The sequence below is a fragment of the Ranitomeya imitator genome, chromosome 8 (genome assembly GCF_032444005.1).
Source record: "Ranitomeya imitator isolate aRanImi1 chromosome 8, aRanImi1.pri, whole genome shotgun sequence".
NCBI classification, from domain to species: domain Eukaryota; kingdom Metazoa; phylum Chordata; class Amphibia; order Anura; family Dendrobatidae; genus Ranitomeya; species Ranitomeya imitator.
In genome coordinates, this window is record NC_091289.1 from 77,466,368 (window position 1) to 77,610,546 (window position 144,179).

The following is a 144,179-nucleotide window of genomic DNA, read 5'->3' on the forward strand; positions in this document are numbered from 1 at the left end:
CTCTGTGATTTAATTGCATAAAAATTCAAGGTTGGAAAATTGCGAAATTTTCAAAATTTTCGCCAAATTTCCGTTTTTTTCCACAAATAAACGCAGGTAATATCAAAGAAATTTTACCACCATCATGAAGTACAATATATCACGAGAAAACAATGTCAGAATCACCGGGATCCGTTGAAGCGTTCCAGAGTTATAACCTCAAAGGGACAGTGGTCAGAATTGTAAAAACTAGCCAGGTCATTAAAGTGCAAACCACCCTTGGGGGTAAAGGGGTTAAATCACAGATATGTCATGTAAAATAATTAATAAGTAACATTTCCCACATGGCTACTTTACATCAGCACAATATTGGAACCAAAAAATGTTTTTGTTAGGGAGTTATAAGGGTTAAAGGGAACCTGTCACCCCGAAAATCGCGGGTGAGGTAAGGCCACCGGCATCAGGGGCTTATCTACAGCATTTTGTAATGCTGTAGATAAGCCCCCGATGTTACCTGAAAGAGGAGAAAAAGACGTTAGATTATACTCACCCAGGGGCGGTCCCGCTGCTGGTCAGGTCAAATGGGCGTCTCCGGTCCGCTGCGGCGCCTCCCATCTTCATTACGAGACGTCCTCTTCTGATCTTCAGCCACGGCTCCGGCGCAGGCGTACTTTGCTCTGCCCTGTTGAGGGCAGACAAAGTACTGCAGTGCGCAGGCGCCGGGCCTCTGACCTTTCCGGAGCCTGCGCACTGCAGTACTATCCTCTGCCCTCAACAGGGCAAAGCAAAGTACGCCTGCGCCGGAGCCGTGGCTGAAGATCAGAAGAGGACGTCTCGTAATGAAGATGGGAGGCGCCGCAGCGGACCGAAGACACCCATCCGACCGGACCAGCAGTGGGACCGCCCCTGGGTGAGTATAATATAACGTCTTTTTCTCCTCTTTCAGGTAACATCGGGGGCTTATCTACAGCATTACAGAATGCTGCAGATAAGTCCCTGATGCCGGTGGGCTTACCTCACCTGCGATTTTCGGGGTGACAGGTTCCCTTTAAAAGTTGACCAGCAATTTCTCATTTTTACAACACCAATATTATTTAGGGACCACATCACATTTGAAGTCATTTTGAGGGGTCTATATGATAGAAAATAACCAAGTGTGACACCATTCTAAAAACTGCACCCCTCAAGGTGCTCAAAACCACATTCAAGAAGTTTATTAACCATTCAGGTGTTTTACAGGAATTTTTGGAATGTTTTAAAAAAAATTCATAGTGGATGCTTTCCTGAAACGGAAAGTACTTGCAAGCAGCATAATACAAAGAATAGCAGGTTTACCCAGAATCCTTTGCAGTAGGCGGAGCTATGCAAATCATCTCTTTCCACCCCTGTCTAATCCACAGCGCTTGGAACCGCCAAGCGTGCAATGCTGCGGATTAGTTTCTAAATTTACACAGCCAACCAATTCCTACCTGTGGACACGTTTCGGGCTTTAGGCCCTCATCAGCACAGGGCTGGAATTGGTTGGCTGTATGGAGTGGGGCTCGGTGAGCAAGCGATACATACATGCTAGCCACCTTAGGGAGAGACCCAAGTTGGGCCAAAAATTTACTTCAGCTCCAATTTGTTTTATTTTCCCAAGGGTAAGAGAAGAAATTGGACCCCAAAAGTTGTTGTGCCATTTGTTCTGAGTATGCAGATACCCCACATGTGGGAGTAAACCACAGTTTGGGCGCATGGCAGAGCTCGGAAGGGAAGGAGCGCCGTTTGACTTTTTCAATGCAGAATTGACTGGAATTGAGATGGGACGCCATGTTGCGTTTGGAGAGCCCCTGATGCGCCTAAAGATTGAAACCCCCCACAAGTGACACCATTTTGGAAAGTAGACCCCCTAAGGAACTTATCTAGTGGTGTTTTGACAGCTTTGAACCCCCCCAAGTGTTTCACTACAGTTTATAATGTAGAGCGGTGAAAATAAAAACATTTTTTTTTCCACAAAAATTATTTTGTAGCCCCCAGTTTTGTATTTTCCCAAGGGTAACAGGAGAAATTCGACCCCAAAAGTTGTTATCCAATTTGTCCTTAGTACGCTGATACCCCATATATGTGGGGGGGAACCACCGTTTGGGCCCATGGCAGAGCTCGGAAGGGAAGGAGCGCCATTTGGAATGCAGACTTAAGGTACCGTCACACTAAGCGACGCTGCAGCGATTCCGACAACGATCCGGATCGCTGCAGCGTCGCTGTTTGGTCGCTGGAGAGCTGTCACACAGACAGCTCTCCAGCGACCAACGATGCCGGTAACCAGGGTAAACATCGGGTTACTAAGCGCAGGGCCGCGCTTAGTAACCCGATGTTTACCCTGGTTACCATCGTTAAAGTAAAAAAACAAACACTACATACTTACCTACCGCTGTCTGTCCTCGGCGCTCTGCTTCTCTGCACTCCTCCTGCACTGGCTGTGAGCACAGCGGCCGGAAAGCACAGCGGTGACGTCACCGCTCTGCTTTCCGGCTGCCCGGCGCTCACAGCCAGAGCAGAGAAGCAGAGCGCCGAGGACAGACAGCGGTAGGTAAGTATGTAGTGTTTGTTTTTTTACTTTAACGATGGTAACCAGGGTAAACATCGGGTTACTAAGCGCGGCCCTGCGCTTAGTAACCCGATGTTTACCCTGGTTACCAGCGAAGACATCGCTGAATCGGTGTCACACACACCGATTCAGCGATGTCAGCGGGAGAGCCAGCGACGAAATAAAGTTCTGGCCTTTCTTCCCCGACCAGCGACATCATAGCAGGGGCCTGATCGCTGCTGCCTGTCACACTGGACGATATCGCTAGCGAGGACGCTGCAACGTCACGGATCGCTAGCGATATCGTCTAGTGTGACGGTACCTTTAGATGGATTGGTCTGCAGGCGTCACACGTTGCATTTGCAAAGCCCCTGATGCACCTAAACAGTAGAAACCCCCCACAAGTGACACCATTTTGGAAACTAGACCCCCGAAGGAACTTATCTAGATGTGTTTTGATAGCTTTGGACCCCCAAGTGTTTCACTACAGTTTATAACGCAGTCGTGAAAATAAAAATTAATTTTTTTCCCACAAAAATGCTTTTTTTAGCACCCCAAATTTTTATTTTCCCAAGGTTAACAAGACAAATTGGACCCCAATAGTTGTTGTCCACTTTGTCCTGAGTATGCAGATGCCCCATATGTTGGGGTAAACCCCTGTTTGGGCGCACGGGAGAACTCGGAAGGGAAGGACCACCGTTTTACTTTTTCAACGCAGAATTGGCTGGAATTGAGATCGGACGCCATGTCGCGTTTGGAGAGCCCTGATGTGTCTAAACAGTGGAAACGCCCAATTCTAACTGAAACCCTAACCCCAACACACCCCTACCCTAATCCCAACCATAACCCTAACCACACCCCTAACCCTGACACACCCCTAACCCTAATCCCAACTGTAAATGTAATCCAAACCCTAACTTTAGCCCCTAACCCTAACTCTAGCCCCAACCCTAATTGGAAAATGGAAATAAATACATTTTTTTAAAATTTTTTATGTTTCCCTAACTAAGGGAGTGATGAAGGGGGGTTGATTTACTTTTATAGCGGGTTATCTAGCAAATTTTTATGATTTGCAGCCATCAAACACTAACAGACGCTTTTTATTTATTTTTAACCGGTCCGCGATTGGTAAAACGGATAAAGCAGGTTTATTCTTTGGGTCAGTACGTTTACAGCGATACCTCATTTATATCATTTTTTATGTTTTGGCACTTTTTATACGATAAAAACTATTTTATAGAAAAAATTATTTTTGCATCACTTTATTCTGAGGACTAACTTTTATTTTTTCGCTGATGATGCTGTATGGCGGCTCGTTTTTTGCGTGATAAGATGACGTTTTCAGCGGTATCATGGTTATTTATATCCGTCTTTTTGATCGCGTGTTATTCCACTTTTTCTTCGGCGGTATGATAATAAAGCATTGTTTTTTGCCTCTTTTTTTTTTTACGGTGTTCATTGAAGGGGTTAACTAGTGGGACAGTTTTATGGGTCGGATCGTTACGGACGCGGTGATACTAAATATGTGCACTTTTATTGCTTTGTTTTTTTTACTTCGATAAAGAAATGTATTTATGGGAACAATATATTTTTTTCCTTTATTTAGGAATTTTTTTTTTTTTACACATCTAAAAAAAATTTTTTTTAACTTTGTCATAGGGGGGACATCACTGTATAGTGACAGATCGCTGATCTGACACTTTGCAGAGCACTGTGTCAGATCAGCGATCTGGCGTGCCCTGCTGCTTGGTTACAAGCGCCTGCTCGGGACCCAGAAGTAGTCCCTGCAGGACCCAGAAGTAGCCCTGTGGCCATTTTGGATCCAGGGCCTGCAGGGAGGAGACGCTCGGTATAAGGTGAGCACATCGCCTTGTACCGATTGTCTCAGGGAAGCCCGCAGGGAGCCCCCTCCCTGCGCAATGCTTCCCTCTGCCCCCGGAACACTGCGATCATGTTTGATCGCGGTGTGCTGGGGGTTAATGTGCCGGGAACGGTCCGTGACCGCTCCTGGCACATAGTGCCGGATGTCAGCTGCGATAGTCAGCTGACACCCGGCTGCGATCGGCCACGTTCCCCCGTGAGCGCGGTCGATCGCATATGACGTACTATCCCGTCACTGCGAATTAAGTCCCAGGTCACCTTGACGGGATAGTACGTCATATGGGATTAAGGGGTTTAATACCCCTTCCTGCTCTCCATTAATAAACCTTCACCTGATGAAGACCGTTTAACCGTTGAAACGCGTTGTGGTTCAACACTAAAATCCTTGTTTTAGTCTCATTTCCAGCGCTCCTAGGACCGTTATTACTATTCTTTACTGGTAGAGCATAATGGACACTTATACTTCCTCTTGACTGCTTTTGTGGATCGCTTAGTCGTCTCCTTGTCCTAAAAGGCAATACGAAAAGGAAGCTATTTATCTATCCCAGCTGAGGAACCCTCACTATACCCCACTCACGTGATCCAGGGATGGTTCTAAGGGTTGGATATCAGGATGGATAGCACTCTCCATCTTTACTAAGTCAGTGTGTGCTCTCAGCTGTAAGTCTTAAGTAATCCGTCTTACCCGGCTTCAAGACATCCGATTCGTCCTCCTTTCGAGCTCAGCTGCTGCCCATCTAGGTGTTGCAGGTGTTTTTCCTGACTGCGCATGCACCCCATGGAGCGCACACTGGCTAGTTCGGAAATGTCCCTGCTCGGCCTTCTCTGAAGCCACGTCCCCAGGTGATGCGGAGCGCTTTTAAGCCAGAGCCAGGAGCGCTGAAAGTTTTGCGGTGTCTCCGGCCCCGCCCCCGGAAATCGTCACCAGTACAACGGAAGTGGAGGCAGACGACGGACCGGTCTGAGAGGCTCCGCCCCCGGAACGCACCCATGGTGTGCTGTCCGGCCGGAAGTTCGGGCACTGCGGCCGCCCCCACAGATGGTGCCGCGCAGCATCTGCAGCCCAGAGCTCTTCGCTGAGGGATGTGGCTGACGTCGGGAGAGCACAGCTCGACCGGCCGCTGAGGGACCTTTCGCGTTATCAGCGGTGCGGTGGGGCTTGTGCCACCGAGCATCCACTACCCCAGAGCCCCCAATGGAGGAATGGAGTGTCGCCGGGAGCCTCTGCTCAACCAGCCAAGGTATCCTCTAACTGCGTCTGTCCCTGATAGGGACAGGAAAATCACTGAAGGGTGATGGTGAGAGGGGCTATTAACCTCTTCTGTATTTCCTTTCGGGTCATTCCATGTCAAGTGAACCAATGAATTTTACCACTATATTTCTAATTCTTTTGAGATTTTGTTATTTAGTAAAAGTGTGTCAGAGAATGCAAAACGTGAAGAAAAAAAATGCTAGATTTTTTAAATTTTTTCATTGATCTTCAAAGTTCGGAAAAAGTGCGAATTTCGGTGTTGCCTGCCTTTACATTTCTCCCCATAACCCAGGCTAGAAAAAAGATAGAGAAACAAAATAAATAAATAATCTTTATTTTTATATAGCGCTACCATATTCCGCAGCGCTTTACAGTTTTTGCACACATTATCACTGTCCCCGATGGGGCTCACAATCTAGAATCCCCATCAGTATGTCTTTGGAATGTGGGAGGAAACCGGAGTGCCCGGAGGAAACCCACGCAAACACGGAGAGAACATACAAACTCTTTGCAGATGTTGTCCTGGGTGGGATTAGAACCCAGTGCTGCAAGGCTGCAGTGCTAACCACTGCGCCAAAACACCATTCTACTCAGATATGTACAGGCCTTCACCAGATATGTCACAAGATTATCTTTGATAATATTTTACCTATGTGAACGCAAGCGCAAAACTTTAAAACGCATTTCTGAAAAAAACGTTTAATTTAATAATTTCAAAAACTGCACATGTGCCTGCTATGCTCCTAGCCTCATCTGTACCAAAATACAAGTTGGGATCGTGATGGGATCATATTTTAAAAAATAAAACTATTACAGTGTCAATTCGAAAATCTCGCATTCAGATCTGTTCAGCCTGTGGTTTAACAGTGTGGGGTCTATATTTACCAAATAATCCATGATTGCTAGATATTACTGTATTATTTTATTATGTTACAGCTTAGAAGCAGGAGAGGACAGAGGAGAAAGCTTTGTTAGGGCTGAGAATGACCAGGGGTAGACAGTGACTGCAGAGCAGATGACAGGCCGGCAGTTCCCGCCTCCAGAGGCCATATTCACACCAAATCTTAATACCCCAGGCAACTCCTCAAATGGAGGGAGAAAAATATTCTTATCATCCAGTTCATGTATTGTACAAACCAGGACTACAAAGAGGAGGAGTTTGTGAAAACCTCAATTACAGGAAGCAGAAAGGGGACTCAGCAATACCACACTGTCATTCCATGTAGTGAAACAGAAATAAAAACAAGGGTTTTTATTCAGCAAAGAGAGTGACGTCCATGACGTGGTAGAAGGCGGCATAAGATCGGCAATGGATGACATAACTGGTGATATGACCTGTGAATATGATCGGCGCTGGTGGCGGCTACTGTACTCTCCAAAGATTGTGAAAATGATGAAGTAGAAAGGACTTTTCTGCAGCTTCTGGTCCAGCGCCGTCCTTTGTGTAGCCAAGAAATCCAGACATTGTAAAAGTTAACAAAAATCAGATACTGACTCAGGTGGAGCCGAGCACCATGACAGGCTGTACATACTCTGACAAAAGGAAATGGCCATTGCTAGTAAGTGCTTATGTGTCCCCCACTAGAAGGGACACATCTACTATATAATTGTCTAAGGGTCACTTCCGTCCTTCTGTCACGGATATTCATTGGTCGCGTCCTCTGTCATGGAAATCCAAGTCGCTGATTGGTCGTGGCAAAATGCCCACGACCATTGCAACGACCAGTGACGGGCACAGTCCGGCGGCAAAATGGCTGCTTCTTCCTCCCCGCAGTCAGTGCCTGCTCCATACTCCCCTCCAGTCAGCCCTCACACAGGGTTAATGGCAGCGTTAATGGACCGCGTTATGCCGTGGTGTAACGCACTCCATTAACGCAGCTATTAACCCTGTTTGACCAATAATTTTATAATAATAAAAAAAAGGTTATTCTCACCCTCCGACGTGGCGCACTGTCCTCGGCAGTGCAAGCGGCAGGTTCCGGTGCCAAGGATGCTATGCAAGAAGGACCTTCCTTGACATCTGTCATGTGACCGCGACATCATCACAGGTCCTGCGCTCATACCAATCCTGGGACCAGAAGCTGCCGCGTGCACCGCACACAGGCGCCAGGAATTCAAGGGGCCTTCGGACCGTGAGTATGTTTTTATTTTAAATCTTTTTAACCACGCATATAGTGCCCACATTGCTATATACTATGTGGGCTGTGTTACACACTGCGTGGGCTGCGTTATATACTACATGACTATGTACTACGTGGGCAGTGTTATATACTATGCGGGCAATGTTATATACTGCGTGGGCTGCGTTATATTCTACATGGCTGCTATATACTACGTGGGCAGTGTTATATACTGTGCGGGCTGCGTTATATACATGTCTGCTATACACTACGTGGGCAGTGTTATATACAGTTAGGTCCATATATATTTGGACAGAGACAACTTTTTTCTAATTTTGGTTATAGACATTACCACAATGAATTTTAAACAAAACAATTCAGATGCAGTTGAAGTTCAGACTATCAGCTTTCATTTGAGGGTATCCACATTAAAATTGGATGAAGGGTTTAGGAGTTTCAGCTCCTTAACATGTGCCACCCTGTTTTTAAAGGGACCAAAAGTAATTGGACAATTGACTCCAAGGCTATTTCATCAACAGGTGTGGGCAATCCCTTCGTTATGTCATTCTCAACTAAGCAGATAAAAGGCCTAGAGTTGATTTGAGGTGCGGTGCTTGCATTTGTAACGTTTTGCTGTGAAGTAAACATGCGGTCAGAAGAGCTCTCCATGCAGGTGAAACAAGTCACCCTTAAGCTGTGAAAACAGAAAAAAAACCATCTGAGAAATTGCTACAATATTAGGAGTGGCAGAATCTACAGTTTGGTATATCCTGAGAAAGAAAGAAAGCACTGGTGAACTCATCAATGCAAAAAGACCTGGGCGCCCACGGAAGACAACAGTGGTGGATGATTGTAGAATAATCTCCATGGTGAAGAGAAACCCCTTCACAACAGCCAATCAAGTGAACAACACTCTCCAGGAGGTCGGCGTATCAATATCCAAATCTACCATAAAGAGAAGACTGCATGAAAGTAAATACAGAGGGTTCACTGCACGGTGCAAGCCACTCATAAGCATCAAGAATAAAAAGGCTAGACTGGACTTTGCTAAAAAAACATCTAAAAAAGCCAGCACAGTTCTGGAAGAACATTCTTTGGACAGATGAAACCAAGATCAACCTCTACCAGAATGATGGAAAGAGAAAAGTATGGCAAATGCGTGGTACTGCTCCTGATCCAAAGCATACCACATCATCTGTAAAACATGGTGGAGGCAGTGTGATGGCTTGGGCATGCATGGCTGCCAGTGGCACTGGGTCACTAGTGTTTATTGATGATGTGACACAGGACAGAAGCAGCCGAATGAATTTTGAGGTATTCAGAGACATACTGTGTGCTCAGATCCAGCCAAATGCAGCAAACTGATTGGTCGTCGTTTAATACTACAGATGGACAATGACCCAAAACATAACGCCAAAGCAACCCAGGAGTTTATTAAAGCAAAAAAGTGGAATATTCTTGAATGGCCAAGTCAGTCACCTGATCTCAACCCAATTGAGCATGCATTTCACTTGTTAAAGACTAAACTTCAGACAGAAAGGCCCACAAACAAACAGCAACTGAAAACCACCGCAGTGAAGGCCTGGCAGAGCATCAAAAAGGAGGAAACACAGCGTCTGGTGATGTCCATGAGTTCAAGACTTCAGGCACTCATTGCCAACAAAGGGTTTTCAACCAAGTACTAAAAATGAACATTTTATTTAAAATTATTGAATCTCTCCAATTACTTTTGGTCCCTTTAAAAACAGGGTGGCACATGTTAAGGAGCTGAAACTCCTAAACCCTTCATCCAATTTTAATGTGGATACCCTCAAATGAAAGCTGAAAGTCTGAATTTCAACTGCATCTGAATTGTTTTGTTTAAAATCCATTGTGGTAATGTCTATAACCAAAATTAGAAAAATGTTGTCTGTCCAAATATATATGGACCTAACTGTACTATGTGGGAAGTGTTATATACTGTGTGGGCTGCGTTATATACTGCATGGCTGCTATATACTACGTGGCCAGTGTTATATACTATGTGGGTAATGTGATATACTGCGTGGGCTGTGTTATATTCTGTTTGGGCTGTGTTATATACTGCGTGGCCTGTATTAACGCATTGGGTATTTAAGAATATGTCGTGGCCTGTGCTATATACTGTGTGGCTGCTATATACATACATATTCTAGAATACCCGATGCATTAGAATGTAAAAACCTACTATTAATTATTTGATTAGTTCATATTTTATAGAACGAGGATTTAGCTACTGTACTATTCTTAAACACTTCATAAATGACATGTTTAGTGATATAATAGAAAAAACATTGTTCCACGTATAAATAGGTCGTAAAAATATTGGTTCCTTTAATCTGGTTTTTAACATATAATTAGGATCAGACTGTATTTACAAAATCACATTTAAGGCTATGATGACCTTTTTTCTTTTGGCCTGCTCAGCATTTTCAACCTGAATGCATTGAACAAGTTGTGTTAAGATGATTAAGATGTATTTATTCTGGCACCTCGGTATTTGTTTTTTGTGTTTATTTATTGTTGCATATAAATGTTGAAGTCAATAAGTTGTAATTTGAAAAAAAAAAAGGAAGAAACTCAAACCTAAAATCAGATGATTCAAGGCTTTAAAAAAAAAAAAAAAAAAAAAATTTGATAGGTCCCAAGTTGAATCCCTGTACAAATATAAACAAGAACACAAGTAACACACATGCATGATTTCACGATTTTAAAACATAAGTTTTTTTAACAATTGCGCATCAAAATTTTGAATTTGATTTCTCCAAAACAAAATATAAAGAAACAGTCTTGTGACATATCAAATGAAAGCCAGCAGCGTTTTGAGAAAAATGATGCTTCTCCCACCTCCTTATCTTAATTCTAGCCCGAGATATGATAAAAAATGTAAAGCCATACCAGGCCAAAATCTGCGCTTTTTTGAAACTTTAGAAATCTGTAAAAAATTAACCGATGAAGAAAAAAAAATCAAAACTTTTAATTTGTAATTATCTAAAGGTGTACTTCATAAAAACAAAAAATAAAAGTTCCTTAGGGGGTCTAGTTTCCAATATGGGGTCAGTTGTGGGTGTTTCTACTGTTTAGGTACTTCAGGCGCTCTGCAAACAACGCGACACCCGCAGACCATTGCATCTAAGTCTGCATTCCAAATGGAACTCCTTCCCTTCCGAGCTCTGCCATGCGCCCAAACGGTGGTTTCCCCCACATATGGGGTATCAGGGTACTCAGGACAAATTGGACAACAACTTTTGGGGTCCAATTTCTCCTGTTACCCTTGGGAAAATACAAAACTGGAAGCTAAAATATTTTTGTGAAAAAAAAAAAAAGATTTTTTATTTTCACAGCTCGCGTTATAAACTGTAGTGAAGCACTTGGGGCTTTAAAGTTCTCACAACACATCTAGATAGTTCCTTAGGGGGTCTACTTTCCAAAATGATGTCACTTGTGGGGGGGGGGGGTTTCCACTGTTTAGGCACATCAGGGGCTCTCCAAACGTGATATGGCGTCCTCTCAATTCCAGTCAATTTTGCATTGAAAAGTCAAACGGCGCTCCTTCCCTTCCGAGCTCTGCCATGCACCCAAACAGTGGTTTACCCCAACATATGTGGTATCAGGGTACTCAAGACAAATTGCACAACAACTTTTGGGGTCCAATTTCTAGTTACCCTTGGGAAAATAAAAATCTTTTCGACCCCCAATTTTGTGTGAAAAAATATGATTTTTTAGGGTCTAATAATAATAATAATAATTTTTATTTATATAGCGCCAACATAATCCGCAGCACTTTACAATTAAGCGGGGACGTGTACAGACAATAAATTCAGTACAAGTTAAGACAATTTAAACAGTGACATTAGGGGTGAGGTCCCTGCTCGCAAGCTTACAATCTACAAGGACATGGGGGGACACAATAGGTGAAAAGTGCTTGTTATTACAGGTCTGGCAATTATAATAAATAGGGATTTTTATATAAAGCTGCATGATCCGGTCATCAGCCCGTGTGTTTAAGTGCAAGTGTCAAGTATCAAGAACAGTTATCGTGTGCATGGAGGGTGTGGAGACAGATGAATAGTAGGGTGCAGATTCACATGCAGATAATATTTGGAAGGAGGGAACAGGACAAAGTTAGTTTACTGAGTAGTTGATGTGGTAGACTTGTTTGAAGAGATGGGTTTTTAAAGCGCGCTTGAATAGGTCAGGGCTAGGTATCAGTCTGATCGTCTGGGGAAATGCATTCCAGAGAGCTGGCGCAGCACAAGAGAAGTCTTGGAGATGGAGGTGTGAGGTTCGGATTACTGGGGATGTTAGTCTTAGGTCATTTGTAGAACGGAGGGCACGTGTAGGGCGATAGACGGAGATGAGATATAAGGCGGTGCAGAACTGTGGAGAGCTTTGTGGGCGAGATGAGTTTATACCGGACCCTGTAGCGAATGGGTAGCCAGTGTAATGACTGGCACAAGACGGAGGCATCGGTGAAGCGGCTGGACAGAAATATGACCCTGGCTACCGCATTCAAGATGGATTGGAGAGGAGAAAGTTTGGAAAGAGGGACACCGATCTGAAGAGAGCTGCAGTAGTCCAGACGATAATGAATAAGAGTGACAGTAAGAGTCTTAGCAGTTTCAAAGGTGAGAAAAGGTTGGATTCTGGAGATGTTTTAAGATGCAGGTGACAGGAGCGAGTGAGTGATCGGATATAGGGAGTAAAGGAAAGTTCGGTGTCAAATATGACTTCAAGACAGCGGGCATGCTGCTTGGGAGTTATGGTTGAACCCTCCAGGGTAATTTCGATGTTGGGTAGAGTGAGGTTAGTAGAAGGGAGAAACAAGTAGTTCAGTTTTGGAGAGATTTAGTTTCAGATAGAGGGAGGACATGATGTTAGAGACAGCAGACAGAAAATCCTTGGTATTTTGAATTAGGGTAGGGGTAATGTCGTGGGAGGAAGTGTATAATTGGATGTCATCAGCATAGAGATTATACTGGAACCCAAATCTGCTGATTGTTTTTCCAATAGGGGCTGGGTAAAGAGAGAAGAGGAGGGGGCCTAGGACTGAGCCTTGTGGAACTCCGATAGTAAGGGGACGAGGAGAGGAAGAGGAGCCGGCAAAAGATACAGTGAAGGAGCGGTCAGAGAGGTAGGAGGAGAACCAGGAGAGGGCAGTTTCATTGAGGCCTGTGGAGTGCAGCACAGTGAGAAGGAGCTGGTGATCCACAGTGTCAAATGCGGCAGATAGATCCAGGAGAATCAGCAGAGAGCAATGACCTTTGGATTTAGCTGTTATTAGATCATTAGAGCAGAGGTGTCAAACTGCATTCCTCAAGGGCCGCAAACGGGTCATGTTTTCAGGATTTCCTTGTATTGCACAAGGTGCTGGAATCATTCTGTGCAGGTGATTAAATTATCACCTGTGCAATACAAGGAAATCCTGAAAACATGACCTGTTTGCGGCCCTTGAGGAATGCAGTTTGACACCTCTGCATTAGAGACTTTAGTGAGGGCAGTTTCAGTGGAGTGTAAAGAGCGGAAACCAGATTGTAAGGGGTCAAGAAGAGAGTTATCCGAGAGATAGCGGATTAGACGGGAGTGGACCAAGCGTTGCAGGAGTTTAGAGATGAAGGAAAGGTTAGAGGCAGGTCTGTAGTTAGCCGTGCAGTTCTGGTCCAGGGATGGCTTTTTAAGTAAAGGGTTAATGATGGCATGTTTAAATGAGGAGGGAAAGATACCTGAAGAAAGAGAGAGGTTAAATATTTTAGTCAGGTGAGTGGTGACCACTGGTGAGAGAGACTGCAGGAGAGGTGAAGGAATGGGGTCACTCTTGCAGGTTGTAGGCCGAGCAGAAGTGAGGAGCTTGGAAACTTCTTCTTCTGAAACAGGCAGAAAGATGTCTAATGAGCTTGAGGTGCGGCAGGGAAGGGGATCCAGGCACTGAGGAGATTGGGCTGAGATATCCTGATGGATGTGGTTGATTTTTTCTAGGAAATAAGTGGCCAGATCCTCACCACTGAGATTGGAGATGGGGGCCTGTACTTTAGGTTTCAGGAGGGAGTTTAAGGTTTCAAAGTCTTTTTGGGTTGTTGGATAGTGAGGTGATGAGGGTGGTGAAGTAGGATTGTTTGGCCAGAGAAAGGGCAGAGTTATAGGTTTTGAGCATGAACTTATAGTGGATGAAGTCTTCTGCTAAGAGAGATTTTCTCCACTGCCGCTCTGCACACCTTGAGCAACGCTGAAGAAAGCGTGTTTGCATAGTGTGCCAGGGCTGCCGTTGTCTGTGTCGGGTCTTTCTGTGTGTAGAAGGTGCTGCTTCATCTAGGGCATTCTTCAGTGTATTATTTAAGTGTGACAATGCCAAGTTTGGACTGGAGAGGGAGGAGATGGGGGCTAAAGATGTGTGGAGATTGTCCATAAGCTGCTGGGTATTAATGAAACGTGTATTCCGATAAGTGTGGTAAGTGGATGTGTCCCGAGTGAGGAGACAATTCTTGACAGAGAAGGAAAGAAGGTTGTCCGAGAGCGGGAGAGGGGAATTAGTAAAATGCAGCGATCTGGGACGGGAGAAAACCAGGTCCAGAGTATTCCCGTCCTCATGCGTAGGAGAATTAGTAAACTGTGAGAGGCCGAATGAAGAAGTTAGAGAAAGAAGATGAGGCAGATTTGGAGAGGGGATCATTAATGGGGATGTTAAAGTCTCCCATGATGAGGGTGGGGATGTCACAGGATAGAAAGTGAGTAAGCCAGGTGGCAAAGTGGTCTAGAAACAGGTGGGAGGAGCCTGAAGGGCGATAAACAACCGCCACCCGCAAGGAGAAGGGCTTAAAGAGTCTGACGGCGTGGACTTCAGAGGAAGGAAATCTAAGTGAGGGAACCGGGGGGATGACCTGGAAAGCACATTGTGATGAAAGGAGTAAACCAACACCTCCACCCTGTCTGTTCTCAGGTCTGGTGGTATGTGAAAATTTCAGCCCACCAAACGAGAGAGCGGCAGCGGCGGTGGTGTCTGAATGCTGGATCCAGGTTTCTGTAATAGCCAGAAGGTTAAGGGAATTAGAGAGGAAAAGATCGTGAATGTAAGTTAGTTTGTTACACACAGACCGTGCATTCCAGAGAGCAGTGGAAAGCAATAGGAGAAGGCATGCACTGAATGTTAATAAGATTAGCAGGGTTTCTATATGTAGCTGGAGAAGAGTAATGTATGCTGGTGGAGGGAGGTCCAGGGTTTGGGGAGATGTCACCTGCAACTAGTAGAAGGAGAAAAAACAGAAAGAGCAGGTGGTGGGATGATTTGTATGAACGTTTTGAGTGCTGCATGGCGGTAGTGGCTGGTTTTGAGTGGATAAGAAATGTCAGTAGAGCCTCAGAGTTATACATAGAAGAGGGGAGAAGGGAGGGGTGGAAATAGAGAGTGCCCACAATGTGTTAAAGGGCGGGCGAGTTGTGAGAAAGCAGACGTAAAAACAAATAAGAAGCAGATTGTCTAACTGCCATGCACTTTATACTGTTGCACTTAATATCTGTTGCACACGCGAACCCGAACGCGTCCTATCCCAGCCAGACTAAATATATACATTATAAACTTCTGTGAAGGAAGCACTTGGTGGGTCAAAGTGCTCACCACACATCTAGATAAGTTCCTTAGGGGGTCTACTTTCCAAAATGGTGCCACTTGTGAGGGGATTCCACTGTTTAGGCACATTAGGGGCTCTCCAAACGCGACATGGCGTCCTATCTCAATTCCAGCCAATTTTCAATTGGAAAGTCAAATGGCGCTCCTTCACTTCCGAGCTCTGCTATGCGCCCTAACAGTGGTCCCCCCCCTCCCACATATGGGGTATCTGCGTACTCAGGACAAATTGTGCAACAACTTTTGGGGTCCAATTCCTCCTGTTACCTTTGGTAAAATAAAACAAATTAGATTTGAAGTACATTTTTTGTGAAAAAAAAAGTTAAATGTTCATTTTTGTTTTTGTTTTTAAACATTCCAAAAATTCCTGTGAAACACCTGGGTTAGTAAACTTCTTGAATGTGGTTTTGAGCACCTTGAGGAGTGCAGTTTGTAGAATGGTGTCACACTTGGGTATTTTCTAACATATAGACCCCTCAAAAAGTGACTTCAAATGTGAAGTGGTCCCTAAAAAATAAAAATAAAAAATGGTGTTGTAAAAATGATAAATTGCTGCTCAACTTTTAACCCTTATAACGCCCTAACAAAAAAATAATTTTGGTTCCAAAATTGTGCTGATGTAAAGTAAAGTAGACATCAACATTGTTGATATTACTTATTACGTATTTTGTGTGACATATCTCTGATTTAAGGGCATGAAATTCAAACTTGGAAAATTGCGAAATTTTCGCCAAATTTCAGTTTTTTTCACAAATAAACACAAGTAATGTCGAGGATATTTTATCAATAACATGAAGTACGGTATGTCACGAGAAAACAATGTCAGAATCATCCGGGATCCATGCAAGCGTTCCAAACTCATAAAGGGACAGTGTTCAGAATTGTAAAAATTGGCCAGGTCATTGACATGCAAACCACTCTTGGGGGTTAAGGGGTTAAAATTGCAAATCTTTAGAAAATTAACACATTTCATATTTTTTCTTATAAAGCAGAAAACATAGCTAGCTAAATGAACCATTAAAAAGTACAATTTGTCACGAAAAAAAAATCTCAATCACAAGGATATGTTGAAACATTCTATAGTTATTCGCCTATAATGACCAGCCAGATATGAAAAATTGAATTTTAAACCCCTTACCATTCATATGATGATAATCAAACTGGAAAGGGGAGGTGGAATTTCCCCAATACTTGTACTTACCCATGAAGTGAAGCTAATTAAAAAAAAGTTTAGGATGCCAAACAAGCAGCATCATTAGGGTATGTACGTATGAGGCAGAGACATCGCAGATTTTCCAAAACAAAAAAAACATGTATTACAATACCAGCAAAATGGATGACATGCCAAGTTTTACCCACAGGCTTTATACAAATTCTGTGAAGAAATTGACGGCAAAATGGTTTGTTTACTGGATAAAGATTTATTGAGAAGTAGAGTCTTTTTTCAATGAGTAATAAAAAAAAAAATGCTATCCTTCATGTCTGATGGTGATCCAGATCAATGTTGTTAGGAAGTCTGTAAAATGCACAACAGGATATGGGGAAGAAAGGTTTTTCAGTAAGGGCGGAACTTTCTCTGAGCTCGCATCAGAGCAATCTTCTGCTTATCTTCTTCAAACTTTTTACGCAGCTCGGCTAGGTCTGAGAAAAACAAAGAACGGGGCAGTTGAACGATCCATTGTGATATAATCTTATGTATTGCAGAATATTTCCATTTGAGAAATTCTTGATGAATCACTGATTAAGTCTAAGAATAAGGTGCACTACCTGCCAAACTGACAAATCTGCTACTTTTCTGAAAAGCATTGCAGTTAATTTAGAGGAATTAGTCAATTCAATTTGGTGTGCCCCTCCCCCATACTATTGGGCTTCTACGTGCTGAAGCTTGTAATACCCTGAAGAGCATCATATGCTGTAATGCTGAATCCCCCCAAACAACTGAATGCTGCCCAGCACATTATTCATCCCTGCTCAGCTCGAAAATGTCACACAGCTTCCCTCAAAATAGCTGGGAATGCAAATGTCTGGTCTGTTCAGCCTGAGCTTGTGTGGAAGGGCCAAGAAATAGTAATGGATAATGGGCAACACGGTGGCTCAGTGGTTAACACTGCAGCGCTGGGGTCCTGGGCTCAAATCCTACCAAGAAGAACATCTGCAAGAGTTTCCTCTTAGTATTCAGAGTTCCTCCCACTATTCTAAGACATATGGATAGGGAATTTAAATCGTGAGGCCCATTGGGGACAGTGATGATAATGTATGTAAAGCGCTGTATAAGCACTGTATAATAAATAATAAAATAATGCCGCTACCAAAGTGCTACAGAACAAGCACTGCCCAAGTCAGTCACAGAACTCAACCCATTAACTGCCCATTTAGGCAGGCAGGCTTGCTCATGCAAGCAAAATCAGTGGTAGTTTATACAGACTGACCGCTCTCTCACGTGCACAGAATGGTTATGCTTGGTCTGAACAGTAATTCAGAGCTGACAAGCTCCCTTTGAATTATCTTCTATACAGAACAATTGTTAGTAACATTAGTATTCATCAGGTGTCCAACCTGTTTAAACAGGTCTACAATTGGTAATGAATAGTGATGAGCGAGTATACTTGTTGCTCGAGTTTTCCCGAGCATGCTTGGGTGATCTCCGAGTATTTGTAAGTGCTCGGAGACTTAGTTTTCATCGCCGCAGCTGAATGATTTACAGCTACTAGCCAGCCTGAGTACATGTGGGAGTGGCCTGGTTGCTAGGGAACCCCCACATGTAATCAAGCTGGCTAGTAGCTGTAAATCATTCAGCTGCGGTGATGAAAACTAAATCTCTGAGCACTTACAAATACTCGGAGGTCACCCGAGCGTGCTCGGGTAAACCCGAGCAACGAGTATACTCACTCATCACTAGTAATGAACACTTCCAGAATACAGTCCTTACAATACATGATTTCAGGTAAGTAACAAGTGCCAACTGACTTTAGTGAAGTGACTGGTGCTAGTTTACTGGCCTGCTTACATAGGCAGACAAGCAAGGATGGGACTGAACTATCGTAATACAATTGTTTTGTATACAGCTCGTTATCTTCAACATATTATCAGTTTACATAGCTGATGTGCTGATCATTTATAAAAAAAAAAAAAAAAAAAAATAAGTAAAATATATACCGTAATTTAAAAAAAATCAAAATCACCGAAAAAGAAAGGTCTTTGTTCATTTGTTGGACGATTGATAGTATATTTACACCACTGGATAATATAGGGTTTTAGAGTTGCAAAATAAGAGCAAAAAAAAAAAAATAATTGAAAAATAAGTCACTTACGTTCTTTCTTTTTATTACGAAGTTGCCAAGCATAGAAGTTTAGAAGTTCTTTTTGGGCTCTCTTTTTCTTTTCCTTCTCAGTCAGCCGAAAATTAACAGCTTCTGTCCGTGCTATGCCTGGGCGACGACCCTTTCTCGTCACGGTTATCCAGCCATCCTCATCTGGCACCCCTTCCTTTTCCTTGGCCTTATCCTCCTTCTGTTGAAATAAAAACAAAAAATGGGTGGAATTTAAGTGACTTGCACCAGTTTTGTGTGTCATTACAAAGTTACAAGCTATGTTATTGTGCAATAACTTGGGACTCATCCGGCCTCTTGCTCCTTTTCAAATGGTTTATATTTATCATAACTTTCAGTAGTATACACATACATGTATCTGTGCCCCATCACATTTGGATCCTTCAGATGGAACCCGAAAACCTCTTTAATGCTATGTGCACACGTCAGGATTTCTTGCAGAGATTTCCTGAACAAAACCAGACATTTTCTGCAAGACATCCGCATGCGTTTTTTTTTTTTCGCGTTTTCTCTTGTTTTTTTGAGCGTTTTATTTGCGGATTTTTCCGGAGGATCCCAATGCCATAATAGTGGGGAATCCGCAAAAAATCTGCAAAATTAGTGAACATGCTGCTTTTTTTAACAATACGTTTTTTTCACGGAAAAAAACGCAACAGATGCACAAAAATTGCAGAATGCATTCTAAATGTTGGGATGCATATGTATGCACTTTTTATGCGTTTTTATCACAAGGCATGGGGTACTCTCACAAGGAGTGCAAAGTTTTGGAAGATGTTGACCATACCAATGTCCTCCATGATTCCTCAGTGCCTTATAATTATTGGGTATCCAAGCTGGCATGAACTGGCTCTCTATGCCTTGGAGGTCCTGGCCTGCCCTACCGTTAGCATTTTGTCTGAGCGGGTTTTTAGTGCCGCTGATGGAATTATAACTGATAAGCGCATCCGCCTGTCAACTGAAAATGCTGACAGGCTGACTTATAAAAATGAACAAGGGCTGGATTGGGCCAGACGACTTCTCTACACCACCGAATGATAACAGCGAAACAAACTCAAATCCAGTGTCTTTTATTGGGAACTATTCCCATACACCTCTTCACACCCACACATGGGTATACACTTTGTGATTTGGCCTATTTGCTGTTGTCATTCTCCTTATCATCCACCACCAGTAGATTACCATGGTGACCGTGATCCGTGATGGAACACCAGTTATTGTTTTTAACACCTTTCTGCCAGCTGACGGAATAGTACGGCAGCTGGCAGTATCCCCAGCTTTGAGGTGGGCTCTGGCGGTGAGCCCACCTCAAAGCCACAACATGTCAGCTGTTTCAACAGCTGACATGTGCCCACAATGGGAGCGAGCAGAATCGCGATCCGCCAGCGCCCATTAACTAGTTAAATGACGCTGTCAAACGCCAACAGCGGCATTCAACAAGCGCGGCCGGAAGTACGCGCACCGCTGACCCAGTCACGTGTTTGGGGGTCATTGGTGCGTTGCCATCGTAACCAGAGGTCTCTTCGAGACCTCTATGGTTGTTGATGGCAGATTGCTATGAGCGCCACACTGTGGTCGGCGCTCATAGCAAGCCTGCAATTCTGTTGCATAGAGGTGATCTGTGCATCACCTCTATGTAGCAGAGGCGATCGAGTATTGCATGCTTCTAGCCTCCCATGGAGGCTATTAAAGCGTGCAAAAAAAAAAAAAAAAAGTTAAAAAAATATATTAAAAAAAAAAAAAAATAGAAATTCAAATCACCCCCTTTTGCCCTAATCAAAATAAAAAATAAAAAAATCAAACCTACACCTATTTGGTATTGTTGCGGTCAGAATCGCCTGATAATGCCTTTAAAAAAAAAAAAAAGATTAACCTAATCGTTAAACGGCATAGTGAGAAAAAAACCCGCCAAAATTATGTTGTTGGTCGCCGCGACATTGTATTTAAATGCAATAACGGGCGATCAAGAGAACGTATCTGCACAAGAGTGGTATAATTAAAAACGTCAGCTTGGCACGCAACAAATAAGCCCTCACCAGACCCCAGATCACGAAAAATGGAGACGCTACCGGTATCGGAAAATTGCGCAATTTGTTTGGATTTTGTGTTTTAGCAAATTTTGGAATTTTTTTTTACCACTTAGATAAAAGAGAACCTAGACAAGTTTGGTGTCTACTAACTTGTAATGACCTGGATAATCATAATGGCAGGTCAGTTATAGCATTTAGTGAACCTGGCAAAAAAGCCAAACAAAAAACAAGTGTGGGATTGCACTTTTTTGAAATTTCATCGCACTTGGAATTTTTTCCCGTTTTGTTACACGACATGGTAAAACCAATAGTGTTGTTCAAAACACTACAACTTGTACAACTCGTCCTGCAAAAAATAAGCCATTACATGGCCATATTGACGGAAAAATAAAAAACATATGGCTCTGGAAAGAAGGAGCTCAAAAAACGAAAACCGCTCCGAGGGTTAAGGGTGTTTATCATGCCCGTAAACAACATTTTTTGACAGTATGTTGCTGTATACCCAAGGGGGAAAAGGTTTGTCAGTCCATACACTTACTGCATGGACATTACAAGTATAGGAGACACGCTCCTTTGTAATGGCAAGAGATTTTTAGTGTGCCCTCCTCCACATCTCTTCCAAGGGGTATTGGGGTGCGTCCAAATTTGGTGGAGGCATTGCAATCACTGCACAGTCAAACAGTATGGGAGACCCACTTCCTAATAATGTGAACTTTGGTGGTTGGTCAGCATCGACAATGCAATTCTCCACTGCTGGTTCTTCAGCCTCAACACTGCAATGCTCCACTGCCGGGTGTTCAGCCTCAACACTGCAATGCTCCACTGCCGGGTGTTCAGCCTCAACACTGCAATTCACCAATGCAGGTTCTTCATGCTCAACACTGAAATGCTACACTGCCGGGTGTTTAGCCTCAACACTGACATTCTCCAATGCAGGTTCTTCTGGCTCAACAATTCACTGCATAGGCAAACCGTATGGGAGTACCAAATTTCTATTGGGAACAATGCTTTCAGGTGGCCATCCAGGACGTCTATTGAAAGGGTTACTGGGGTGCGTCCAAATTTGGAGGAGGCCTTGCATTCACTTCATGGGCAAACACTATGGGAGTACAAAATTAATAATAATGGGAACTTTGGTTTCATGTGGCCATGCAGTATGTTGGTTCTAAAGGTTTTTGGGGTGCGTGTAACTTTGGGGCAGGGCAGGCCTTGCATTAAATGCATAGTCAAAAAGGATGGGAGTACCACATTCCTAATAATGGGAACAATGCTTTCAGGTAGCCATCCAGGACGTCTCTTCAAAGGCGTATTGGGGTGCACCGAAATTTGATGCAAGGCAGGCCTTGCAAGCAATGCATAAGAAAACAGTGTGGGAGTACCAACTTCCTAGTAATGGGGACATTGCTTTCAGGTGGCCCTCCTGTAAGTCTCGTCAAATTGGGGGTATTGGGGTGCATCCAAATTTTGGGCATCCCTGCCACTCAGTGCACACGCAACAACATGATAGGAGACCCACTGTTTAATAATGGGAACAACAAAGCATAGCCAGCTGATGGCTCTCTAAGAATAGTGAGGGTCGACTGCTGGCCCTTTAAGAATAGTAAAGGCCGCCTGATGACCCTATAAAAATATGCTTTGTGACTGAGACCCTCCTTCATAAATGAAACAGGATGTGTCACACACCACATGGCCAGATAAGGTTGTAAAATGTTAAAGACATTTCCCAGTGAATGCGTTTGTCTAAAAGCAATGTTAAAGTTGAAAAACGCATCAAAAACACTACATGTGAACCTAGCCCAAGGTGTGGAGGAGCGTTTTTGTTTTTGGTTATTTATTTTGCCTTATATACAAGTCATTACCCTGGAAAGGATGTTCCTTAATATATTTCCCAGGAAAACGCATTTTGGTTTCGTTTTTTATGTTTTTTGTGGACAGCAAGAGCATAAGCGTGGGGACCCTTGACGCGGGTTACGAGCTTGCGTATTTTGGCCAAAATATAAACTAATACCTCACAGAAAAGAAAAAGAGAAAAAATAATTTTATTTTTTTTGTGTGTTTTTTGCACTTTTTTTCGGGGTGCAGTTGAGCCTATTTTTGTCTTGTAAACTGTGGTGTCTGTCCACATGGGGTGCACTTGGTTAGCGCTGGGCAGGCCCCCCTGATCTAATAGAAGGGTGTCACTACTAGGCTTGCCTGGATGCTGTGCATCTCCATTGTGTGAACAGCGCCACATACAAGTCTTTTATATGCAGCAATGTGCCAAGCAGCCTCCCCCTCAATTAGTTTGGTAGGTTGCGAGTGGCTGTCTCATCGGTTATGCTGCACCTGTGTTGTCTCTATCTTAACCACATGTGTCCACTGCATCCTGATAGTGCATTTGTTTAGAGGCCTAGGCAGGTAAGCATCTCTGCCTTATGTTTTTTGTGGAGCCTGCAAAAGTGGCATGAGGCTATGAGCACACGTTGCGGATTGGTGTGAGGATTTTTCAGCACGTTTTTTGCAAAATTCGCAGGTAAACCACATTGCAGATTACCCGCGGATTTATGGCAGTTTTTGTGCAGATTCCACCTGCGGTTTTACACCTGCAGACTCCTGTTCCTGCAGCAGTGACCCTACCTCCTGTGACCCTGTTCAGCAGCAGTCTAGTCCTACTCCCTCACCTTTAATCTATCCCCCAGTAAGCAAAAGATGGATTTTTGGTTCTCACCGTAAAATCTCTTTCTTGGAGCCTTCATTGGGGGACACAGGTAACCATGGGGTGTATGCTGCTGTCACTAGGAGGCTGACACTATGCAAATAAAGAAGAAGTAATTCCTCCCCGGCAGTATACACCCTCGGACAGGCACCAGGCAACTCAGTTGGTGCCAAAGCAGTAGTAGGAACAGGTAATATAAAACTCAACCTATGTACCAACCCACAACAACGGCTCGTTGGCCAACACGGTACAACTTCAAGGGAGGGTGCTGTGTCCCCCAAATGAATGCTCCAAGAAAAAGATTTTATGGTAAGAACCAAAAATCCCTCTCTCACACCTCATTGGGGGACACAGGTAACCATGGGACATCCAAAAGCAGTCCCTAGGGCGGGGAATTCTGCAGAACAAAAGAGGAGTTAGGTCAGCCGGTGAGAAACCGCCGCCTGCCGTATCCTCCTACCCAGGCTTGCGTCCGCAGAAGCCTGAGTATGCACCTTGAAGAATTTGACAAAGGTGTGAATGGATGACCACGTTGCGGCCTTGCAAACCTGTGAGGCCGAAGCTTGGTGACGAACTGCCCAGGAAGCTCCCACAGCCCGGGTAGAGTGAGCCTTCACCCCCGAAGGAGGCTATTTGTCTTGAACTCGGTATGCCTCCAGAACCGCTGATCGGATCCAACGAGCAATTGTGGACTTGGAGGCGGGGAGCCCCTTTCGACGCCCTTCCGAGACAATGAACAGAGGATCGGCCTGACGAAAAGAAGCAGTTCTGGAGAGATAAATCCGGATAGCCCTGACCACATCTAACTTGTGAAGAGACTTCTCCAAGGGATGAACAGGGGAAGGGCACAAGGAAGGGAGGACAATGTCCTCATTGATGTGAATAGCCGAAACTACCTTTGGTAGGAAAGAAGGAACCAGACGAAGAACCACTTTGTCCTGATGCAGGACTAGAAAGGGAGAACGACAGGATAATGCCGCCAGCTCCGACACTTCTGATGGAGGTGATGGCAACCAAAAAGGCTACTTTCCAGGATAGAAGTGAGAAGGAAATGTCTGGAGTCGGTTCAAAGGGTGCACGCTGGAGGGCGTCTAACACGAGGTTCAGATCCCACGGCTCGACAGGAGAACGATAAGGGGGAGCTATATGAGCGACCCCCTGGATGAAGGTCCTCACCTGAGGCAGGGAGGCCAGGTCTGTTTGAAAAAGAATGGATAGAGTGGAAATTTGACCCTTCAAGGTGCTAAGGGAAACACCGGAATCTAGACCCGCTTGAAGGAAACGGAGAAGGGATGGAAGAGAAAAGGTCATAGGAAACAGATTGTTGTCCTGACACCACCGGAAAAAGGCCTTCCAACATCTGTGGTAAATACGCGAGGAAGCCGGTTTTCTCGCTCTTATAGTCTGGATGATGCTATGAGAAAAACCCGCGTTCTTCAGGACCGCGGCCTCAACGGCCATACCGTTAAATTTAAAGACCGAGAATTAGGGTGGAAGAGGGGCCCCTGCGAAAGAACGTCCGATAGCAAGTTCGCTAGTTCCGCATACCAGGTCCTGCGAGGCCAATCTGGAGCTACCAAGAGTACGGGGACCCCTTCTGTCTTGATCTTTTTTACAACCCTTGGGATCAAGGGGAGGGGTGGGAACAGGTAGGGCATCTGGAGCTGGGTCCACGAGATGACGAGAGCGTCGCATTCGACGGCCATCGGATCCCGAGATCTGGAGACGTACTGGGGAACCTTGTGGTTTGCCCGGCAGGCCATCAAGTCGACATCTGGGACGCCCCAGCTGGCAAATCTGGCTAAAGATTGCGGGGAGAAGAGACCACTCGCCTGCCACGATGCCCTAGTGACTTAGAAAGTCGGCTTCCCAATTGTCCACCCCTGGGATGTGGACGGCTGACAGAGAGGGAACGTGACCCTTTGCCCAACGGAGAATTTTTGCCACTTCCGTCATAACTTGACTGCTGCGAGTCCCTCCCTGATGATTTATGTAAGCCACAGCTGTGGCGTTGTCCGACTGAATGCGGACCAGCTTTCCTGAGAGGAGGGACTCCCAGCGGATGAGGGCTAGGAAGATGGCTCTGATTTCCAAGAGGTTGATAGGGAGGCACGCCTCCTGAGCAGTCCAGCGGCCCTGGGCCGTGAGGTGGAGAAAAACCGCTCCCCAACCTTGGAGGCTGGAATCGGTGGTGATGTCCTGCCAGCGGGGAGGGAGAAATGACCTCCTGCGCAGAATGGAGGTGGACAGCGTCCACCAAGAGAGACTTTCACTCTGGGAGATGGGCGAAACAGGCGATCCAGGGAAAGTGGATTCCTGTCCCAGGCCGACAGAAGGGCCAGCTGAAGGGGACGAGAGTGGAACTGGGCATAGGGGACCGCTTCCTTGGAAGCGACCATTTTCCCCAGAACCCTCATGGCGAGGCAGAGACAAAGGATTCGGGCTCTTTAGTGCTCTGACCCCCCCGACGATGAGAAAGGAACTTCTCCTTGGGGAGAAAGACCTGAGCCTGAGGTGTCGAATTCCATGCACAGGAACTCCAGACGCTGAGTTGGAGTCAAGGAAGACTTCTGGTAATTGATTATCCAGCCGAGGCGAATAAGAGTGTCCAGAGTAAGCTGGAGGCTCTGGCTGCAATCCCGACGGGATGGACCCTTGATCAAGAGGTCGTCGAGATATGGGATTACCAGAATCCCCTTTGAACGTAGGATGGCCATGACAGCTGCCATGACCTTCGTAAAGACCCTGGGCGCAGACGCCAGACCGAAAGGGAGGGCCGTAAACTGATAATGATGATCTTGGATCGCGAACTGGAGGAATCTCTGATGCCGTTAACAAATATGAACGTGAAGGTACGCATCTCGGATGTCCACGGAACACAGAAACTCTCCCGGTTCCATGGACGCGACCACCAAGCGCAGAGATTCCATCCTGAAGCGCCGAATCCGGAGATGGCGGTTCAACCGCTTGAGGCCCAAAATTGGACTAAGAGAGCCGTCCTTTTTTTTGGAACCACGAACAAGTTTGAATAAAAACCCGAAAACCGCTCGCGATAAGGCACTGGAACTACGACTCCTGAGGCGAGGAGTGAATCGACGGCCTGGAGAAGCCCTGGGAGATGAAAGGGCTGTTTGGTAGGACGAGAGAGCAGGAAATCACTGCCTGGGGGCAAAGAAAATTCTATTTTGTAGCCTGACGTGACGATCTCCCTGACCCAGGCGTCGTCGACTACCGATAGCCAAACCTCTGAGAATAGAAGAAGCCGGCCTCCCATCCTGGAGGGATTTCAAGGTGGGGGCGACCCGTTATTTATTAGAAAACCTGTGGCCCCGAGATCCAGATAGTTTTGCGGGGTGGCTCTTAGCTCTCCAGCGTGGTGGAGGCCTGAAAGGTTTCCTTTGGTCCCCTTGCGAGGTAGAACGGTCCTGGTTGTGGTTTCCTGAGGAGGCGAAGGACCGAAAGGGACAAAAAGACTGGGGGCCCCTCCTGTTAAAGGGACGTTTTGGCTTGGACTGGGGTAAGGAGGTACTCTAGCGTCTGAGATCATTTGATCCAGCTGCGTGCCGAAGACTCTAGAACCATGGAAGGGCAGACCAGTGAGATTTTTTAGAAGCGGGGGTCAGCATTCCACACTTTTAGCCAGAAAATCCGGCAAATGGCCGCAATGTTGCTGTTAGCCCTGGTGGAGCAGGCCGCTGCATCGAGGGAGGCATTCATGAGGTATTTTCCTGCAATCTGAAATCTGATCCGCCAAATCAGACAGTTCCTCAGCAGGAGCAGAGGCCAAAATGCCCCTACGCAGGGTTTTGGCCCAGGCTGACACTGCCTTGGCTACCCATGATGAGGCGAAACTAGGGCAAAGGGAGGTTCCGGAAGCCTCAAATGCCGATTTTGCTAGTGCCTCGATTTGTCTGTCCGTGGGGAAGCCGCGTCCGGGATAGACAGAACCGTCTGCGAGGATAGCCTGGACACGGGCGGGTCGACCTTAGAAGACTTGGACCATTTGGAGACAAGGTCGGAGTGAAAAGGGCATAACACGTCTAGCCGCTTCCTGCCAGGGAAACGCTTACCAGGGTTTTCCCAGTGTGTAGAGGTAGTATTGTTAAACTCCCTGTGATTAGTAAAAACCCTAGAGGGACGTTTAATCCGTTTAAACGCAACGGAGACGTCCTGAGAGCTTGCATCATCCTCCTTAAGGTCAAGCGACTGAATGATAGCTGAAATAAGGCTATCGACCATCTCCTGTGTTCCGGAAGTTTGATCTGCATCAGAGTCAGATTCCGACTGAGAGAATAGGTCAGACCCGACATCCGCCTGCGAGGAGGGGGAACGGGCAGATAGGGGATCCCGGAGTGGTCCAGGGAACTGGAAGAGGATCTAGATAAGGTCCTTTTTCAGTCTCTTTTGTCCGGTCTGCCTCTGTGAGGGTCTAGGACAGGTGCGAGCGAATTGCCGTGTGAGGCGTTCGTGGCACTGGTGGCATTAGAGAGAAGCGGGATACGTTCAAGTGCCTGGACCAGGGACTGAGACACCTTAGTCAGGTCTGACACTGATTGAGACATAGCAACAGCCTACTCCGGGGGAGGGGGGTGCACTCATCCAGAGACCTAGGAGCTTCCTGAGGGCCAGACATGCTGGGAGGAACGCAGGACGGGCAGAAAGGAGAAGACTGACCTGAGGCCCACTTTTTCTTACAGTGAGCGCAGGCGTAATGGATGGCCGTAGTGGGCAAGGCCAGAGTGGGATCGGACATAGGTGGAGATATTACCTTGTCCAGGTGCCGAGAAGTACTGCCGGGAGGAGTAGAGCCCAAGGGAAGCAGTAGCGCTGAGCCTGAAGGACAGTGACAGAGGTAGCCGCAGGAGTTTGTGCATGTGTTCCTCTGAGATTCCTGTGTCCCACGCGGTGAACAGACGCTGACAGGGAGCAGGAAGTCGCAGAAAGAGAACTGAGACAACGCGACGCTGTGGGCGGGCACAAGCGCTGAAGGGGGAATGCATCAGAAATGCCCCCAAGAACGCTGAGCTCCTGGCCGCTATAATGCTGGCCGCCACAAGGGGGCGCGTAAGCTGAGCGCCGAACGAAGTGAAGAAAAAAGTCGGGAGAAAAAAATGGCGGGCAGTTTGAATAAAGGAGCGTGCAAAAGCACCGGAAAAAAAGAAATGCCATCGTGCGATAGCACCTCCCGGCGCCAGAGAAAGGCAGTGTTGCAGCCCACTCCCCTATTAAAAAGAGGCCCTGGTAAGATAACACCTTAGGAGATCGCTTGCCGGGCGGAGGGGAGGGGGGCCGGGGTGGGAAGGTGAGGTGGTCCGTACTGTTGATTGAAGAACTCCCTACGTGGAGATGAGGAACACATCAGGATCCCTGGTAGAGTAGAGGGTCCTGGAAGAAGTCCTCCTTCCCGTGCCACGAACTCCGGCGCAGAAGACGGCGTCAACCCCTAACCAGGGGGAGAAGGTCACTGGAAGTGACCGCCGTCTTCCTCTCAGCCCTCTCCGAGGAGAGGGATGAGGAGGGGAAACGGGCAGGACTGGCCACCGAGGAAGGAGGTCACCCTGAACACCGGAAAGGGTGACAGGGGACAAAGTCCTGCCTAGCGGGTCCGAGAGGGTGCAATGTGGATGATACCACACTGCTCTCTCGGTCGCTCAAAGTGGGGAAATCAGGGTGAGAAAAACTGCACCCTGTTACCCTGAAGAAAATATCTGAAAAACAAAGGAGAAATGGTTAACACACAACAAATCCCTGTAAAAGAAATGCGGATCTGGTGTTAGATCCAGGTCCGCCTCCTACAGACACTAAGCAAAAACTGAGTTGCCTGGTGCCTGTCGGAGGGTGTATACTGCCGGGGAGAGGTTACTACTTCTTTATTTGCATAGTGTCAGCCTCCTAGTGACAGCAGCATACACCCCATGGTTACCTGTGACCCCCAATGAGGCGAGAAAGAAAATAAAATTGGACTAAGAAGCACCACCGTTTTATTGAAAATTTTTGTTTCCTATTTTGCTCCCAAGATTTGGGGTGCATATTATGGTCTGCAAAATACGGTAATTACAATGCTCAAAAAATAAAGGGAACACTAAAATCCCACATCCTAGATATCACTGAATGAAATATTCCAGTTATAAATCTTTATTCATTACATAGTGGAATGTGTTGAGAATAATAAAACCTAAAAATGATCAACGTAAATCACAACTAATATCCCATGGAGGTCTTGAGTTGAAATGATGCTCAAAATCCAACTCCTGGACAGTCTGTGGTGCAATATGATGTCGGTGAATGGTGCGAGACATGATGTCCCAGATGTGCTCAATCGGATTCAGGTCTGGGGAACGGGCTGGCCAGTCCATAGCTTCAATGCCTTCATCTTGCAGGAACTGTTGACACACTCCAGCCACATGAGGTCTGGCATTGTCCTGCATTAGGAGGAACCCAGGGCCAAAAGCACCAGCATATGGTCTCACAAGGAATCTGAGGATCTCATCTTGGTACCTAATGACAGTCAAGCTACCTCTGGCGAGCACATGGAGGGCTGTGCGGCCCTCCAAAGAAATGCCAACCCACTCCATTACTGACCCACTGCCAAACCGGTCATGTTGAAGGATGTTGCAGGCAGATCACTCTCCACGGTGTGTCCAGACTGTCAGGTCTGTCATATGTGCTCAGTGTGAACCTGCTTTCATCTGTGGTGCACTCAGACCATCCTCATGGAGTCGGTTTCTAACCATTTGTGCAGACACATGCACATTTGTGTCCTGCTGGAGGTCATTTTGCAGGGCTCTGGCAGTGCTCCTCCTGTTCCTCCTTGCACAAAGGCTGAAGTAGCAGTCCTGCTGCTGGGTTGTTGTCCTCCTACGGCCCCCTCCACATCTCCTGGTGTACTGGCCTCCAGCCTCTGGACACTATGCTGACAGACACAGCAAACCTTGCCACAGCTAGCATTGATGTGCCATCCTGGATGAGCTGCACTACCTGAGCCATGTGTGGGTTGAAGAGTCCATCTCATGCTACCACGAGTGTGAAAGCACAACCAACATTCAAAAGTGACCAAAACATCAGCCAGAAGCATTGGTACTGAGATGTGGTCTGTGGTCCTCACCTGAAGAACCACTCCTTTTATTGTGTGTGTCTTCATAATTGCCAATAATTTCCATCTGATGTCTCTTCCATTTTCACAACAGCATGTGAAATTGATTGTCAAACAGTGTTGCTTCCTAAGTGGACAGTTTCATTTCACAGAAGTTTGATTTACTTGGAGTTATATTTTGTAGTTTAAGTGTTCCTTTTATTTTTTTGAGCAGTGTATTTTCACTGCCCAATGGTATAAAATTCTATGAAACACCTGCTGTGTCAATATGATCACTGTAACCTTCGATGAATTCATTGAAAGGTGCAGTAAATTGGGTCACTTGTGAGGAATGGGGAGAGTTCTGCGGTTTTCTCATGTCAGGGGCTCTACCAATGTAACATGGTACCCTCAAACCAGTCCACCAAAATCTGAACACCAATATGGCGCTTCTTCTCTTCTGAGCTTTGCACTGTGCCTCAAAAGTAGTTTTTGACCACATATGAGGTATTGGCATACTTAGATGAAATTGCACATCAATTTGTACTGTTCACTTTCTCCTGTTATCCCTTTTGAAAATTAAAAACATCTTTGTGGAAACAAGGGAAATTTTCCATTTACTCAGCCCACTGTTATACAATTCTGTGAATCACCTGAGGGTTATAAAATGCTCAATTCATGCCCAGATTAATTCCTCAAGTGGTATAGTTTCCAAAATGGGGGTCACTCATGGGGGTGTTTCTGTTTTGGTACATACTCTCTTCAAATGTGACATGGCATCAGCAATATAATCCAGCCAAAAATGCACTCCACAATTTAATTGGTGATTATATTTCAGGTTGACAGCAGTGTTATAGTAGTCATACTCCCATCTAGATTGCATGCATCACAATGGAGCACTCCATGTGTTCCAGCATACTTGGGTCCTTTGTTAACAAATAAAACTGCTCTCTACCCAAACCATAATCCCTGATGAACCCTTCTGTACATAGGGGGGAAACCAGATGGGTACTCTACCTTAAGATAAGCTTATCTTTTATAGTACTGTATTAGAATATGGGTTTGTTTCACTTGTACCCATTATATATTAACCCTATTATGGATATGCTATATCTTATGTCTGGCATATGCAATTGATAACATTATTTGCATCTAATATATTCTTCTTTGGATATACTGCTGTGATGTTTAATATGGGGTATATGCAATTGTTAATACTGTGGGATTTTTGATGGTCTGGCATATGCAAGAGGATATTGTTACCAGTGATGATTTGCACCATTTGCATTTATCTAGTATGTAATGCACAGTACATGCAATGATGTTACTGTGAGTGATATCCTCTAAGTTTAATAAAAATCGTGCAGACTAAGGCTGAAAGCCTTTATTAATCTACATAATTTGTGTTTTATCTCTTTATGTTTTTATTATTTCACAGTGCTTCAGACCTCTCAGACCTTGATTACATCCAACACCGTTCTGAGAGATATGAACATTTGATAAATCTACATGGAATCTTATGTTCAAAAGATTTATTTAATAAAATAAGCCAGACGCTATATATTTAGCTGTTGGTGGCTTGTGTAGTGAGGTTCGCTGAAGGTCAGGTAGAGCGGGGGCACCAGCCTCTGCTGTCAGGACAGGTGACTAAGCGCAAGACACTTTTTATTACCTTTACTTTTTACTGTATTTGAGTAAATAATCAAATTAATAATAATTTCCTCATTGGTATTTGTAATAATGCAAATAGAAGTTTAAGTTTGTTTTTTTAGGTTTTGTGGTTTTCTACTTTGATAGACCCTTGTATATACTACTTAGGTTTTCCAGTTTTAACCGGTCAGGCCAAATAACCATCTAAAATTCAACCAAGATTGTAAAAAAAAAAAAAAAAAATTGGGATAAATGCAACATTCTTGGTATACCCTGCATTATTAGGCTATGTGCCCACATTGCGGATTCGCGTGCAGATTTTTCCCGCACCGTATTTGAAAAATACGCAGATAAAACGCAATGCGTTGCCCACGTTGCGGATTACCAGCGGATGTACCACGGATTTCCAGTGTTTTTTTGTACGGATTTCAATGGTGTTTTACCACCTACAGATTCCTATTGAGAAGCAGGTGTAAAAAGCTGCAGAATCCGCACAAAGAAATGACATGCTGCAAAAAATACAACGCAGTACTGTAAACCAGATGGAAAACTGCAATCCGCTGCAGATCTGCAGCCAAATCCGCAACGTGTGCACATACCCTAAGGAACCGATTATCTGATTTCTGTGGCTGAACTTCTGCCAGCATGAGAGTCCTGCGGTAGGTATTTTCAGGCATGTATGCTTTATTCAGAAACACTGCAGCAATGCAGAAACATACGGTACTTTGAAAAGCCAGCGCCCAACCGATTCTTCCCCAGCTAGTCGACATTGAAAAGCCATCTGGCGACCATGTGTCCAAGACAAGTAGCCCTGATGGATACTTTTCAAAGAATGTAGCCTGCAGTTGCAGAAATAAAAGACACTCTGCAGAAATAATGCAACTAATGTCTCATTCATGCAGCTTTAATTCTTGTGGCATTAATCAGAGAAAAGGTTCCCTTTCTAAGGCCAGGGTCACACTTGCGAGTGCAATGCGAGAAACTTGCGCGAGTCTTTCGCATCAATACCCGGCGCTGCCGCCGGCACTTGGAACCGGAGCGTGCGGCTGCATAGAAATATATGCAGCTGAACGCTCCCGTCCTGAGTGCCGGCAGCAGTGCCGGGTATTGATGAGAGAGATTTGCGCGAGTTTCTCGCATTGCACACGCAAGTGTGACCCCAGCCTAAAACTCATATCCTAGACTGCTATCAGGACCAAAACATTTTTTATAACTATTGACTAATATTTTATAAAATTGGTTTACCGTTGCCACTTTCTTGTCATGTTCTTGCATATATTTATCAATTTCAGCTTGGAGAACGACAACATCAACAAAGGACTTCTCATAATCCTCTATCCACTCTAAGGACAAAAAAAAACAAAAAAAAAACTAAACTTGGCATTAGGCACCAGATTACAGATTAAATTGTTATAAAAGATCCAAATGAATTTTTACAAAGATCTTAATGTAAAACCCCATGTCACAATAGAGGTGTAATCCTCTGATTCTTTTCCCACCTCACATCAAGATGAGGTTTTAGGATTCCAACTAGAGATTTCATGATGTGCCTAAACATTTGAAAATCCCAAGTGACCCAATTTTGGAAACTAGACCCTTAAAGGAATTTATCTAGCTGTGTGGTGAGCACTTTCACAGACGTTTGTAACGTAGAGCCATGAAAAAAAAAATCCCCCCAAAAATGATCTTTTGGTAACTTTATTTTTATTTTCACAAGGTTAACAGGAGAAAATGGACCACTAAGGCCATGTTCACACAGTGCGTTTTTTACCGCGGAACCGCGGCGGTTTTGCCGCTGCGGTTCCGCAGCTGTTTTCCATGCAGGGTACAGTACACTGTACCCTATGGAAAACAGGACACACTGTGCACATGGTCCGGAAATTGTAAAAAAAAAGACGCGCTGAATAGCTCCCGGAAAAAAGAAGGAGCATGTCAATTCTTTTTCCGGAGCCGCAGCGGTTCTGCACCCATAGACCTCCATTGTGAGGTCCAAACCGCAGTAAAACCCGCAGATCAAAAATATATCTGCGGGTTTTACTGCGGTATGATGTGCAGAACCGCTGCAGCAGGAAGTGCGGGGGAGCGGGCGGAAGTGCGTGGGCGGAGTGTGGCTGCCCCCCCCGTGTTCCGATCCCGCCCCCCCGTGCTCCGATGCCCCCCCCCAGTGCTCCGATGCCCCCCCCAGTGCTCTGATGCCCCCCCCCGTGCCCTAATCTCCCCCCCTTATACTCACCCGGCGTCCCGGTGTCCGTCCGGCCGTCTTCTCCCTGGGCGCCGCCATCTTGCAAAATGGCGGGCGCATGCGCAGTGCGCCCGCCGAATCTGCCGGCCGGCAGATTCGTTCCAAAGTGCATTTTGATCACTGAGATATAACCTATCTCAGTGATCAAAATAAAAAAATAGTAAATGACACCCCCCCCCCTTTGTCACCCCCATAGGTAGGGACAATAAAAAAAATAAAGAATTTTTTTTTTTTTTTTTTCACTAAGGTTAGAATAGGGGTAGGGTTAGGGGTAGGGTTAGGGTTAGGGGTAGGGTTAGGGGTAGGGTTAGGGGTAGGGTTAGGGGTAGGGTTAGGGGTAGGGTTAGGGTTAGGGGTAGGGTTAGGGGTAGGGTTAGGGGTAGGGTTAGGGGTAGGGTTAGGGGTAGGGTTAGGGTTAGGGGTAGGGTTAGGGTTAGGGTTAGGGGTAGGGTTAGGGTATTTTCAGCCATTTTAACCCTAAAAAAATTCCTAGAAAACACACAGACTCTGGCTAGAAAACTGCATCAAAAAAACGCATCAAAAAACGCATCAAAAAACGCATCAAAAACGGACCAAAAAAGGACCAAAAAAAGGACCTGCGTTTTCTGCCAAGAGCTGCAGTTTTTTAAAAAACAGTCAGGAAAAAAAAAGGATGGAAATCCTGAACGTGTGAACATACCCTAAAGATGTTAAACATCAAGAACTCAAGAAATTAAATTAATTGCACGCATGGGGTATAATATGCTAACTACCTCACGATCCCTCTATGGGCAAAATATACTACATAACCAAGTAACTTAGTGATCCCATGAGCGGGAATTCACATAGATAATATAGTGCATTATAAAAAGCCCATTGGCATCTATAATAAAGTGCCTATACAGTGCATTTTATGTGCCGTGGTCATATATAGATTACTGACAATCAAAAAGCAGCAAACCCTGTACTTACATATAAATGACAGTTTCCCTGAGCCTGCTGCCCCTACGCGCGTTTTGTCACAACTTCGTCAGGAGGCGTGGCTTATACTAGCTCTGGTAAGTATAAATAAAAACCCTCGTCCAATGACAAGAGCCATAGGCAATCATGTGCCGGGTCCTGTACGGCGCATGTATGGAAGCAGGCGAGTCTTAAAATATAGGTCACTTCCTCCTGCGCCTCCGAAATGCAAGCAGCCAAGTTGCTTAGCAACTAAGGCCGCTTGGGAATCCAGTGGAGCGCATCGGGAAGGGCCAAGCTTCGTCAGTTCCAGACATGAGCAATTCGGCTGATATGGTGAGTGTATTTCCCTCCCACTTCCATAATCAAAAGAAAATTCCGGGCATTAACACATGCCCTGCCGTGGAGGTATTTGTTAAATTAGTTACCAAGGACACAGAAAAAAAATCAAGGGTAATTTTAATTCATGCTCTAAGATTCTCAGGTTAGGAAAATAAAGAGTTGCAGGGGTGGGGTGATGTAGTCTAAGTTAGCGGATAAAGGGGGCAATTTGGTTATTTGGCCCCATGAGATGTATATGAAACAGGCACATAAATTACTCATGGACTCTAACTGCTATAGAAAATTCACATCCCCCTTAGTGAATACCATAAAGAATTGGTTGAAATCATGGTAGACGCACAAGAAGGGGGAATTATTCCTAAAAAACTTTTGGAAGTAATTGAAAATCTAAAACCCAAATTGCCCACGTTTTACCTTAAGGCTTTATCAAGGCTGATAGCAACTTGCGGGTTTGGGATGGGTATTGCTCCCCACTGCGGTCTAGGACACACTACTCCAGTGTGATTCATTCCCTGATATTCTATTCAGATAAGTGGGGTATGAATTATTATTTATGTAGGTCTCCTGATGAACCGTCTCGGGGAAACGCGTTGAGATGAACATACTTAATGTTTAAGTGTATTGGAGTGTTATTACCAAGAACATGCTTAATGTGGAATTGTATTGAATCGTCACTAATGTGATTACTGTTTTTGCACCGATTACCTGGTACCCATATTTATACATATACGTATCCATTTGTTAGGGTGTATTAGGGCCAAACGACGTGAGCGGGGGCGCTATTTGCGTAGGATTGTAGGGTGACAACCTTCGCAGGCAGGTAGGGCGTATCTAGGTACAGTGTATATTCCCCAACAATTATATGGAGTATGTACAATAATCAATAAGTGTGCGATAACATTGATATTAATAAGCGCACTTGTTTGCAAGGGCCATTGGGAATATGTGCAATAATCAATAAGTGTGTGATATTTTCAACATTATTTTGCTTGGGCCAATGTGCAATATATAAGCACATTATCGTCACAATTCTATGTATTTGTCTGTCTGAATTGTATGGTCTGCTGTTTGATTTGCTTTTTTCTGCATGACAGGGCCTACTAGGGTGAGTCAGGGAGAGCCTACGTTGAGCGGGGGCGCAACTGCGCAGGACTTAGGGTGCCAACCTCTGCGGCAAGGTAGGGCACAGACAGTTGATGTATCAGGGATTTTGTGCACCCTGTATCTTTGCAGCAAACAAAGGACATCTTTTAGGTCGTGTGTGTGTTGTATTTTTATTTAAAATATTAGTAAAATGTTAAGTTTTATTGTGGTTACTTTTTTTTTTTAATTCGTTTATTAAAACAGCAAAATTAAGACATGCATGGTCGGCATATATTCAGTTCAGAACATACACAGTCAATCTAATATCTATGAAGAAAACAAGCACAAGATATTACAGTATGTCTAAAGTAGTTACTTAGACTTCAAACAATCCTGCCATAACAATCTCCACCCCATTAATAATTCAGTGTTAGAACGTAGTGCGAGCCGATGCAAAATCCATCCTGAACTCTATCAAATTGGAGCTAGGCTATTACCCATGTGATGACATAGTGAGCTATGATGAGTTCCATACATTCGAAATTTTATTAGATTTCCCTAAACAGCCCCGATTCTGGTATAAAGTTCGTTCATAAGGTATGACTGAGTTTACCAACTTTACCCAGGCTCCGAGAGATGGATGTGTGTTGCCCATCCAACGTAGGGCTATCATTTTCCTTGCCAAGTGTGTCTCAAAAAAATTTGAATATGATGTCCCCATCTCTCTTCCTCCAAAACTTCCTACAAAATTGTATGGCATCTAAGGCATTCTGAAGATTGAGACCACCCTATTTTGGACCATCGTAATGGGGTTAAGAATGATTGGTGTATCATATACATTTGGATCATGTTATTGTTGGCCGAAGGGGATACTTTGGTTGGGGACTCAAGAATTGTTTCCCAGTCTTCATTTTGAAGATCAGGAACCAAAAGTTTCCACTTTTCTTTGATTGGAAGTAAAGCAGAGTCAGCGCCCGTTGATAACATATATGTATATAGTTCAGAGATAAGACAGCGGGGTCCCTGCGATTTAAAGGGAACCTGTCACCCCGAAAATCGCGGGTGAGGTAAGCCCACCGGCATCAGGGGCTTATCTACAGCATTCTGTAATGCTGTAGATAAGCCCCCGATGTTACCTGAAAGAGGAGAAAAAGACGCTATATTATACTCACCCAGGGGCGGTCCCGCTGCTGGTCAGGTCGGATGGGTGTCTCCGGTCCGCTGCGGCGCGTCCCATCTTCATTACAAGACGTTCTCTTCTGATCTTCAGCCACGGCTCCGGCGCAGGCGTACTTTGCTCTGCCCTCTTGAGGGCAGAGGATAGTACTGCAGTGCGCAGGCGCTGGAAAGGTCAGAGGCCCGGCGCCTGCGCACTGCAGTACTTTGTCTGCCCTCAACAGGGCAGAGCAAAGTACGCCTGCGCCGGAGCCGTGGCTGAAGATCAGAAGAGGACGTCTTGTAATGAAGATGGGAGGCGCCGCAGCGGACCGGAGACACCCATCCGACCTGACCAGCAGCGGGACCGCCCCTGGGTGAGTATAATATAACGTCTTTTATACTCCTCTTTCAGGTAACATCGGGGGCTTATCTACAGCATTACAGAATGCTGTAGATAAGCCCCTGATGCCGGTGGGCTTACCTCACCCGCGATTTTCGGGATGACAGGTTCCCTTTAAGGATCCCCATCAATGGAAAGGATGATATTTGTTGCGTTACATTTATACTGTGCATATGTGATTGGATCGCCGTCCTAAACTGCAAATAGCGAAAAAAATTGGGATTTGGGGACATTATATTTAATTTGCATTTGTTCAAAAGACATCAGAACGCCCCGTTCATATATTCATTAATTGAAGAAACACCATATGATATCCAGAACTGAGCGGATGGATGATTCAATAACCCTGGGAAATATTCATTATTCCACAATGGCATTTCAGCTACAATTCCATCAAAGTGGATTACTTTTTTTACCCGTTTCCAAATCAATCTCGCCAATCGGAGTAAAGGTAGTAATTTAGGGGAATTAAGTTTATTTCTAAAAAAAAAACCAACGGGCAATCAATCCTTGCAGCATGAGCCAAATGGCTCTTTGAGTTTGGTAAACAACCCCCAGGCATCCATTTACCCAATGCTCTAAGTTGGCCAGCCAAATAGTACAGAAAAAAGTCTGGTAACGCAGCTCCACCCATTTGTTTGGATCTATGTAGAGTAGATAACTTAAAGGGCCTCTGTCACCCCCTCCAGCCGTTATAAACTAAAAGAGCCACCTTGTGCAGCAGTAATGCTGCATTCTAACAAGGTGGCTCTTTTAATTATTGGTGCATTTATTCCCAAAATAAAGAGTTTTATAATTTCTCCAAAATACCTGTTTTTAGACAGGGAGGCAGGTCTTATTCCCCTGCTTGAAACGCCACACTGCTGTCACTCAAATCTTCAGGGGCGCCACCTCCCCTCCGCGCTGTTTTCCCATGAAAACCGGCACCTGCGCCGTGTAGTACTGGCTGGTGCAGGCGCAGTCAGACGGCAAGAGCTCACTGCGCCTGCACCAGCCAGTACTAAACAGCGCAGGCGCCGGATTTCATGGGAAAACAGCGCGGATGGGGCGGCGCCCCTGAAGATTTGAGTGACGGCAGTGTGGCTGGAGGGGGTGACAGAGTCCCTTTAAGTTTAGGTCTAGCCTTCCCCCATATAAAGGATGACGTTAGAGAGTTTAAGCTTGAGAAAAGGATTTAGGGACCGGTGCAGCACTATGCTGGAGGGAATAATTGAGCTTTGGAAGTAATATATTTTAACCAGATTTATGCGTCCAGAAACAGACAACTTGTGCATGACTAGGTCTAGCAGCGGGAAAACATTGAGCTGTAGATCAAGTCCACTGCACTTTGAAATAATTATTCCCAGGTATTTAAAATTAGATACAACTGGTAATGGGGATAACATTTCAAGATGATCTGTTGGAACGTGGGAGAGAGGCATTAAAGCAGATTTATCCCAATTGATGTATAACCCGGAGTACATACTAAATCCATCTATAGTAGTGATCACATGTGGCAACGTCTCCTCTATTTCATCCATAAAAACTACCATATCATCCGCATATAGACCAATAATGTCTGTGCGGCCTACTATTCTAATGCCCTGAATAGCTGGAGTGGATCTCATACGCATCGCTAGTGCTTCAAATCGCAAGGGCAAAGAGGGCCGGAGAAAGAGGGGCAACCCTAACGTGTTCCCCTTTCCAAGGAGAATGTTTCAGATACAGAGTTAATAAAAAAACGGACTTTTGGTTTCAAGTATATTGCATGAATCCATTTTTGAAATTTACATCCAAATCAATATTTCTGTAGACATGCAAATAGGAAAGGCATTCAAGAGAGTCAAAAGCCTTTGCCGCGTCCAGCGAGGCCATGGCCCACTTATTCTCTAGTACCAACTAACTATATTGGGCTACTGACTGAACTCTCCTGATATTAATAGACGTACTCTTACCAGGCATAAATCCAGTTTGGTCTGGATGTATTATGTCCAATATTACCGTATTTAACCTAGTGGCCAGAATTTTACTCAAAATTTTGTAGTCCACATTTACTAAGGAGATGGGACTATATGATCCATATTCCAGAGGGTCCTTCCCATCTTTTTTTAAAACTAGGATAGTAGCTTCATAATCTGAGTCTGGAACCCCCCTTCCAAATCCCCTGAAATATTTTCAAAAGGATTGGCGCTAAATGGTCTCGGTATTTCTTATACAATTCTATGGGAAATCCATCTGGACTGGGTGCTTTTCCAGAAGCCAAGTCCGCTATGGCCACATTTATCTCTTCAAGAGTAAAATCTGCATCTAAGAAAGCTTGTTGTGTAGGACTCAGAGTAGGGAATTCTACGTCTGATAAATAATTTAGACAGTCCAAAGTATCAAAGTCCCCCCTGGAGCTGTATAATTCTTTATAATAGTTATAAAAACATTGAAGTATGCCATCTGTCAAGGTAGCTATTGAACCATCTGGTTCCCGGATTTTAAGTATGGCGTTAGATGCGTTGTGTTGGTGCACCATAAATGCCAGATGTTTACTAGACTGGTTTCCTAGTTCAAAATACGCCTGTCGAGTAAAAAACAGCTTACGCTTAGATTTAGTTTCAGTATACTGGCCATGTAGTCTATAAGAAAGTAATCATTCAGCTCAGTTTGCACTTGTTTGATTAGCTATATAGGCTGCTTCTGAATCTCTCAGACGCCTCTCCATATCGTCATCCTCCTGTGACGTCTTATGTTTAATATATTAAATTGTGGAGGGTAAACAACCTCTCAGGTATGCTTTAAGAGCATCCCAAAAAATATTAATATTTTGTGGGTCGGGATGAGATGAGACGAAACAGTCCAGCTGGTCTGTAGTTCTGTCATTAGGCCCTATCAGTTTCAGCCAAAATGGGTTTAATTTCCAGACTATGTTGCTACTCGTATGACGAAATCCAAGTTAAAGAATTAACGGGCTATGATCCGAAATACCTCTACTCCCATGTTTCTCCTCTCCCACCCATATCGCCAAATTACTGGATCCAAATATGTAATCTAACCAAGAGAGTGCGCCTAACGGATGAATGACCGGTAAATTCTCAAACATCTGGATGGTGCGTTCTCCATAAATCTGACCAGCCAGTTCCTTCCATAAGTAGTGATAACCGAGATGGAGAAGAAGTCACCTCCGAGGCAACGTTATCCAGTCTGAGCCTATCCAAGCAATTGTTCATAACCAAATTTAAATCTCCCATGCACATAACATGTGTGTCTGGATAATTTAAAGCAAAGCTCACCGCCTTTTTAATGACTGACATTAGCCGGGGGGGGGGGGATTTATATATGCACATTATAACAGTCTTTCAAGTTCACTGACGCATGTACAAATATGAAGCGCTCCTCTGGATCCCTCCGAACCTCTCTAACCTCCCATCTAACATCTTTGTGAATTAACAAAGAAACCCCTATAGAGTAACTGGTATGGAATGCATGTACAGACCGCTGCACCCAGGGCTTTTGCACGTAGCGAGCCGAGTCCCTGGTCAGGTGTGTCTCGACCAGAACTATAACATGGGAGTGATAGTGAAGGATCTGAGAAAATACTTTATCCTTCTTTCTAGGTGTTCCGAGGCCTCTCACATTCCAAGTCATGCATGGAATATCAGATGCCATGCCCCTTCATCCAAACATAGTATGCATCGTCACACTGATCACATTTCGTACAAGTAGTGGAGAAAATTATGGCAGCAATTTCTATAAGAAAAAAACAACAGCAATAACTGACAAACTTTAGCCCCTTCAAGTCGCGGCCCTTTTTCATTTTTGCGTTTTTGTTTTTCACTTCCCTCCTTCCCTGAGCCATAACTTTTTTATTTTTCCGTCAATATGGTCATGTGAGGGCTTATTTTTTGCGGGACAAGTTGTACTTTTGAACGACACCATTGGTTTTACCATGTCTTTTACTAGAAAACGGGAAAAAAATTCCAAGTGCGGTGAAATTGCAAAAAAAGTGCAATCCCACACTTGTTTTTTGTTTGGCTTTTTTGCTAGGTTCACTAAATGCTAAAACTAACCTGCCATTATGATTCTCTAGGTCATTACGAGTTCATAGACACCTAAAATGTCTAGTTTATTTTTTATCCAAGTGGAGAAAAAAAAATTCCAAACTTTGCTTAAAAAAAAAAAAAAGTGCCATTTTCCGATACCCGCAGCGTCTCAATTTTTCGTGATCTGGGTGAGGGCTTATTTTTTGCGTGCCGAGCTGATGTTTTTAATGATACCATTTTTGCGCAGATACGTTCTTTTGATCGCCCGTTATTGCATTTTAATGCAATGTCGCGGTGACCAAAAAAACGTAATTCTGGCGTTTCGGATTTTTTTCTCGCTACGCCGTTTAGCTATCAGGTTAATGCTTTTTTTTATTGATAGATCGGGCGATTCTGAACGCGGCGATACCAAATATGTGTGTGTTTGATTTTTTTTAAATTGTTTTATTTAGGATGGGGCGAAAGGGGGGTGATTTAACCCCTTAGTGACAGAGCCAATTTGGTACTTAATGACCAGGCCAATTTTTGCAATTCTGACCACTGTCACTTTATGAGATTATAACTCTGGAACGCTTCAACGGATCCCACTGATTCTGAGACTGTTTTTTCGTGACATATTGTACTTCATGTTAGTGGTAACATTTCTTCGATATTACTTGCGATTATTTATGAAAAAAACGGAAATATGGCGAAAATTTTTAAAATTTTGCAGTTTTCAAACTTTGTATTTTTATGCCATTAAATCAGAGATATGTCATAAAAAATAGTTAATAAATAACATTTCCCACATGTCTACTTTACATCAGCACAATTTTGGAAACAAAATTTTTTTTTTGTTAGGGAGTTATAAGGGTTAAAAGTTGACCAGCAATTTCTCATTTTTACAACACCATTTTTTTTTAGGGACCACATCACATTTGAAGTCATTTTGAGGGGTCTATATGATAGAAAATAATGAAGTGTGACACCATTCTAAAAACTACACCCCTCAAGGTTCTCAAAACCACATTCAAGAAGTTTATTAACCCTTTACGTGCTTCACAGGAACTGAAACAATGTGGAAGGAAAAAATGAACATTTAACTTTTTTTTGCAAACATCTTAATTCAGAACCATTTTTTTTATTTTCACAAGTGTAAAAACAGAAATGTAACCATAAATTTTGTTATGCAATTTCTCCTGAATACGCCAATACCCCATATGTGGGGGTAAACCACTGTTAGGGCGCACCGCAGAACTTAGAAGTGAAGGAGCGCCGTTTGACTTTTTCAATGCAGAATTGGCTGGAATTGAGATCGGACGCCATGTCGCGTTTGGAGAGCCCCTGATGTGCCTAAACAGTAGAAATCCCCCACAAGTGACCCCATTTTGGAAACTAGACCCCCCATGGAACTTATCTAGATGTGTGGTGAGAACCTTGAATGCCCAAGTGCTTCACAGAAGTTTATAATGCAGAGCCGTGAAAATATAAAATATTTTTTTTTTCAACAAAAAAGATTTTTTAGCCACCAAATTTTTATTTTCACAAGGGTAACAAGAGAAACTGGACCCCAAAAGTTGTTGTCCAATTTGTCCTGAGTATGCTGGTACCCCATATGTGGGGGTAAACCACTGTTTGGGCGCACGGCAGAGCTCGGAAGGAAGGAGCGCCGTTTTGGAATGCAGACTTTGATAGAATGGTCTGCGGGTATTATGTTGCGTTTGCAGAGCCCCTGATGTACCTAACCAGTAGAAACCCTCCACAAGTGACCCCATTTTGGAAACTAGACCCCCCCAAGGAACTTATCTAGATGTGTGGTGAGAACTTTGAATGCCCAAGTGCTTCACAGAAGTTTAGAATGCAGAGTCGTGAAAATAAAAAATATTTTTTTTTCCACAAAAAAGATATTGTAGCCCCCAAGTTTTTATTTTCACAAGGGTAACAGGAGAAATTGGACTGCAATAGTTGTTGTACAATTTATCCCGAGTACGCTGATGCGCCATATGTGGCGGTAAACCACTGTTTGGGCGCACGGCAGAGCTCGGAAGGGAAGGAGCGCCTTTTTGGAATGCAGACTTTGATAGAATGGTCTGTGGGCATTATGTTGCGATTGCAGAGCCCCTGATGTACCTAAACTGTAGTAACCCCCCACAAATGACCCCATTTTGGAAACTAGACCCCCCAAGGAACTTATCTAGATGTGTGGTGAGAACTTTGAATGCCCAAGTGCTTCACAGAAGTTTAGAATGCAGAGTCGTGAAAATAATTTTTTTTTTTTTTTTTCACAAAAAAGATTTTGTAGCCCCCAAGTTTTTATTTTCACAAGGGTAACAAGAGAAATTGGACCCCAGAAGTTGTTGTCCAATTTATCCCGAGTACGCTGATGCCCCATATGTGGGGGTAACCCACTGTTTGGGCGCACGGCAGAGCTCAGAAGGGAGGGAGCACCATTTGACTTTTTGAGCGCAAAATTGGCTGTCGTGTTTGGAGACCCCCTGATGTACCTAAACAGTGGAAACCCCCCAATTCTAGCTCCAACCCTAACCCCAACACACCCCTAACCCTAATCCCAACCTCATCCATAATCCTAATCACTAACCCTAACCATAATCACAACCCTTACCCCAAAACAACCCTAATGTCAACCCTAACCATAACCCTAATCAAAACCCTAAATCCAACACACCCCTAATCCTAATCTCGACCCTAACCTCAAACCTAACCCTAATCCCAATACACCCCTAATCACAACCCTAACCTTAACCCTAATCCCAAACCTAACGCCAACCCTAACCCTAATACCAACCCTAATCCAAACCCTAACCCTAATCCCAGCTCTAACCCTAACTTTAGCCCCAACCCTAGCCCTAACTTTAGCCCCAACCCTAACCCTAGCCCTAGGGCTACTTTCACACTTGCGTCGTTTGGCATTCCGTCGCAATCCGTCGTTTTGGACAAGAAACGGATCCTGCAAATGTGCCCGCAGGATGCGTTTTTTGCCCATAGACTTGTATTGCCGACGGATCGTGACGGATGGCCACACGTTGCGTCCGTCGTGCACTGGATCAGTTGTGTTTTGGCGGAGCGTCGGCACAAAAAAAGTTCAATGAAACGTTTTTTTGTACGTCGCATCCGCCATTTCTGACCGCGCATGCGTGGCCGTAACTCCGCCCCCTCCTCCCCAGGACATAGATTGGGCAGCGGATGTGTTGAAAAACTACAGCTGCTGCCCACGTTGTGCACAATTTTCACAACGTGCGTCGGTATGTCGGGCCGACGCATTGCGACGGCCCCGTACCGACGTAAGTGTGAAAGAAGCCTAACCCTAAGTTTAGCCCCAACCCTAACCCTAAATTTAGCCCCAACCCTAACCCTAAATTTAGCCCCAACCCTAGCCCTACCCCTAACCTAACCCTACCCCTAACCTAACCCTACCCCTAACCCTACCCCTAACCTAACCCTACCCCTAACCTGATGTGTGCGATCACATCAGAGGACAGAGAATTACACTTTACTTTTTTTTTTGCGGTCGCCGGTAAACAGTTAATTACCGGCGATCGCAAAACGGGTCGGTAATACCGACCCCGATCGTGCTCTTTGGGGTCTCGGCTACCCCCGGCAGCCGAGACCCCAAAGATTCTCCCGGTGCCGGCCGGCGGGCGCATTGCGCATGCGCCCGCCATTTTGAAGATGGCGGCGCCCACCGGGAGACACGAGGAGCATCGGGGGAGCTAGGTGAGTATTGGGGGGCCTCCTGGGACCCCTTTTCTCTGTCCTCCGATGTGCGATCACATCGGAGGACAGAGAAATTAAAAAGAGATCGCTTTTTTTTTTTTTTTGCGATCGCCGGTAAACGGTTAATTACCGGCGATCGCAAATGCGGGGTGGGTTAAAAAACCCCTGAATCATGTTCTCTGGGGTCTCGGCTACCCTCGGCAGCCGAGACCCCGGAGAAAATCGGCCTCTGGGGGGCGCTATGGACTTTTTCCACAGCGCCGTTAATTAACGGCGCTGTGGTTTAAGTACCCTTAGCGGCCGCCGTTAAAAGGCGTAATGGCGGTCGCTAAGGGGTTAAACTTTTATATTTTTTACATTTTTTTCATATTTTTAAAAACATTTTTTTTTTTTTTTTTTACTTGTGCCATGCTTCAATAGCCTCCATGGGAGGCTAGAAGCTGGCATAGCCTGATCGTCTCTGCTACATAGCAGCGATCATTAGATCGCTGCTATGTAGCTGAAATGCAGGTGTGCTGTGAGCGCCGACCACAGGGGGGGCGCTCACAGCAGGCCTGCATCAGTAACCATAGAGGTCTCATCGCCGACGCATCGCCGACCCCCGATCATGTGACAGGGGTCGGCGATGACGTCATTTCCGGCCGCCCGGCCGGATGCGGTAGTTAAATGCCGCTGTCTGTGTTTGACAGCGGCATTTAACCGGTTAATAGCGGCGGGTGAATAGCGATTTCACCCGCCGCTATTGCGCGCACATGTCAGCTGTACAAAACAGCTGACATGTCGCGACTTTGATGCGGGCTCACCGCCGGAGCCCACATCAAAGGGGGATTCACGGCATGCGCTGTACATGTACGGCGCATGTCGTGAAAGGGTTAAACAAGAAAAAGCAAAAAGTGCTTCAAAAGGGAGCAAAGTTCCATGCTCCTATTGCAGTCCAATAAAGAGGGTACCATCTCTGAACGCAGTGGTTATATATTGGGCTCGTTTATTTAGTCTCATGCTGAAGTCTAAGGCTGGTTTCACACTTGCGTTTTTATCTGCAGCGTTTGCGCCACAAAAAAATGCATGCGTTTTTTTTCCTATGTTTAACATTAAAAACACATGCGTTTTTTTATACGCGTTTGGTCGCGTTTTTGAACGTATGCTTTTTTTGCTGCATGCGTTCTTTTGCAGAAATGCAACATGTAGTAATTTTCAGAGGCTTTTTTTTAACGCAAAAAAATGCATGCGTTCGTATGCGTTTTTTGCGGCAAAAAAAGCATTGGAGTCAATGGAAACGCATGCGTTTTTAAGCACATGCGTTTGCGTTAAAACCGCATGCGTTTTTATAGAAAAAAAACAGAAAACACACTGATATGCCACCCCCCACCATAAAGGTGATAAAGGGATCATAACCCTAACCCTAAAGGGATCCTAACCCTAACCCTACCCCTAGGGATCCTAAACCTAACCCTAAGGGTTAGGATCCCTTTAGGGTTAGGGGCAGGATCCCTAGGGTTAGGGGTAGGGTTAGGATCCCTAGGGTTAGGATTATGGGTAGGATCCCTAGGGTTAGGGGTAGGGTTAGGATCCCTAGGATTAGGGTTAGGATCCCTACCCCTAACCCTAGCTATTTCTGTTTATAGTGGGATTTTTACTTGATTTTGATGATTGGCAGCTGTCACACACTTCTCATCATGCGTTTAAAAAACGCAAACGCATGAAAAAACGCATGTAAACGCGTCAAAACGCCGCGTTTTTTTCACATCCAAAAACGCATGCATCTAAAAAACGCAGCGTTTGCACGCGTTTACATGCGTTTTTTTAAACGCATGCGTTTTAAAACGCAAGTGTGAAACCAGCCTAAGAGCGCCTTTTGTGCTCGAAACACGTTCAGCGACTACATGGTAGCTTCCATCCAAATGATGTAATTTATCGCTTGTCAGCAGTTTTCCAAATTTTATGTTTAAATAAATTTTTGATACTTTTTATTCCTGGAGCTGGATTTTTCTTTCCATGTGCACGAGTTTCATCGTCAGACAGAGATGTTTTTTTCCTTGCTCGGACATTATGTGGACTACAGACGAATGTTTCTACTAGGTGAGCTGAAAAGTTTTTTTGATTTTCTACCATCTGTGAACACAGAGTCCGGTATAGGTGTTATCTTGGACGTTAAAGGACAGAGCTCCTTTTACCAAAAAGTAAAGGGAAGAGAAAAAAAAAGGGGAGGGGAGCAAAAAAAAAAAAAACCCCACGATGAGGAAGTTCCATTTCCAATGTACCCAAATTATAGAGATGGCAAACAATTCAGGATTTCTTCCTCTAACCACATGAGAGCGGATCCATTCCTCGGCCTCCGCTGGGGATGCAAAAAGAGAAGTGGAGCCCTCAAACAACTCGAAGTCGGGCCGGGTAGATCATTGAATAGAGTATGTTCGTTTCTCTGAGTTGCTTCAGTAAAAATTCAAATAGTTGCATTGTTAAATTTGATGGGGCTCTTTTGTCTTGCCTTTCGGAGTATAGCAACCCTGTCCCTGCAGTTGAGAATACGCACCAAAAAGGGTCTCGGTGGGGCGCCCGGAGGAAGAGGCCTCGTAGGAACCCTGTGGGCCCTCTCCACAGAGAAAGTTGAGGAGAATTCATCCCCTCTTGGTCCTCTCCCTCCTCACTATCAGAAGTTTTTTTTTCAGCTGGCCTGTAGATTTGACCCCAGGTGAGCTATCTTTATACGGTCGCAGGTTATCAGAGGGGTCAGGTCGCACATATTTTCTCAGCTTCTCAGATGCACTTGAATTTCTTGAAGGGTTCATAGTTAAAATCTTGAGATCGCAATAGGTAACACTTTAGTAGAATATAGACAGTATAAGCCTGTCATGCCAGCGTATAGTAGTATAAACAACTGCACTCAAAGCCACTATAAAGCTTGCAAGCTATTTGCAAAACAGTGCCCTGCAAAGTCAGTAAATTGTTGCAACAGTTACAATTATGGCCTCAGGGGAGGGGAGGGCTCGGGATGCAAGGCTGAGAGCCAAAGGTGTTCAGCATGTGATGTGGTATACGCCACTCCTCACTTATCTATATCCAATGCAGTTTCCTCTTAGGCAGCGTAATAAAAGTATACTGTAATTCCAGCGTGGCGAGTAATAAGCTGGATCACCAGCTAGTCCAGTCCTGGCAGCGGAAGCAGAGGGGAGAAGCATATGTACTAGTGCAAACGCTGGGAGCCGGCTGGCACTTTGTGATTAATGAGGGGAGCGCGGGGCCCGTCTCTCAGGGCTCACGCCGCGCAATCCTCCTCTCATACCTCCAAGTGATCAGCCTGCTCGTCCTGAGCCGAATGCCCGCGCTCCGTGTCCTCCACTTCTCAGGTGTGCGGCAAGAAAATGGCCACCACCTCCTGCAGACGCCGCCCTCCACCTCAGTATCCCGGGATTATATCCGACCGGAGCCGCGGCTCAGACCTCCTCAGGAGCCGAACGCAGCGGTACCCAGATAGAGCCTATTTGGTAAGGTAATTGCAGTTATTGATCAGGATGATCGGAGCTCCAGCCTAACACGTCCTTCTTGCTCAACTACATCGCCACACCCCTCCTTTATTGTGGTTACTTTATTCTATCGGTAAATTACAGTGCTCCATGTCGGTGAACTAGCACGTTTTACCTTATCCCCAAAGTCCACAAGAATGCACTGGATCCCCCTGGACGTTCCAGTGTCCGGTAATGAGGAGGCTTAGTGAACTAGTATGTCAAAATTGTTGATTACTTTTTAAAACCATTGGTGACATCCTTGCTGTGAAGAAACCAGATTGTATCTTAATTTCTCAGACAATCATGTTTTTTTGCAAACCAAAATAACTGGCTTTTTATCTGTATATTGGTTTGTGAATTTAAGTGTTTATGTCTGGCGGGTCAAGAAGACAGACTTGCCAACTGATATACTATCTAACATACTGTGTAAGTCTGTAAAGGTACCGTCACACTCAGCAACTTTGCAACGAGAACGACAACAATCTGTGACTTTGCAGCGTCCTGGATAACGATCTCGTTGTGTTTGACACGCAGCAGCGATCTGGATCCCGCTGTTATATCGCTGGTCGGAGCTAGAAGTCCAGAACTTTATTTCGTCGTTAGATCGGTGTGTATTGTCATGTTTGACATAAAAAGCAACGACGCCAGCAACATTTTACATGGAGCGAGAACGATAAGCGAGTCGCTGTTACGTCACAGGATCGCTCCTGCATCGTTCTGGAGTTGCTGTGTTTGACGTCTCTACAGCGGCCTAAACAGCGACGCTCCAGCGATCTAGTTTAGGTCGGATCGTTGTCTGTCGCCGAGTGTGACGGTACCTTAATAGTGACTGTGCATAGGGTGTGTTAAGCTTTGTTTATTGATGTGTGCTTATATGCTAATAGTTCTACTTAATGCCATCACTATTGTTTACCTTATCTTGATGTTGGACTGAAGGACCCTGGGCAATTCTAAAAATAGCTTACATGCCTTGGGTATAAAAAGACTCAGAGATCACATCCTGGCAGACAGAAGTAACACAGAGCTACCAGCCAGACATTCTGCAAACCACCCAACAGACAAGAGAAAGGACTGCAGCCAATTCATCATGGCACCATCACGAGGGACACTGATCTATGATTCTATAGGAAACAACTTAGGGATTGTCGGCTCCGGTTGGAAGGACACAGATCTGATCCAGTGACCATCTCTGAACCATGGATATGTTTGGAGAAAGCCAGGATTGGGACCTGCTGGTCGCCTGGTTCAATAGAGATGGTCAGATAAGCCAGGTGGTGACTCTCCTGTCAACTGGCTTTGGACCTTGTATGGACTCTATGGACAGTTCTTGGTCATCTCCCTATGCTTGTTGTTACCTCTTCTCTGTGTGTGTATCACAGGTGGAATAGCGACCCTGGGAGCTCTGACATCATCTCATACTGGAAATACGTGGAGACGCAGTGATCTTTTATATGCGCCCATGTAACCAAACAATCCCAGCCATGGTGGGATTGTTCTGTTTGCTATTGTGTGTTGTGGTTCAATAAAGTATTGAGACACTGTTTTACCTTAACCCTGTGTTGTCTGTAGTGTATTGCCCACTGGGAGATAGAGCAGGCGTTCAGTGGTATGAGCCGTGGTCCATGCAGTCTTGCTAAAGACAGCCGGGCCAGCGGACGAGAGCACCCACTGACCCAGTTTCTCCACCCTTGCCCTCACATATTCTGGACTCGACAGTGGCCCTAAGAAGACTAGATCAATTACACCTGGAGGATAATATGGTCCTAGTTGAGGCTCTTTATACCTCCATCCGCCATGCCCAGGGTCTCAGTGCGGTTGCTTGGTTTCTCAATAACAGTAATTTGGATTCCTCTTTGCATTCATTTTAATGCTCCTGGAGTTCATTCTAACACACAATTGTTTCACGTTTAACCGTCAAGTATACCTCCAGTTACAGGGCACGGCAATGAGGGCAGCTTGTGCACCCTCCTATGCAAATTTTTAGGTTTTTGGGACAGTGAAATTTTTCAGAGCTCTCGATTAGGTACATAGACGACGTGATGTTTGTGTGGAATGGCCCCATAGAGGAACTTCAAACATGACCTGAATGATAATGACCTGAATATTCATCTATATATATAATTGTCTAAGGGTTTTTCCGTCTGTCTGTCTGTCCATCCTGGAAATCCCGGCTCTCTGATTGGTCGAGGCCGCCAGGCCTCGACCAATCAGAGACCGGCACAGCATCGACGTAGAAATCCCGCGTCTCTGATTGGTCGAGGCCACCAGGCCTCGACCAATCAGCGACGGGCACAGCGACGATGATGTCATAATGGTTGCCATGGCGACGATGATGTCATAAAGGTTGCCTCGACCAATCAGCGACGGGCACAGCGACGATGATGTCATAATGGTTGCCATGGCGACGATGATGTCATAAAGGTTGCCTCGACCAATCAGCGACGGGCACAGTCTTCCGCGAATTCTGGAATCATCATTGTCCATATACTACGGGGACATGCATATTCTAGAATACCCGATGCGTTAGAATCGGGCCACAATCTAGTTTAACATAAACATATGGAAGGAGAGTGAATTTTTTTGGACATTAACATTATTGTACAGGATGATGGGTCAATTCTTACAGACATTTATTGAAAACCCACAGCCACTAATTCAATACTCCATGCCCGATCTTCACACTTGAGGTCCACTATACTTTCAGTTCCGGTGGGACAATATTTGAGGGCAAAAAGGATATGCTCCATGGAACAAGCCTTTCAAAAACAGGCGGAAGATTTATATTCTCGATTCCGCGAGAGGACTTATGGACATAGGCAGATTAGATATGCTTATAAAAATGCACAAGATGTTTCCAGGAATCAACTTCTATACAAAGAGAAAAATATCAAACATTGATCCAAAATAAGTTAGATTAATTACACCTTTTAATGAACAATGGAAAGTTATCCAATATTGTTCATAGCCATTGGAATGTCCTACTTGCGGAGCCCATTCTCAGTAGAACTCTTTCAGACAAACCTTGTATTACAGCTAGGAGGTCCAAAACCTTGTCTGATCTGCTGGTTCTACCAAGAAAGGGGAACAAGGTTTTTTGGGCGAAATTCAGGGTTTCTTTCCTTGTAGGAAATGTAAAGCATGTGATAACACCATTAGGGGAAAGGATTTCCAGATTACAGATCAAACACAGACTTATGCCATTAGAAAGTGTTTGACATGCTCTTCAAAAGGGAGTGATTTATCTTGCCATATGTCCATGTAATAAAAGTTATATAGGAATGACTACAAAAGAATTACGAATAAGGATTCGGTGACAAGTCCGAGATATTGAGAAATCCAAGGAAGCTGAGGATGGGAACAATTAAAGACCATCCCGCGACACTTTAAAAATTTTCACAATTCTGAGACGAATGGCCTTCGGGTCATGGTAATAGATCAAGTATTACTGGGCATGAGGGGAGGGAAATTTTTTAAAATTCTGTTTGATGTAGAAAGCCGGTGGATTTATAGGCTTCAAACAATGGTACCGGATGGCCTGAATGAAAACCATGGGTTTGGTTCTTTTTTATGAATCTCTGGGTATTTTAAATATAATTTTTCTTGCTTTGGTTTTATTTTTTCGTTGTTTGTGTTCCGTAGTTTTAACTATGGCTTTATTTTACAGATAGTGTATTCTGTTGCATTTTGGGACAGACGCTTTAGGAGGGTTGAGATCACTAAAGTGATCCGTATATATATATTTTGTCTGGCTGGGATAGCACGCGCGATGGGTCGCGTGTGCAACAGATATTAAGTGCAACAGTATAAAGTGCTTGGCAGTTAGACAATGGCATTGAAGCTGATGTTCCTCTTCTTCACACAGATAATTTATCCATCATCCACTTGTGTGCTGACTGCAAGTGTGAACAGAACCATATCTAGCAAGCTTTGCTCACGGTAATTTATCCATCATCCATTTGTGTGCTGACGGCAAGTGTGAACAAAACCATATCTAGCAAGCTTTGCTCACGGTAATTTATCCATCATCCATTTGTGTGCTGACGGCAAGTGTGAACAGAACCATATCTAGCAAGCTTTGCTCATGGTAATTTATCCATCACTCCTGTGTTGCTTTTTTGTCTCTCAGCAGTGGAGCCCTCATCAAAAGGCAGGGACACAACTTATGACTAATTTACGTGAAGCAGTTAAAGGGTTGGTATCTTCTTTAGGTTAAGGTACAACTGAGTTTTTGACGCTGCACATTTTCACTATGTCAAAAATGCAGTGTTTTACAGGTCCAGCAAAGTGGATGGGATTTATAGAAATCTCATGTCCTTTGTTCCTTTTATGTTTAGTACATTTATTTGCAGTGAATGTTTGAAATCCATTGCAGTCTAGACGAACGCCTAAAAGATAACATTCGGACAATATTTAATGAGGATAATGTGATGAGAGGAGAAACAGTTGACAATTTGGAAACGGACTCTTAAAAGTTTAGAGACATCCAGATAAAACATATGCAAGTCACATGGACCAAACTGAGCCTTGAGCAGTATCTGATCAATCAGTAACTGATTTCCAAGGAGGTGCGTGTCTCAATTTTTCCATTATATGACCTGATTAAACCTGACTTGAGAGGGAGATGGGAAGCGACTGACGGAATGTTCATGTCAATTAACCCCTTAAGCCCCAAGGGTGGTTTGCACGTTAATGACCGGACCAATTTTTACAATACTGTCCCTTTATGAGGTTATAACTCTGGAACGATTCAACGGATCTTGGCAATTCTGACATTGTTTTTTTTGTGACATATTGTACTTCATGATAGTGGTAAAATTTGATATAAGACAATAAATTGGACCCCAAAAGTTGTTGTGCCATTTGTTCTGAGAACGCCGATACCCCTCATGTGGGGGTAAACCACTGTTTGGGCGCATGGCAGAGCTCGGAAGGGAAGGAGCGCCGTTTGACTTTTCAATGCAAAATTGACTGGAATTGAGATGGGACGCCATGTTGCATTTGGAGAGCCCCTGATGTGCCTAAACATTGAAACCCCCCACAAGTGACACCAGTTTGGAAAGTAGACCTCCTAAGAAACTTACCTAGATGTGTTTTGACAGCTTTGAACCCCCAAGTGTTTCACTACAGTTTATAATGCAGAGCCGTGAAAAAAAAAATTATTTTTTAGCCCCTAGTTTTTTATTTTTCCTAAGGTAACAGGAGAAATTGGACCCCAAAAGTTGCTGTCCAATTTGTCCTGAGTACGCTGATACCAAATATGTGGGGGGGAACCACCGTTTGAGCGCATGGCAGAGCTCGGAAGGGAAGAAGCGCCATTTGAAATACAGACTTAGATGGTCTGCAGGCATCACGCTGCATTTGCAGAGCCCCTGATGCACCTAAACAGTAGAAACCCCCCAGAAGTGACACCATTTTGGAAACTAGACCCCCCCAAGGAACTTATCTAGATGTGTTTTGACAGCTTTGAACCCCCAAGTGTTTCACTACAGTTTATAAATGCAGAGTCATGAAAAAAAAAATTAATGTTTTTCCCACAGAAATGTTTTTTTAGCCCCCCAAATTTTTATTTTCCCAAGGGTAACAAGAGACATTGGACCCCAAAAGTTGTTGTCCAATTTGTCCTGAGTATGCTGATACCCCAATATGTTGGGGTAAACCCCTGTTTGGGCGCACGGGAGAGCTCGGAAGGGAAGGAGCACTGTTTTACTTTTTCAACGCAGAATTGGCTGGAATTGAGATCGGACGCAATGTCGCGTTTGGAGAGCCCTGATGTGCCTAAGCAGTGGAAACCCCCAATTCTAACTGAAACCCTATTCCAAACACACCTCTAACCCTAATCCCAACCATAACCCTAACCACACCCCTAACCCTAATCCCAACCGTAAATGTAATCCAAACCCTAACTTTAGCCCCAACCCTAACTTTAGCCCCAACCCTAACTTTAGCCCCAACCCTAACCCTAGCCCCAATCCTAACCCCAACCCTAGCCCCAATCCTAACCCTAATGGGAAAATGGAAATAAATACATTTTTTAAATTTTTTTATGCTTCCCTAACTAAGGGGGTGATGAATGGGGGTTTGATTTACTTTTATAGCGGGTTTTTTAGCGGATTTTTATGATTGGCAGCCATCACACACTGAAAGACGCTTTTTATTGCAAAAAATATTTTTTGCGTTACCACATTTTGAGACCTATAATTTTTCCATATTTTGGTCCACGGAATCATGTGAGGTCTTGTTTTTTTGCGGGACGAGTTGACGTTTTTTATTGGCAACATTTTTGGGCACGTGACATTTTTTGATTGCTTTTTATACCGATTTTTGTGAGGCAGAATGACCAAAAACCAGCTATTCATGAATTTCTTTTTTTTTTTTTTTGGGGGGGGGGCATTTATACCGTTCTACGTTTGGTAAAATGGATAAAGCAGTTTAATTCTTTGGGTCAGCAGGATTACAGCGATACCTCATTAACAATTTTTTTATGTTTTGGCGCTTTCTATACGATAAAAACTATTTTATAGACAAAAATTATTTTTGCATCGCTTTATTCTATGTATTATTTTTTCGCTGATGCTGTATCGCGGCTCGTTTTTTTGCGGGATAAGATGACGTTTTCAGTGGTACCATGGTTATTTATATCCGTCTTTTTGATTGCGTTATTCCACTTTTTGTTTGGTGGTATGATAATAAAGTGTTTTTCCCCTTTTTTTTACGGTTTTCATTGAAGGGGTTATCTAGTGGGACAGTTTTATGGGTCGGGTCGTTACGGACGCAGCGATACTAAATATGTGCACTTTTATTGCTTTGTTTTTTTATTTATATAAAGAAATGTATTTATGGGAACAATATTTTTTTTCATTAGTTTTTTTTTTTTTTTTTAAACCTAAAAAAATTTTTTTTTAATTTTTTTCTACTTTGTCCCAGGGGGGACATCACTGTATAGTGACAGATCGCTGATCTGACACTTTGCAGAGCACTGTGTCAGATCAGCGATCTGGCATGCCCTGCTCCTGGCTTACCAGCGCCTGCTCTGAGCAGGCGCTTGATAAGCCACCTCCCTGCAGGACCCGGAAGTAGCCCCGTGGCTATTATGGATCCGAGGCCTGCAGGGAGGAGACGCTGGGTACAAGGTGAGCACATCGCCTTGTACCAATCGTCTCAGGGAAGACCGCAGGGAGCCCCCTCCCTGTGCGATGCTTCCCAATGCCCCCCGGAACACTGCGATCATGTTAATGTGCCAGAGGCGGTCCATGACCGCTCCTGGCACATAGTGCCAGATGTCAGCTGTGATAGTCAGGTCACCTTGACGGGATAGTACGTCATATGGGATTAAGGGGTCAATAAATATTCTCATTGAAGATGACATATACATTTTTAGATAAACATATATAGCCTATATAGAAATATTGCACAAAAGGATCATTATTAAAAAGACATCTTTATTGGATACATACAATGTTGCTAAAATTACATAGAGACAAAAAATGGGAAACTCTGAGGGTGACAACTACACCAAGGGCCGCAGGTAAGTGGTTAATCAGTTGCTCATAATAAAGGATATAAGCCCCATAACAAATATTGGTGTGCTAGTGATCCATATTATTGGAATAAGTAACACTACGCTGGTAAAGAACATCCAGCTACCACATCCAAACAAGTATATAGGACAATAGAAAAACAATTAATAGAGCATAATCACCTCAGACCTGCGGCGCCACCACCCCTACGCGCGTTTCGGCGTGCGTGCCTTCTTCCGGGGGAGTGGCGTCGTCAGGACACATCACACATATATACAACAGGCCGCCCAATGGGAGATGGAACATGTAATAGCGCTAAATACCGGCCATGGAGCGGCGCATGCCCAGTCGGAACAGGAAGAACACACATCGCAGAGTGAGTCATCGCAAGGAGGCAGAGCAGAGGCCGCCCACAATGACGTGGGCAGGCGATGCTCGCACGCTGGAAAGTTGACATGGAGACGCCGTCTGCGAGGGTAAACAACCCGACACAACGGGCATGCGCACTGGCCATGAGAGGATCCGCAAGACAGGACACTGGAAGCATGGAGAACGTGATATATGAAGTACGTTAATACCAAGCAATAGAGTGTGGTGGCTGCCATAGTAGAAAAACAGTGACATAGTAGGAAAAGAGCTTATACACAATAAATAGACTGTGAAATGTAAATAAATATGCCACTATTATAAGTGAATAAATCATTATAAAAATTGTCAACAGGGAAAGCATAATGACAATACAAATAATGAAACTACACCAACATTAAACAGTGTTATACAAATTCATGTGTAAAATACATTCTGCATATAATATATAGCAATGTAAAACAATTACTGACATACAGGAATGGTCAGATATAATATAAAATACAAAGACGCATAAAGTGCCATAATGTGCAGATGAATCCATGTTTCAAAAGGTCCGCAGGTAAACATAAGATCCTCTTCATAATGCATAGAAAATCACCATGGGAAGGGCCAAAATGGACACTCATACTCAAACAAACTAAGAAAAAAAGGAGGAAAAAAGAACAATGTTAATATACAATTAAAAATTTTTTTAGATTAAAAAACCCCTGACGAGGCCATTAAAAAATTGATGACGGGTAGCTCAGAGGAAGGGGACGTAACTAATCATTTCATTTAGGCCTTGTGGGTATATTGTACGTAGTTCCCAAATCCAACGAGCCTCCTTCTGGGCTAACAAACGCCCCACATTACCACCCCGCAGGTTCAGATGGACACAATCAATCCCTTTAACTTGGAGGACCGTAGGGTCACAGGCATGGAATTGCTTAAAATGCCTCGGTACACTTTTCAAAATATCCATGTTGTCCTCATTTTTGGCCGCCAGAATGTCTCTTACATGTTCCCTAACTCTAATTTTAAGGGCTCTTGTTGTCAGACCAATGTAAATCTTGGTACATGGACAAGACGCATAATAAACTACAGCCGTTGTAGTGCATGTGATGGTATGTGATGTGTCCATCAAGAGGGCGTATAATAGGGCACTGATCAACAGAAATCATTACCAGCTTGGGGATGTAAGCCATGTGGGAAATGCGTGGCATGCCCTAACGTTGTGTCGACCAAGGACTTTGTTTCAACAGACGGACGCATATTTAAAATAACACATACCATCACATGCACTACAATGGCTGTAGTTTATTATGCGTCTTGTCCATGTACCAAGATTTACATTGGTCTGACAACAAGAGCCCTTAAAATTAGAGTTAGGGAACATGTAAGAGACATTCTGGCGGCCAAAAATGAGGACAACATGGATATTTTGAAAAGTGTACCGAGGCATTTTAAGCAATTCCATGCCTGTGACCCTACGGTCCTCCAAGTTAAAGGGATTGATTGTGTCCATCTGAACCTGCGGGGTGGTAATGTGGGGCGTTTGTTAGCCCAGAAGGAGGCTCGTTGGATTTGGGAACTACGTACAATATACCCACAAGGCCTAAATGAAATGATTAGTTACGCCCCCTTCCTCTGAGCTACCCGTCATCAATTTTTTAATGGCCTCGTCAGGGGTTTTTTAATCTAAAAAAATTTTTAATTGTATATTAACATTGTTCTTTTTTCCTCCTTTTTTTCTTAGTTTGTTTATTTGAGTATGATTGTCCATTTTGGCCCTTCCCATGGTGATTTTCTATGCATTATGAAGATCTTATGTTTACCTGCAGACCTTTTGAAACATGGATTCATCTGCACATTATGGCACTTTATGCGTCTTTGTATTTTATATTATATCTGACCATTCCTGTATGTCAGTAATTGTTTTACATTGCTATATATTATATGCAGAATGTATTTTACACATGAATTTGTATAACACTGTTTAATGTTGGTGTAGTTTCATTATTTGTATTGTCATTATGCTTTCCCTGTTGACAATTTTTATAATGATTTATTCACTTATAATAGTGGCATATTAATTATTTACATTTCACAGTCTATTTATTGTGTATAAGCTCTTTTCCTACTATGTCACTGTTTTTCTACTATGGCAGCCACCACACTCTATTGCTTGGTATTAACGTACTTCATATATCACGTTCTCCATGCTTCCAGTGTCCTGTCTTGCGGATCCTCTCATGGCCAGTGTGCATGCCCGTTGTGTCGGGTTGTTTACCCTCGCAGACGGCGTCTCCATCGCAACTTTCCGGCGTGCGAGCATCGCCTGCCCACGTCATTGTGGGCGGCCTCTGCTCTGCCTCCTTGCGATGACGCACTCTGCGATGTGTGTTCTTCCTGTTCCGACTGGGCATGCGCCGCTTCATGGCCGGTATTTAGCGCTATTACATGTTCCATCTCCCATTGGGCGGCCTGTTGTATATATGTGTGATGTGTCTTGACGACGCCACTCCCCCGGAAGAAGGCACGCACGCCAAAACGCGCGTAGGGGTGGTGGCGCCGCAGGTCTGAGGTGATTATGCTCTATTGTTTTTCTATTGTCCTATATACTTGTTTGGATGTGGTAGCTGGATGTTCTTTACCAGCGTAGTGTTACTTATTCCAATAATATGGATCACTAGCACACCAATATTTGTTATGGGGCTTATATCCTTTATTATGAGCAACTGATTAACCACTTACATGCGGCCCTTGGTGTAGTTGTCACCCTCAGTTTCCCATTTTTTGTCTCTATGTAATTTTAGCAACATTGTATGTATCCAATAAAGATGTCTTTTTAATAATGATCCTTATTTGTGCAATATTTCTTTATAGGCTATATCTGTTATATTTGCACGGGATTCCTTTTTGTTAGTAGTCCCTGTATAGGCACAGGTGTTTCTTTTTTGTTCAACATGCTGTGTATTGTTTATCAATTTTGGCTCACATTTTTAGAGAAATTAGAAAGAACTTGATGAGATTATCCCCAAGATGGATAAACTGGATGGAAAACCTGACTTTGAAATAGGATTTAAACAAACCTTAAAATTCAGTGTGTGTGTGTGTGTGTGTGTGTGTGTGTGTGTGTGTGTGTGTGTGTGTGTGTGTGTGTGTGTGTGTGTGTGTGTGTGTGTGCGCGCGCGTAAAAAAAAAAGTCAACATTTCAAAAAAAATCCCTAGAAGAAAAATGAGGACCAAAGACATGAATTTTCAGGCACGGATGCTTAAAAATAGTGGGCTGTCCGGTTATATATTTGGAAAGGCTGATAATTTGTAATAATTGTGTATCCTTACTGGTCTGTCAAGCTATTTCCACCTGATTGTCTTTGGTTGAAACCCTGAAGACAATCAACCTCAGTCCCACAAAAAAGGCACAGTGAGATTATTCTTGCTACCTCATTATTTTTAGTAGTATGGTGGGAGCGTTGTTCAGAGTCCGACTGACATATTACTTTTTCTCTGTGTTGTGGTTTGGAGAGGAAAGACGCCAAACGGTGGCTCCAGGAGGAGCTGAAGACACATGGTGGTCTGAGCAGGCGAGTCCCTCAGACATCTGAACTTTGCTATACGTTATCTTTCTGTTTTGCTGTTATTCCAGAAAGGACATGTTTATTTTGCTGAACCCTGCTATGGTTTATGCTGTTCCACAATAAACCAGAAGGTGATTTACCACAAGAAGCTTTCCTGTGTCTACCTTAGGAAGAAGCTGAGTGAGTCAACTCCTCACACAGTGTGTACAAATAAACCATAAATCCTGCAAATTATGCACAATATTTCAGGATACTAACAATAATTGATGATAATGTTCTATAATGGTTTTAATAAATCACAATCAAATATATGCATGCCACGAAAACACAAAGAATATATAGGCAGACAACACCATGTGTGAACATAGCCACTGATTTTTTCCCAGCAGCTACAAAAGCCAGAGTGGTTGCATCAAAAATACTGCATCAATATGCACTTTTTTTGCTGTGGTCTTTTCCCAGTTGAATGGATGAAGAACACTGAAATAATTGACATGCTGCAGATTTGAAAAAATTATTTGGATTGTTAAAAATCTACAAGTAGAAAATAGTAGCCTGTGCATGAGATTTCAGATCTCTCATTCCTTTTCATGGTACTGTAGAAGACTTTTTCTCAAGATGGCTCAAGCTGTGAGAAAGCCCTTAAAAGGAATCTGACAACAGATCGGAGAGCAGCGTAATGTACAGACAGAAACCCCGATTCTTGCGATTTGTCACATACTGGGCTTATTGCTGTAGGTTTCATGAAATCACTGGTAAAGGGTAATCGCTATTAAATGCTTAGATTAATAGAAGAAAAAAAATGCTAAAAATGGTAATTATACCACAGGGGACAGGATAAAGAGCAGAGTGATGCCCAGGCACAATCACAACTATCCAAATATAATACAGTATATCCACAAAGGATGAAGAAATATAGGCATGTCCACAGATAATATACCGTATATACTCGAGTATAAGCCGAGATTTTCAGCCCATTTTTTGGGCTGAAAGTCCCCCTCTCGGCTTATACTCGAGTCATACCCGGGGGTCGGCAGGGGAGGGGGAGCGGGGGCTGTGTAGTTATACTTACCTGCTCCTGTTGCGGTCCCTGCAGTCCCTGGCTTCTCCGGCGCTGCAGATTCTTCCTGTACTGAGCGGTCACATGGCACCGCTCATTACAGAAATGAATAGGCAGCTCCACCCCCATAGGGGAGGAGCTGCATATTCATTGCTGTAAATGATCGGTAACTGTGACCGCTCAATTACAGGAAGAAGCTTGCAGCGCCGGGGAAGCCAGGGACTGCAGGGACCGCGCCAGGAGCAGGTAAGTATACGGGGAGCGCAGCGCTGCGCGATATTTACCTGCTCCTCGCTCCGGTGCGGCTCCGTCTGCAGCGTCCTCTAGCAGTGACGCTCAGGTTAGAGGGCGCGGTGACGTAATCAGTGCGCGCCCTCTGCTGAGCGTCAGTGCTGGAGACGGAGCCGCACGAGGAGCAGGTAAATATTGAAAGCGCCGGCGTCCTGAGCGAAGAGAGGTGAGTATGTGATTTTTTTTTTTTTTTTAATTGCAGCAGCATTCTATATGGCACAGCATTATATATGGAGCATCTATGGGGCAATAATCAACGGTGCAGAGCAATATATATGGGGCACAGCTTTATAAGCAGCATCTATGGGGCCATAATCAACGGTGCAGAGCAATATATATGGGGCACAGCTTTATAAGCAGCATCTATGGGGCCATAATCAACGGTGCAGAGCAATATATATGGGGCACAGCTTTATAAGCAGCATCTATGGGGCCATAATCAACGGTGCAGAGCAATATATATGGGGCACAGCTTTATAAGGAGTATCTATGGGGCCATAATCAACGGTGCAGAGCAATATATATATGGCACAGCTTTCTATGGAACATCTATGGGCCATAATGAACGGTATAGAGCATTCCATATGGCACAGCTTTATGTGGAGCATCTATGGGGCAATAATGAACGGTATGGAGCATCTATTTTTATTTTTGAAATTTACCAGTAGCTGCTGCATTTCCTACCCTAGGCTTATACTCGAGTCAATAAGTTTTCCCAGTTTTTTGTGGCAAAATTAGGGGGGGGGGGGTCGGCTTATACTCGAGTATATACGGTAGCTTGTCCCAGAGAGAATTTTTAGATTGAATATAAGAGACATCTAATCAATCAATGTGCACATGGAGAAACATAAGTAAACCTAGAATAGAGGTTTAATCATTCCATAGATAGTTTGGAGTAAAAAAGTCATAATTGCATAAATAGAGCTATAAAGAGGAAGTGCAAAGATATATACTGTACCATTAGACAAAGATGTAATATTGTAGGGAGGCAAACCTAATTCCAAATAAAGATAATAAACATGTCTCAATTGAGCCAAGATAAAGTGCAATGTGCAAGATCCTTACACGAGACACAAATGTTTAACCAGAAAAGTACAATATGCACAGAACTAAGCAAAAAGATACCTGTAGGTTCAAGGTGTCAGCTAGGCTGGGCTGAGGCCCTTTCACACGATTTGCTACTGCTTCTTCCTCAAATTAGAAATGTAGTATAGTTTTTCTGATTCGCTGTGTCCCTTTCCTTATGTGCAGTCATTGCAGGACCTTAGGTTTCCATGGTTATAACCACTAACAATGACAGCAACTTGCAAGTGGTCATAACCATGGATACCACCAAAAACTATACTACATTTCTAATTGGAGGTATTTGCTAATATTATTACACCTACTACATATTGGTATAGGATCTTGGAGAGAGGAATGCTCCTTAAAATGGCATACGAATATTTTACTTTAAGGCTAACCGGAGTAAAGAAATATTTTATATTTAAAAAGGAGTATTCCCATATCCAAAATCATATCCCAATATGTATTAGGAGTAATAATATTTGTAAATAGTTCCAGATAGAAATGTAGTATGGTTCTTCTGATTCGATATGTCGTTTACCCAATGTAGGGCATTGCAGTAAGTTTGATAGCCATGATTATGACAAGTCAGTGTTCGTAACCATGGCTACCTACGCTACTTCAATGCCTTAAACATGGGGTAATTGATAAAGCTGATCAGGAGAACTATTCTATTTGGAGACATCTGCTAATATATCTACTACATTTTGGGATAGGATCTTGGAGATGGGAATGCCCTTTTAAATATCTGTAAAAAAAAAAAAAGTATGAAGCAAAATAAGAAAAGAAAAAAAATACAAAAAAGGTAACAAACTCACTGTGTAGTCCCGCTTTTACAAAATCATCCCTTTTAGATATGATCAATGGTGTCCAGACTTTGATGGACCTAAACTTCTGAATTCCTGAAGAATTTTTAAACACAATATTTGCTGCTTGAAAGCCCTGTAATACAGGAAATATGAAAGGTTGTTCTAGAAATGACAGAAAACAGTTATATTCTAGCTAGAACAAAATAATAATTTTATTTATATAGTGCCAACATATTCCGCAGCGCTTTACAAATTATAGAGGGGATTTTTTTTTACAGACAATAGACATTACAGCATAACAAAAATCACAGTTCAAAATAGATACCAAGAGGAGTGAGGGCCCTGCTCGCAAGCTTACAATCTATGGAAAAAAGGGAGACACGAGAAGTGGATGGTAACAATTGCTTTCATTGTTTGGACCAGCCATAGTGTAAGGCTCAGGTGTTCATGTAAAGCTGCAGTTAGGTTAATGCGTTGAGGCGGTAGGCCAGTCTGAACAACTGTGTTTTTAGGGCACGCTTAAAACTATGGGGATTAATCCTATTAACCTGGGTAGTGCTTTCCAAAGAATCGGCGCAGTACGTGTAAAGTCTTGGAGACGGGAGTGGAAGGTTCTAATTATTGAGGATGCTAACCTCAGATCATTAGCAGAACGGAGAGCATGGGTAGGGTGGTAGGCTGAGACCAGGGAGGAGATGTAGGGTGGTGCTGAGCCATGCAGCACTTTGTGGATGAGGGTAATAGTTTTGTACTGGATTCTGGAGTGGATGGGTAACCAGTGTAATGGCTGGCACAGGGTAGAGGCATCGGTGTAACGCTTGGTGGGGAATATAATCCTGGCAGCAGCATTCAGGACAGATTGGAGCGGGGAGAGTTTGGTAAGAGGGAGGCCTATTAAGAGTTACAATAGTCCAGACGAGAATGAATGAGTGAAACAGTAAATGTTTTTGCAGTGTCGAAAGTAAGAAAAGGGCAAATTCTAGAAATGTTTTTGAGATGCAGAAAAGAAGAGCGAGCCAATGATTGGATGTGGAGGGTGAAGGAAAGCTCAGAATCAAGGATGTCCCCAAGGCAGCGGGCATGTTGCTTGGGAGTAATGGTAGAACCACACACGGAGATGGCAATGTCAGGCAAAGGTAGTTTAGTAGAGGGAGAGAACATGAGGGGTTCAGTTTTTGACAGGTTCAGTTTCAGATAGAGGGAGGACATGATGTTAGAGACAGCGGTAAGAATCACTGGTGTTTTCTAAAATAGGGATTTTTGTGTGTACTCACCGTAAAATCCTTTTCTCCGAGCCACTCATTGGGGGACACAGGGCCATGGGTGTTATGCTGCCGTCACTAGGAGGCTGACACTAAGCTGAGACAAAAAAAGGTTAGCTCCTCCCCTGCAGTATACACCCTCATGCTGGCTTCCAGAGACCCAGTTCAGTGCAAAAGCAGTAGGAGAATAACAATACATCATGTAACAGAGTGTAACATGTCAAAAAACTGTCAAAAACTGAAAAAGGTAAAGAGCCGAACAGGCTAACAGGGTGGGTGCTGTGTCCCCCAATGAGTGGCTCGGAGAAAAAGATTTTACGGTGAGTACACACAAAAATCCCTATTTCTCCTTCGCCACATTGGGGGACACAGGACCATGGGACGTCCCAAAGCAGTCCCTGGGAGGGGAACAATACAACCAAATAACTCTGTGTACCATCTGACTACAATTGCGCGACGGCCGCTCGCAGAATACGTCTGCCAAGGGTCGCGTCCGCAGAGGAATGAACGTGGACATTGTAGTGCTTTGTGAAAGTATGCAGGCTGGACCACGTTGCGGCCTTGCAAACCTTCTCCGCCATTGCCTGGTGCCGGATGGCCCAGGAAGCACCCATCGACCGAGTGGAGTGTGCTCTAATCCCCGCCGGGATAGGTCTGCCCCTGACCCGATAGGATTCCTGGATACCAGATCGAATCCATCTGGCTATCGTGGCTTTAGACGCAGCCAAACCCTTTCTGTGACCCTCCGGGAGAACAAAAAGGGAGTCCGATTTTCTGAAATGAGCAGTTCTGGAAATGTACCTCTTAAGAGCCCGTACCACGTCCAGGGTATGAAGGGCTTTTTCGACCCTGTTTTGGCTTCGGGCAAAAAGAGGGGAGAATGATGTCCTCGTTACGGTGAAAAGTTGAGACCACCTTAGGGAAAAAGGCCGGAGATGGGCGTAGGACCACCTTGTCCTGGTGGAAAGCAAGAAAAGGAGCCCGGCAGGATAAAGCGGCCAATTCTGATACCCGTCTGATAGACGTCACAGATACAAGGAAGGCAACCTTCCAGGAGAGGACAGAAAGCGGAACGTCCTGAAGAGGCTCAAACGGAGGTTCCTGAAGAACCCCCAGAACCAAGTTGAGATCACAGGTCTCTAGCGGCATTCTGTAGGGGGGAACCACATGGGAGACCCCCTGAATGAAAGTCTTGACTTGAAGGTTGGCAGCGATCCTACGTTGGAATAACACGGATAACGCTGAGATCTGACCTTTGAGGCAACTCAGTGCCAAGCCGGAATCCAAGCCGGACTGAAGGAAATCCAAAATGCAAGGGATAGAGAAAACGAGCGGAGGGCGACCTCAGAGCCTGCACCACGAGAAGAAGGCTTTCCAGGTGCGGTGGTAGATGGAAGCGGAAGACGCCTTGCGGGTGCTTATCATGGTGGGAATTACCTGCTGAGAGAAACCAGCTCGAGTTAGAATCCAGGTTCCAACAGCCACGCCGTTAAACGTAGGGCCCCTGAGCTCTGGTGGCAGATCGGCCCTTGGCGAAGCAGATTGGGCGGTCTGGTAACCGCCAGGGGACGTCGGCTACTAGCTGAACGAGCTCCGCGTACCAAGCGCGACGTGGCCAATCCGGAGCGACCAGAATGACCGGAACCCCCTCCGTCTTGATCTTCCGGATCACCTTCGGCAGTAAGGGAAGCGGAGGAAACACGTACGGGAGTTGGAACTGATGCCACGGGGATATCGGCGCGTCCACTCCGATAGCCTGGGAGTCCTGAGAACATGCAATGAAATTGTGAACCTTGGCGTTAAATCTGGACGCCATCAGATCCACGTCCGGGGTCCCCCAGCGAAGGCAAATTTGCCTTAAAACCTCTGGATGGAGTTCCCACTCCCCCGAGGCAAGGCCCTGACGGCTCAAAGTCCTCCGCCCAGTTTTCGACGCCCGGAATGTGCACCGCGGAAATGGTGGAGTGGTTGGCTTCGGCCCAACGAAGAATGTGGGAGACTTCCTGCATCGCCGCCCTGCTGCGGGTACCCCCTTGATGGTTTATATATGCCACCGCTGTGACATTGTCCGATTGGACTCGGATTGGGTGACCCGCTAGCAGGGAGTGAAAGCGTCTCAGGGCGAGTCTGATCGCACGAATCTCCAGGATGTTTATAGGGAGCCTCGACTCCCGAACTGTCCAACGACCCTGGGCAGAGTGTTGTAGAAACACCGCACCCCAGCCGAGGAGACTGGCGTCGGTAGTTACTACTAACCAGCGGATCGGAAGAAAAGACTTCCCCTGGAGGAGATGGACCTAGGGTCCACCATACGAGGGATTGTCTGATCCGCGGGGACAAAGGGCATGGACGATCGAGGGATAAGGGACTCCTGTCCCAGTTGTCCAGCAGAGCATGTTGTAAGGGGCGGAGATGGAGTTGAGCGAAGGACCGCTTCTATTGCGGCTACCATTTTGCCCAGGATCTTCATGGCGAACCGAATGGGTCGCGGACGAGGATGGCAGAGCGTCCGAGCCCCATGCTGAAGCTCTTGGGCCTTGGACCGAGGATGCAAGACCAGTCCCCGTGAGGTGTCCAGGATCATTCCCAGAAAGGAGATCCGTCGGGCAGGAACGGGAGAGGACTTGTCCAAGTTGATCAGCCAGCCCAGGCGCGAAAGAGAATCCAAGGTAATGCGGACGCTTGCCTCGCAGGCCTGATAAGACGGACCTTTTATGAGGAGGTTGTCTAAGTAAGGCAACACGACCACTCCTCGAGAGTGAACAATGGCCATGACTTTCGTGAATACCTTGGGCGCCGTGGTAAGACCGAAGGGTAAGGCCGTGAATTGGAAATGGTCCTCTAGAATGGCAAAGCGGAGGAACCTTTGATGTGGCGGGAATATTGGAATATGAAGATAGGCATCCTTGATGTCTATTGATGCCAGGTATTCCCCTCTCTCCATCGAGATGACCGACCGGAGCAATTCCATCCTGAAGTGCCGTACTTTTACGCACTTGTTCAGGAGCTTCAGGTCCAAAATGGGGCACACTTTCCTGTCCTTTTTTGGCACGACGAAGAGGTTTGAGTAAAAACTTCTGAACCTCGGAACAATGACCCCGCTCTGGCGGAGGGAATGAATGGCGCAAAGAAGGGCGCGAGACTGAGCCCCCGAACTCGGGAGACGAGAGGGAAAAAAGCGTGCTGGAGGGGAGGCAGAGAACTATTTTGTAGCCAGACGATACCAGATCCCTGACCCATTCGTCGTGGATGACGAAGAGCCAGGCTTGCTGAAAAAGAAATAGACGTCCGCCTACTTTGGAGGTGTCAACTGGAACAGTTCCCGAGTCATTGCGAAGGGAATCTGGCAGGCCTGGACCCTCTGGTTCTGGGTTGCCTAGGCTTTCCTCACCAGGACTGATTCGGCCTGAAAGAGGGACGAACCTCTCTGAGCGAGCGGATCGGTCCAATCTGGAAGAGGCGGCAGGATTGGACCAGGCTGGACTGCTACGAAAGGGCCGAAAGCGAAAATATGGTTGGTGCTGGAAGGCAGCCTTGGGCCTCTGTTGGGGAAGGAACTTGCTCTTCCCCCCTGTAGCGTCGGAAATAAGCTGGTCTAGCTTTTCTCCAAAAAGACGCCCGCTCAGAAAAGGGAAATCAGAGACTTTTTAGAGGAGGAATCTGCGCGCCACTGTCTGAGCCAAATAGCTCTTCTGATGGTGATGGCATTTGAAGCCGCCGTTGCTGCACAGTTCGCTGCATCGAGAGATGCGTACATCACGTAATCACCAACCATGGCAATCTGTTTGGCAAGGTCCGCCACCTCAGACGGGAGATCCTGTTCCTGAATGGATTTTGCTAGGGCATCTGCCCAGGAAACCATTGCCTTGGCCACCCAAGCCGCGGCGAAGGAGGGAGATAGGGAAGAACCTGAGGCTTCGTACACTGAGCGAGCTAGGGAATCTAGCTGGCGTTCTGTGGGATTCTTAATTGAAGCACCATCTGGAACGGATAAGAGAGTTTTGGAAGCTAGGCGCGAAACCGGAGGATCTACCAAAGGGGATTCCGTCCAGTATTTAACGAGATCTGCGGAAAAGGGATACTTCGATTCCAGGGCCTTTTTGCCCGTGAAACGCTTATCCGGGCGCTCCCTGTGTTGCCTGACTATATCCAGGAAATCTGGGTGAGAGGCGAACGTCTTTTGAGAACGCTTGGCTCTAGTAAAGGAGACTGAGTGGTCCGGAGCAGAATTAGGGTCATCGTCCACTTTGAGGGAGTGATTAACTGCCTCAATGAGGGAGTCAACTGTAGATCTAAACTCCGGAGCATCGGGGTCTAAGGATACATCAGACTCAGTCGTGAACGCTACGAGCCCCTAAAGAGGGTGAGCGAGAGGTGGAACTGCCAGAAGCTGACTGGCGTGGTGAGTGCTCAGGAGAGGTAGTGCAGATCCGTTTTCTGGATGACCGTGCTTCTTTCCGGAGAGAGCGGCCCCTGCTGGCCGACGATTCCCCTGTTACGGAGGGATCTCTTAACCCATGAAAAGGATTGCCCCGCTCTCCAGGCGGGTTCTGAATGGATTTGATAGCATTGGCTAAAAAAATTCACGGACTGAGACAGTGAAGCGACCCACGCAGGGGGACTAGATACACCGGGGTCGGTGGAGGGCTCCTGGGCACTTGGGGCATCGCAGGCTGAGCAGAGAGGGGAACTCTGAGGCCGAGGAAGTGGAGCCTGGCAGGTGGTACACGCAGAAAAAAAAAAAAAAAAAAGGTAGTATGCACCTTTGAGGACATTTTAGTCTTTGACTGGGACATGGTGTACCCTAATGTAAGATAGACCTCAGGGTCTATAACTAAGGAAGCGAGGGCGGCGCTGCAGGGGAGAACCTCACGTGGTCTCCTTACCCGTGGTCCTGTGTCCCGCAGAGGGAGAGAGACGGCGGTGGTGGTGCTGGCGACAGCCGGCGTTCAAAGCGCTGCACGTGGGGGGGAAGCTGTGGCTGGAGAGCTGGAGCTGCGGCGTGCAGAGAAAAATACAAGATGGCCGCCGAGATTAGAAGAAAGGAAATCTCGCAGACAGCGAGAAGCGCCAGGACTGGAGGGCGGCGCCGCAGGATGACGCGAAAAGGGGGGCTGAGCCTATCGGGATGCAGCCTGTGCTAGGCCGAAGCCGGGGACTAAATTTGCGGCTTCGGCCCGGCGCGCAGCCGCTGAGCGCCGGAGGCTAAGGGGACCCAGAAAAAAACGAGCCGCTGCTAAGAAGGACCCTCCAGGACCGGAGAGCAGCTGACCCCCAACCCCCCCCCCCCGCGAGGCTCTTACCCCAAATAGAGGGTGGAACGCCGACTCTTGCTGCACACAGGATCCTGGGACAGGTGAGCTGTGCCCGCGGATCTCTAGATTAGGACGGTGCCGGGATTGGGGGGCCTCCATCCACCATCCCCTGAAAGGGGGGTGGAGAGGAACCATCCGCCTCCTTCCATCAACCGCATATTCAGTGGTGATACAGTGGGGGCTGCACGGACGCCACAAAGTAAAGTGCCTCTGAGCAGCCGAGGGAAAACCTGGTGGGCTGAGCAGATGTCCGGCAAAGAAGACCTGGCTGCAGAAGAGGATACGTGGAGGACACTCCATGTGCTCGTCTGTAAGGGGGGGGGGGGGGGGACATCGGTCCCTAGAAAAGGCCCATCGCCGCCAAAAATTAGCTCACTCAGGCAGTGGCATCCCACGTCGCAGGAGAGGGTTCGGAGAGGTGAACTCCCGTGCTCGCCTGTTGTTGGTTCGGGGATATCGGAGCCTTGAAAGGTTCCGTCGCCCCTTCGTCCGATAAAAAAGGGAGAGAATTAAATTCAGTGTGCCTCCTACGGACACTAAGCTTGAACTGGGTCTCTGGAAGCCAGCATGAGGGTGTATACTGCAGGGGAGGAGCTAACCTTTGTCTCAGCTTAGTGTCAGCCTCCTAGTGACAGCAGCATAACACCCATGGTCCTGTGTCCCCCAATGTGGCGAAGGAGAAAAGGCAGTCGTGATATCAGGAGAAGAAGTGTATAATTTGGTGTCATCATAGAGATGGTGCTGGAAACCAAATCTTCTGATTGTATACTGCCCCTATTGGACAAACAAAGAGAGGAGGAGGGGGCCTAGGACTGATCATTGAGGAACCCCAACAGTAAGTAATAAACACTTAGTAATAAACACTAAGTACGGTAATTCTGCCAAGTAGAAATAAAAAGTTACCCTAAAAACCAATAATAAAATAGACATTTCATATTCAAATGCACAATCTCAATGGCTGATGTGAAGAATGTAAAGAAAAGTTTGTAAAACAACAGGAGTAACATAAGGAGTATGGACCAAATGACACCAGGGAAAGGGAAATGAGAAAGATCCTGCAATAGAGAAAGGAAAAATGGCTGCCACCTCTAAAGCGTAAGAGTACATTCACATGTGTTGAATTTGCCGAAGTTATAGCCAACAGGTCCAGAACTGTACAAGGATTAGCTCCATTTAGGGCATAAATTGGGGATATTCAATTTTTTTCCGTGCAGAATTCATGAGTGCAAGTAGTATGCAGTGTTTAACTAGACTTGCAAGTATATCAGCAGGTTACACACTTCACATCACCTGGGAATGGTGCGAGTGACAAGCACTGCATGTGGGTCCAGTGCTGGCTTAATGAGAATACTCAGCCACCAGTTTCTCTCACTTACTATGGTGACAAATGCTTTCAAAGATGGTTACTCAGTTTCTTTGTTTGTTTTTAATGGGGTGATTTGACACCTAAAATCTCGTAAGATGACTCAATATCATGGTGGAGAATTTAAAGCAGCACTCCAGTAATTATTTTCTATGCACACAGCTCTGGCAACATTTAAGAGACCACTGCAAAATTTTCAGTTTGTCTGATTTTTCTCTTTAGAGGTATATTTTTGAGTAAAATGTAAATTGTTCTTTTATTCTATAAACTACTAACCTACTGACAACATGTCTCCGAAGTACCAAGCAATACATTTTGTATTTATTTTCTGAAAATGAGAAATGGTCAAAAAAAAAGGCATTGCTTGCAGAACTCAAATAATGCAAAAAAAAAAAAAAAAGTTCATAATCATTTAGAAGCAACAATACTAATGTTTTAACTTAGGAAGAGTTCAGAGTTCATTATTTTGTGGAATAACCATGATTTTTAATTACAGATTTAATGCGTCTTGGCATGCTTTCCAGCAGTCTTTCCACGCTGCCTTTTGGTGACCTTATGCCACTCCTTTTACAAAAATGTAAGCAGTTCTTTGTTTGATGGCTTGTGACTATCCATCTTCCTCTTGATTACATTCCAGAGGTTTTCAATAGTGTTCAGGTCTGGAGATTGGGCTGGCCATGACAGGGATTTGAAGTGGTGGTCCTTCATCCACGCCTTGATTGACCTAGCTGTGTGGCATTATGCATTGTCCTGCTGGCAAAAAACAGTCCTCAGAGTTGGGGAACACTGCCAGAGTAGAAGGAATCAACTGTTTTCCCAGGATAACCTTGTATGCGGCTTGATTCATACGATTCACAAAGATTAACCTGCCCAATTCCAGCCTTGCTGAAGCATCCCCATATCATCATGATCCTCCACCAAATTTCACAGTGGGTGCAAGACACTGTGGCTTGTACGCCTCTTCAGGTCTCAGTCTAACCATTAGAAGACCAGGTGTTTGGCAAAGCTAAAGATTAGACTCATTAGAGAAGATTACCTTACTCCAGTCCTCTATTGTCCAATCATTAAGGTCTTCCGCAAACTTCAGCCTGGCTCTCCTTTGCTTCTCATTGATGAAAGGCTTTTTTCTAGCTTTACATGACTTGAGTCCTGCCTCTAGGAGCCTGTTACAAACTGTACTTAAGCCCGGCTGCCAGCCATTTGCCATTCCTTTTGTAGGTCACTTGATGTTATCCTGCAGTTGCTGAGTGACATTTGAATAAGATGACTGTCTTCCCGGTCAGTGCAGAGTATTTTTCGCCCTCTGCCAATCTGTAGCTTTGTTGCCCCCAAGTCTGCTGCTTGACCTTGCTGTAATGGACTGCAGTCTTTGAAATTTTAAGGATGGAGGCAACATGATGCTCACTGTATCCCTCGGCTAGTAAAGCCAGAATTGAGCCCGTCTTTTCCTCACTCAAGACTTTTCTTTTCAACTCTTTTGGCATGGTTAAAAGTTATTTTTTCATTCCCATTACTTTTGGGATATTACTAGCGCTTGTTTTGCCATCCAGCTAGTCCTATTGCAAGAGGATTATGAACACCACAGCAGTGTTTTTTAAACGTTCCTTTGTTAAATAAGATTTGGTTCAGGTGATCGCCCAATCAGAAGCACATTAAGTACAGTAGAATGAGGTGTACTCTGGTTGGAATTCAACTGACACTGGAATGGAATGGCTGTCAGACTTGTAGAGAAGCTGATTTTTATAAAACTGTGCAGTGGTCACTTAATTTTTGCTAAAGCTGTATACGATGTCTACTCCCATCAATATTCTCACTGTTTAACCCCTTCACCCCCGGAGCTTTTTCCGCTTTTTCATTTTCGTTTTTCGCTCCCCTCCTTCCCAGAGCCATAACTTTTTTATTTTTCCGTCAATATGGCCATTTGAGGGCTTATTTTTTGCGGGACAATATGTACTTTTGAACGATACCATTAGTTTTACCATGCCATGTAACAGAAAGCGGGAAAAAAATTCCAAATGTGAAGAAATTGCAAAAAAAGTGCAATCTCACACTTGTTTTTTGTTTGGCTTTTTTGCTAGGTTCACCAAATGCTAAAACTAACCTGCCACTATGATTCTCCAGGTCATTACGAGTTCATAGACACCTAACATGTCTAGGTTATTCTTTATCTACGTGGTGAAATTTTTTTTTCCAAATTTTGATTAACCCCTTCATGACCTTGGGATTTTTCGTTTTTCCGTGTTTGTTTTTCACTCCCTTCCTTCCCAGAGCCATACCTTTTTTATTTTTCCGTCAATTTGGCCATGTGAGGGCTTATTTTTTGCGGGACAAGTTGTACTTTTGAACGACATCATTGGTTTTAACATGTCGTGTACTAGAAAACGGGAAAAAAATTCCAAGTGTGGTGAAATTGCAAAAAAAGTGCAATCCCACACTTGTTTTTTGTTTGGCTTTTTTGCTAGGTTCACTAAATGCTAAAACTGACCTGCCATTATGATTCTCCAGGTCAGTACGAGTTCATAGACACCTAACATGACTAGGTTATTTTTTTATCTAAGTGGTGAAAAAAAATTCCAAACTTTGCTAAAAAAAAAAAAAAAAAAAAAAAAATTGCGCCATATTCCGATACCCGTAGCATCTCCATTTTTCCCATTGATCTGGGGTCAGTTGAGGGCTTATTTTTTGCGTGCCGAGATTACGTTTTTAATTATAGCATTATGGTGCAGATACGTTCTTTTGATCGCCCGTTATTGCATTTTAATGCAATGTCGCGGCGACCAAAAAAACGTAATACTGGCGGTTTGAATTTTTTTTCCGCTACGCTGTTTAGCGATCAGGTTAATGCTTTTTTTTAGTTGATCGGGCGATTCTGAGCGCGGCGATACCAAATATGCGTAGATTTTATATTTTTTTTATTGATTTATTTTGATTGGGGCGAAAGGGGGGTAATTTAACCCCTTTACCCCCAAGGGTGGTTTGCACGTTAATGACCGGGCCAATTTTTACAATTCTGACCACTGTCCCTTTATGAGGTTATAACTCTGGAACGCTTCAATGGATCCTGGTGATTCTGACATTGTTTTCTCGTGACATATTGTACTTCATGACAATGGTAAAAATTATTTGATAGTACCTGCGTTTATTTGTGAAAAAAACGGAAATTTGGCGAAAATTATGAAAATTTCGCAATTTTCCAACTTTGAATTTTTATGCAATTAAATCACAGAGATATGTCACACAAAATACTTAATAAGTAACATTTCCCACATGTCTACTTTACATCAGCACAATTTTGGAACCAAAATTTTTTTTTGTTAGGGAGTTATAAGGGTTAAAAGTTGACCAGCAATTTCTCATATCTACAACACCATTTTATTTTAGGGACCACATCTCATTTGAAGTCATTTTGAGGGGTCTATATGATAGAAAATACCCAAGTGTGACACCATTCTAAAAACTACACCCCTCAAGGTGCTCAAAACCATATTCAAGAAGTTTATTAACCCTTCTGGTGCTTCACAGGAATTTTTTGAATGTTTAAATAAAAATGAACATTTAACTTTTTTTCACAAAAAATGTAATTCAGCTCCAATTTGTTTTATTTTACCAAGGGTAACAGGAGAAAATGGACCCCAAACATTGTTGTACAATTTGTCCTGAGTATGCCAATACCCCACATGTGGGGGTAAACCACTGTTTGGGCGCATGGCAGAGCTCGGAAGCGAAGGAGTGCCATTTGACTTTTCAATGCAAAATTGACTGGAATTGAGATGGGACGCCATGTTTCGTTTGGAGAGCCCCTGATGTGGCTAAACATTGAAACCCCCCACAAGTGACACCATTTTGGAAAGTAGACCCCCTAAGGAACTTATCTAGAGGTGTGGTGAGCACTTTGACCCAACAAGTGCTTCACAGAAGTTTATAATGTAGAACCGTAAAAATAAAAAATCATATTTTTTCACAAAAATTATCTTTTCGCCCCCAATTTTTTATTTTCCCAAGGGTAAGAGAAGAAATTGGACCCCAAAAGTTGTTGTACAATTTGTCCTGAGTACGCTGATAGCCCATATGTGGGGGTAAACCACTGTTTGGGCGGATGGGAGAGCTCGGAAGGGAAGGAGCGCCGTTTGACTTTTCAAAGCAAAATTGACAGGAATTGAGATGGGACGCCATGTTGCGTTTGAAGAGCCACTGATGTGCCTAAACATTGAAACCCCCCACAAATGACACCATTTTGGAAAGTAGACCCCCTAAGGAACTTATCTAGAGGTGTGGTGAGCACTTTGACCCACCAAGTGCTTCACAGAAGTTTATAATGCAGAGCCGTAAAAATAAAACAAAATTTTTTTCCCACAAAAATTATTTTTTTAGCCCCCAGTTTTGTATTTTCCTGAGGGTAACAGGAGAAATTGGACCCCAAAATTTGTTGCCCAATTTGTCCTGAGTGCGATGATACACCATATGTGGGGGGAACCACTGTTTGGGCACATGGGAGGGCTCAGAAGGGAAGGAGTGCCATTTGAATGCAGACTTAGATGGAATGGTCTGCAGGTGTCACATTGCGTTTGCAGAGCCCCTAATGTACCTAAACAGTAGAAACCCCCCACAAGTGACACCATTTTGGAAAGTAGACCCCCTTAGGAACTTATCTAGATGTGTGCTGAGCGCTTTGACCCACCAAGGGCTTCACAGAAGTTTATAATGGAGAGCCGTAAAAATAAAACAAAAATTTTTTCCCACAAAAATTATTTTTTAGCCCCCAGTTTTGTATTTTTCCGAGGGTAAAAGGAGAAATTCGACCCCACAATTTGTTGTCCAATTTGTCCTGAGTGCGCTGATACCCCATATGTGGGGGGGAACCACTGTTTGGGCGCATGGGAGGGCTCGGAAGGGAAGGAGCTCCATTTGGAATGAGGACTTAGATGGAATGGTCTGCAGGTGTCACATTGCATTTGCAGAGCCCCTAATGTACCTAAACAGTAGAAACCTCCCACAAGTGACACCATTTTGGAAACTAGACCCCCTAAGGAACTCATCTAGATGTGTTGTGATAGCTTTGAACCCCCAAGTGTTTCACTACAGTTTGTAACGCAGAGCCGTGAAAATTAAAAAAAAAAATCTTTCCCCCCAAAATTATTTTTTAGCCCCCAGTTTTGTATTTTCCCGAGGGTAAGAGGAGAAATTCGACCCCAAAAGTTGTTGTCCAATTTGTCCTGAGTACGCTGATACCCCGTATGTTGGGGGAAACCAACGTTTGAGCGCATGGCAGAGCTCGGAAGGGAAGGAGCGCCATTTGGAATGCAGACTTAGATGGAATGGTCTGCAGACGTCACATTGCATTTGCAGAACCCCTAATGTACCTAAACAGTAGAAACCCCCCACAAGTGACCCCATATTGGAAACTAGACCCCCCAGGGAACTAATCTAGATGTGTTGTGAGAACTTTGAACCCCCAAGTGTTTCACTACAGTTTATAACGCAGAGCCGTGAAAATAAAAAATCTTTTTTTTCCCACAAAAAATATGTTTTAGCCCCGAGTTTTGTATTTTCCCAAGGGTAGCAGGAGAAATTGGACCCCAAAAGTTGTTGTCCTATTTGTCCTGAGTACGCTGATACCCCATATGTTGGGGTAAACCCCTGCTTGGGCACACGGGAGAGCTCGGAAGGGAAGAAGCACTGTTTTACTTTTTCAACGCAGAATTGGCTGGAATTGAGATCAGACGCCATGTCGCGTTTGGAGAGCCCCTGATGTGCCTAAACAGTGGAAACCCCCCAATTATAACTGAAACCCTAATCCAAACACATCCCTAACCCTAATCCCAACAGTAACCCTAACCACACCTCTAACCCTGACACACCCCTAACCCTAATCCCAACCCTATTCCCAACCGTAAATGTAATCTAAACCCTAACTGTAACTTTAGCCCCAACCCAAACTGTAGCCCTAGCCCTAACCCTAGCCCTAACCCTAACCCTAGCCCTAGCCCTAGCCCTAACCCTAACCCTAACCTTAGCCCTAACCCTAGCCCTAACCCTAGCCCTAACCCTAACCCTAGCCCTAACCCTAGCCCTAACCCTAGCCCTAGCCCTAGCCCTAACCCTAGCCCTAACCCTAGCCCTAACCCTAGCCCTAACTCTAACCCTAGCCCTAATGGGAAAATGGAAATAAATACATTTTTTTAATTTTTCCCTAACTAAGGGGGTGATGAAGGGGGGTTTGATTTACTTTTATAGCGGGTTTTTTAGCGGATTTTTATGATTGGCAGCCGTCACACACTGAAAGACGCTTTTTATTGCAAAAAATATTTTTTGCGTTACCACATTTTGAGAGCTATAATTTTTCTATATTCTGGTCCACAGAGTCATGTGAGGTCTTGGTTTTTGCGGGACGAGTTGATGTTTTTATTGGTAACATTTTCGGGCACGTGACATTTTTTGATCGCTTTTTATTCCGATTTTTGTGAGGCAGAATGACCAAAAACCAGCTATTCATGAATTTCTTTTGGGGGAGGCGTTTATACCGTTCCGCGTTTGGTAAAATTGATGAAGCAGTTTTATTCTTCGGGTCAGTACGATTACAGCGACACCTCATTTATATCATTTTTTTATGTTTTGGCGCTTTTATACGATAAAAACTATTTTATAGAAAAAATAATTATTTTTGCATCGCTTTATTCTCAGGACTATAACTTTTTTATTTTTTTGCTGATGATGCTGTATGGCGGCTCGTTTTTTGCGGGACAAGATGACGTTTTCAGCGGTACCATGGTTAGTTATATCTGTCTTTTTGATCGCGTGTTATTCCACTTTTTGTTCGGCGGTATGATTATCAAGCGTTGTTTTTTGCCTCGTTTTTTTTTTTTTTTTTCTTACGGTGTTTACTGAAGGGGTTAACTAGTGGGCCAGTTTTATAGGTCGGGCCGTTACGGACGCGGCGATACTAAATATGTGTACTTTTATTGTTTTGTTTTTTTTATTTAGATAAAGAAATGTATTTATGGGAATAATATTTTTATTTTTTTTTCATTATTTTGGAATATTTTTTTTTATTTTTTTTTACACATTTGAAATTTTTTTTTTTACTTTTTTACTTTGTCCCAGGGGGGGACATCACAGATCAGTGATCTGACAGTTTGCACAGCACTCTGTCAGATCACTGATCTGATAGGAGTGCAGGCTGCTTCACAGTGCCTGCTCTGAGCAGGCTCTGTGAAGCCACCTCCCTCCCTGCAGGACCCGGATCCGCGGCCATCTTGGATCCGGGGCTGGAGGGAGCAGGGAGGGAGGTGAGACCCTCGCAGCAACGCGATCACATCGCGTTGCTGCGGGGGGCTCAGGGAAGCCCGCAGGGAGCCCCCTCCCTGCGCGGTGCTTCCCTGTACCGCCGGCACATCGCGATCATCTTTGATCGCGGTGTGCCGTGGGGTTAATGTGCCGGGGGCGGTCCGTGACCGCTCCTGGCACATAGTGCCGGATGTCAGCTGCGATAAACAGCTGACACCCGGCCGCGATCGGCGGCGCTCCCCCCGTGAGCGCTGCCGATCGCACATGACGTACTATTGCGTCCTTGGGAAGTAAAGCCCACCCCACATGGACGCAATAGTACGTCTAATGGCAGAAAGGGGTTAAACTTTATATTTTTTTTATTTTTTTAACATTTTTTTTTTTTTTTACTTTTGCCATGCTTCAATAGCCTCCATGGGAGGCTAGAAGCAGGCACAGCACGATCGCCTCTGCTACATAGCAGCGATCTGCTGATCGCTGCTATGTAGCAGAAATGGAGGTGTGCTGTGAGCGCCGACCACAGGGTGGCGCTCACAGCCACCGGTGATCAGTAACCACAGAGGTCTCTAGGACCTCTATGGTTACCATCCTGACGCATCACCGACCCCCGATCATGTGACGGGGTCGGCGATGACGTCATTTCCGGCCACCCGTCCGGAAGCGGTAGTTAAATGCCGCTGTTTGCGTTTGACAGCGGCATTTAACTAGTTAATAGGTGCGGGCAGATCGCGATTCTGCCCGCGCCTATTACGGGCACATGTCAGCTGTTCAAAACACCTGACATGTCCCGGCTTTGATGCGGGCTCACCGCGGAGCCCTGCATCAAAGCAGGGGGATCTGACCTCAGACGTACTATCCTGTCCGAGGTCAGATAGGGGTTAAAAAAAAAAAAAATTGCGCGATTTTCCGATACCCGTAGCGTCTCCAATTTTCGTGATCTGTGGTCAGGTGAGGGCTTATTTTTTGCGTGCCGAGCTGGCATTTTTAATGATACCATTTTGGTGTAGATACGTTCTTTTGATCGCCCGTTATTGCATTTTAATGCAATGTCGCGGCAACCAAAAAAACGTAATTTTGGCGTTTTGATTTTTTTTTTCTCGCTACGCCATTTAGTGGTCAGGTTAATCCTTTGTTTTTATTGATAGATCGGGCGATTCTGAACGCGGCGATACCAAATGTGTGTATGTTTGATTTTTTTTCAATTGTTTTATTTTGATTGGTGCGAAAGGGGGGTGATTTGAACTTTTATATATTTTTTTATATTTTTAAACACTTTTTTTTTAAATTTTGGCATGCTTCAATAGCCTCCATAGGAGGCTAGAAGCATGCATAACTCGATCGGCTCTGCTACATAGAGGTGAAGTACAGATCACCTCTATGTAGCAGAAATGTAGGTGTACTTTGAACGCCGACCCCAGGGTGGCGCTCAAAGCAATCGGCCATCAACAACCATAGAGGTCTCAAGGAGACCTCTGGTTGTTATGGCAATGCACCGCTGACCCCTGATCATGTGACGGGGGTTAGCGGTGCGAGGAGCTCCGGCCGCGCGGCCGGGAGCGCTAGTTAAATGCCGCTGTCAGCGCTTGACGGCGGCATTTAACTAGTTAATGGGCGCGGGCGGATCACGATTCCGCTCGCGCTCATTGCGCGCACATGTCAGCTGTACAAAACAGCTGACATGTCGCGGCTTTGAGGTGGGCTCACCGCCGGAGCCCACCTCAAAGCAGGGGATCTGCCAGCTGACGTACTATTCCGTCAGCTGGCAGAAAGGGGTTGATGTCTTTAATCCCCAACTACAGCTGTACATTTCCCGTTTTATGCTAGGAAGTTGGTTCATAAGACTTCAAGTTTGAAAACCAGTCCAGTACATGCATTAAAGGGAACTTGTCACCAGGTTTGGCTGCTATGAAGTAAGGCCACCACCTTTCGGGGCTGATATACAGCATTCTATAATGCTGTATATCTGCCCCCAACCCGACCTGTAAGACAAGAAAAATAACTTATTATACTCACCTGCGGGGCGGTCCGGTCCGAGGGGTGTTCCAGGTCTTGTTCTGGCACCTCCGATCTTGTTACGATCGCTGTCCTCCTGCTTGCTTCATGTCGATGAACCATCCCTATGTCATCCACACAATCTCTCTGGCATCATGCTTCTGCGCAGGCATACTTCTCTGACCTGTTGAGGGCAGAGCAAGGTACTGAAGTGCGCAAGCGCTGGGAAAGGTCAAAGAGCCCCGGCACCTGCGCACTGCAGTACTTTGCTCTGCCCTCAACAGGTCAGAGAAGTACGCCTGCGCAGCAGCGCGATAACGAGGAAGCAAGCAGGCGGAACAATCCACATGAAGCAAGAAGGACAACGATCGTAACAAGATGGGAGGCGCTGGGCCAAGACCTGCGACACCCATGGGACCGGACCGTCCCCCCGGGTGAGTATAATAAACGTTATTTTTTTTTGTCTTACGGGTCACGTTGTGGGCAAATATACAGCATTATAGAATGCTGTAGATAAACCTTGAAATGTGGTGGCGTTACTTTATATCGGCCAAACCTGGTGACAGGTTCGATTTAATGTGTATAAAAGATGTCAGTCTCTGACTTCCTGTAAGCCAAAGCATGACATCACCCATCAAATCCCTCCCATACAGCTTTCATTTTCTATTCTGCTCTGGTACAATGAAAGCTGTGCTAATTGTTTGCTATGGGCAGCAAAGTTTTTCTTCTAGAAAGTTGAATAAATCTGGCCTATTATACCAGCTTCATCTAAGAAAAGAGATACAGCAGAGTCAGGTTGAAGCTATGCCGCAGGGAGCCTGTGCCGAGCATACGATTCTATATTTGATACTTTCCTTATTGAAAAAAAATACCAAGTATGGGATTGACAAGGCTACGGTTAGGTGGATTCATAACTGCTCAGTGATCATACTCACTCAAAAAATTGTATTTTGGCCAAAATATCAACCAATACCTCACTATTTTTGAATATTTTTTGCACTATATTTTTCGGGGTGCAGCCAAGCCCAAACACGTTCGGTCTCGCATGAGGGGTGTTCGCACTGGGATGCATTGAGAGTGTACTGGCCAGCCCGCCTAAACGAAAAGTAGGGGCGTAACTAATAGGCTGTGAACCAGACACTATGCAGTACCATTGTGTGAACAACGCCCCATGTAGGCCTTTATTGTGCAATTGTATAGCCCCCGTCACACACAGCGAGATCGCTAGCGAGATCGCTGCTAAGTCACAAGTTTTGTGACGCAACAGCGACCTCAGTAACGATCTCGCTATGTGTGACACGTAGCAGCGACCAGGCCCCTGCTGTGAGATCGCTGGTCGTGTCGGAATGGCCTGGACCATTTTTTGATCGTTGAGGTCCCGCTGGGTAGCACACATCGCTGTGTTTGACACCTTACCAACGACCTCGTTAACAGGACGTCCCATTGAATCGTCATGAAATAGCATCGTTGTACAGGTCGCCGCATCGCTGCTGCGTCGTTGGGGAGATCTCACTGTTTGACATCTCACCAGCGACCACATAGCGACGCAGCAACGATCCCTGACAGGTCGTATCGTTGTCGGGATCGCTTTAGCGTCGCTATGTGTGACGGGGCCTTATACTGGGCAGTCACCCCCTCCAGGAGTGGGTATGTGGAGAGTGACTGTTAATCTGGTATTTTGCACCTGTGTTGCTAACATCTTGCTTTATGGGGTGGCTGCACCCTGCAGTGCATTTGTTCTAAGATCTGGGCAGGTAAGTGTTGCTGCCTTTTTTCTGCTGTTGAAAATTGAATTTTTGTAGACCTTGAGTCTCTAGTGGCTTTGCTATTTAGTTTAATAAATGGTTTCACATCCAATTGGAAGAGTGTTTTAAGTGGGGTACCACAAGGCTCTGTCATGGCCCCAGTGTTCTCTAACGTTTTTATACATGATCTAGATAAGAGAACTGAAGGTAAAATGATCACATTTGCAGACTATGCTAAGCTAGGAGGGATAGGTAACACTAGAGAAGACAGATGTAGGATTCAGAAGGATCTAGATAAGCTTAAATAAGGGGCAGCGACTAATAGAATAGTATTTAACAGAGAGAAATGCAAAATTCTGCATCTGGGCAAGAAAAAACAAAAAGTTACTACAGAATGGGAGGAATACAACTAGGCAACAGCATGCGTGAAAAAGATTTGTGTATACTAATAGATCACAGGCTCCAGTTCCGGGAATCACATTTGAAAAAAAAAAAAACATAGAAAAACTGGAGCACGTTCAGAGAGGAGCTACCAGGATGGTGAGCGGACTGCAAAAAGTTTGTCCTAAGAGGAACGTTAAGGGTATGTGTCCACGTTCAGGATTGCATCAGGATTTGGTCAGGATTTTCCATCAGTTTTTGTAAGCCAAAACCAGGAGTGGGTGATAAATACAGAAGTGGAGCATATGTTTCTATTATACTTTTCTGCTAATTGTTCCACTCCTGGTTTTGGCTTACAAATACTGATGAAAAATCCTGACCAAATCCTGATGCAATCCTGAACGTGGACACATACCCTAAAGGGTCTGGGGATGTTTTGCTTGCAAAAAAGGCTAAGAGGAGACTTAATAGCTGTCTACAAACAGTGTCGGACTGGGGTGTCCACCAATAACATTGACTTTAGGGGCCCACTTTTCACCTGCATACAAATATTACACAACCCTGGTTAACAAATTCAGCTATATCTCTATATAATAATAAACTGGGTAGTTTGGTTAATGAATTATGAGATGCTGCTTTTTCTGATCAGAGTGAATCAAGTGAATTATGACAAGTACTGCCCATACAGTAAGGTTGGGGGCCCCGATTTGCACAGGGGCCCACCGGGGGGTTTCCCCTGTTTCCCTATGGGCCAGTCCGAGGCTGTCTACAAATATCTCAAAGAATGTCACAGATTAGATATTAGAAAAAACTTTTTGACAGTGAGGGTGATCAATGAGTGGAACAGGCCGCCACAAGAGGTGGGGAGTTTTCCTTCAATGGAAGTCTTTAAACAGAGGCTGCACAGACATCTGTCAGATGGTTTAGCAAATCCTGCATTGAGCAGGGAGATGGAGACGGTGACCATGGGAGGGCCCTTCCAACTCTAACATTCTATATGCCACAGGTGTCTCATGTATATTTGGGGTCATTATCCTACTGCAGAATATAGTTGGAGGCAATCAGATGACTCCCTGATGGCCTTAGTAGATGATGGATAAACACCTGCCTGCATTTCTCAGTATCGAGGACACCAAACGCAAAAACAGAAAGAAAAATAAGTCAAGAACTATAAAACACAGAAGTCTGTCAAGAAAACTTAATGGCCCAGATGAAAAATCATTATTTCTCTTCCAAATTGGAATATGTCTAGCGATGCCATGAAGTCAGAAAAGGAAGCGACCAGTTGAACCCAGCTGCACCCATCTACTATTCAAAGGCGGCTGTACAGAAATGGTCTTCCTGGAAAAATTGCAGTCTAAATCCATACCTTCCACATGGAAACAAGACAAAGCAAACCAAAGATGCAAGCTAAAAAAACAAAACAAAACAAAAAAAAAACCACATAGGAAAAGAGGTGCACAAAATTTGCAAGATGTGCTCTGATCTGAGGAGTCAAAATGTGGAATTTGCGCCGCGCACTGGGGACACGCGCAGAGCGCGCCGCGCACAGGGGACACAAAAAGCTGCGGCATACATCAGGGCACAGCTGCAATATCACTGATCCATCACTGCTGCCATTGGTTAGGAGAAAGAGCTTTATGATGAAACGTTGGTGTCATGGGAAATGTCTGCATTAGGGAAGCCATATCAGAGGAACATAAGCTCTCAAGAAGGCAGACTTCAAAAACAGGGTGCATCGATTATATCAGACACCAGGGCTGTGGATTCGGTATAAAAAGGACTGATTCCTAAAATATATAATAAATTGGGTACAGTATTTAAATGCAGGATGTGCTATAAATGTTTTCATAAGAATTTGGGAACGTTATGAAATGTCCTATAAAAGTCTGTTCTGTTCCTGATGTAAGTATATCTGCTTTTAGTTGAGATGAATCTGTGCTGCACTTTATGTCTATGCTCAACAGTGACCAGGGCTTTGGGGTCAGTCAGGGAAATTGAGGAGTCTGCGTTTTGGCTTACCATCTCCATAGCCCTGTCAGATAAACACAAGGCAAACTGCAAAGTGTTTACATTATTCTTTTATAACATATGCTGCACTAGTTAGTTAAAAGGCAAGATACATTTGTAGAGTGTGAAAACACTGCTCTCCATGTATGTCCAGCCAGAATCCTTGCATCTTCCGTTTATAACATGTATTCATTGAAAGGGGTTGTCCATACTGGAGTAAAATTTTATCAAGCTGTACTGATTGCAGAAAATCAACAGTGTGTAATGTACTGACCATTAGTATTCAGTTTAGTTCTCTGGTTTCTGCCGTTTCATACTTGCGGTCACATGCCGACTAGTTACTGCCATTTCCCTGAGTAGAACATTGGATGAAGCAGAGACTAGTCAGATGTGAATGCAAGTATGTAAATGCAATCAAAGGTGCACAAACCAGTTAAATACAATGTCACACAGCAGCAAGCAACATTCTATTTTACATTTGGACCTTTAAACTGATTATCAGGGATCAGAGCAGACTGTGACAAAACTTGATCAATGGCTCGAGTCTCACCTTAATTGCTTGCTGGTTGAAGTATCTATAATCCTCCGCACGTTTTTTTACAGAAGGTTCCATTTTGTCAAGTAGTGTCACAGATTCCACAAAGCCACAAGAACTGAAGATATCGGATAAACATTTCTAGAGAGAAAGACTAATGAGAATGATTCCTTGTCATCACTGAGGACATCATGTCTGAAATCGTGAACATGAGTGGATGGCTTTGAGCAACCCCAGTCCAAGTCATTGCTCTCTGGCCATGGACAGCAGTAGCGAGACTTTCCTGGGCTTCTAGTTTCCCTGGTGCGGTGTTACAATTGCCAGCCAGGCATGATGTCATCTGCGCGGTGCACAGGGTTAATCATAACCAGGCCTGGGATCCCAGAAGTTCAGGAAATTCGTGCAGCCCCTGCCCATAGACAGAGAGCACTGACCTAGACCGAGGTTGCACATACCCATGCACTCATCTCTAGTCTGAAGAGATGCCCGCTCCTCACCTTGGTGACGTATGCTGGGACATTAACTACCAGCACTGAATTCTTTTCTGAGCCTGCTGTGACTTGCTGTTCTTTGGCATACAAGCAGTGGTGCGCTTTCTGTTCTTCAGAGAATTGGATTGGCAAGGCTAAAGGAGAAAAAGAGGTTAATTCACCAGTATGTGAAAGTGGGGAACCAGCTCAGGGGACAGCTCCTGTAAGGCATTATTCACACAAGTAATCTTATGTGGGCTAAAAACAGACCAAACAGTACTAGCCATGAAGTTATAAACAACTAGCCACATAGATGTTTGAACGGCTGTGTCCATGTTATTAAACTCCGCACGTTTGATTCTCATCTGCTTACAATGGATTTTCTGGCATCTGTAAGGGAAAAACCAGGCAAGCGCATGTATGGTGTGGCCTAATCCTACCCATACCTGGCTGGAAAGGATACAATGGGGCACTGAGAAGCCCACCTGCAGCATAGTGCTCTCCTCCACAAGCCCCCTGTGCTGGGCCAGTCAGTCTCACTCCAGCCTCCATGTCCTCAGCAGCCTTCCTGTACAGGCAGAGGGCAGGCGCACCAGGTAGGAGGACGGCACGGAAACCTGGGAAGCTACAAATGTTACCCCCTACTCTAATGTGCCCCATGCTGCACTATGAAGGGGTCACCTTCAGGCCAGCCCTCAGCATGCGTCTCCCGCCGCGCATACACCTCAGCATGCGTCTCCCGCCGCGCATACACCTCAGCATGCGTCTCCCGCCGCGCATACACCTCAGCATGCGTCTCCCGCCGCGCATACACCTCAGCATGCGTCTCCCGCCGCGCATACACCTCAGCATGCGTCTCCCGCCGCGCATACACCTCAGCATGCGTCTCCCGCCGCGCATACACACGAGACTCATTCCCTGTATAGATAACCGGGCGCACAGCACATCACACAAGGCGTCAAACGAATCCTCAAACGCCGGCTCCTCTGTAGACATAGCTCGTACCTGTGTATTCAGCCGGCGCTACAAACGTGTGTTCTGCTGTGGACGGCGCCATATTGAAAGTGGCGTCATCAACCTACGGTACCGACAAACAACAGCGTTGTTTGTTTGAGGCTGAGGGAATGGGTAAATGCTAGAGTGTATGGGCTCCTTCCAGATGTGACGTCATTTCCGGGGGGCGTGTCCTATTGGGAAGGGGCGTGTTTTCAGTCACATCATGAAGGCGGCAAAGCAAAGCAGCAGGATTCTAGCTTGTGGACGCCATGGCACATGGAGGTTAGTGGTTTCAGGGTGAAAAAATGCTACTTGCTGCTCGCTATTGGGGGGAGGCTCTGTGGTGGGCGACCTGCTTGTCTGTGTGGGGGGCACCGCTGCTGCTGTGGGGGACCCCCGTGGTGGGCTTTGTGGGGGGGGCACCGCTGCTGCTGTGGGGGACCCCTGTGGTGGGCTTTGTGGGGGGGCACCGCTGCTGCCGGCTGTTGTGGGGGACCCCCGTGGTGGTGGGGGGCACCGCTGCTGCTGTGGGGGACCCCCGTGGTGGGGGGGGCACCGCTGCTGCTGTGGGGGACCCCTGTGGTAGGCTTTGTGGGGGGGCACCGCTGCTGCTGTGGGGGACCCCCGTTGTGGACTTTGTGGGGGGGCACCGCTGCTGTGGGGGACCCCCGTGGTGGGGGGGGCACCGCTGCTGTGGGGGACCCCCGTGGTGGGGGGGCACCGCTGCTGCTGTGGGGGACCCCTGTGGTGGGGGGGCACCGCTGCTGCTGTGGGGGACCCCCGTGGTGGGCCTTGTAGGGGGGGCACCGCTGCTGCTGTGGGGGACCTCTGTGGTGGGCTTTGTGGGGGGGGGCATCGCTGCTGCCGGCCGGCTGTTGTTGGGGGGGCCATCTCTGCTGCTGTGGGGGACTCCTGTGGTGGGCTTTGTGGGGGGGGGCACCGCTGCTGCTGTGGGGGACCCCCGTGGTGGGCTTTGTGGGGGGGGGGCACCGCTGCTGCTGTGGGGGACCCCCGTGGTGGGCTTTGTGGGGGGGGGGGGCACCGCTGCTGCTGTGGGGGACCCCCGTGGTGGGCTTTGTGGGGGGGGGGCACCGCTGCTGCTGTGGGGGACCCCCGTGGTGGGCTTTGTGGGGGGGGGGGCACCGCTGCTGCTGTGGGGGACCCCCGTGGTGGGCTTTGTGGGGGGGGGGGCACCGCTGCTGCTGTGGGGGACCCCCGTGGTGGGCTTTGTGGGGGGGGCACCGCTGCTGCTGTGGGGGACCCCCGTGGTGGGCTTTGTGGGGGGGGCACCGCTGCTGCTGTCGGGGACCCCTGTGGTGGGGGGGCACCGCTGCTGTGGGGAATCCCCGTGGTGGGCTTTGTGGGGGGGGCACCGCTGCTGCTGTGGGGGACCCCCGTGGTGGTGTTTGTGGGGGGGGCACCGCTGCTGCTTTGGGGGACCCCTGTGGTGGGCTTTGTGGGGGGGGGGTTTGGTTTGGCACCGCTGCTGCCGGCCGGCTGTTGTGGGGGGGCCACCTCTGCTGCTGTGGGGGACCCCCGTGGTGGGCTTTGTGGGGGGGGCACCGCTGCTGTTGTGGGGGATCCCCGTGGTGGGCTCTTGGGGGGGCACCGCTGCTGCTGGCTGTTGTGGGGGACCCCCGTCGTGGGCTTTTTGGGGGGGCACCGCTGCTGCTGGATGTTGTGGGGGACCCCTGTGGTGGGATGTTGTGGGGGGAACCCTGTGGTGAGATTTGGGGGGGCACCTACTGCTGCTGGCTGTTGTGGGGGGCACCTGCTGCTGCTGGCTATTGTGGTGGGACCCCTGTGGTGGGATTTTGGGGGGCACCTGCTGCTGCTGACTATTGTGGGGGACCCCTGTGGTTGGATTTTGGGGGGCACCTGCTGGCTGTTGGGGGGGACCCCTGTGGTGGGGTTTGGAGGTGACCTGCTTACGGGGTGGACCCGTTTTAGTGGGGGACCCCTGTTGTGGGATTTGAGGGCTATCTGCTTGTGGGATGTGGGGGGAGACCTGCTGCAGGCTATTGGGGGACCCCTGTGGTGGGACGTGGGGAGGCGACCTGCCTGTGGTGGGACGTGGGGAGGCGACCTGCCTGTGGTGGGACGTGGGGAGGCGACCTGCCTGTGGTGGGACGTGGGGAGGCGACCTGCCTGTGGTGGGACGTGGGGAGGCGACCTGCCTGTGGTGGGACGTGGGGAGGCGACCTGCCTGTGGTGGGACGTGGGGAGGCGACCTGCCTGTGGTGGGACGTGGGGAGGCGACCTGCCTGTGGTGGGACGTGGGGAGGCGACCTGCCTGTGGTGGGACGTGGGGAGGCGACCTGCCTGTGGTGGGACGTGGGGAGGCGACCTGCCTGTGGTGGGACGTGGGGAGGCGACCTGCCTGTGGTGGGACGTGGGGAGGCGACCTGCCTGTGGTGGGACGTGGGGAGGCGACCTGCCTGTGGTGGGACGTGGGGAGGCGACCTGCCTGTGGTGGGACGTGGGGAGGCGACCTGCCTGTGGTGGGACGTGGGGAGGCGACCTGCCTGTGGTGGGACGTGGGGAGGCGACCTGCCTGTGGTGGGACGTGGGGAGGCGACCTGCCTGTGGTGGGACGTGGGGAGGCGACCTGCCTGTGGTGGGACGTGGGGAGGCGACCTGCCTGTGGTGGGACGTGGGGAGGCGACCTGCCTGTGGTGGGACGTGGGGAGGCGACCTGCCTGTGGTGGGACGTGGGGAGGCGACCTGCCTGTGGTGGGACGTGGGGAGGCGACCTGCCTGTGGTGGGACGTGGGGAGGCGACCTGCCTGTGGTGGGACGTGGGGAGGCGACCTGCCTGTGGTGGGACGTGGGGAGGCGACCTGCCTGTGGTGGGACGTGGGGAGGCGACCTGCCTGTGGTGGGACGTGGGGAGGCGACCTGCCTGTGGTGGGACGTGGGGAGGCGACCTGCCTGTGGTGGGACGTGGGGAGGCGACCTGCCTGTGGTGGGACGTGGGGAGGCGACCTGCCTGTGGTGGGACGTGGGGAGGCGACCTGCCTGTGGTGGGACGTGGGGAGGCGACCTGCCGCTTACGGAGGGATCCCCTTTATTGGGGGGCGACCTGCTTATGGGTTCGGTTTGGGGGGCTGATGAGGGCTTAGGCTGGGTGGAGTGGACGTCCGATAAGAGTTTAGGCTGGGTCGGGGGTGGACGTCCGATAAGAGTTTAGGCTGGGTCGGGGGTGGACGTCCGATAAGAGTTTAGGCTGGGTCGGGGGTGGACGTCCGATAAGAGTTTAGGCTGGGTCGGGGGTGGACGTCCGATAAGAGTTTAGGCTGGGTCGGGGGTGGACGTCCGATAAGAGTTTAGGCTGGGTCGGGGGTGGACGTCCGATAAGAGTTTAGGCTGGGTCGGGGGTGGACGTCCGATAAGAGTTTAGGCTGGGTCGGGGGTGGACGTCCGATGGGGGGTTTGTGCTGGGTGGGGTGTCCGCGTCTGATGGGGGTGTGTGCTGGATGGGGGGGTCCACATCCTGTGGGGGTTTGGCCGTCCGGTGGGGGTTTATTATTGGGTGGGCGTGGTGTGCGATGAGAGTAATGCTTGGAGGAGGGGTGGACGTCCGATGGGGGTTTATGCTGGGGGGTTAAGCTGGGGTGGCATCCGATTGGGGGGGTGTCTGATGGGATTTATGGTTGGGGGCAGGGGGCGTCATATGGGGATTTACGCTTGTGGGAGGGAATGTCTGGTGGGCTTTGGGTTTATCCTGTGGGGTCCGCTGGTTAATGTGAGGTGGAGGTTTCTGACTGGAGGAGTGAGGTTATGCTGTGTGGCCTTCTGGTTGATGTGGGGGAGCTAATGCTTCATTGGGGTACACAAAAAAAAAAAATGGGTGTATGCTGCTTATGCTATGCAAAAAAAAAATTTAGGTATTTCCTGTAGAGGAGGGTACACCACCAACTAGCACGAAGCTAATCTGTTTTAACTTAATGTCAGTAGGAGGAAGACATGGGTCTGGACCGCCCAGCCCAGTTTAGGCCTTAGGTTTTGGGAGGTTTTTTTATTAACGATTTTTCTTTTTAATTTTTTTTTTTCTTCCCAGATATGGCTTTTGAGGGCGACAGTGGAATTGTCACTCTAACCTCCCACCTAGAATTGTCACTACCATATCATCTGTGGTCTACGAGGCAAGGCCCTAACACATCAAGAGTGTTTGGGGTTCCCCGGAGGACCGTTCATGCCACGAATCGCCCTACCCTCTCGCCTCTCTGCGTCCAGGTTATTCCATGCCCGTCTTCATCATCGCTCTGCGAAAAAGGATTTGTGATCTTAAGGACTGGTATATCCTACGAGGCAGTAAGGGGGCTACTTTAAAAAAAAAAAAAAAACACAGGACAAATATGTCCTAGTTTTCCCCTGAGCAATGTGGACGTCTCCTGAGGAAACCTTCCTATTCATGCAGCCTCCACGTTTTCCAGAGGCTCCAGTGACCTTGCTCTTAAAATATCCAGGCTTTGGGCTAGGCCTTCTCTGGTGGCCGGTCCACACCGCCAGCGCCCTGAACAATCATGCACGCCAACTTTCTAGTGCGTCCTACTCTGCGCCTATCAGTTTAAGAGTACTTCGCTTCTGCAACAGAGGACTAAAGTCTGCCTCCCAAGAGATCTGTTCAAATTTGGTTGTTTTGGAAATGTTCTGTCCAAAAAAAAAAAAACGACGGGACAACTTCCTGACCCGCCAGGATAAGACGAGACCTTCCTTTAGGCCAGCTCCCTCCTGGCATCCATGAACCCACCAGTACTGGTCTGCTAGGCCTGGATCTAGCAGACTCTCTTCGACATGATGGGGCATTCCCACCTTGGATGTTTCTCAGGATCGGCTGCCGTGTCCTTCACAATTCAAGGCCGGTATTATGATCTCAGGTCCGGGACACCGAAATCTCAGACACCGGAGGCAGGCCTGAGGGGCGGGGGGGGGGGGGGGGGGGCTTCAGAGCCGCATACCCTACCGACAGTCCTGCCCGCATGCACCAACAGCATATTACATTTTTACAATACTTTAGAAATGCATAAAATGAAACAAGGAAAGGCATAAAGTTTTTCTATGCAAAAAAAGGCAGTTTTATAAAATTAGAAATATTTCTATATCTATTGTTAAAATGATATTTATCCAGTATTTCTATAAGTAAAAGTCTGAGATTTCTGTGAGAAATGGTAATTGTTTACCTCTTAAACCAGTTCTGAATGTAAATAAAACATTGCTCTGATTAAGGCTATGTTCACACGTTCAGGATTTCCATCCTTTTTTTTTCCTGACTGAAACCGCAGGTCTCTGCAGAAAACGCAGGTGCGTTTTTTGGTGCAGTTTTAATGCGTTTTTTAGTGCGTTTTTTGATGCAGTTTTGTCTGCATTTGTCTGTGTTTGACAGAAATAAAGTTTACTGCAGTGGGGGGGAAAAAAAAAAAATTATGTCATTTCCTTGTCCAACCCTTTTCTTCTTCCATCCTCCATTTTGGAACTTACACATCAAAATGAGTGGACGTGCTGAGCGTCGTCCAGATGACAGCCCACGGATCCAGCTCCGCACGCCACACCGGATTGCGATCCTGGGGTTGATGCTTCTAATTCTGAATCGACATGCACGTCAGGTAAGCAGATGTCTGTTTGTTTTATATATTGGGTTATGGGTACATGTCCACGTTCTGGAAACGCTGTATGTTTGGCGCTGCGTGTGGCCGCAGCGCCAAACATGCAGCGTCCACATGTAACAGCATACTGGAGGTGATGTCATGAAATCACGTGTCCACTGTGTGTCATCCGTCAGCCCTGCGACTCCAGACATGCTGCGCGTTTTTTATGATCACAGCATGTCCGTGTTCCTTGTTGTGAAACTGCGGCTCCGCAATGAATAAAACAGGGCCCTATGCGTCGGGTGTGATGATGCTGGATTTGTACAATGAACACATCTGGCATCATTGCGTCCCAGAATGGGGTGGGCCTTCCTGAATGTGGACACGTACCCTTACATAATCGGCATTGTTTTCCTTGCATGTTTGATATATTTTTCTAATTGTTGTGTTTACAAAATATTTTTTTATTTTTCTATTTAGCGGCGGCAGAGAAGACGTGTGCAGAAACGAATGTGGGTGCACCCGCTTGTAGAAGACCGAACTGAGAAGGGGCACTTTCATGTGCTGTACAATGATTTGAGGAGGTAAGTAGAAATATATAGAATGACTAATTTACCTTTTTTGGCTAGCAATACTTGTGAAGTAACCCTTTTTTGTTGTTCTTTTGCAATTTACAGATATCCTGAAAAATTTATATCGTTTTGTCGGTTACCAATTATTGCCTTTGACAGACTGCTTACCATCCTGGCACCCCATTTGACACTGCAAGACACGGTGATGAGGAAGTCCATCTCTGCTGAAGAAAGGCTGCTCATCACCTTGCGGTAAGTAACAATTTTTTGGGGGGAATGTTGTTAGGTCTGTATTTTACTTGTGTGTGTGTGTGTGTCCAGTATGTGTGATTAAACCCACCCAGTCCTCTTGTTGGACAGGGGGCACACGTACACACACACACACACACACACACACACACACACACACACACGTGAGATACGGCTGAGTGTTGCATGGTAAACCCCGGCTCTGCCGCCTGCACTCTGGAGCGGAGTGTGCACCCACATACCAATACATGGAGCCGCATGCTCCACAACGGAGTGCATGCAGCAGGTCCCGGGATTACCATGCAACACTCGGTCATATCTCGCATGCGTGTGTGCACAAGTCCCATCAGGCCTTTTATTAATGTTTTTTACACCCTTTGTGTTGTGCTGGGTGTTAATGCCAGCATTATTGAATGGTGCTGGACGCATATAATAGCGGCCTTAACTTGTGACATGTTGTAATTACCTTTTTGTGTGACATTTCTAATTTTCTTTTTTGTTTCTTTCCAGATTTTTGGCCACAGGAGAGAGCTATACATCCCTGCACCTCCAATTTAGAGTTGGTAAATCTACCATCTCTAACATTGTGAGGTGTACATGTACCGTCATCTGGCAGAAGTTGCAGCCCATGGTGATGCCTTCCCCAACCGAGGAGACTTGGCTGCAGGTTGCAGCAGGCTTTCAGTCTGTGGCCAATTTCCCAAACTGCATAGGTGCAGTCGATGGTAAACATGTTCGGGTTCAGCAGCCACCACGATCAGGATCACGCTTCTTTAATTATAAGAAGTATTTTTCAGTGGTCCTGATGGCGGTGGCTGATGCCCATTACAAATTTGTTGCCATTGACGTTGGTGCCTATGGTAGTACTGGGGATTCTCGGGTGTTGCGAACGTCACAGATTGGGATGCAAATTCTTCGAGATGGCGGCACGCTCCCAGCCCCACGACCTTTGCTGGGTTCCACACATCCAGTGCCCTTCGTGATGGTATCGGATGAGGCGTTTCCCTTAACGACAACCCTGCTGCGCCCATACCCACGAAGGGGACTGGATGCCCGACGTAGGATTTTTAATTATCGGCTGAGTCGTGCACGCAGATATGTGGAATGCACCTTTGGGATCATGACTAGTCAGTGGAGGATCTTTCACACTGCCATTCAGTTGGACACAGACACCGTTGATGCTGTGATAAAGGCTTGCTGTGTACTCCACAACTATGCTCGTGAGTACAACACTGACGTTGATGTGGAGTACCAGCAGCCAGTATTTAATCCAGTGGTCAACGGGGGTCTGGGTAGGCCGTCCAACTCTGGTGTGCGTGTGAGAGAATCCTTCACTGACTACTTTGAGTCCTGAAGGTGCCGTGCACTGGCAATACTCCTGTGCTGGTGTTGAGCAGCCTGACCAGCAGAGAAGGATGCATCTACACTGACCCCCCCAAAAAATGTTGCCGACATCGCTGATAACAGTTTTGACAACATCCCGAAGAATGAGAAACGCCAGCAACCAACACAAAAGTTTGAAAAAAAAATTTTTTGTTTCATGTTACCAAAAACAGTTTTAAATAATTGGTTGTAATATAAATAAACAATCTATTTGGGTGTAATTTGTTTTTTTTTTTTTTTATGTCTAAAAAATTGTTGGTGTTTTACGAAAATAATAGCAGTATGACGTATACAATTGTTAACACATCAACACATAAACCACTAATTGATAGCCCATAAACCCAGGATAGCGGCCTTGTCCGCATTGTAATAAAGAAGAGAATATTATGTGTGAAATATAATATATTTAAAAGAACACAAATTCTTTGTAATATTTACAAAAGATTTTTCAATTAGAAAAAAAAAAAAAAAGCCCCTTTCAAATCCAAATGGCAACTGGAGCTAAAAAAAAAAACAAAAAAAAAACTCTTGCCCACGTTCAATTCAGAAATGTATATTCGGGAGAATAGAGGAAATTTGATCCCTCTGATTGATATGGTGCTCCCCCCATATGCTGCGAACTGCCTCTGTCTCCAGAACTTCCTTGGCTGTGGGCCAAATACTGGGGTCTGGTAGCTGTTGTTTCCGGTGTTCGGTGTCGGGGCCTGAAAAGTCCCAACACCCCCATCAGAACTTCATTGTAGGGAGAAATCGGAGCAGGGTCCTCCAGAGCAGTGAGGGACATCTGGACCATAGACATGAAAAGAGATTGTCTATCCGGTGGCAGGGAGCGTGTTTTTCTTGCGACAGTTAGGCCGGCCTCACACTCAGCGTTGAAAAATACGGTCCGTATTTTACGGCCGTAATACGCTCCAAAATTAGAAATACGGTGGTCCGTAAGAACTCCGTAGGCAAGGTGTGGTCGCGTATTTTGCGCATGTAATGTTGCGTATGTAATCCGTATGCCCACCGTAATGCGTATTTTTCACGCAACCTGACAAAATGGACATATAACGGTTTTTGCGGATGAAATTGATTTAAATTACCCTCAGCAACCCTATTTAAGGCCTCTACAACATGTGTCTCACTCCCATATGGTCATTTTGTGGTTTTGCAACTGTTGGAGTGTTGTTGTAACATTTGGACCATGTCTGACCACCTGCAGTTCACCCCAACGCAGCGTGTTTTGTTTAACTGGCTATTGTCTCGTCGGTTTGGGCACCCATACCCTGTGATTGTGGATCCGCGAAGGAGGAGCAGAAGAATGTGGGTGCATCCTCTTCTGACTAAACGCCTCACTAAAGGCCATTTTCATCGGCTATATACAGCTCTGCGGGAACATCCAGACAAGTTTTATCTGTACTGTCGCATGTCTATACAAACCTTTGACAGATTGTTGGAGATATTACGCCCAGGAATAACATTTCAGGACACAAGGCTGCGCAAAGCCATCTCTGCTGAGGAGCGTCTTCTCCTCACGTTACGGTATGTATTCTCCATCCTCACATACTGTATGTTGATGATCTTTTTTATAAATGTTTCTTATTTTTTAAATTTTTACCCATAATATGTGTACATTAAGGCCAAAGCAGATGTGACAACGTGACGTAACTGTTATATTTCAGCCCCTTAAGGCCGTTTTTCCCATTTCAGTGTTAATTTAGTAGGCCACAAATGCAAATATGATTGTGCTTATTCATGTTTTGTGTGCACTCTTGAAACAAACCTAATTTATTGTGTTTGTTTCACTTACAGATTTCTGTCCACTGGATTGTCCTTTGCAGGTCTCCACCTTGAATTTTTGATTGGCCGCTCCACCATTTCTGGCATTGTGCGGTTAACCTGTCGCCAAATATGGGATAGACTTAAGGACCTTGTGATGCCTGAGCCCAAACAGGCTGATTGGCTCCAAATAGCCCGTGGGTTCAAGGTCAATTGTGACTTCCCAAACTGCATTAGAGCGGTGGATGGGAAACATATTAGGGTACGTAAGCCGCCGAACTCTGGCTCCCAATTCTACAACTATAAGCAGTTTTTCTCTGTAGTTCTGTTAGCTGTAGTTGACAGTAACTACAGGTTTATAATTGTAGATATTGGGGCCTATGGACGAACTGGAGACTCTAGGGTCTTCAATTCGTCTATAATGGGTCGGCGGCTAGGTGAAAACCAGTTAGACCTCCCACCACCACAACAACTCCCAGGCTCCACTGCAGAAGCACTGCCTTTTTTTTTTTTTTGTTGGAGATGAGGCCTTCCAACTCACCAGACACGTCATGAGGCCTTATCCCCGGCGCAACCTGGACCACCGTCGGAGGATATTTAATTTGCGCCTTTCTAGGGCGCGCAGACTGGTGGAGTGCACCTTTGGTATTCTGGTGGCCAAATGGCGTGTCCTACAGACTGCCATGCAGCTCAGTGAGGCTACAGTCAATGAAGTAATCAAAGCATCTGTAATTTTGCACAACTATACCCGCATACATGATTGCTTCTCAGATGGTAATGATGAACACATGTTGCGTAGTGTCAGTAGTCCAACACCACATGGCCCACCTCCGCGCCGTTCCCTTTCTGGTATCAAAGTTAGGGATGTTTTGACCAATTATTTTGTTTCTACTCCCTGGCAAGATTATGCTGTTTCTCAGTTGTGATTTTTGTTATTTTAAAGATATGTTTTTGTAATATATTATTATCAACCACTGAAAACGTACTGTGTGTTTTTTTTCCTTAATTACCATCTGTTTCTGTTTTCTGAATATGTGTGTGATGCAAAAATGATTAGTCTACAAACATCAATTGTCTTTTTTGTAAACTTTTTACTAACTTTGCAACCCTTTTTTTTTTGGTTGTTAACCCCATATTTTTGCCATATGGTTTTGAGAAGCCTTTTTTATGGGTTGCTTTATACCAAGGATCCACAACAAAGTGGAAATGTTTTGAAAACACAACATTAACATGGTAGCCAGCTACCAAAACAAAACACAAAAAACAAAACTAAATTACAGATCCCTGTAAGTTGGTGGGGGAGATGTTGGCAGCTCTGGGTCCTGGTCTGGTGGCCTTTGTTGGGCCGATGGCAGTTCATCCTGTGAGGATGCAGTGGCTTGCGGCCCAGAATACTGGCCTTGTCCATATTGGCCAGATGTGTGTTGACCAAAAGCCATTTGGCTCTGGGCATCATGCTGAGGTACAGATTGCCTTGCATCATACCCCAACCCAAAATGGCCATGTTGTCCAAACCCAGGTTGGGACCAGCCAACATCACTGTGTCTGGAGAAGTGGCCATATTGGGATTGGGGGTTGAAGCCTGCCATTTGGTACTCTAATGGCCTTTGTAGATTTTGGGATGGGAGGGGTTGAAGGGGAGGCATACGTGGAGTAGGTGCAGCAAATCCTGATTGATTTGGCTCCTGTTGAGGGAATTGAAGGCGCAAGAGGTTTGTTTGGCCAAGCTGCCTTCGCTCCAGGTATTCAAAAACCTCATAGGGGTTATTTGGAGGGGTGCTTAAATCAATCAGGATTTGCATACACCCTCTGACACGTAGCCTCACCTCACGGGGAAGGGGTCTAAGGTATCGGGCAAGGCTGCGGGCAAAGGCCTCCTCGCCATCATCTGTGGCTGCCCTGGCCAAATAGTTGAGGACCCCAGCATCAACTTCACTTCTTCTGCCTTCAAGCTCTCTCCTTCGCCGGGATCTCCGTAAAGGCCCAGCTGCCTGTGGGGATGACACCAGTGGGCCTGTAGGGCTGCTGCTGTGCCCATGTTCCACAGGCCTTGGTACATGTGCTGCTGAGGGTGATGGTGCAGCATCTTCATCACTTGCTGCTGCCTGCAGTGATGATGCTGCTGATGGGTCCTCAATGATGGATCCTGATGCAGCCACAGATGGTCCTGCAACCTCTTCCTCCACACTTACAAGATCAATGATAGGGTCTGATTCTGATCCGGTTTCCCTCTCTGTGAGGTTTGACTGTGTTCTGTAAAGAAAACAATAAAATAAAATTTTTATTTTGACATTGTTTAATTAGACATCGGTGTGCAATATTAAAATAAAACAAAACAAAAAAAAAAACACAACATCTCCTTCTCTACTCCCCTATTATCTCATATTCACACAAGAATATCCAAGATTTGTCTTGTAGAGCCCCACAAATGTAACAAACACTATCACGACACATCATAATGTGGCATACCATTTCAAGCTACAAAAAAACCAGGCACAACCACCTCTTCAAACAATAACATACCATGCAGTAACAACCCATACCACAAAACACTGCCTGAACATCTCTAAACTCGCATACTACATTCTCACCCATCCCTTGTTGAATCTTGGGATGCTTGGCGGCCAGGGTCCTCTCTCCTCCAGGACACTTTTGGAATTTATGCTTGTTTACATTATTGTTGGCACTATATTGACACATCCTTACATGGAACTTGCAATGTCATAACCCTAATCCACAAAAAAAATAAAAATTTAGTTACATTACAAATGTCTAGAGTGGTTTGTACTTACTGCCTAAGATCCATACTGGCATCCAAAAAGGAAAGACGGTCGTAATATATATATACTTCCTCTTCTTGAGGGGGGCTGCTGACCCACTCCTAGCCCGCTGCTGTCTTTCCCGCCGGTATTGGTCCCGGATGCTGCGCCATCTTGTCATAACATCATCCACTGCAATTACAAGGGCACAAATAATGTTCTATATCATTCTGAACATAGCTTAGTCCAGTTGTCAGACATATTTGTATTAAAGCAAAAAGTGGCTATAGCACAATAATTTCCATGGTGAGTCAGATGATAAAGGGGTTACATGCAGAGGTCTATATATCGCCCACAGTTAAGAACTTGACAGTATCAGACTGGTAGAGAGGGGAGAGAACCCTGTTCTTGCAAACATACATTAGGTAAGATATGCTAGGATAGGAAAGGAAAATGACTTGTGCTATAATGAGAATAATGCTCAAAAATATCTAAAAATAAGACAAGGGACAACAACCCTCTGGACGGGGTATGAGGCCAAGAAAATATTTAGCAGGGCAAGATCAACATGAACTATGTCCAGAAACACTTTGGCATGTTCCTCAGCTTTAGAAAATGACAAATAAGGCCATAAATGACATATAAAGATAAAAATGATTGCTCAAGTAATCATGTAGGGAAAGCATCTTTTAAAGTTAAATCTTGTGAATACATGAGTGTACTTACATAGACTTGTCTGCTCCGCACGTGGCCGTTGGGCATAATCAGGGAATAGTAGCCCACAGATGGCCCTCCAAGCTGCCTCTTTCCTGGCCCGGTTGGAGTAGTTGGGATCCCTCTGGTCCCATATTTCAGGCCTTTCTTGGACCAGGATGAGGAGCATATCAACATTGATGTTTGCCATGCTGCTTGGAACTCTGTGGAGGCGAGCACCAGACTTCCGGGATGTCTGTGTGGCTTTTTGAGCTAATTAGCATGTCTGAGTTTCATGATTGAGGGCTTGGCTCAATTCCTTGCACCTGGCGATGTCTGGCGTATTTTACGCAAGTCACACTGTTGGTCCGTGTGTAATCCGTATATTTCTCGCCCCCATAGACTTTCATTGGCGATTTTTTTTTTTTTGCGCAATACGGTGACAAACGCAGCATGCTGCGATTTTCTACGGCCGTAGAAGACCGTATAATACGGAACCGTAAAATACGGCAGATAGAAGCTTGGCCATAGAGATGCATTGTACCGTGTGCAATCCGTATTTTCTGCACCTCTCTTACGTCCGTAAAACTCGCGAGTGTGAAGCCGGCCTTAGTGCGAAGGAGTCGCAATGGTCATCAGAACTAGATTTTTTTTAATAAATCTAACGTGTCGCAAGCTATTTGGACAGTTTGGTCATCTTGGTTCTTCTTTGTTTTTTTGTTTTTTTTCTCTGCTGCCACCGGATAGACAGCTCTCTTCTCCACTCTCACAGCTTCTGCGGAATCAGATGCTTCAGCAGCTGCTGAACTAGATGTTGATGCAGCAGCTGCTGAAGTGGATGCTGATTCAGCAGAAGCTGTGGGAGTGGAGGTAGAGATGGTCCCTCCCACTCCAGAGGAACTGCCTGCTCCATCCTCTTTGTCGCTGTCCTCCAAATCAGCTACCGACATGTTTCCTTCCGTCCTGTTGGAGAAAAAAAAAACATCAATTTTTCGCACAACATATTATATATAAATAATCATGTGGAGTGGATTTTAACTTACTTTCTCAATGTCCTACTGGTCACAAGAAACTGCAGCTCTTCACTAAAGGGAAATTTACTTTTGCTTGGCGAAGAGCCACTCTTTGAACATTCATTGAGGAACTTTGTGAAACGGTCTCTGATGGAGCGCCAACGTTTCCTCACATCGTTATCTACCAAAAAAAGGTTACAAAATACAACAACATTTTTTGTGAGATCTAAACAAATTATATTTTTAATATACTCAAGGTTTACTAAATAAATTTAATTAAAATTACCAATTTGCTGCTGTGTACTCCCTGGATACTTGTCCCAATCTGGGATAAGGTCGCGCACTATTTTTGTCCAGGCTAGTTCCCGGAAGTATTTATCCTTGTATGATTCATCGGCTGGGTCCCACAAGGCCGGATAATCACGAACCTACAATAAATACAATAGTGTCATCTCATAATCTATAGCACGACCAAGTAATGTTACACAATTGCTGGAAATATTTCAAAGTAACCCCTAATAATTGAACACAAGCACAAACTGAAAACACAAACACCAATAAAAACGTTTGTGTGCAGTTGTTTTACCACTAGCTCTGTCGCCGTCAATCCTGAGTGGTTCGTGCGACAATCAACAACATTCATTAAAAAAACACACTAAACTGAAATAGTTAGGGTAGGGTTAGGGCTCATAACCCTAAGCACCCTACCCCAAAAGGGATCCTAAACATAACCCAACCACAAAAGGGATCCTAACACTAACCCAACCACAAAAGGGATCCTAACACTAACCCAACCACAAAAGGGATCCTAACACTAACCCTACCCCTAAAGGGATCCTAACCCTAACCCTACCCCTAAAGGGATCCTAACCCTACCCCTAAAGGGATCCTAACCCTACCCCTAAAGGGATCCTAACCCTAAAGGGATCCTAACCCTACCCCTAAAGGGATCCTAACCCTACCCCTAAAGGGATCCTAACCCTACCCCTAAAGGGATCCTAACCCTACCCCTAAAGGGATCCTAACCCTACCCCTAAAGGGATCCTAACCCTAAAGGGATCCTAACCCTACTCCTAAAGGGATCCTAACCCTAAAGGGATCCTAACCCTACCCCTAAAGGGATCCTAACCCTAAAGGGATCCTAACCCTAAAGGGATCCTAACCCTACCCCTAAAGGGATCCTAACCCTACCCCTAAAGGGATCCTAACCCTACCCCTAAAGGGATCCTAACCCTACCCCTAAAGGGATCCTAACCCTACCCCTAAAGGGATCCTAACCCTACCCCTAAAGGGATCCTAACCCTAAAGGGATCCTAACCCTACCCCTAAAGGGATCCTAACCCTAAAGGGATCCTAACCCTACCCCTAAAGGGATCCTAACCCTACCCCTAAAGGGTTCCTAACCCTACCCCTAAAGGGTTCCTAACCCTACCCCTAAAGGGATCCTAACCCTACCCCTAAAGGGATCCTAACCCTAAAGGGATCCTAACCCTACCCCTAAAGGGATCCTAATCCTAACCCTACCCCTAAAGGGTTCCTAACCCTACCCCTAAAGGGATCCTAACCCTAAAGGGATCCTAACCCTAAAGGGATCCTAACCCTAAAGGGATCCTAACCCTAAAGGGATCCTAACCCTAAAGGGATCCTAACCCTAAAGGGATCCTAACCCTAAAGGGATCCTAACTCTAACCCTACCCATAACTATATTGGGATACTAGTGTTAATGATAGGGTAGCTATTGTAAGGTGGCATTAAGCACGGTTAATAATGGCGAGGCGTCAATAAGACGCCGATCCATTATTAATCCTATTAAGGTTTACTATAATATATGTGGACCCCCTAAAAAAAAAAAAAAACGTGTTGGGGTCCCCCTATATTTTTAGGCCAGAAAGGCTAAGCAGACAGCTGTGGGCCAATATTTGAGGCCCGGGAAGGGGTTAAAATACCCATGGCTGTTCCCAGGCTATGAATATTAACCCACAGCTGTCTGCGTAGCCTTTCTGGCACTAAAATATAGGGGGCCCCGAAAAAAAAAACGTGTTGGGGTCCCCCTATATTTTTAGGCCAGAAAGGCTACGCAGACAGCCGTGGGCTTATATTCATAGCCTAGGAAAGGGGCCATGGATATTTGCCCCCCCCTGGCTACAAATATAAGCCCGCAGCCGCCCCGGAAAAGGCGCATCAAAAAGATGCGCCAATTCCGGCACTTAGCCCCTCTCTTCCCACTCCCGTGTAGCGGTGGGATATGGGGTAATGAGGGGTTAATGCCACCTTGCTATTGTAAGGTGGCATTAAGCCCGGTTAATAATGGAGAGGCGTCAATGAGACGCCTATCCATTATTAAGCCAATGAAAGGGTTAAAAAAAACACAGACTAGAAAAAATATTTTAATGAAATAAAGACACACACACTTTTTGACCATATTTTATTAAACGCCTAATCCGTCCTGAAGACCCTCGACCTGAAAAAAAGGCAAAACAAAAAACAAATTCATACTCCCTGGCCCTGTCCGCAGAAATCCATCGAGGGTCCCACGAAGATCTTCCATGGAGAACAGACACATCCAGAGATGTGTCTGCTCTCCATGGCTGCAGAAACACACTGACAGGAGCCATAGTTCCTGTCGGTGTGTTACTGCGCATGCGCGAGCGAGTTTACCGGCGGTCATTGACCCCGGTACTCTCGCTTAACGGCAGTGCTGCGTGGGAAAGTTCAACGCAGCTGTACTGCCGTTAACCGAGACGCCGGCGCCATTGAACTCCGGGACAGTACGCGATACACTGCTAGGAGCTTCGCTCCTGGCAGTGTATCGCCGGAGAGCAGCCGATCGTCGTGGGACAATCGTTTTATGGATTCTGCGGACAGGGAGTATGAATTTGGTTTATTATTTTTTGATTTTTTCCTTGAGGATCGAGGGCTTCGCCTACAAGTGTGGTGTATGGTGAGTATATACTCTGTTATGTGTTGTATGTACTGTACTGTGTGTCATGTATGTGTATTGTGTGTTTGGTGTAAACTTTAGTATTGTGCTAAGTCGCCGGACACAGGGACAACTCTCCCATCCTAAATACCGGATGGGAGTAGTAGTCCGATACGGCGACTTAGCACAATGGAGGCATATCGTCGCATGGGGACGGACACACAGACTTACCAGATCAATCAGACGCCCGACATCGATCCCCATGCGACGGTGTGCCTCCATGATGACAGTCTCTTCGGGATACAGTCAGGACCACACACGCCGCCCACGGACTTCCGCCCACGCACTTCCTCCCGCTTCCCCGCACTTCCTGCAGCAGCGGTTCTGCACATCAAACCGCAGTAAAACACGCAGATATATTTTTGATCTGCGGGTTTTACTGCGATTTTGACCTCACAATGGAGGTCTATAGGTGCAGAACCGCTGCGGTTCAGGAAAAAGAATTGACATGCTCCTTCTTTTTTGCCGCAGCTATTCTGCGCGGCTTTTTACACGAAATTCCGGATCATGTGCACAGCAGTGACTGTTTTCCATAGGGTTACATTGTTATGTACCCTGCATGGAAAACAGCTGCGGAACCGCAGCGGCAATACCGCTGCGGTTCCGCAGTAAAAAACGCACTGTGTGAACATGGCCTAAGTCTCCACATTGTATTTGTCTTTCATTTCATGCGTAGGGCAGGACAAGCCCATGATGTATCTGTGTAAAGCTAGGTTCACATTGCGTTAATGGGTTAACGCTAACGGACTGCGTTGCACGGCGAAAATGTCGAAATTAACGCCGTGCAACGGGTCCGTTAGCGCACCCATGGACAGCAATGTTACTTTTAGCTGAAGCGCATCACTAGCGCATGCCATTTTCGGCACGCGCTAGCGATGTGCCGTTCTTTTGAGGCCCGTTCCTCGCTACCGCAGATCAGGGATCTGCGCTAGCGGGGAGGGTGAACGCCGACCCTCTAGAAACATTGCGTTAGCGCAATCCGCTAACGCTATGCGCTTAACGGATTGCACTAACGCAATGTGAACCTAGCGTAAGACGTAAGGTGCTATAATAACAGCCTTGGGCTGGTTTAACACCAGCATTCGGCAGGGCTGCGGATGGCAGCCTTCTTCCTCCGTTAAGCCCCGCCCAATGCCGCACCTCTTCCTTCAGTTCCGCCTACGTCTGCATGCGTCCTGCATCTGCATGCGTCCTGCATACCCTATCTTTAACATTGGGTACGCAGGCCAAGCGGATGCCTCTGCATGCGTTGTTTTAATGCTGCGCCGACCGCAACAAAATGTAACATGTTGCGTTCGACGCAGTTCAGTGCATCGTCAAAACGACACGTGCCTGTGTACCCAATGTTAAAGATAGGGGATGCATGCAGACGTAGGCGGAGCTGAAAGAGGTGTAGCAGTGGGTGGGGCTTAACGGAGGAAGAAGGCTGCCGAACGCTGGTGTGAAACCAGTCTTAGACAGGTAAACCACTTTTGAAACAATGTTCACTTGTACAAGCATTTAACCCCTCAGTGATGGGGCCAATTTTTTAAAATCTGACCAGTGTCACTTTATGTAGTAATAACTCTGGAATGCTTCAACATATTCCATTGATTTTGAGGTTGTTTTTTCCCCTGACATATTAGACTTTATGATAATGGTAAACTTGGGCTAATGATAAACTTGGGTTAATGTTTTGCTTTATTTTGTAAAAATATCAGAAATTTTAAAAAATTGAAATTTTCAAATTTTGAATGATTTTCCCTTTAAGGCCGGAGTCACACTAGAGAGGAATACGGACGAGTGCTATGCGAGAAAAAAAAATTGCATAGCACTCGGACCAATGTTAATCTGTTGGGCAGCTCCCATCACTTTTTTCTCTGATCGCCCATGACGGCACCACGGAGAGAGGGGATCCGCCCACCAAGGACAGGAAACCTACGGATAAAAAGGCGGTACCACTCTCCTGCATCAGTTGGTTTCCTGTCCTTGATGGGAGACCTACGGACTTACCAGTCGTCGTTGGAATTCCGGGGCCAACCAGTCAGATTCAGGCAGCTGGGGTCCCTCTGCCTCGGCTAGGGTGGTGACCTGAAGCGCCACCGCTGGGAGCCAGTGGGCCGACAGGGTGTGCGGGGGAGGTGACAAGGAGTTCGCGGTCACCTCCCCAGGTAAGATGCAGCAGCGGCAACATCCAGGGGGGTCCCTCTGTGGTTGCGGTAGGTGCGGCGTGGCCCTCCCCTAGCACGCGTCAGCCTGCACACTGCACGCCATCGGGTATGCAGAGCCACGCAGTAGGGTCTGCATAGGACCGGGGGTGCCGGTCAGCAGCGCCATATCTGCACTCCGGGCGGCCATCTTGTGAGTACGGCGCATGCCAGGAGTTGCGCTGGTCTCGCGAGACGCTGGGCTGGATCTGCGCAGGCGTCGGCGTTCGGCGCTCCTCGCCGTCGGCTGAGCGCCACTGCGCAGGCGTCGCCAAAAGATAGGTCGCTTGGGCGTTCCAAAGGCGCCGCAGAAGCGTCTGCGCAGGCGTCGCCAAAGGATAGGTCGCTTGGGCGTTCCAAAGGCGCCGCAGAAGCGTCTGCGCAGGCGCTCCTCGCCGTCGGTTAAGCGCTACTGCGCAGGCGCCGGGGAAAGCGGCGGGAGCTTTAAAAATGGGGGATTTACTTCCTCTCAGCGGCTCTGCAGTTTATCAGCAAGAGCCTTAGGAGCTACTAATCGTCGCAGCATCAGGCGCAGCCAGCGTTATTAGCAGCAGACCAGCAGCAGTATGAGCGACCCGGCGTCTCCCCTGCCTGGATCACCTCCACCTACAGCATCGCCTCAGCAGCAGCAAAAAAGGCGACAGCAGAAAAGTTACCAGGACACCGGCAAAGAACGCCAAAGGTCTCAACACAGCAAGGAGTCCAGCACGGCGTCGGGGAAAAAGCCAGAGGCTGAGAATCCCCAACCGGTATTTATGGGTCCTGGAGGTGGTAAGTTGATCTTCGTGAAAGTTAGAGACAGTAAGATTATTATTTGTCTCTTTTAGGGGAGGAAAAGCGTAGGTAAAACAAAGCACAAAGCCTGTGCCATCTGTAAAGAGGATCTTCCACCCGCATGGGAGAAGCAGCTATGCAATTCCTGCATACAGCAAACAGTATCTGAAAGCCTGCCTGGGTTTGCAACAGATCTTAAAAACCTGATTAAAGAACAGGTGGAAGACACCTTTAGATCCCTTAAAAGGGGAAAAAAACGGAGAAGGACCAGACACAGGTCCCCGTCCCCAGTCTCTAAATCTGACAGCGATAGTGCGAGTTCAGCATCCTCCGACTCCTCCTCCTTATCCTCATCATCCACTTCTTCCTCAGGAGGTCACAATTGTTTCCCGCTAGAGGACACTGATGGCCTCATAAAGGCAGTGAGGAGTACTATGGGACTAGTAGACTCCCACCCCAAAAAGTCAGCACAAGACATCATGTTTGGGGGATTAGAACAAAAAAAGAGGAGAGCTTTTCCGCTTAACGAAGCAATTGCAGCGTTAATTAAAAAGGAATGGAAAAAACCCATGAAAAAGACTCTCCTAACCCCGAAAAGGAAATACCCCTTCGAGGATGAATCCTGTTCCTTCTAGGAAAAAGCCCCCAAATTAGATGTAGCAATAGCCAAAGCATCAAAGAAATTCGCTCTCCCGTTTGAGGACATGGGGGTCCTAAAAGACCCTATGGACAAGAAGGCGGACGCCTTCCTCAAGGGCTCTTGGGAGTCAGCGGGAGGAGGCCTGAAACCAGCAGTGGCAGCAGCTTGCACATCCCGCTCCCTAATGATCTGGTTAAATCAACTAGAGGGTCAATTAAAAGGGAAAACCTCCCGAGACTCGATGCTGAAAACATTACCTGTAATAAGGGGAGCGGCGGCTTTTCTGGCTGACGCCTCAGCAGACTCTATCAGGTTAGCCGCCAGGTCAGCAGTGTTCGCCAATGCGGCCAGGCGTGCCCTCTGGCTTAAAAATTGGCCTGGCGATCTGCAAACAAAAACAAAACTATGTACTATCCCCTGCGAAGGGGAGTTTTTGTTCGGTTCCACATTAGATGACATCCTGGAAAAAGCCGGGGACAAGAAAAAGTCTTTTCCCTCCCTTGGTCTCCCCTCTTACCGGAAGCCCTTTCGGAACAAGAGGTTTTTCCGCAAGAACCCTGGGAGAGGCCAGGGAAAGTGGGAGGATAAGAGGAACAAAAACAAGGGGTTCATCTTTAACAAAAACCCCACTGATAACAAGAAACCTTCTCAATGAAGGTTCGCCCCAGGTGGGAGGGAGGTTATCTCTCTTTCTTCCAGCCTGGAAAAAGATCACCTCCAGTCAATGGATTCTGAACATTATAGAATCAGGCCTGAGGCTGACATTCAAAAGATGCCCCCGTCCCTCTTTTATGATGACATCCATAAGATCTTCGGCAGAAGAACAGCTGGCTCTGGAAAACGAGGTCATTGAGTTAGTAAAAAAGGGTGTACTCCTGGAGGTTCCCCCACAAGAAAGAGGGCAAGGGTACTATTCCCCTCTATTCCTGAGGAAGAAACCAGACGGTTCCTTCAGGACTATTATAAATCTAAAGAAATTAAACGATTTCCTGGAGATTCAAGCATTCAAGATGGAAACGATAAAGTCATCTATCAAGATGTTGTTTCCCCAATGCTTCATGGTGGTCCTGGACTTAAAGGACGCATATTATCACGTCCCAATACACAAAGATCACCAGAGATTCCTCAGGATGGCAGTTCACATCAGGGGAGTCCTAAAACACTTCCAGTTTTCAGCTCTACCATTTGGTCTTGCCATAGCTCCGAGGATTTTCACAAAGCTGATAGCGGAGGTAATGGCTCACCTCAGAGAAGAAAATACCCTAATCGTTCCATATCTGGACGATTTCTTGGTGATAGGCTCCTCCCCGCAACATTGCGAGGATCAACTGGCAATAGTGATGCATTCTTTGAAGGAATTGGGCTGGCTAATAAACATGGGAAAGTCCAGACTAATGCCTTCTCGGGTCCAGGAGTACCTGGGTCTCACTCTAGACTCCAAAAAGATGGAATGTCGTCTCCCGGAGTACAAGATACAAAAACTAAAAAGTTTAGTATCGAGAACCCAATCTCTCCCCTCCATAACACTCCGTCAGGCCATGTCCCTCTTAGGCTCTATGACCTCTTGCATCCCTGCAGTCCAGTGGGCCCAATTACATTCAAGAGAACTTCAATGGCAGATATTATCGGAGCAAATCCATCTAGGAGGGCATTTAGACGGGCAGTTGACTTTATCTCCTCGCACCAATCACTCTCTAACATGGTGGAAATCGCAGGAAAATCTTTCCCAGGGAGTCCCGTGGGTAATTCAGATCTCGAAAGTCCTGACTACGGATGCAAGCCCTTCAGGGTGGGGGGCTCATCTGGGCGACCTAGTAACCCAGGGCACTTGGTCTCCATCCACAGTCAACAAATCCTCCAACATGAAGGAGCTCCTTGCAGTAAAATTTGCCCTTCAGGAATTCTTGGGGGTCCTTCACTCTCACCATGTAAGAGTAATGTCGGACAATCGGGTGGTAGTATCTTACCTAAATCACCAGGGGGGCACCCGTTCCAAAAATCTAATGGAGGTGACCAATTCAATCCTGCAAATAGCCGAGAGCAACCTCTTATCCCTAACAAGTTTACACATAAGGGGAGTGGACAACTACAAAGCAGACTTCCTCAGCCGGTCCAGTCTAAAACAGGGGGAATGGGAACTAAATCAGGCGATATTCACCCAGATCACAGAAAGATGGGGCGTTCCCAAAATAGATCTCTTTGCGAGTCATCTAAACAAAAAAGTAACCTCCTTTTGCTCCCTATCTCCCCTGGGGAACCCAGTAGCTGTGGACGCCTTCCTGATATCTTGGGGTCACCATCTGGTCTATGCCTTCCCTCCTCTTATTCTGATTCCAGCAGTGCTGAGGAAGATTCGGGAGGACGGGGCGCTGGTCATCTTAATTGCCCCGTTCTGGCCGAAGAGGCCTTGGTTCTCATGGATGAGGAAGTTATCAATATCAGACCCTTGGGTATTACCAGACCTCCAAGATCTGTTGTCACAGGGCCCAGTCTGTCATCCGCAGGTCAAGAACTTGCACTTGACAGCTTGGCTCTTGAAAGGAAATTACTAGAAAGCAGGGGGTTCTCTCCGGGCTTGATCTCAACTCTGTTACAAAGTAGGAAGCCTGTTACAACAAGACAGTATGGCAAGATATGGAAAAAGTTTCTGTCATCATCAGGTGCAAAAATAGGGAAAGAAATTCCCCTTAATTCCATATTAGAGTTCCTACAAAACGGGTTGGAGATGGGTTTAGCCACTAACACCCTAAAAGTTCACGTGGCAGCTTTGGGAGCCCTATTCAATTTTGATTTAGCCTCAAATAGGTGGGTCGCTAGATTCATCAGGGCGGCAGGAAGATCAAGGCCTCTTCCAGTAAAAGTTGTTCCTCAATGGGACTTAAACTTGGTCCTTAAAGCCCTGACTAATTCTCCATTTGAGCCATTACACGAATCTACAATAAAAAATCTATCCCTCAAAACAGCTCTATTAGTCGCCCTCACTTCGGCCCGCAGGGTTAGCGATTTACAGGCTCTCTCAGCTAACCCTCCCTACACACAATTCCTAGAGGATAGGGTCATTTTAAAAACAGACCCAGCATATCTCCCAAAAGTGGCTTCAAAATTTCACAGGTCTCAAGAGATATCTCTCCCCTCCTTCTGTCCCAATCCTAAAAATAAGGAGGAACAAACATTACATACACTAGATGTAAGAAGATGTCTCTTACACTACCTAGAAGTCACTAGAGAGAGTAGGGAGGATTCCTCTCTGTTTGTGTGTTTCCAGGGTCCCCGGAAGGGGAAAAAAGCATCTAAAGCCACCATAGCAAGATGGATCACGGACGCCATCAGTCTATCATACTCAGCAAGTGGGATGTCTGTTCCCGGGGAGATTAAGGCTCACTCAACAAGAGCAGTAGCGACTTCCTGGGCGGAGAAGGCCGGAGCTTCCATAGACCAGATATGTAGAGCTGCTACCTGGTCCTCACCATCCACATTCTATAGGCACTATAGATTGGACCTAATCTCCTCTTCAGACCTTACTTTCGGTAAAAGGGTTCTGGAGGCGGTTGTCCCTCCCTGAATGTACTATCTATGCAATTCTCTCCGTGGTGCCGTCATGGGCGATCAGAGAAAAATATAGTTCTTACCGATAACGGTATTTCTCTGAGCCCATGACGGCACCCGTACATTCCCTCCCTTCACTTATGGGTGCACACATCAAATTAGTGCCATAGTCTATTTATAGTCTTTAAACACGCGGTATCTCGTTATGATAAACAGTTAAAATTTAACAAATGTTTAGTAGTCTCCCATCGTTCTCTATGTAAAACAACTGATGCAGGAGAGTGGTACCGCCTTTTTATCCGTAGGTTTCCTGTCCTTGGTGGGCGGATCCCCTCTCTCCGTGGTGCCGTCATGGGCTCAGAGAAATACCGTTATCGGTAAGAACTATATTTTTTTTTTTCACGGCCGTATTATATGTGCGAGTGAAATTGCACTATGCTGCGATTTGCACCCTATATCAGCCGAGAATCCCCAATGAAAGTCTGTTTATGCAAGAAAAACTCATACCACACGGGCCATCAGTTTGACTTGCGAGAAATACGCAATGGTGTCCTTTTAACCCCTTCCCGACCTGTGACACAGCGTATGCGTCATGAAAGTCGGTGCCAATCCGACCTGTGACGCATATGCTGTGTCACAGAAAGATCGCGTCCCTGCAGATCCGGTGAAAGGGTTAACTCCCATTTCACCCGATCTGCAGGGACAGGGGGAGTGGTAGTTTAGCCCAGGGGGGGTGGCTTCACCCCCTCGTGGCTACGATCGCTCTGATTGGCTGTTGAAAGTGAAACTGCCAATCAGAGCGATTTGTAATATTTCACCTAAAAAAATGGTGAAATATTACAATCCAGCCATGGCCGATGCTGCAATATCATCGGCCATGGCTGGAAATACTAATGTGCCCCCACCCCACCCCTCCGATCGCCCCCCCAGCCCCCCGATCTGTGGCCCGCTCCCCTCCGTCCTGTGCTCCGCTCCCCCGTCCTCCTGTCCGCTCCCCCCGTGCTCCAATCACACCCCCCGTGCTCCAATCAAACCCCCCCGCACTCCGATCCCCCCCCGTGCTCCGATCCACCCCCCCTGCACACCGATCCACCCCCCCTGCACACCGATCCACCCGCCCGCACACCGATCACTCTCCCCCATGCTCCGATCCCTCCCCCCCCGTGCTCCGACGCCCCCCCGTGCCCTGATCTCCCCCCCCTGTGCCCTGATCTCCCCCCCTTATACTTACCGATCCTGGCGGGGTCCGTCCGTCTTCTTCCCCGAGCGCCACAATGTTCCAAAATGGCGGGCGCATGCGCAGTGCGCCCGCCGAATCTGCCGGCCGGCAGATTCGTTCCAATGTGAATTTTGATCACTGTGATATAATCTATCACAGTGGTCAAAATAAAAAAACAGTAAATGACCCCCCCCATTTGTCCCCCATAGATAGGGACAATAATAAAATAAAGAATTTTTTTTTTTTTTCCACTAAGGTTGGAGTTAGAACTAGGGTTAGGGGTAGGGTTAGGGTTAGGGGTAGGGTTAGGGGTAGGGTTAGGGGTAGGGGTAGGGTTAGGGTTTCGATATGTGCACACGTATTCTGGTCCTCTGCGGATTTTTCCGCAGCGGATTTGATAAATCCGCAGTGCTAAACCGCTGCGGATTTATGGCAGATTTACCGCGGTTTTTCTGCGCATTTCACTGCGGTTTTACAACTGCGATTTTCTATTGGAGCAGTTGTAAAACCGCTGTGGAATCCGCAGAAAGAAGTGACATGCTGCGGAATGTAAACCGCTGCGTTTCCGTGCAGTTTTTCCGCAGCATGTGTACAGCGATTTTTGTTTCCCATAGGTTTACATTGAAGTGTAAACTCATGGGAAACTGCTGCGGATCCGCAGCGTTTTCCGCAGCGTGTGCACATACCTTTAGAATTAGGCTATGTGCACACGGTGCGGATTTGGCTGCGGATCCGCAGCGGATTGGCCGCTGCGGATCCGCAGCAGTGTTCCATCAGGTTTACAGTACCATGTAAACCTATGGAAAACCAAATCCGCTGTGCCCATGGTGCGGAAAATACCGCACGAAAACGCTGCGTTGTATTTTCCGCAGCATGTCAATTCTTTGTGCGGATTCCGCAGCGTTTTACACCTATTCCTCAATAGGAATCCGCAGGTGAAATCCGCAGTAAATCCGCAGGTAAAACGCAGTGCCTTTTACCCGCGGATTTTTCAAAAATGGTGCGGAAAAATCTCACACGAATCCGCAACGTGGGTACATAGCCTTAGGGTTAGGGTTGGGTTGGAATTAGGGTTGTGGTTAGGGTTAGGGGTGTGTTGGGGTTAGGGTTGTGGTTAGGGTTACGGCTACAGTTGGGATAAGGGTTAGGGGTGTGTTGGCGTTAGAATTGAGGGGTTTCCACTGTTTAGGCACATCAGGGGGTCTCCAAACGCAACATGGCGCCACCATTGATTCCAGCCAATCTTTTATTCAAAAAGTCAAATGGTGCTCCTTCCCTTCCGAGCCCCGACGTGTGCCCAAACAGTGGTTTACCCCCACATATGGGGTATCAGTGTACTCAGGACAAACTGGGCAACAATTACTGGGGTCCAATTTCTCCTGTTACCCTTGAGAAAATAAAAAATTGCTTGCTAAAACATCATTTTTGAGGAAAGAAAAATGATTTTTTATTTTCACGGCTCTGCGTTGTAAACGTCTGTGAAGCACTTGGGGGTTCAAAGTGCTCACCACATATCTAGATAAGTTCCTTGGGGGGTCTAGTTTCCAAAATGGGGTCACTTGTGGGGGGTTTCTACTGTTTAGGCACACCAGGGGCTCTGCAAACGCAACGTGACGCCCGCAGACCATTCCATCAAAGTCTGCATTTCAAAACGTCACTACTTGACTTCCGAGCCCCGACATGTGCCCAAACAGTGGTTTACCCCCACATATGGGGTATCAGCGTACTCAGGACAAACTGGGCAACAATTACTGGGGTCCAATTTCTCCTGTTACCCTTGAGAAAATAAAAAATTGCTTGCTAAAACATCATTTTTGAGGAAAGAAAAATGATTTTTTATTTTCACGGCTCTGCGTTGTAAACGTCTGTGAAGCACTTGGGGGTTCAAAGTGCTCACCACATATCTAGATAAGTTCCTTGGGGGGGTCTAGTTTCCAAAATGGGGTCACTTGTGGGGGGTTTCTACTGTTTAGGCACACCAGGGGCTCTGCAAACGCAACGTGACGCCCGCAGACCATTCCATCAAAGTCTGCATTTCAAAAGTCACTACTTCCCTTCTGAGCCCCGACGTGTGCCCAAACAGTGGTTTACCCCCACATATGGGGTATCAGCGTACTCAGGAGAAACTGGACAACAACTTTTGGGGTCCAATTTCTCCTGTAACCCTTGGGAAAATAAAAAATTCTGGGCTAAAAAATTATTTTTGAGGAAAGAAAACGTATTTATTATTTTCACTGCTCTGTGTTATAAACTTCTGTGAAGCACTTGGGGGTTCAAAGTGCTCACCTCACATCTAGATTAGTTCCTTTCGGGGTCTAGTTTCCAAAATGGGGTCACTTGTGGGGGGTTTCTACTGTTTAGGCACACCAGGGGCTCTGCAAACGCAACGTGACGCCCGCAGACCATTCCATCAAAGTCTGCATTTCAAAAGTCACTACTTCCCTTCTGAGCCCCGACATGTGCCCAAACTGTGGTTTACCCCCACATATGGGGTATCAGCGTACTCAGGAGAAACTGTACAACAACTTTTGGGGTCAAATTTCTCCTGTTACCCTTGGGAAAATAATAAATTGCAGGCTAAAAAATCATTTTAGAGAAAATAAAATTTTTATTTTATTTTCATGGCTCTGCGTTATAAACTTCTGTGAAGCACTTGGAAGTTCAAAGTCCTCACCACACATCTAGATTAGTTCCTTTGGGGGTCTAGTTTCCAAAATGGGGTCATATGTGGGGGATCTCCAATGTTTAGGCACACAGGGGCTCTCCAAACGTGACATGGTGTCCGCTAATGATTGGAGCTAATTTTCCATTTAAAAAGCCAATTGGCGTGCCTTCCCTTCCGAGCCCTGCCGTGCGCCCAAACAGTGGTTTACCCCCACATATGGGGTATCAGCGTACTCAGGACAAACTGGACAACAACATTTGCGGTCCAATTTCTCCTATTACCCTTGGCAAAATAGGAAATTCCAGGCTAAAAATCATTTTTGAGGAAAGAAAAATTATTTTTTATTTTCATGGCTCTGCATTATAAACTTCTGTGAAGCACCTGGGGGTTTAAAGTGCTCAATATGCATCTAGATAAGTTCCTTGGGGGGTCTAGTTTCCAAAATGGGGTCACTTGTGGGGGAGCTCCAATGCATAGACACACAGGGGCTCTCCAAACGCGACATGGTGTCCGCTAACAATTGGAGCTAATTTTCCATTCAAAAAGTCAAATGGCGCGCCTTCCCTTCCGAGCCCTGCCGTGTGCCCAAACAGTGGTTTACCCCCACATATGAGGTATCGGCGTACTCGGGAGAAATTGCCCAACAAATTTTAGGATTCATTTTATCCTATTGCCCATGTGAAAATGAAAAACTGAGGTGAAAATAATTTTTTTGTGAAAAAAAAAGTACTTTTTCATTTTTACAGATCAATTTGTGAAGCACCTGAGGGTTTAAAGTGCTCAATATGCATCTAGATAAGTTCCTTGGGGGGTCTAGTTTCCAAAATGGGGTCATTTGTGGGGGAGCTCCAATGTTTAGGCACACGGGGGCTCTCCAAACACGACATGGTGTCCGCTAACGATGGAGATAATTTTTCATTCAAAAAGTCAAATGGCGCTCCTTCCCTTCCGAACCTTACCATGTGCCCAAACAGTGGTTTACCCCCACATGTGAGGTATCGGTGTACTCATGAGAAATTGCCCAACAAATTTTAGGATCCATTTTATCCTGTTGCCCATGTGAAAATGAAAAAAATTGAGGCTAAAAGAATTTTTTTGTGAAAAAAAAGTACTTTTTCATTTTTACGGATCAATTTGTGAAGCCCCCGGGGGTTCAAAGTTCTCACTATGCATCTAGATAAGTTCCTTGGGGCGTCTAGTTTCCAAAATGGGGTCACGTGTGGGGGAGCTCCAATTTTTAGGCACACGGGGGCTCTCCAAACGTGACATGGTGTCCGCTAAAGAGTGGAGCCAATTTTTCATTCAAAAAGTCAAATGGCGCTCCTTCCCTTCCAAGCCCTGCCGTGCGCCCAAACAGTGGTTTACCCCCACATATGAGGTATCAGCGTACTCAGGACAAATTGGACAACAACTTTCGTGGTTCAGTTTCTCCTTGTACCATTGGGAAAATAAAAAAAATGTTGCTAAAAGATAATTTTTGTGACTAAAAAGTTAAATGTTCATTTTTTCCTTCCATGTTGCTTCTGCTGCTGTGAAGCACCTGAAGGGTTAAAAAACTTCTTGAATGTGGTTTTGAGCACCTTGAGGGGTGCATTTTTTAGAATGGTGTCACTTTTGGGTATTTTCAGCCATATAGACCCCTCAAACTGACTTCAAATGTGAGGTGGTCCCTAAAAAAAATGGTTTTGTAAATTTCGTTGTAAAAATGAGAAATCGCTGGTCAAATTTTAACTCTTATAACTTCCTAGCAAAAAAAAATTTTGTTTCCAAAATTGTGCTGGTGTAAAGTAGACATGTGGGAAATGTTATTTATTAACTATTTTGTGTCACATAACTCTCTGGTTTAACAGAATAAAAATTCAAAATGTGAAAATTGCGAAATTTTCAAAATTTTCGCCAAATTTCCGTTTTTATCACAAATAAACGCAGAATTTATTGACCTAAATTTACCACTAACATGAAGCCCAATATGTCACGAAAAAACAATCTCAGAACCGCTAGGATCCGTTGAAGCGTTCCTGAGTTATTACCTCATAAAGGGACACTGGTCAGAATTGCAAAAAACGGCCAGGTCATTAAGGTCAAAATAGGCTGGGTCATGAAGGGGTTAAAGGCTTGCAATTCAGGTGCAGTGTACAGTAAAATCACACTGACAGCTTATAATATTTACAAATAGTTAATTTGTCGGCTTCTGTCAAATCATTGCAGGATAGGAGACATGGTTTACATAAAGCAAACCATTGCGGAACGGTTAGATTTATATAGGTCAGTGACTAATACGGTTAGTAGTATGTGTGTGTGTGTAAAATTTGGGACCTGTATGTATTTAATAAAAATGTTTTCACTGAAAAAACTGGCGTGGGCTCCCACACAATTTTCTGTGCCACAGAGGGAAAGTCAGTGACTGAGGACAGATATTATAGCCTAGAGAGGGACCATGGTTATTGCCACCCCAGAAAAGGTGCATCTGTAAGATGCGCCAATTCTGGCACTCAGCCTCTGTTCTCACTGCCCTGTAGCGGTGGCATATGGGGTAATAAGGGGTTAATGTCACCTTTTGTATTGTAAGGTGACAGTAGGCCAGCTTACTTATGGAGAGGTGTCTGATAGATGCCTCTCCATTACTTACCTGTGGGCTTGATGTTACTTGACAATAAAATGGTGACATCAACCCCACAAATCTGGCCCCACTGCTACAGGGCAAGTGGGAAGAGCGAGGCTAAGTACCAGAATTGGCAGATCTATAAGATGCGCCATTTCTGGGATGGCTGAGAGCTGATGGTTTTTAGCCTCTGGGGCTGCCAATATCCATGGCCTCTTCACAGACTATTAATATCAGCCTACAGCTTTTATAGGGGGACCCCATGTCAATATTTTGTGTCCCACTGTAAAATAGCCAGTCAAGGCTAAGCAAACAGCTGTGAGCTGATATTAATAGCCTGGGAACCTTTATGGTTATTGGCTCCTTTCCAGAATATTAACATCAGCTGTCAGCTTTCCCTCTGCTGGTTATGAAAATTATGCCGTGCTAGATATAGACACTGACATTCACAGCAGCGCGTCCGCCCCGATGCTCTTTTCTGACTCCTTTCTCAGGCCCCCAAAAAAGTGTTAACTAAGTACCCTTTATTTTCTTGCACTGTAGCCGTTCACTTACTACAGGGTATTCAAACATTGTTTCTGCGCCGCCCCCCCCCCCCCCCCACATAAAGTACGACCACTATCTATATGCCTTTATATACAGCATTCTAGAATGCTGTGTATATATAGTAGGCCCACTGCCTGTATACCCTTATATACAGCATTTTATAAAGCACAACCACTATCTGTATGCCCTTAAGACTTGCCTAACCCCATACAATGGGCTTTGCTAGTCTTAATCCGGGGCCTTCTCCTCTTCTATCACCGTCCTTCTTTCTTTGAGTCGATGACGCGTCCTATGTCATCCACACGGTGTCTTCCATCGTGCTCCTGTGCATCGCACTTCTTTCTGCCCGTTGCAGTACTTTGCTTTGTGCTCGGCAGAGAAGTGTTCCTGCACAGAAGCGTGATGAGGGAGGTTGTGTGGATGATGTAGAACACATCATCCACGGGAAGGACTGTGCCGGATGAAGACCAGCGCCAAACATAACACCGGACCGCCCCGTAGGTGAGTATAAGAAGTTATTTACATTATGCACGTTGGCTTAGGGACATACCGTATATACTCGAGTAGAAGCTGACCACCCCCCCCCCCCCCCCCTAATTTTGCCACAAAAAACTGGGAAAACTTAATGACTCGAGTATAAGCCTAAGGGTGGAAAATGCAGCAGCTACTGGTAAATGTCAAAAATAAAAATAGATACCAATAAAAGTAAAATTAATTGAGACATCAGTAGGTTAAGTGTTTTTGAATATCCATATTGAATGAGGAGCCCCATATAATGCTCCATAAAGTTTATGATGGCACCATAAGATGCTCCATATTAAAATATGCCCCATATAATGCTGCACAAATGTTAATAATGGCCCCATAAGATGCTTCATAGAAACTTTTGCCCCATACAATGCTGCATAAATGTTGATTGCCCCATAAGATGCTCCATAGATTTTACTCCATAGATTATGCCCCATGAGATGCTCCACACATTATGCCCCATGAGATGCTCCACACATTATGCCCCATTTGCTGTTGCTGCGAATAAAATAAAAAAAAAACACATACTCGCCTCTCTTCGCTCAGGCCCCCGGCACTTTCCACTGCTGCGCGCTGCTCTGTCTTCCATCCTCTGCACTGACTGTTCAGGCAGAGGGCAGCGCGCACACTAACTACGTCATCGTGCCCTCTGACCTAAACAGTCACAGCCAGAGGACAGAGCGGCCCGGAGAGGTGAATATCGCGCAATGCTCACCTCCCCCGTCATACTCACCTGCCCCCGACGCGGTCCCTGGCAGCTTCTCACTGTCAGATGGTCTCCGGGAGTCGGCAGCGTCTTCCTATGTTCAGCTGTCACGGACAGCTCGTTAAAGTAATGAATATGCATCCATATTCATTAATGAGCGGTTCCACGTGACCGTTGAACAAAGGAAGAGCTGCCCGGAGACCATCGGACATGCAGGGACCGCGCCGGGAGCAGGTGAGTATGTGACAGCCGCCGCTCCCCCTCCCCCGCCGACAATGACTTGAGTATAAGCCGAGAGGGTCACTTTCAGCCCAAAAAAGTGGGCTGAAAATCTCGGCTTATGCTCGAGTATATACGGTATGTACGGTACAGCACTGTAGAAGGGTGTGTATAAGGGCATATAGGTTCTGGTGGTACAATATATGGGGAAAACCTGGTGACAGGTTCCCTTTAAGAAACCTATGGAACTAGGTAAAAAATAGCATTTTTTGGATGGTGAAAAACTTGTAATTTAAATATTGATGAAGGCTGAGCTGCAGGTGGTCTGTGTCTCTTCATAAGTTTAAGGCCGGGGTCACACTAGCGTAGAATACGGACGAGCGCTATGTGAGAAAACATCGCATGGCACTCGGACCAGTGTTAATCTATGGGGCAGATCACATCTGTGATTATTTTTTCATGCCGAATCGGCATACGAGAACAATCGCAGCATATATACCTGACAGGGGCCCATACATTCTGATATCATCAGTAATATATACCTGACAGGGGCCCATACATTCTGATATCATCACTAATATATACCTGACAGGGGCCCATACATTCTGATATCATCACTAATATATACCTGACAGGGGCCCGTACATTCTGATATCATCAGTAATATATACCTGACAGGGGCCCATACATTCTGATACCATCAATAATATATATACCTGACAGGAGCCCATACATTCTGATATCAATAATATATACCTGACAGGAGCCCATACATTCTGATACCATCATTAATATATATACCTGACAGGAGCCCATACATTCTGATATCAATAATATATACCTGACAGGGGCCCATACATTCTGATACCATCAATAATATATATACCTGACAGGAGCCCATACATTCTGATATCAATAATATATACCTGACAGGGGCCCATACATTCTGATACCATCAATAATATATATACCTGACAGGAGCCCATACATTCTGATACCATCATTAACCCCTTCAAGACCCAGCCTATTTTGACCTTAAAGACCTTGCCGTTTTTTGCAATTCTGACCAGTGTCCCTTTATGAGGTAATAACTCAGGAACGCTTCAACGGATCCTAGCGGTTCTGAGATTGTTTTTTCGTGACATATTGGGCTTCATGTTAGTGGTAAATTTAGGTCAATAAATTCTGCATTTATTTGTGATAAACACGGAAATTTGGCGAAAATTTTGAAAATTTCGCAATTTTCACATTTTGAATTTTTATTCTGTTAAACCAGAGAGATATGTGACACAAAATAGTTAATAAATAACATTTCCCACATGTTTACTTTACATCAGCACAATTTTGGAAACAAAATTTTTTTTTGTTAGGAAGTTATAAGGGTTAAAATTCGACCAGCGATTTGTCATTTTTACAACGAAATTTACAAAACCATTTTTTTTAGGGACCACCTCACATTTGAAGTCAGTTTGAGGGGTCTATATGGCTGAAAATACCCAAAAGTGACACCATTCTAAAAACTGCACCCCTCAAGGTACTCAAAACCACATTCAAGAAGTTTATTAACCCTTCAGGTGCTTCACAGCAGCAGAAGCAACATGGAAGGAAAAAATGAACATTTAACTTTTTAGTCACAAAAATTATCTTTTAGCAACAATTTTTTTATTTTCCCAATGGTAAAAGGAGAAACTGAACCACGAACGTTGTTGTCCAATTTGTCCTGAGTACGCTGATACCTCATATGTGGGGGTAAACCACTGTTTTGGCGCACGGCAGGGCTTGGAAGGGAAGGAGCGCCATTTGACTTTTTGAATCAAAAATTGGCTCCACTCTTTAGCGGACACCATGTCACGTTTGGAGAGCCCCCGTGTGCCTAAAAATTGGAGCTCCCCCACAAGTGACCCCATTTTGGAAACTAGACGCCCCAAGGAACTTATCTAGATGCATAGTGAGCACTTTGAACCCCCAGGTGCTTCACAAATTGATCCGTAAAAATGAAAAAGTACTTTTTTTTCACAAAAAAATTCTTTTAGCCTCAATTTTTTCATTTTCACATGGGCAACAGGATAAAATGGATCCTAAAATGTGTTGGGCAATTTCTCCTGAGTACACCAATACCTCATATGTGGGGGTAAACCACTGTTTGGGCACATGGTAAGGCTCGGAAGGGAAGGAGCGCCATTTGACTTTTTGAATGAAAAATTATTTCCATCGTTAGCGGACACCATGTCGCGTTTGGATAGCTCCTGTGTGCCTAAACATTGGCGCTCCCCCACAAGTGACCCCATTTTGGAAACTAGACCCCCCAAGGAACTAATTTAGATGCCTAGTGAGCACTTTAAACCCTCAGGTGCTTCACAAATTGATCTGTAAAAATGAAAAAGTAATTTTTTTTCACAAAAAAATTCTTTTCGCCTCAATTTTCTCATTTTCACATGGGCAGTAGGATAAAATGGATCATAAAATTTGTTGGGCAATTTCTCCCGAGTACGCCGATACCTCATATGTGGGGGTAAACCACTGTTTGGGCACTCGGCAGGGCTCGGAAGAGAAGGCGTGCCATTTGACTTTTTGAATGGAAAATTAGCTCCAATTGTTAGCGGACACCATGTCGCGTTTGGAGAGCCCCTGTGTGCCTAAACATTGGAGCTCCCCCACAAGTGACCCCATTTTGGAAACTAGACCCCCCAAGGAACTTATCTAGATGCATATTGAGCACTTTAAACCCCCAGGTGCTTCACAGAAGTTTATAACGCAGAGCCATGAAAATAAAAAATAATTTTTCTTTCCTCAAAAATGATTTTTTAGCCTGGAATTTCCTATTTTGCCAAGGATAATAGGAGAAATTGGACCCCAAATATTGTTGTCCAGTTTGTCCTGAGTACGCTGATACCCCATATGTGGGGGTAAACCACTGTTTGGGCGCACGGCAGGGCTCGGAAGGGATGGCACGCCATTTGGCTTTTTAAATGGAAAATTAGCTCCAATCATTAGCGGACACCATGTCACGTTTGGAGAGCCCCTGTGTGCCTAAACATTGGAGATCCCCCAGAAATGACACCATTTTAGAAACTAGACCCCCAAAGGAACTAATCTAGATGTGTGGTGAGGACTTTGAACCCCCAAGTGCTTCACAGAAGTTTATAACGCAGAGCCATGAAAATAAAAAAAAAAATTATTTTCTCAAAAATGATCTTTTAGCCTGCAATTTTTTATTTTCCCAAGGGTAACAGGAGAAATTGACCCCAAAAGTTGTTGTCCAGTTTCTCCTGAGTACGCTGATACCCCATATGTGGGGGTAAATCACTGTTTGGGCACATGCCGGGGCTCGGAAGTGAAGTAGTGACGTTTTGAAATGCAGACTTTGATGGAATGCTCTGTGGGCGTCACGTTGCGTTTGCAGAGCCCCTGATGTGGCTTAACAGTAGAAACCCCCCACAAGTGACCCCATTTTGGAAACTAGACCCCCAAAGGAACTTATCTAGATGTGTGGTGAGCACTTTGAACCCCCAAGTGCTTCATAGAAGTTTATAATGCAGAGCCGTGAAAATAATAAATACGTTTTCTTTCCTCAAAAATAATTATTTAGCCCAGAATTTTTTAATTTTCCCAAGGGTAACAGGAGAAATTTGACCCCAATATTTGTTGTCCAGTTTCTCCTGAGTACGGTGATACCCCATATGTGGGGGTAAACTACTGTTTGGGCACATGCCGGGGCTTGGAATTGAAGTAGTGACGTTTTGAAATGCAGACTTTGATGGAATGCTCTGCGGGCGTCACGTTGCGTTTGCAGAGCCCCTGATGTGCCTAAACAGTAGAAACCCCCCACAAGTGACCCCATTTTGGAAACTAGACCCTGAAAGGAACTTATCTAGATGTGTGGTGAGCACTTTGAACCCCCAAGTGCTTCATAGAAGTTTATAATGCAGAGCCGTGAAAATAATAAATACGTTTTCTTTCCTCAAAAATAATTATTTAGCCCAGAATTTTTTATTTTCCCAAGGGTTACAGGAGAAATTGGACCCCAAAAGTTGTTGTCCAGTTTCTCCTGAGTACGCTGATACCCCATATGTGGGGGTAAACCACTGTTTGGGCACACGTCGGGGCTCAGAAGGGAAGTAGTGACTTTTGAAATGCAGACTTTGATGGAATGGTCTGCGGGTGTCACGTTGCGTTTGCAGAGCCCCTGGTGTGCCTAAACAGTAGAAACCCCCCACAAGTGACCCCATTTTAGAAACTAGACCCCCCCAAGGAACTTATCTAGATATGTGGTGAGCACTTTGAACCCCCAAGTGCTTCACAGACGTTTACAACGCAGAGCCGTGAAAATAAAAAATCATTTTTCTTTCCTCAAAAATTATGTTTTAGCAAGCATTTTTTTAGATTCACAAGGGTAACAGGAGAAATTGGACCCCAGTAATTGTTGCGCAGTTTGTCCTGAGTATGCTGGTACCCCATATGTGGGGGTAAACCACTGTTTGGGCACACGTCAGGGCTCGGAAGTGAGGGAGCACCATTTGACTTTTTGAATACGAGATTGGCTGGAATCAATGGTGGCGCCATGTTGCGTTTGGAGACCCCTGATGTGCCTAAACAGTGGTAACCCCTCAATTCTACCTCCAACACTAACCCCAACACACCCCTAACCCTAATCCCAACTGTAGCCATAATCCTAATCACAACCCTAACCCCAACACACCCCTAACCACAACACTAACCCCAACACACCCCTAACCCTAACCACAACCCTAATTCCAACCCTAACCCTAAGGCTATGTGCCCACGTTGCGGATTCGTGTGAGATATTTCCGCACCATTTTTGAAAAATCTGCGGGTAAAAGGCACTGTGTTTTACCTGCGGATTTTCCGCGGATTTCCAGTGTTTTTTGTGCGGATTTCACCTGCGGATTCCTATTGAGGAACAGGTGTAAAACGCTGCGGAATCCGCACAAAGAATTGACATGCTGCGGAAAATACAACGCAGCGTTCCCGCGTGGTATTTTCCGCACCATGGGCACAGCGGATTTGGTTTTTCATATGTTTACATGGTACTGTAAACCTGATGGAACACTGCTGCGAATCCGCAGCGGCCAATCCGCAGCCAAATCAGCACCGTGTGCACATAGCCTAATTCTAAAGGTATGTGCACACGCTGCGGAAAACGCTGCGGATCCGCAGCAGTTTCCCATGAGTGTACAGTTCAATGTAAACCTATGGGAAACAAAAATCGCTGTGCCCATGCTGCGGAAAAACTGCACGGAAACGCAGCGGTTTACATTCCGCAGCATGTCACTTCTTTGTGCGGATTCCGCAGCGGTTTTACAACTGCTCCAATAGAAAATCGCAATTGTAAAACCGCAGTGAAATGCGCAGAAAAAAACGCGGTAAATCCGCCATAAATCCGCAGCGGTTTAGCACTGCGGATTTATCAAATCCGCAGCGGAAAAATCCGCAGAGGACCAGAATACGTGTGCACATTCCTAACCCTAACCCTAGCCCTAACCCTAACCCTAACCCTACCCCTAACCCTACCCCTAACCCTACCCCTAGCCCTACCCCTAACCCTACCCCTAACCCTACCCCTAACCCTACCCCTAACCCTACCCCTAACCCTACCCCTACCCCTAACCCTACCCCTAACCCTAACCCTATTCTAACAGTGGAAAAAAAAAAAATTCTTTATTTTTTTATTGTCCCTACCTATGGGGGTGACAAAGGGGGGGGGGGTAATTTATTATTTTTTTTATTTTGATCACTGAGATAGATTATATCTCAGTGATCAAAATGCACTTTGGAACGAATCTGCTGGCCGGCAGATTCGGCGGGCGCACTGCGCATGCGCCCGCCATTTTGGAAGATGGCGGCGCCCGGGAGAAGACGGACGGGACCACGGCTGGATCGGTAAGTATGATAGGGTGGGGGGGGACCACGGGGGGGGGGATCGGAGCACGGGGGGAGGAATCGGAGCGCGGGAGGGGTGGAACGGAGCGCGGGGGGCGTGGAACGGAGCACGGGGGGGCTGGAATGGAGCACGGGGGGGTGGAACGGAGCACGGGGGGGGGTGGATCGGAGTGCAGGGGGGGTGATTGGAGCACGGGGGGGTGATTGGAGCACGGGGGGAGCGGGCACGAGCACGGGGGGGAGCGGAGCACTGGACGGAGGGGAGCCGGAGCAGTGTACCGGCCAGATCGGGGGGGTGGGGGGGCGATCGGAGGGGTGGGGTGGGGGCACACTAGTATTTCCAGCCATGGCCGATGATATTTCAGCATCGGCCATGGCTGGATTGTAATATTTCACCCGTTATAATGGGTGAAATATTACAAATCGCTCTGATTGGCAGTTTCACTTTCAACAGCCAATCAGAGCGATCGTAGCCACGAGGGGGTGAAGCCACCCCCCCTGGGCTAAACTACCACTCCCCCTGTCCCTGCAGATCGGGTGAAATGGGAGTTAACCCTTTCACCCGATCTGCAGGGACGCGATCTTTCCATGACGCCGCATAGGCGTCATGGGTCGGAATGGCACCGACTTTCATGACGCCTACGTGGCGTCATGGGTCGGGAAGGGGTTAATATATACCTGACAGGAGCCCATACATTCTGATACCATCACTAATATATACCTGACAGGGGCCCATACATTCTGATATCATCACTAATATATACCTGACAGGGGCTCATACATTCTGATATCATCACTAATATATACCTGACAGGGGCCCGTACATTCTGATATCAATAATAATATATACCTGACAGGGGCCCATACATTCTGATACCATCAATAATATATATACCTGACAGGAGCCCATACATTCTGATACCATCACTAATATATACCTGACAGGAGCCCATACATTCTGACATTAATAATATATACCTGACAGGGGCCCATACATTCTGATACCATCAATAATATATATACCTGACAGGAGCCCATACATTCTGATATCAATAATATATACCTGACAGGAGCCCATACATTCTGATACCATCACTAATATATACCTGACAGGAGCCCATACATTCTGATACCATCATTAATATATACCTGACGGGCCCATACATTCTGATACCATCACTAATATATACCTGACAGGGGCCCATACATTCTGACATCAATAATATACACGTGACAGGAGCCCGTACAGTCTGTATCTACAATAATATATACCTGACAGGAGCCCGTACAGTCTGTATCTACCATACTATATACCTGACAGGAGCCCATACAGTCTGTATCTACAATAATATATACCTGACAGGAGCCTGTACAGTCTGTATCTACAATAATATATACCTGACAGGAGCCTGTACAGTCTGTATCTACAATAATATATACCTGACAGGAGCCTGTATCTACAATAATATATACCTGACAGGAGCCCGTACAGTCTATATCTACAATAATATATACCTGACAGGAGCCCGTACAGTCTATATCTACAATAATATATACCTGACAGGAGCCCATACAGTCTAGTGTCTTCACCAGTGAGCTGACTAGACTGTATGGGCTGCAGTCAGGACCCGGCAGGAGCCCATATATTCTGCTGGTTTTAATAATTTATACCTTGAAGGAGCACATACAGTCTAGTGTCATGTATTTACTGCAGTCAGGGCCAGGCAGCCGCCCATAAAGTCTGCTATCTTCAATAATATATACCTGACTGCAGCCCATACAGTCTAGCATCTTCAGTAGTGAGCCAGCTACAATGTATGGGCTGCAGTCAGGACCTGGAAGGAGCCCATACAGTCTAGCATCTTCAGTAGTGAGCCAGCTACAATGTATGGGCTGCAGTCAGGACCTGGAAGGAGCCCATACACTCTAGGCTCAAGGTAGAGGCTAAATCCAAGTCGGCTAAGGGACCTCTGCTGACGTCGTGCCCATGTGACCGGAAGGGGCGGCGCTTCTTCCTCCATAGAGCAGACAGAGCAGACATGAGGAAGCTGTGGATGTCATGGCGGGATTTCGTGCAGGATTTGGATTTTGAGTGTTTTGTGCACAATTTGCCTCTTCCTCCATAGAGCAGACAGGAGGGAGCTGTGGATGTTATGGCGGGATTTTGTGCAAGATTTGGAGTGTTTTGGGTCGTTCTCCATAGTCACAGATCAGGTAAGTGGGAGTCTGCCTGGGGAGAAAAAGGTGATGTTGCTTGCATGGGGCTGCATGTGCATGCTGGACGGGGGTCTGCCTGGGGAGAAAAAGGTGATGTTGCTTGCATGGGGCTGCATGTGCATGCTGGACGGGGGTCTGCCTGGGGAGAAAAAGGTGATGTTGCTTGCATGGGGCTGCATGTGCATGCTGGACGGGGGTCTGCCTGAAGAGAAGGGGGTGATGCTTGCGTGGGGCTGCATGTGCACGCTGGAGGGGGGGGGATCTGCCTGGGGAGAAGGGGTGGCGATGCTTGCATGGGGCTGCATGTGCATGCTGGAGGGGGCTTGCATGGGGCTGAATTTGCATGCTGGAGGGGGTCTGTCTAAGGAGGAGGGGGTGATGTTTGCATGGGGCTGCATGTGCATGCTGGACGGGGGGTCTGCCTGGGGAGAAAGGGGTGATGTTGCATAGGGCTGCATGTGCGTGGGACTGCATGTGCATGCTGGACGGGGGTCTGCCTGGGGAGAAGGGGGTAATGTTGCTTGCATGGTGCTGCATGTGTATAGTGGAGGGGGGGTCTGCCTGGAGAGAAGGGGGTGATACTTGCATGGGGCTGCATGTGCACGCTGGAGGGGGGTCTGCCTGGGGAGAAGGGGTGGTGATGCTTGCATGGGGCTGCATGTGTATAGTGGAGGGGGGGTGTGCCTGGAGAGAAGGGGGTGATACTTGCATGGGGCTGCATGTGCACGCTGGAGGGGGGTCTGCCTGGGGAGAAGGGGTGGTGATGCTTGCATGGGGCTGCATGCGCATGCTGGAGGGGGCTTGCATGAGGCTGCATGCACATGCTGGAGGGGGGCTTGCATGGGGCTGCATGTGCATGCTGGAGGGGGTCAGTCTGGGGAGGAGGGGTGATGTTTGCATGGGGCTGCATGTGCATGCTGGAAGGGGGGTTCTGCCAGGGGAGATGGTGCTTGCATGGGACTGTGTGCTGGTGGTCTGCCTGGGGAAGCTGGTGATGCTTGCATGGCACTGCGTGCTGATGGTTTGCCTGGAGAAGGGGGTACATAGCTTGCGTGGGACTGCGTGCTGGGGGCGCTACCTAGGGAAGGTGGTGACATTGCTTGCGTGGGACTGCGTGCTGGGGGTCTGCCTGGGGAAGGGGGTGATGCTTGCGTGAGACTGCGTGCTGGGGGTCTGCCTGAGGAAAGGGGTGATGCTTGCGTGGGACTGCATGCTGGGGGTCTGCCTGGGGAAAGGGGTGATGCTTGTGTGGGACTGCACGCTGGAGGGGCCTGCCTAGGGACGGGGGTGATGCTTGCATGGGACTGCACGCTGGAGGGGCCTGCCTGGGGAAGGGGGTGACGTTGCTTGCCTGGGACTGCGTGCTGGAGGGGCCTGCCTGGGGAAGGGTGACTGCATGCTGGGGGTCTCTGTTGGAAGGGGGTCATGTTCCTTGCGAGCGGGGCTGTGTGTCTGCTGGGAAGGGGGGCTGCGTGCTGGGGGTCTCTGGGGAAGAGAGGCTGTGTGCTGGAGTCTCTGTTGGGAAGGGGGTCATGTTGCATGCGTGGGGGATCTGTTTGCAGGGGGGTCTACCTGCAGAGTGGGGCTGATGTTATTTGCATGGGTCTGCATGGTGTGGGGGGCTGTTGTCACGTACTGTGCAGGTCAGTGTGTGATGTCACTTGCGGTGGGGTGTGTGTAGGGAAGAATAGTGTGAGGGGGCGAACAGGGGAGGGGATGAATGATGATGGAGATCTGAGGGATTGATATTACTTAACATGAGAATTTCTGCCTGATGGTGAGTCGGTCCTGTTGTGTGTTTTGTTTTTTACATAAAACTTTCTTATTAATATTATTGGGCGCACATGACGTCAGGTTGATGACTGACCTATGACCTCTGGGAGCAAAACTGCGTGATAATGGGTGCATACTAAAACCCTATGTGGCAAATTTACCTATGCCTATGGTAGATATTTTAGTCGTATTCATCTCTGCCTATTTTAGATTTTTTTTTACCGTTTCATTTTCTTAATTTAGTTTTCCTTTCCACTTCACTCCATTTGAAGCAGAGTAACCAATTTATTTACATATGTATTTATTTGACATAAAGTTGCAATACATGAATGTAGGGGTCAAATTTTTTGGAAACGGAATAACGGTTTTGAGCTCCGTTTTTTTATTGGAATATGTTCATATTAGTACAACAACGTTATCTTCCAAGTTTCATTAAGATCTTTTTAGGGATTCAGTCGTTATGCGCCATTTTATGCCATACCTATGCCTAGTGTGTTATCACGGTTGGAAACGGAAAAACGGTTTTGAGCTCCGTTTTTTTTATTGGAATATGTTCATATTAGTACAACAACGTTATCTTCCAAGTTTCATTAAGATCGTTTTAGGGATTCAGTCTTTATGCGCCATTTTCTGCCATACCTATGCCTACAGTGTTATCATGGTTGGAAACGGAAAAACGGTTTTGAGCTCCGTTTTTTTTATTGGAATTAGTTCATATTAGTACAACAACGTTATCTTCCAAGTTTCATTAAGATCTTTTTAGGGATTCAGTCTTTATGCGCCATTTTCTGCCATACCTATGCCTAGTGTGCTATCACGGTTGGAAACGGAAAAACGGTTTTGAGCTCCGTTTCTTTTATTGGAATTAGTTCATATTAGTGCAACAACATTATCTTCCAAGTTTCATTAAGATCTTTTTAGGGATTCCGTCTTTATGCGCCATATTCTGCCATACCTATTCCTATGGTAGTTTTTTTTCTAAAGTTGAATTTTTTGAATCTATTTTTTCTTTACACTTCACTATTTAAAAATAAATTAGCGGAGGTTAAACTTTAATTGCGTTTTCCACAAGGCAAACCCATACATTTCTATATAGTAACTTTACATTTGAAATAAACACTGAATCCCTAAGAAGATCTTGATGAAACTTTGAAAATAAGTTTGTCATTAATATGAACTTTTTCCAGCAAGAAAAACAAAGCTTAAAAATGTAATTCTGTTTTCAACAATGTTAATTCATACATTCCTATATCATAACTTTACATTTCAAATAAACAGTGAATCCCTAAGTATATCTTTATCGAAAATGTTTGCCTTAACCCCTCTATGACCTTAGACGTACTATCCCGTCGAGGTGCCCTGGGCTTATCTGACCCTGGACGGGATAGTATGTCATAGCCGATCGGCCGCGCTCACGGGGGGAGCGCGGCCGATCGCGGCCGGGTGTCAGCTGCTTATCGCAGCTGACATCCGGCACTATGTGCCAGGAGCGGTCACGGACCGCCCCCGGCACATTAACCCCTGGCACACCGCGATCAAAGATGATCGCGATGTGCCGGCGGTGCAGGGAAGCACCGCGCAGGGAGGGGGGCTCCCTGCGGGCTTCCCTGAGCCCCCCGCAGCAACGCGATGTGATCGCGTTGCTGCGAGGGTCTCCTCACCTCCCTCCCTGCTCGAGCCCCGGATCCAAGATGGCCGCGGATCCGGGTCCTGCAGGGAGGGAGGTGGCTTCACAGAGCCTGCTTAGAGCAGGCACTGTGAAGGCTGCAGCGCTGCATGTCAGATCAGTGATCTGACAGAGTGCTGTGCAAACTGTCAGATCACTGATCTGTGATGTCCCCCCCTGGGACAAAGTAAAAAAGTAAAAAAAAGATTTTCCAAATGTGTAAAAAAAATAAAAAAAAATATTCCAAAATAATGAAAAAAAAAATAAAAATATTATTCCCATAAATACATTTCTTCATCTAAATAAAAAAAAAAAAACAATAAAAGTACACATATTTAGTATCGCCGCGTCCGTAACGACCCGACCTATAAAACTGTCCCACTAGTTAACCCCTTCAGTAAACACCGTAAGAAAAAAAAAAAAAAAACGAGGCAAAAAACAACGCTTTATTATCATACCGCCGAACAAAAAGTGGAATAACACGCGATCAAAAGGACAGATATAAATAACCATGGTACCGCTGAAAGCGTCATATTGTCCCGCAAAAAAAGAGCCGCCATACAGCATCATCAGCAAAAAAATAAAAAAGTTCTAGTCCTGAGAATAAAGCGATGCAAAAATAATTATTTTTTCTGTAAAATAGTTTTTATCGTATAAAAGCACCAAACCATAAAAAAATGATATAAATGAGGTGTCGCTGTAATCGTACTGACCCGAAGAATAAAACTGATTTATCAATTTTACCAAACGCAGAACGGTATAAACGCCTCCCCCAATAGAAATTCATGAATAGCTGGCTTTTGGTCATTCTTCCTCACAAAAATCGGAATAAAAAGCGATAAAAAAAGTCACGTGCCCAAAAATGTTTTCAATAAAAACGTCAACTCGTCCCGCAAAAAACAAGACCTCACATGACTCTGTGGACCAAAATATGGAAAAATTATAGCTCTCAAAATGTGGTATTGCAAAAAATATTTTTTGCAATAAAAAGGGTCTTTCAGTGGGTGACGGCTGCCAATCATAAAAATCCGCTAAAAAACCCGCTATAAAAGTAAATCAAACCCCCCTTCATCACCCCCTTAGTTAGGGAAAAATAAAAAAAAATGTATTTATTTCCATTTTCCCATTAGGGTTAGGGCTAGGATTAGGGCTAGGATTAGGGTTAGGGCTAGGGTTAGGGCTAGGGTTAGGGCTAGGGTTAGGGTTGGGGCTACAGTTAGGGTTGGGGCTAAAGTTAGGGTTAGGGTTTAGATTACATTTACAGTTGGGAATAGGGTTGGGATTAGGGTTAGGGGTGTGTCAGGGTTAGAGGTGTGGTTAGGGTTACCGTTGGAATTAGGGTTAGGGGTGTGTTTAGATTAGGGTTTCAGTTATAATTGGGGGGTTTCCACTGTTTCGGTACATCAGGGGCTCTCCAAACACGACATGGCGTCCGATCTCAATTCCAGCCAATTCTGCGTTGAAAAAGTAAAACAGTGCTCCTTCCCTTCCGAGCTCTCCTGTGTGCCCAAACAGGGGTTTACCCCAACATATGGGGTATCAGCGTACTCAGGACAAATTGGACAACAACTTTTGTGGACCAATTTCTCCTGTTACCCTTGGGAAAATACAAAACTGGGGGCTAAAAAATAATTTTTGTGGGAAAACAAAAAGATTTTTTATTTTCACAGCTCTGCGTTATAAACTGTAGTGAAACACTTGGGGGTTCAAAGTTCTCACAACACATCTAGATAAGTTCATTGAGGGGTCTAGTTTCCAATATGGGGTCACTTGTGGGGGGTTTCTACTGTTTAGGTACATTAGGGGCTCTGCAAACGCAATGTGACGCCTGCAGACCAATCCATCTAAGTCTGCATTCCAAATGATGCTCCTTCCCTTCCGAGCCCTCCCATGCGCCCAAACGGTGGTTCCCCCCCCACATATCGGGTATCAGCGTACTCAGGACAAATTGGACAACAACATTTAGGGTCCAATTTCTCCTGCTAACCTTGGAAAAATACAAAACTGGGGGCTAAAATATAATTTTTGTGGAAAAAAAAATATTTTTTATTTGCACGGCTCTGCGTTATAAACTGTAGTGAAATACTTGGGGGTTCAAAGCTCTCACAACACATCAAGATGAGTTCCTTAGGGGGTCTACTTTCCAAAATGGTGTCACTTGTGGGGGGTTTCTACTGTTTAGGTACATTAGGGGCTCTGCAAACGCAATGTGACGCCTGCAAACCATTCCATCTAAGTCTGCATTCCAAATGGCGCTCCTTCCCTTCCGAACCCTCCCATGCGCCCAAACGGTGGTTCCCCCCCCCACATATGGGGTATCAGCGTACTCAGGACAAATTGGACAACAACTTTTGGGGTCCAATTTCTCCTGTTACCCTAGGGAAAATACAAAACTGGGGGCTAAAAAATAATTTTTGTGGGAAAAACATTTTGTTTTATTTTTACGGCTCTGCATTATAAACTTCTGTGAAGCCCTTGGTGGGTCAAAGTGCTCACCACACCTCTAGATAAGTTCCTTAGGGGGTCTACTTTCCAAAATGGTGTCACTTGTGGGGGGTTTCAATGTTTAGGCACATCAGTGGCTCTCCAAACGCAACATGGCGTCCCATCTCAATTCCTGTCAATTTTGCATTGAAAAGTCAAACGGCGCTCCTTCCCTTCCGAGCTCTCCCATGCGCCCAAACAGTGGTTTACTGCCACATATGGGGTATCAGCGTACTCGGGACAAATTGGACAACAACTTTTGAGGTCCAATTTCTTCTCTTACCCTTGGAAAAATAAAAAATTGGGGGCAAAAATATAATTTTTGTGAAAAAATATGATTTTTTATTTTTACGTTTCTGCATTATAAACTTCTGTGAAGCACTTGGTGGGTCAAAGTGCTCACCACACATCCAGATAAGTTCCTTAGGGGGTCTACTTTCCAAAATGGTGTCACTTGTGGGGGGTTTCAATGTTTAGGCACATCAGTGGCTCTCCAAACGCAACATGGCGTCCCATCTCAATTCCTGTCAATTTTGCATTGAAAAGTCAAATAGCGCTCCTTCCCTTCCGAGCTCTCCCATGCGCCCAAACAGTGGTTTACTGCCACATATGGGGTATCAGCGTACTCAGGACAAATTGGACAACAACTTTTTGGGTCCAATTTCTCCTGTTACCCTTGGTAAAATAAAACAAATTGGAGCTGAAGTAAATTTTTTGTGTAAAAAAGTTAAATGTTCATTTTTATTTAAACATTCCAAAAATTCCTATTAAACACCTGAAGGGTTAATAAACTTCTTGAATGTGGTTTTGAGCACCTTGAGGGGTGCAGTTTTTAGAATGGTGTCACACTTGGGCATTTTCTATCATATAGACCCCTCAAAATGACTTCAAATGAGACGTGGTCCCTAAAAAAAAATGTTGTTGTAAAAATGAGAAATTGCTGGTCAACTTTTAACCCTTATAACTCCCTAACAAAAAAAAAAATTGGTTCCAAAATTATGCTGATGTAAAGGAGACATGTGGGAAATGTTACTTATTAAGTATTTTGTGTGACATATCTCTGTGATTTAATTGCATAAAAATTCAAAGTTTGAAAATTGCGAAATTTTCAAAATTTTCGCCAAATTTCCGTTTTTTTCACAAATAAACGCAGGTACTATCAAAGAAATTTTACCACTATCATGAAGTACAATATGTCACGAGAAAACAATGTCAGAATCACCAGGATCCGTTGAAGCGTTTCGGAGTTATAACCTCATAAAGGGACAGTGGTCAGAATTGTAAAAATTGGCCTGGTCATTAACGTGCAAACCACCCTTGGGGGTAAAGGGGTTAAGGTACCTTCACACACAACGATATCGTTAAGGATATCGTTGCAACGTCACGCTTTTTGTGACGTAACAACGATCCCGCTAACGATCTCGTTATGTGTGACAGCGACCAACAATCAGGCCCCTGCTGGGAGATCGTTGGTCGTGGGGAATGATCAGGACCTTTTTTTTGGTCGCTGATCACCCGCTGTCATCGCTGGATCGGCATGTGTGTTCACCTGTAACCAGGGTAAATATCGGGTTACTAAGTGCAGGGCCGCTATGGGGGCCAGAAAAATACGGATTACACACGGACCAGCAGTGTGACTTGCGAGAAATACGCAGTGGTGTTCTATAGAAAAGCCGGCAATTCAGTGCGGTGTACAGTAAAATCACACTGACAGGTTAGAATAGAATAGCTAAGATAAATGTCTACACATAGTATGTGTGTGTGTATATATATATATATATACACACACACACACACACACACACACACACACACACACACACACCCACTAGATGGTGGCCCGATTCTAACGCATCGGGTATTCTAGAATATGCATGTCCACGTAGTATATTGCCCAGCCACGTAATATATTGCCCAGCCACGTAGTATATTGCCCAGCCACGTAATATATTGCCCAGCCACGTAGTATATTGCCCAGCCACGTAGTATATTGCCCAGCCATGTAGTACATTTCCCAGCCACGTAGTATATTGCCCAGTCACGTAGTATATTGCCCAGTCACGTACTATATTGCCCAGCCATGTAGTACATTTCCCAGCCACGTAGTATATTGCCCAGTCACGTAGTATATTGCCCAGTCACGTACTATATTGCCCAGCCATGTAGTACATTTCCCAGCCACGTAGTATATTGCCCAGCCACGTACTATATTGCCCAGTCACGTAGTATATTGCCTAGCCACGTAGTATATTGCCCAGCCAGGTTTGTCACATTTAAAAAAATAAAAATATACTCACCTTTCTGAGGGCCCCTTGTAGTCCACGGCAGCTTCCGGTCCCAGGGTTGGTATGAGCGCAGGACCTGTGATGACGTTGTGGTCACAGGCAATATACTACGTGGGCTGGGCAATATACTACGTGGGCTGGGCAATATAGTACGTGGCTGGCCAATATAGTACGTGGGCTGGCCAATATAGTACGTGGGCTGGCCAATATAGTACGTGGGCTGGCCAATATAGTACGTGGGCTGGCCAATATAGTACGTGGGCTGGCCAATATAGTACGTGGGCTGGCCAATATAGTACGTGGGCTGGCCAATATAGTACGTGGGCTGGCCAATATAGTACGTGGGCTGGCCAATATAGTACGTGGGCTGGGCAAAATACTACGTGGGCTGGCCAATATACTACGTGGGCTGGCCAATATACTACGTGACTGGGCAATATACTACGTGGCTGGGCAATATACTACGTGACTGGGCAATATACTACATCGCTGGGCAATATACTACGTGACTGGGCAATATACTACGTGGCTGGGCAATATACTACGTGGCTGGGCAAAATACTACGTGGGCTGGGCAATATACTACGTGGGCTGGGCAATATACTACTTGGCTGGGCAATATACTACGTGGGCTGGGCAATATACTACGTGGCTGGGCAATATACTACGTGACTGGGCAATATACTACGTGGACATGCATATTCTAGAATACCCGATGCGTTAGAATCGGGCCACCATCTAGTATATCTATATATATATATATATATATATATATATATATATATATATGCCTATTCTATGTGTACACATTTATTCCACCTATTCTACTGTAAGCTGTCAGTGTGATTTTACTGTACACCGCACTGAATTTCCGGCTTTTCTCTCTAACACCGCTGCGTATTTCTCGCAAGTCACACTGTTGGTCCGTGTGTAATCCGTATTTTTCTGGCCCCCATAGACTTTCATTAGTGGATTTTTTGCGCAATACGGTGACAAACGCAGCATACTGCAATTTTCTATGGCCGTAGAAGACCGTATAATACGGATCAGTAAAACACGGCTGATAGGAGCTGGGCCATAGAGATGCATTGTACCGTATGCAATCCGTATTTTATGAACCGCTCATACGTCCGTAAAACTCGCAGGTGTGAGGTCGGCCTAAGGCAAAAATTTTCGATAAAGATATACTTAGGGATTCAGTGTTTATTTCAAATGTAAAGTTACTATATAGAAATGTATGGGTTTGCCTTGTTGAAAACGCAATTAAAGTTTAACCTCCGCTAATTTATTTTTAAATAGTGAAGTGGAAAGGAAAAATAGATTAAAAACATTCAACTTTAGAAAAAAAACTACCATAGGCATAGGTATGGCAGAATATGGCGCATAAAGACTGAATCCCTAAAAAGATCCTAATGAAACTTGGAAGATAACGTTCTACTAATATGAACTAATTCCAATAAAAAAAACGGAGCTCAAAACAGTTTTTCCGTTTCCAACCGTGATAACACTGTAGGCATAGGTATGGCAGAAAATGGCGCATAACGACTGAATCCCTAAAAAGATCCTAATGAAACTTGGAAGATAACGTTCTACTAATATGAACTAATTCCAATAAAAAAAACGGAGCTCAAAACCGTTTTTCCGTTTCCAACCATGATAACACTGTAGGCATAGGTATGGCAGAAAATGGCGCATAACGTCTGAATCCCTAAAAAGATCTTAATGAAACTTGGAAGATAACGTTGTTGTACTAATATGAACTAATTCCAATAAAAAAAACGGAGCTCAAAATCGTTTTTCCGTTTCCAACCGTGATAACACACTAGGCATAGGTATGGCAGAAAATGGCGCATAACGACTGAATCCCTAAAAAGATCTTAATGAAACTTGGAAGATAACGTTGTTGTACTAATATGAACATATTCCAATAAAAAAAACGGAGCTCAAAATCGTTTTTCCGTTTCCAACCGTGATAACACACTAGGCATAGGTATGGCAGAAAATGGCGCATAAAGACTGAATCCCTAAAATGATCTTAATGAAACTTGGAAGATAACGTCCTTGTACTAATATGAACTAATTCCAATAAAAAAAACGGAGCTCAAAATCGTTTTTCCGTTTCCAACCGTGATAACACACTAGGCATAGGTATGGCAGAATATGGCGCATAACGACTGAATCCCTAAAAAGATCCTAATGAAACTTGGAAGATAACGTTGTTGTACTAATATGAACTTATTCCAATAAAAAAAAACGGAGCTTAAAACCGTTATTCGTAATTCTTACCAAAGTGATGATGGGAGAGCCTGGTGTTGATGCTTGACTTCAGTAAGGTACAGTCACACATAGCGACGCTGCAGCGATATAGACAACGAGCCGATCACTGGAGCGTCGCTGTTTATGTCGCTGTAGAGACGTCAAACAGAACGATGCAGGAGCGATCCAGTGACGTAACGGCGACTCGCTTATTGTTCTCGCTCCATGTAAAACGTTGCTGGCGTAGTTGTTTTTGATGTCAAACATGACGATACGCGCCGATCTAGCGACCAAATGAAGTTCCGGACTTCTAGCTCCGACCAGCGATGGCACAGCGGGATCCAGATCACTGCTGCGTGTCAAACACAACGAGATCGCTATCCAGGACGCTGCAACGTCACAGATCGCTGTCGTTCTCGTTGCAAAGTTGCTGAGTGTGACGGTACCTTAAGATATGCCCCAGCCAGCATGTCCACTTACTCTGCATTCTGTGGTTGCCAGGGTACTGGATGTGTGAGAGGAGGGTTTATAAACTATCTCAAGGTAGACAATATTAGGCTAGGTTCTCATTGCGTTAGGGCAATCCGTTTAGCGCTAAGCGCTAGTGGATTGCGCTAACGCAATGTCTTTTTAGGGGTCGCGTTAAATGTCCCCGCTAGCGCTAGCTGCAAGCAGCGTCCGAGGCGTGCCACAAAAGAACGGCACATCGCTAGCGCTTGCCGAAAATGGCACGCACTAGCAATGCGCTTTAACATTGCTGGCAATGGGAGCGTTAACGGACACGTTGCACGGCGTTAATTTCGCCGTGCAACGCTGTCTGTTAGCGCTCACCCGAAAACTAAATGAGAACCTAGCCTTATTATCTCACTCAAAACATCCCCCTCCCTCTCTCAGTTCAGGTACACAGAGAAGGGAGTTGTAAGGCTATGTGCACACGTTCCGTATTTTTCGCGGTTTTTTTCTATAAAAATGCAATAAAAACGTGAAAAAAACGCTTACATATGGTTCCCAATCATTTCAATGTAATCCGCAAAACTTGTGCAAATGTTGCGATTTTTTTTTTTTCCGCGAAAAAAAACAAATCGCGGAAAAAAAAGCAACATGTTCATTAATTCTGCGGAATCGCTGATTTCCCGCACACTGTAAAAAATCTACCATAGGTATAGACAAATATGACTAAAAAAATCTACCATAGGCAAAATCTACCATAGGCATAGGTATAGACAAATGACACATAGGGTTTTAGTATTTTCCGTGATAATGTCTCCAGATCCCGGGCTTTATTCTCTCCTCGCACGCTATTCTGTTCAGTATTAGCCTGGTGGCCACTGGTGTCAGCCACTACTTGAGTTTTCTACATGATTTTTTCTGTTTTATTCTAGGTATTGTGGCTTTTCCCCATCCTGTGTCCCTCAGAGCAGTGACCTCCCTACAGATGTCATTTCATCACTGGACTTCTCTTCACCAAGTGGAATGCTTGTGCCTCACAATCCATGTGAGGACCCAAAGTGATGACACTGTGGGTGTCTGATAATGTCGGGTCCCTCCGCCTCCCCGGCCCCGTCGGGTCCCTCCGCCTCCCCGGCCCCGTCGGGTCCCTCCGCCTCCCCGGCCCCGTCGGGTCCCTCCGCCTCCCCGGCCCCGTCGGGTCCCTCCGCCTCCCCGGCCCCGTCGGGTCCCTCCGCCTCCCCGGCCCCGTCGGGTCCCTCCGCCTCCCCGGCCCCGTCGGGTCCCTCCGCCTCCCCGGCCCCGTCGGGTCCCTCCGCCTCCCCGGCCCCGTCGGGTCCCTCCGCCTCCCCGGCCCCGTCGGGTCCCTCCGCCTCCCCGGCCCCGTCGGGTCCCTCCGCCTCCCCGGCCCCGTCGGGTCCCTCCGCCTCCCCGGCCCCGTCGGGTCCCTCCGCCTCCCCGGCCCCGTCGGGTCCCTCCGCCTCCCCGGCCCCGTCGGGTCCCTCCGCCTCCCCGGCCCCGTCGGGTCCCTCCGCCTCCCCGGCCCCGTCGGGTCCCTCCGCCTCCCCGGCCCCGTCGGGTCCCTCCGCCTCCCCGGCCCCGTCGGGTCCCTCCGCCTCCCCGGCCCCGTCGGGTCCCTCCGCCTCCCCGGCCCCGTCGGGTCCCTCCGCCTCCCCGGCCCCGTCGGGTCCCTCCGCCTCCCCGGCCCCGTCGGGTCCCTCCGCCTCCCCGGCCCCGTCGGGTCCCTCCGCCTCCCCGGCCCCGTCGGGTCCCTCCGCCTCCCCGGCCCCGTCGGGTCCCTCCGCCTCCCCGGCCCCGTCGGGTCCCTCCGCCTCCCCGGCCCCGTCGGGTCCCTCCGCCTCCCCGGCCCCGTCGGGTCCCTCCGCCTCCCCGGCCCCGTCGGGTCCCTCCGCCTCCCCGGCCCCGTCGGGTCCCTCCGCCTCCCCGGCCCCGTCGGGTCCCTCCGCCTCCCCGGCCCCGTCGGGTCCCTCCGCCTCCCCGGCCCCGTCGGGTCCCTCCGCCTCCCCGGCCCCGTCGGGTCCCTCCGCCTCCCCGGCCCCGTCGGGTCCCTCCGCCTCCCCGGCCCCGTCACAATACAATTTTTGCAGCTAAAGCACAGGGGCTTTTGGTACAAAATGTGTTTTGCTTTTTTGTCATTAATCTGTCTTTAATGTTTAATTTATTGTTTTGATTTCTTAATCTCTTTATTATTCATTTGTATGTATGCATATATTTATATATCTCTTTATTTCTAACTATTTGACTTGTAATAAACTTGTTTGACAGCTATGAGTTGAGTTTTCATTTCTATAAGGCCGGCGTCACACTTGCGAGTTTTACGGACGTAAGAGCGCAGAATCTACGTCCGTAAAACTCGCAAAAAATACGGCACAATTATTCTCTATGCCCCTGCTCCTATTTGCCGTATTTTACTGATCAGTATTATACGGCTTTCTACGGCCGTACAAAATCGCAGCATGCTGCGTTTGTCACCGTACTGCGCAAGAAATACGCCAATGAAAGTCTATGGAAGCGTGAAAAATACGGATTACACACGGACAAGCAGTGTGACTTGCGAGAAATACGCAGCGGTGTTAGAGAGAAAAGCCGGTAATTCAGTGCGGTGTACAGTAAAATCACACTGACAGCTTACAGTCCAATAGGTAGAATAAATGTGTACACATAGAATAGGTATATATATATATATATGTCAGTGAGACACATATATGTATATATATTAATATTTATTCCAGCGCTATACAGCTTGAAAGCCGGTAATTCAATTACCGGCTTTTTCTTTCTCCTTCCTAAAACCCGACATGATTTGAGACATGGTTTACATACAGTAAACCATGTCTTCTCTCCATTTTTTTTGCAGATTCCACACTACTAATGTTAGTAGTGTGTATCTGCAAAATTTGGCCGTTCTAGCTCTTAAAATAAAGGGTTAAATGGCGGAAAAAATTGGCGTGGGCTCCCGCGCAATTTTCTCCGCCAGAGTAGTAAAGCCAGTGACTGAGGGCAGATATTAATAGCCTGGAGAGGGTCCACGGTTATTGGCCCCCCCTGGCTAAAAATATCTGCCCCCAGCCACCCCAGAAAAGGCACATCTGGAAGATGCGCCTATTCTGGCACTTGGCCACTCTCTTCCCATTCCCGTGTAGCGGTGGGATATGGGGTAATGAAGGGTTAATGCCACCTTGCTATTGTAAGGTGACATTAAGCCTAATTAATAATGGAGAGGCGTCAATTATGACACCTATCCATTATTAATCCAATTGTAGTGAAGGGTTAAATAAAACACAAACACATTATTTAAAATTATTTTAATGAAATAAAAACAATGGGTGTTGCAGTATTTTATTCAACGCCCAATCCAATCACTGAAGACCCTCGTTCTGTGAGTAAAAAAACATAATAAACCAACAATATACTTACCCTCCGCAGATCTGTAACGTCCAACGATGTAAATCCTTCTGAAGGGGTTAAAACATTTTGCATCAAGGAGCTGTGCTAATGCAGGCTGCTCCTCGCTGCAAAACCCCAGGGAATGAGGCTAAAAATAGATCAATGATCTATATTTAGCTTCATTTGCGGTGAGGCGCCCTCTGCTGGCTGTTCATAGATCGTGGGAAATTACCTAGAAAGCTCCCTGGCTTTCTAGGTAATTTCCCACGATCTATGAACAGCCAGCAGAGGGCGCCTCACCGCAAATGAAGCTAAATATAGATCATTGATCTATTTTTAGCCTCATTCCCTGGGGTTTTGCAGCGAGGAGCAGCCTGCATTAGCACAGCTCCTTGCTGCAAAATGTTTTAACCCCTTCAGAAGGATTTACATCGTTGGACGTTACAGATCTGCGGAGGGTAAGTATATTGTTGGTTTATTATGTTTTTTTACTCACAGAACGAGGGTCTTCAGTGATTGGATTGGGCGTTGAATAAAATACTGCAACACGCATTGTTTTTATTTCATTAAAATAATTTTAAATAATGTGTTTGTGTTTTATTTAACCCTTCACTACAATTGGATTAATAATGGATAGGTGTCATAATTGACGCCTCTCCATTATTAATTAGGCTTAATGTCACCTTACAATAGCAAGGTGGCATTAACCCTTCATTACCCCATATCCCACCGCTACACGGGAATGGGAAGAGAGTGGCCAAGTGCCAGAATAGGCGCATCTTCCAGATGTGCCTTTTCTGGGGTGGCTGGGGGCAGATATTTTTAGCCAGGGGGGGGGGCAATAACCGTGGACCCTCTCCAGGCTATTAATATCTGCCCTCAGTCACTGGCTTTACTACTCTGGCGGAGAAAATTGCGCGGGAGCCCACGCCAATTTTTTCCGCCATTTAACCCTTTATTTTAAGAGCTAGAACGGCCAAATTTTGCAGATACACACTACTAACATTAGTAGTGTGGAATCTGCAAAAAAAATGGAGAGAAGACATGGTTTACTGTATGTAAACCATGTCTCAAATCATGTCGGGTTTTAGGAAGGAGAAAGAAAAAGCCGGTAATTGAATTACCGGCTTTCAAGCTGTATAGCGCTGGAATAAATATTAATATATATACATATATGTGTCTCACTGACATATATATATATATATATATATATATATATATATATATATATATATATATATATATATATATATATATATATATATATATATATATATATATATATATATATATATATATATATATATATATATATATATATATATATATATAGTGCGGCAAAAAAGTATTTAGTCAGTCAGCAATAGTGCAAGTTCCACCACTTAAAAAGATGAGAGGCGTCTGTAATTTACATCATAGGTAGACCTCAACTATGGGAGACAAACTGAGAAAAAAAAATCCAGAAAATCACATTGTCTGTTTTTTTATCAT

At 45.9% G+C, this 144,179-nt stretch overlaps 3 protein-coding genes across 4 annotated transcripts; 1 reads left to right on the forward strand and 2 right to left on the reverse strand.

The window, feature by feature from the left end:
- Positions 1 to 16,835: 16,835 nt before the first annotated feature.
- Positions 16,836 to 87,800, reverse strand: RRP7A (ribosomal RNA processing 7 homolog A). 2 transcript variants are annotated; one of them, XM_069737110.1, is made up of 8 exons: positions 87,632 to 87,800; positions 86,654 to 86,781; positions 86,172 to 86,297; positions 64,279 to 64,402; positions 63,354 to 63,389; positions 33,453 to 33,550; positions 18,746 to 18,944; positions 16,836 to 17,075 (listed from the first exon to the last, which is right to left on the reverse strand). In XM_069737110.1, the coding sequence occupies exons 1-8, from the start codon at positions 87,681 to 87,683 to the stop codon at positions 16,990 to 16,992; spliced, it is 849 nt and encodes a 282-aa protein (XP_069593211.1). In that variant the 5' UTR covers positions 87,684 to 87,800; the 3' UTR covers positions 16,836 to 16,989. The 2 variants fall into 2 exon arrangements, with proteins under 2 accessions (XP_069593211.1, XP_069593212.1); XM_069737111.1 differs by lacking the exon at positions 63,354 to 63,389.
- LOC138647828 (uncharacterized) lies at positions 87,801 to 95,847 on the forward strand. The gene is made up of 5 exons (XM_069737109.1): positions 87,801 to 87,904; positions 91,683 to 93,228; positions 93,691 to 93,794; positions 93,888 to 94,034; positions 94,542 to 95,847. Exons 2-5 carry the CDS (start codon positions 92,950 to 92,952, stop codon positions 95,383 to 95,385), a joined length of 1,374 nt encoding a protein of 457 aa, XP_069593210.1. The 5' UTR covers positions 87,801 to 87,904; positions 91,683 to 92,949; the 3' UTR covers positions 95,386 to 95,847.
- Positions 95,848 to 99,967: 4,120 nt separating this feature from the next.
- LOC138648103 (uncharacterized) lies at positions 99,968 to 104,824 on the reverse strand. Its single transcript, XM_069737609.1, has 4 exons — positions 104,792 to 104,824; positions 101,927 to 102,068; positions 101,671 to 101,821; positions 99,968 to 101,590 (listed from the first exon to the last, which is right to left on the reverse strand). The coding sequence occupies exons 1-4, from the start codon at positions 104,822 to 104,824 to the stop codon at positions 101,269 to 101,271; spliced, it is 648 nt and encodes a 215-aa protein (XP_069593710.1). The 3' UTR covers positions 99,968 to 101,268.
- Positions 104,825 to 144,179: the final 39,355 nt, after the last annotated feature.

Coding starts and splice junctions, on each gene's coding strand:
- RRP7A (XM_069737110.1), bottom strand. CDS start 87,683: ATGGCGCCGTCCACAGCAGAACACACGTTTGTAGCGCCGGCTGAATAC. Junction 86,298..86,653: donor TCCCAGCATACGTCACCAAG/GTGAGGAGCGGG, acceptor CTTTCTCTCTAG/AAATGTTTATCCGATATCTT. Junction 18,945..33,452: donor ATGACAAGAAAGTGGCAACG/GTAAACCAATTT, acceptor TTATTTCAACAG/AAGGAGGATAAGGCCAAGGA.
- LOC138647828 (XM_069737109.1), top strand. CDS start 92,950: ATGCGTTTTTTAGTGCGTTTTTTGATGCAGTTTTGTCTGCATTTGTCT. Junction 93,229..93,690: donor TGAATCGACATGCACGTCAG/GTAAGCAGATGT, acceptor TTTTCTATTTAG/CGGCGGCAGAGAAGACGTGT. Junction 94,035..94,541: donor AGGCTGCTCATCACCTTGCG/GTAAGTAACAAT, acceptor GTTTCTTTCCAG/ATTTTTGGCCACAGGAGAGA.
- LOC138648103 (XM_069737609.1), bottom strand. CDS start 104,824: ATGGGGATCGATGTCGGGCGTCTGATTGATCTG. Junction 101,822..101,926: donor GAGTACACAGCAGCAAATTG/GTAATTTTAATT, acceptor TTTTTTTGGTAG/ATAACGATGTGAGGAAACGT. Junction 101,591..101,670: donor ACCAGTAGGACATTGAGAAA/GTAAGTTAAAAT, acceptor TTTCTCCAACAG/GACGGAAGGAAACATGTCGG.